Source organism: Mytilus californianus, unplaced genomic scaffold, assembly GCF_021869535.1.
Source record: "Mytilus californianus isolate M0D057914Y unplaced genomic scaffold, xbMytCali1.0.p SCAF_4, whole genome shotgun sequence".
Lineage (NCBI taxonomy): Eukaryota > Metazoa > Mollusca > Bivalvia > Mytilida > Mytilidae > Mytilus > Mytilus californianus.
In genome coordinates this window covers 25,833,391-25,940,976 of record NW_026262690.1, presented here as the reverse complement: position 1 = coordinate 25,940,976, position 107,586 = coordinate 25,833,391, and the positions used below count along the sequence as shown (strand labels likewise).

The window sequence follows — 107,586 nt, the reverse complement described above, 5'->3', positions numbered from 1 at the left end:
TGTTGGTTTTTAACTTAGCTTGCTTAAGTGAGAACGGTTCTCAAACAATGAAACTATCATTTTAAATAAGATAAAGGTAATATTGTTATCCTCATTACTCATGATCCATATAAATTTATTTTCTGAACTGAGTGTTTTAAAATTATCACAGCTCTTACTAATGGATTTTATATATGGTTCTCTACTGTTGAAGACAGGTGCAGTCCATAAGGAAATTTACCTCGTCTTCAACAGCCTGATCACAAAGATAGCATAATCGATCTTCAACTGACATTTAGATAAATGTATCTACCTTTTTCAATGTTGAGGTCATGGGAGATAACCTCAACTTTGATAGTATACTCCTCTGGTCCTGATCGACAAAAATTCTGTCCGCAGTGAAAGGTGCATGGTCTTCAGAAATACTGTGAAACTATTTACTCGCGTAGTGGTATTAACCATATGAGGATTCTAAAAACCTCTAAAGAACTAATATTTTTAAATCTCGAATCACGATCTTTCCCTAACATTGATTCTATCAAAACCTTTGATTTTTAAACCCTTTATACTACATTTCCCATGTGAAATTGAAAAATCGTCTAAAAGAAATAATCCACAGGCACAATGCTTTTGAACGGTAGCATGCATACGCTATAAATTTGTTGCTTTGGGATACCGTACGTCATATTTTGTTAAAAGTGAACAAAAAGGTAAAAGAGAGGCGAAAGATACCAGAGAGACATTCAAACTCATAAGTCGAAAATAAACTGACAACGCCATGGCTAAGAAAGAAAAAGACCAACAGACAAACAATAGTACACAAAACACAACATAGAAAACTAAAGACTGAGCAACACGAACCCCACCAAAAACGGGGGGGGGGGGGGGGTCTCAGGTGCTCCGGAAGGGTAAGCAGATCCTGCTCCACCTGTGGCACCCGTCGTGTTGCTCAGGTTAGGTAGCAATACACAGTTAGGAATGTAGTTTCGCATTTGGCCCCGGTGGATTTTTCGAATATGAAAGTTATTGTGCAATAATATTCATTTTTAGACAGCTGATGACTAATTCGGCCTTCATAGTGGGTTTACAGGAACATCAAGATTATTTTTTAGATGATTTATGGGCTATTTTATGTTTGACTGTCCGTATTTTCATAGCCAGACCGGCCATAGGTCCAGAAATTTTTGTAATGTTTACAAACACTTTTTTTTCACACGAACTTTTTGACGCAATTTAACAAAAAATGATTGATTGATTGATTGATTGGTGTTTAACGCCACTTTCAACACTATTGTGCTATTTCGTGGCGGTCAGTTTTTATTGGTGGAGAGAACCACCGACCTACGGTAGGAAAACTGACAATCCTAGTAAATTAAGATTGGACTCGGGCACACCTGGCACGTGCGGGATTCGAACTCACAACCTCAGTGTTGACTGGCTAGTGATATACGAAAAAAAAATGAGAAGAAAGACATATGAATTTTATGTGATCTCTTGATAGATATATGAAAACAGTTTCAGAAAAGCTATCACTCCAAGGGATTGAAATTCTACTTTTGGTCAAATTTTGGGGAAATATGTGACATCTTTATCCCCCTTTTTGGAATATTTTATAGCAAGTACATGCAAGTTGTTGCCATGGATACACCAAAAAGAAATTAACTTTTACCATTTCAACTACTAGATATCAACTCTATAGAAGATACCGATTACATACATATGCTCAAATATGACACAAACAGTAAGATGAATTTTTAAGATAGCAAGGAAAAGGGGATGGCAAAATTATAAGGGTTAATTTTGATTTTTTTCCCGAACTGTATATTGCTACCTTAGTACAAACCCGGTAATACGTCTAATTCGGTAGGTCAAATTCGGGAAAAGGGGACGGGATTGTAGTGACGACATTAGGAACATATCCGCTATCATCTGTGAAACGGATATTCCATAACAGTCAAACAACTCGTGATGGCGTCCGTAAAATTTACGAAGGGATGATTTCAACTTCACCGCTTTGAACTCTTGGTTTAATAGCTTTCTTGTGAGCAGCAACCCTCTATCAAGGAAATACAAGCCCTGGAATATCGTATCAACTGGGAGATATATACTCCGTATGCAGGTGCTGCTGGAATGTTGCTACATAGAAATGGAAAGTTCACAATTGGGAAGCTGAAATCATCTCTTTTGTCGTAAGGTTTTGTTTTTAACCGACCCTAATTGTCAATTTCTAGATGAAAGTCAAGATATGAGACTTAACTGTATCTGTTGTATCCTTTATCTAAAGTTCGATGGGAAAGATGCATTCAACATAGTCACCAAATTTTTAATCATTTAGTGAGAGAACATCATCTATATAGCGGAAAGTAAAGTTAAAGGATACTGCTAACTTTTTTTTCTTTCTTCCTAAGTAGTCTATGTATGAAGTCAGCCTCATATGAATAATGGAACAAGTCAGCAAGAAGAGGGGCACAGTTGGTTCCCATGAGGAATTGTTTGTTGAAAAACACGTCCTCCAAACTTGACAAATATGTTATCAATCAAGAAATCAAGCATCTTGATAATGTCAGTTTCAGAGAATTTTTTGTTTGAATCAGAGTGATTTTTTACAAAGTAGGATTTGTCCCTCCCTAAGACAAGATACTTGTATCTACGATGTCATTCTTTTTTATGAAACAAAGCAGGACCAACTCTTTCAATTTGTCTTTTAGTTTGGAATGGGGAATACTTGTGTAAAGTGTAGAGATGTCGAAAGTTTAAATACTATTGTAAGATGAAAGAGTCTTCGATTGTATGTACTCCAAAAGATCTTTGGATTTTTTTAGTATCCACATCTGATTCACGCAACCTCTAGAATAGGTAGTTTCATAATAACTTTGAAGCCCGGCTTTGATTGCTGATAAAATTGATGTTAATAATTTAGAAAGAGGGTTTGTGGAGCACTTGGAAGACCCAGCAATATACCGTTTTTTGTAAGGACACTAATGTAGTTTAGGTATACAGTACAGTGATGGAAGATCCAGTTCTTCATCTTTGGTTGAAATTCCAAAGGAACATAGAACAGACCTATGATTATCCAGGATTTCCTCTTTAGTAAGTGTCGTGGGGGTATATGTTGAGTTTCCGAGTGAATTGTCAATACCTAATTCATTTATCAAGCAGTTTATGTAATGTGATTTACACACAACAACTATGTTATTTGTGGCTTTATCTGCGGGGACAACAACATATTTGTCATGGAGGTAGGACAAGTGTTTTGCAACATTTGGGTCTTTAAAGATTGATGTAGCAATGCATGGGTATTAATAGACCCATTCAGTTTCTTAATTCTGATTTGTATCAACGACCTCACAGCCTTAATCCATTCGGAAACAGTATCTACGTCTTCTTTCTCGCGTTTAACGCATTGCCTGGCATAATCCTCGACTGAATCCATCAGTATTTTGAAGTTGTGTTTCCAATTGATGGATTTAGGCACACGGTATTTCGGGCCTATGGATAACACATTCGCAGAGAAGTGTTATTGACAATGTTTAGGTCATCGGTAATAACGTGGCCAGCCGGATTATATATGAATGGGGAACTAGCACAGGTGCAATCAGGAAGTTTAGACTTGAAGTCGTAAATATTGAGATTCTGCATGCTACACCGAGGAACAAGTGATCAGTACGCTGGAGCTTCTTATTGACAACATATTTGTTGAATTTGGAGGTAGACCTTTCCAACAAATTGTCGGCATTTCTTTTGGAACGAACTGTGCGCCTCTCCTTGCCGACCTGTTCTTATTTTCATATGAGTCGGAGTTTCTTCAGACATTTGTCAAAAGCAAGAAGACCAAAGAAGCCAGGTCTTTTAATTTACATTCAGATATATTGATATTGCTCTTTCCATTAACAATCCAAACTTTTCTGATTGGGTTCCATTAATATATCATCCATAACTAGAAATTAAAGAAACAACAAACACGGCCTCCTCCTCTTCATTTTTAGACTTATGTATACCTCGAATTTGACAAAAGTGGTCATCTCAGTACCAGAATCTATGACAAACGAGACGATTTTAATTTTGACATTATAAATTTCCCCCACCTTTGCAGCAATATTCCAATTTCACCTGCATATGGGATAAACATTTCCTAACTTATTCGGTATTCAAGAGCTTGCAGCTGCTACTCAGACTTTATAAAACATCACCAATATCTGAGCAGAAAGTTGATGAACCACGGTTACATCAAAGAACGCTTCGTCCTTTTTCTAAGAAAGTTCATCCGAAGATGCTAAGGCCTTGTTGATAGATATTCTGTATCAACTTCACAAATAATACATGATGGTCTTGAATATAAAAATAAAGAGATGTGTTATGATTGCCAATGAGACAACTATCCACCAAAGTTCAAATTAAGTGGATGTAAGCAATTATAGGCAACCGTACGGCCTTCAACAATGAGAAAAAAAAACCCATACCGTATATTCGGCTATGAAAAATATGAAACAATTCAATTGAGAAAACTAACGGCATAATTTATAACAAAACAATTTACGAAAAACAAACATGACAGACATGAACCAACGACAACTACTGAACTACAGGCTTCCTGACTTGGGACAGGCACATACAGAATGTGGCGGGGTTTAACTTGTTTGTGAGCGCTCAACCCTCCCCTAACCTGGGACAGTGGTGTAACAGCACAACATAAGAACAAACTATAAAAATCAGTTGAAAAAGGCTTAACTCATCAAATCGATACAAAGCAGAAAAACATCAAACAAAAACACGACCGGACGCCGCAGGGTATTTATGCATTCATCATCCCCAACAACAAAAAAGACACGAAGTACAGATCTGAGAGTACTCGCAGTGACTGACAGCTAGTTCAGAGCAAATAACAACTATTAAAAAAAATCATGTACTAGTATCTAAGACTAAAATATCAATCAGTACACATCCAACATCCAATGGATTTAGTATAAAGACGTCATTAACAGTCAGAGAAAACACGAGTTTTGAAGTTTAGTGTTTAGTCCATTTTTGATAATATCCTTTTGGCGTAGCTCGGTATTTATACATCCCGCCATTGTGTTATTGTGCTATGCCTGGTTTTTTTTTGTATTCTTGTCTTTCATTTTTGCTTATGTGCTTTGTCTAGTATAGAGTGTCTATATGTCATTTTGTATTTCTTCGTTGACATAAATTTTTGTTTTATAGTGATTAAGATTATAACACAATGTTGACTGCGACTGTCATACAAGTGAGAGGTTTAGGTTTAGCTAGCTATAAATTATACCAGGTTTAATCCACCATTTTCTACACGAGAAAACGCCTGTACCTAGTCAGGAATATGATAGTTGTTTTCCATTCGTTTGATGTGTTTGAGCTTCTGGTTTTGCCATTTGATAAGAGACTTTCTGTTTTGAATTTTCCTTGGAGATTGGTATTTTTGATATTTTTTTTAAAAACTTTATTTAAAGACGGTATATTAAAATGACATAAAAACATCAGCTAATTACATCTTAAATTTAAATTCGACAAAATAGTACAACATTCAATACACACAACACATCCATGCAGGAAAACGCACAAAATATACAATCGAACACAGGATCACACAGGTGCGTCAGACCGGGGCCGTGGACATCCCCCTTTTTTATACTTTTTTTTATATTAATGGGAATGTGATTAAAGCTGTAAATGTTATCCAGGACTACTCTTACTCTATGTATGTTTCTGCAAAAATATTAAACCATCAGGTTTTAGGTATTCCCCCTCTGAATTCAGATGATATAATGTCACCAGTTGTGCCACTTTGAACGCATACTTTTTCATGTATATGAATCACAGTTTCAGTGATTACAAATTGTATGATTTATTTTTTTCAATCTACAACTAAGAGAAGTATTTACTGAACATTTCTTTAAACCAACATACAAGAAAAACATAATCCCTCTCTCCGCGTAAACCAAAATAAAACTACTGCCGGGATTCGAGAACGGGGGACTGCGACACCATATGGTTGCAATGATAAAACTTGATGGTACAAGTAATTTACTAGTCATACTTTCCTGGATCTCGTAGAATGTGATGAACTCTGCTACCCAGCTTTGGCCAAGGATTTGTATAGTAATCTTACTATACAAATCCTTGCTTTGGCGTAGCCGTGGTCATGGTCACCATACATCACCTACTCTTCATAATGTTTCCATTTATGACTTTCTGCCATTTATACAGAAGCTGTCAATCGAAAATATCTCCCTACATCAAAGACCAATCTGTTCCCAGCATATTTTATACATATACCACACCTATTGCAACTTAAATTTTTAATTCAAATACTAATGGATTCAGTCGAAGATTATGCCAGACAATGGGCTAAACTCGTACAAGAAGATGTGGATACTCTTTGTGAATGGGTTTAAACTGTGAGTTCATTGATAAAAATTAGAATTAAACTGAATGGTACTATGAACAATCGTGCTACATCTGTTTTCATAGACCAAACTGTATACAAGCAGCTGTCCTACCTCCATGATAAATTTGTTGTTTTTCCCCACAGATAAAGCCCCTAACAACATCGTGTTTGTGTGTACAATACAGAAACAGCTTGATAACGGAATTAGGTATTGACAATTATGTATTGACAATTCACATGGAAACTCATCATAAACTCCAACGACACTTACGAAAGAGGAAGTCTTGAACAATCATAGGTTTATTCTATGTTCCTTTGGATCTTCAACTGCAGTGGACACCAAATTAAGTTACACAACTGTCCTTACAAACAACGTTATATAGTCGGGTCTGCCAAGTGCTCCAAGAAATCTCTTTCCAAACTTCTGACATCAATTTAATCAGCATTCAAAGTCGGGCTTCTGGGTAACTGTGAGTGGAGGTGTTAATCGGATATGGAATCTAAAAATATTCGACGATGTGTTAGAGTACATACAATATATGTCTCTTTCTTCTTGCATTTGACTTTACTCCCCTTTACACTAGTATTCCCTATTCTCAACTTACACAGACTGAAAGAATTAGTCTTATTTCGTTCCATTAAAAAGAATGACCACCGAAGATACAAATATCGTTATAGAAAGGGGTAGAATTATACTTTCAGTGGCGGATCCAGAACTTTTTGTAAGGGGGGCCCACTGACTGGCCTAAGCGGGGGCCCGCTCCAGTCATGCTTCAGTGATTCCCTATATAATCAACCAATTTTTTTCCCACAAAGGGGGGGCCCGGGCCCCCCTGGATCCGCCTATGACTTTGTATAAACCACTCTGATTCAAACGCAACATTTTTAAGTCTGTCTTCATCAAAAGGCTTGATTTTTTTTCTTGACATCTTATTTGTTACGTTTGGATAAAGTGTTTCCAACAAACAATTGGCATTTCTATAGGAACCACCTCTGCTCCTCTTCTAGCTGACTTGTTCCTTTGTTCATTCGAGACAAACTTCATACAGGAGCTTTTCAGGAAGAATGAATAAATCTACCATTATCCTTGAACTTCACGTTCCACTATAAAGACGGTGTCCTCTCACTAAATAATTCAACGTTTGGTGAATATGTTGAACGCATCTATCCTATCGAAAATGAAATAAAGGATACAACAGATACAGTTTAGTCTGCCTCATATCTTGACTTACATCTAGAAATTGACAATAAGTGTCGGTTGAATACAGAACTTATAACAAAAGGAATGATTTCAGCTTTCCAATTGTGAACTTTCCATTGCAATGTAGCAACTTTCCCGTAAGCAGCACATGGCTGCATATAGAGTATTATATAATTCCCAGTTGATACGATATTCCAGAGCTTTTGATTTTCTTGATATAAGGTTGCTGCTTTCAAGGAAGCTATTGATCCAAGGGTCCCAAGTGGTGAAGTAAGAGTCTTCCATTCGAAAGTGTTACGGACGCCACCACGAGTTGGTTGACCGATACATGTTATCTGTGTCACAGATAACCAGGGATATGTTCCAATTATCGTAACCACAATCCTCTTTTCCTTATCCTTCTGGAGCACCTGATATCCCCCCTAGTTTTGTTTAAAAGGGGTTCGTGTTGCTCTTGCTGTAGTTTTCCAGTGTTGTGCTTTGTGATTTTTTTTCATTTTTTTTTTAATATTTGTGCTGTTTCTACCGATAGCAATCCTGTCGGCCCTTTGTCCTAAAAACGTGTTTAAATTTCAAAATATCACAAAAAATTCGTTCAGAGTTAGGAACAAAATTAAAATGACTGATGGTTTACGAATTTGGTGGTTGTCTTAGGGTTAGATAAGAGTTATTGTGATGGCTAATTACTTAATATTAGTTAGTTGGGATGTTTGACCTCATACACAACATTAACTTGATGCTTAAAAGTCGGACAGGATCACGTAATAAAACTTGTCAACGTATTTTATATAGGAATGATGCGACGGATGTCATAAGCGGAGCAGGATCTGCTTACACTTCTTGAACACCTAAGATCACCCCCAGTTTTCGGTGGAGTTCGTGTTAATCAGTATTTAGTTTTCTCAGTTGTGTTTTGTAAACTTCTTGGTCTTTTCGTTGACTTTCGTTTTTGTTTGTATTGCCGTTATCAGTTTATCTCGACTTATGAGTTTTGAATGTTCCCTTGGTATCTTCTTCCCGTTTTTGGCTTACCTGGCTCACAGGATTAAGTCAGCTATTCTCACTTGGCGTCCGTCGTCTGTTAACTTTTGCAAAAATCTTAAATCTTCTACTCTGAAACTACTGGTCAAATTGGGACCAAACTTGGATATCTAGTTTAAAAATTGTATCTGATGACCTAGCCTGTCGATCATTATATAGCAGAAATTGTCTGTATAGGAGTACTGCTCTTAAATGACGATTTTTACGCCTTTTGGGGCAAAAACTATAGAAGATAGAGAGATACTACAAACAGAAATGTCTGTATAGGAGTATTGCTCTTAAATGACGATTTTTACGCCTTTTTGGGCAAAAACGATAGAAGATAGAGAGATACTATGAACAGAAAAAACTCAACTTAATAAAATCGAATATGGTCAATGTTTACTTAGAGGTAGGAACAAATTAAATTCCCTCAGTATTTGTTTCATTCACAGGGTAAAAAAACTTTACATTGCTGAATCCTATTAAAATTTGAATATAAAAGAGCCTTTAATTTAACATATGCCTAAAACATTTTCAGAAATTTCACATATTTCCTAATTACACAACATCATTTAGTGCTACATGGTGCTGTTGAAAGTATTTTGATACGAAACAAGAAATTTACATGTTTAGGTTAAAGGAAAATGTTCAAGAAGGGCTAAAATTGGCCGTAATATTTTTATGTTTTTTTTTCAATCAGGGCAAAGTACTACAAATTTCACATAGAATTAGTTGTGATAGTACAATTTATACAAAATTCTTTTTGGACCCTCACATTATGAAATTCTAAGTTATGACCCCATAATTATGCATGATTTTGTTTTCAGTTTGGTTCAATTTTTCTAAAGATTTTAGGTATGAAAAATACACCAAATCATTGTAATTTGATAACGTTTGTTTTCAAATTGGTTTAATTTTTCAAAAGCTTTTAGGTCTGAAAAATACACCAATTTTTGTTTTACTTAGGACTCGGGTTCTTAAAAAGATCTATTTTAGAACAAAATTTGGATTTTTTAATATATATATTGATAAAGTTGAAATTCAAGGCCATATTTTGCAAAAAGTGAACCTTGTCCTTTTGTATCGAAGAATTGAAGAGAATCCTTTATCTAAAAGACAATACATAACCTTGAATCCAACATAATTTTGGTTTTGGTTCAGAATATCATTCTTCACATTATGGGGGTAAATGTTCAAAATTTGCCAAAATGTGTAGAAGGGTAAGACCCCTTTTTGGCCCCAAAATATAGCATTTTTACAAATTTGTTAAAAATGTAAACTTTAGCTATTGATTGGAAAGAAGAATATTTTGGTTACATACATCAGATACTAGAATCATTAATGGATGCAAAATTTATGAAATCTTCACAATTTTAGCATTTGTGGTAATTTTTAGACGGTTTTTGTCTAAAATGGAAGTAACCAGGCCGCACTTGTGTTCAGTCTTAATATTTCAATATATGTTGTATTTGATAATACATAACATATATAAAGGTTGAGGCCGAACACAATTTTAAGCCAAAATTAGCCCTTACCGGACCTTTTCCTTTGTGGTTTTCAGCTATCTTCAAGCATTTGCAAACTGGTTATGTGTTTTGAAATAAGCCTAGTCCAAATAACGTAGGAAGGCGTCCCAGAAAAAAAAAATTAAAATAGCCTTTCAAGACGTCATAATTATTTGGACTAAAATAAGCCATGCTATTGTTAGAATCTCAAAGTACATTCAGCTGTTATACTGTGAATTTATGCAAGGATTTGTATAGAAAGAAAGCCTTGATTTATGTAAAGATTGAAAGCATTTTTGATAATAAATTCAAGGAAAATTGGCCCTACCTCTTTTGATTTTAGTGACACTTGATATTACATTGTACAATGTTAAATCCGAATACAGATATGTATGATAGAAGAGGACAGGTCTATGTTGCAACTTTTTGAAATTGTAAAGTTCTGCAAATGGAAAACTATTTTTTCGTTAAATAGTTAAGAATTTTCTAATTATACTGCCGAAATTTACCCAAAGGAACTTTCGTTAAATAAATCAAATATAAACGGTAATAACTGTCCTTTCCTAGATTTAGATATTTCAGTTTTACACGGGAAACTATACACTAAAATTGACGATTTTTCGTTCCCTATTGTTAATTTTCCCTTTTTGGATGGTGATGTTCCTTTGGCACCATCTTACGGTGTTTATATATCACAACTCGTTCGCTATGCCCGAGTCTGTTGTGACGTTTTGGATTTTAATTAACGTTTACAATCTATGTATTACTGGTAAATTATTAAGTCAGGGATTTCGTTACCACAATTACTTAAAACCTTTACTAAATTCTTCCATAGATATGAAGATTTGGTTTTGAAGTTTAATTGTACCTGTAGAAAATTTATTTCAAACGGGATAGCACATCCTCATTTTTACGGAGATGCTGTTTACCGAGCCTGGAAATTTAGAAACGATCTGGATAAACTTATTGATCCTATACATAATCTTATTCTAAAAGGTTACCAATTCAACACTGTAATTAGATCATTGAAATTAGTTTTTATTGGTATTAATATTGATTTTGTTATCAGTAAATTAAAAGCAAACTAAATATTATTGTTATATACATATGCACATTCATGGTTCTACAATCTGTCGATACCTGTAACTTGGCATTGCACAGGGTCGTGTTTTTTCTCTGACTGTTTATGACGTCTTTATACTAAATCCATTGGATGTTGGATGTGTACTGATTGATAATTTAGTCTTAGATGCATGATTTTTTTTTATTTGTTGTTATTGGCTTTGAACTAGCTGTCAGTAACTGCGAGTACTCTCAGATCTGCACTTAGTGTCTTTTTGTTGTTGGGATGTACAAGTACCTGTCCACGTCTACTCTGTGTTTTTGTTAGATGTATTTCTATTTGTATCAATCTGATGGGTTAAGCCTTTTTCAACTGATTTTTATAGTTTGTTCTATTGTTGTACTGCTACATCACTGTCCCCGGTTAGGGGGAGGGTTGGGCGCCCGCTTACATGATTAACCCCGCCACATTCTTTATGTGCCTGTCCCAAGTCAGGAGCCTGTAATTCAGTGGTTGTCGTTTGTTGCTGTGTATTATATTTTTTTTTCGTTCATTTTTTTTGTACATAAATTAGGCCATTAGTTTTCTCGTTTGAATTGTGTTACATTTGTCATTTCGGGGCCTTTTAAAGCTAAGCGGTATTGGCTTTGCTCATTGTTGAAGGCCGTACAGTAACCTAGCTATAGTTGTTAATTTCTGTGTCATTTGATCTATTGTGGAGAGTTGTCTCATTGGCAATCATACCACATCTTCTTTTTTATATTAACCTTGTAAAGTACCCACCTTTTCACTGCAACTCCTCTTACATGGTTTGTTGAATGAATATGTAACTTTGTACACTGAATATTTTGCTATGTGGACGTGCATATGAGTGGATGTTCCTTTCTTCACATGAATCACCAGCTGTCTAATGTTACAACAAATGAAATGTAGTATTTTCCTTTGATTTTTTTTTTACGTCCCAATAATGGAAATTTTTACATCGGCAGACATGTCAAAAGTGGTTATTTTTCTGTTTCATTAGGGCAAGCAAAACAAAACTTAAAATTAACCCACAATGTGAAATCAATGTATTTGTGTTTATCCTGATTTATGTCCAAATTTAAATTTTTGTTTGCTCTGCCTAGAACCAACCTTTATAGTACATAACTATTTTGGCTATGTGCCCAACTTCTCCATTTATAAAAAGATCGTTTTCATATTTAACAGCATAACTTATAGAATTGATTACTGTGAATTATTTTCAAAACATCAAATTATTGTTTTCTTTCAATAACTACAGGCTCTTTAGAGCCTGTGTCGCTTACCTAGGTCTATGTGCATCATCAACAATGGGCAAAACAACAAAAAAATTGTAAAAATAGTCTTTAAAGAGCAATAACTCCAATAAGGAGTGGACTGACAATTTTAGCTATTAAACTTATTTGTAGATCTTGTCTTGATGATCACTTTTGCTATTTAATTGTCTGTCTATATATTATAGTTTTTAAGATATTAGTCAAAAATGCAAATAAACTGTTAACACAGAGATATGTTTCGCCTATTTGTTATTTTGATAATGCAAATGTTGAAATTAAAATAGCAATACTTTAACATGTAAGTTATGCAAATATTCAAAGTCAATGAACCATGACTGAAGGTACATGGAAATGGGATGTGCTAATGCTAATACAACTGCAAACCAAATACCATTAACTCTTCATAAGTCGTTCCCTTTAAACAAATCTAAACACAAACATTAACTTGTAAACTATGTAAAAGTTTCAGTCAATGAACCATAATTAGGGGGGTGGGGTTATATCATCTCCATGGAAATGAAACTTGCAAATGCCAATACATTTGCATACCGAATATCATTGACTTGACATTAGTGGTTCATCTTAAACTGACCTAATCACAAACTAATACACGTAAACTAAGCCAAAGATTCAAAGTCAATAGACCATGACTGAGGGGTAAGGACCAAATATTCTCCATGGAAATGAGATGTGCTAATGCTTATACAACTGCATACCAATTATCATTGACCTACCACTAACAGTTCCCCTTAAACTGACCTAATCACAAACTAATACATGAAAACTAAGCAAATGTTTCAAAGTCAATAGACCATGAATGAGGGGGCGGGGCCAAATAATCTCCATGGAAATGAGATATGCCAATGCTTATACAACTGCATACCAAATAGCATTGACCTACCACTAGTGGTTCCCCATAAACTGACCTTATCACAAACTAATACATGTAAACTAAGCAAAGTTTCAAAGTCAATAGACCTTGACTGAGGGGGCGGGGCCAAATAATCTCCATGGTAATGAGATGTGCCAATGCTAATACATTTTACAACTGCATACTAAATATCATTGACCTACCACTAGTGGTTCACCATGAACTAGACCTAATCACAAACTAATACATTGTCGAAGCCGCTGCTGACCCCGGAAACAGCATACCTATGTCTCGCTTTTTGACTGTCAAGGTGAGACAAAAATGGAAAATATAATCATTAAAGGGCAATAACTCCTATGAGGAGTCGACTGATGATTATGACCATGCTGACTTTTTTGGAATCTTGTTTTGTTGATCCTTTTTGCCATTCAATGTTTATCTCTATCTATTATAGTTTTTAAGATTATAGGCAAAAATTGGTAAAATTGGTAAAATATGTCATTTAAGGGTTTTCTGATAGTTTTGATGTAAATTTTCATCAGGTTGATCCCAATATTGTGAACATTTCTGCCCTGTCAGCTTTCTCTGTTCAAAGGGGTTTGCAAGATAATAGTAAAAACTTGCATTTTACCCCTACCTTTTATTTTTAGCCATGTCAGCAATGTTGATTGGGAGGTGGATATATTTTCAAACTAGATATCCCAATAATGATTGTGGCCCAGAGGACAAGATTTTTGAGAAAGATAGCAGACAATGCTGGACAACAAATGATGAGATAAGCCCTGTGGGCATGGTGAGCTAAAAAGCAAAATGTAAAAAAATCAATCTCTAGATTGTCAAGATTAAGTATTTACTCTATCTAGTTGTGATGGCATAAACCTTTAATCCAGAGTTTTCACTGTGTCTAATCATTTGAAATTTCGATTAATGTTGTATTAGAATTAGAACTGGTCTAATTTTGTGTAGTCATTTTAACTGTCCAATTTGCAACCTCTAACAATTATAACAAATTTAATTAAAGTCTCTAAGCTCTGTGACTTTATGAAAATGCTCATATAGTGGAAGGGCTCATAAATTGACAAATCCTCTGATACATATTACCACTAAAGGCAATAACTTTGCACTACAGTAACTTTGTTTATACTATGTTTCTTTTAAAAATATCCTTTTATATAAATAATCAAATATAAGAGTTTTATTTTCTTTATTTCATATGTTCACAACAAAAACTTTATGTTCATATTAAAATATACAGTAAAATTAAGATAAAAATAAAAATAACTTGTTCATTATCACAGTCCATGGTAAACAATAATTACAAAAGTAAATTTGAAATATTTCAAGTCTACTTCTTCTTTTTTCCTTTCTTTCCCTTTTTCCCCTTCTTTCCTTTCTTCTTTTTGCTGTATGGTCCAAATCCTTTCCTAACCATGACACCTCTCCACCAGGCTTGGATCTGTAAAACAGAGAAATAAAAGAATTGTTTACTATAAAAGCAAATAAAAAATACGCTATTTGTGTTTAGAATTGAGAATTGTGATTTTGATGAACTTTCTACGACTGTTTGTGCAATATGAACAAATCATGCTATAATTCCTAATTGACTTTATATATGATGCAAATATTAATTACACTGTGCTTATTAGGTACAAAGTTGTTTTTTTTTTTCAACCAAATGTATGCTGGGCACTGATTAGCTAGAGCTTAAGTAACAGAAAATACAACTTGATGAATCCTTAAGGACTGCAGAAAATGGCAACACATGTCAACTATGTGAAAAATCAAGAATTTCGCATACAACGCAAGAACTAAAATTAACACATTATCTCAATATTTCTTTTGTTCAAATTGAGTTTGTTTTTGTGGTTCATAAATGACAAAACTAGATTTTGTATGTTTGTTGCTTAAAGTTTATCATCAGTAATTAAATGAGACTCTTAATTTATTTTTTTTCATTTTTGTAACGAAGTATAGAAAAGACCAGAATTCCTTACTGTCTCGATAACATTTTTCTGGCTTTTGGCTAGTTACTGAAAATTATTTCAATAATTTTAATTGGTGATAACAGCAACTGTTAATTATCTTAAAAAATATTTGCCCGGAAATCCAACCTAGCTTTGTATTTGAGACCAAAAAAGTACTGATTCAGTTTTATTTATTCATATTTTTAAGCATATCTAGGGGAAACTCTTGTGCATTATTAATATTTATTTAAGAGTTGCCTTCCTTTTTCTGACAGGTTTCAGTGCATTTCATGCCATTTTTTTCATGAAATTAAAATCACTTTTAGATCATCATGGTAAATCTTACTTTTATACATTGATTTCAAATCATACTATGAAAGCCAACTCCAAAAATGAGTATACCTGAACCTTTTAAAACTGCTCAATAAACAAAAGGGTGCCAAATTTACACTCCTTTGGCATATAATACACAATTCAATCAACTTATGATTAAAAACAACGTGGCTGACACGTAATTGTATTTTCACCAAAATTTGATTAGTTTAAACATAAAATCAATTTTGACCATAATATTGCAAAAAAATAAAAAGCTCTCCTAAAATTTAACTTAATTATTCCAATTTTTGAGTCTCATCTTCAAAGAAACAAGCAAATCTCAAGTTGCCACACAAAAATGACCAAACAATGTAAAACTGCACTGAATCTCCTAAATAATTATTCAAGTATTTAAGAACTAAGTTCATCATAAAAGTATGAAGTTGTCTCCCTTTTTTAACACAAACTGATTTTTTGTTTTAATTATCTCACTTTGAACAAGAATGTGTCCATAGTACACGGATGCCCCACTCGCACTATCATTTTCTATGTTCAGTGGACTGTGAAATTGGGGTCAAAACTCTAATTTGGCATTAAAATTAGAAAGATCATATCATAGGGAACATGTATACTAAGTTTCAAGTTGATTGGACTTCAACTTCATCAAAAACTATCTTGACCAAAAACTTTAACCTGAAGTGGGATAGAAGGACAAAAGGACAAGCGAACAGACGGATGGACGGACGAACAGATGAACGAACTGACACACAGACCGAAAAAACCTAGGTGGGGTATAAAAATAACTCATCACTTTAATTCAAACATGCCAAATATTTCAGATTTCACATTCACAATATTTGAGAATTTGTTCATTTCAGTTCACAGATTTTCAAAAAATAGCTTGACACCTTGAGACACTTTTCCTAAAAAATCAATTTCTTTTGAAAATACTAAAATAATAACATTTTTCAACAAGTGATTCTGTGGATTTATTTTTTCACAGAAAAAGTGTTTAACGAAAATCAAATAAAACTTGAACTGTTGAGAATTTGTAAATAAACACAAAATCAAAGATTCATGAAAATGCAATATTTTCTCAATCCACAAAATTTGGTAACCACAAAAGTTTTTAATTGGTTTTATATAATTCAAAAGTTACCCTACTTCAACGTACCATCATTAAAAGAAATGATCTAAATAACCAATATCTAGCCAATCTCCCTTGCCTGGTGAACTCAGGAGCCTGAAGTTCAGTGGTTTTGGTTGGTTCATGTCTGTTATATTTGTTTTTCGTAAATTGTGTTGTTAAAACTAGGCTGTTAGTTTTCTTAATTGAACTGTTTCATATTTTTCATGTCAGAGCCTTTTATAGCTGACTATACAGTATGGGTTTCTCTCATTGTTGAAAACTTTTTGAGTTACGGGACTTTGAAGCTAAAACAGGGATGTGTTTTTTTCACATGTCGAGCCGTATCTCAAAAACATTTTATGATTATTGCTTAAAACTTTACACACTTCTTAATTATATTAATCTAAAGATCTGTATACTTTTTGGTGATGATTTAAAATTTTATTTTAGAGTTATTGATTTTTTTATAAAAAAAGGGGGGTTTTCACATGTTTCTCAGAAACGATTTATGATTATTGCATAAAACCTCACACACAAGACGACGGGCGTATCATGTGCTCGTGGCGCAGCTGTTTACTATATCAAGCATAGCAAAAGTAATGAGGAAATTATCTCCCTTCCTTTGGATTGACTACTCACCCTGATACTAGCTTTGAGTTCAATACCCTCTTGATCTGCTTTTCTCCTCGCCTTCTCCTTCTCAATTCTATCTTCAACAACAACTTGTTCATATTCTTTGTACTGGAAATTAAAATTTAAACATAAACAGGGCCAAAGAAGTTTAAATAATTACTTGGTTTTCCTGTGTTTAAATTGTCTATTGTCATTCACAAAGCATATTTTTCACAAAACATAAAAAAACTATATTGTACTAAAAAACTTCTGAAATTTAAGATTAACAAACTAGAGGCTCTAAAGAGCCTGTGTCGCTCTCCTTGGTCTATGTGCATATTCAACAATGGACACTCTCCAACATTGTAGACGAGAATAGAATTCATGACAAAAATCACTGTTTTGTTGATCTTGTATTGCTGATCATTCAGTCTGTTTAGATTCTCTTTATCTTCTTTAATTTTTGCTCAAAACACAAAAGAGGGTAAAACAAGAATGTGTCCATAGTACATGGATGCCCCACTCGCACTATCATTTTCTATGTTCAGTGGAACGTGAAATTGGGGTCAAAGGAAGTATTTTTTTGAAAATACAGTATTAATATAGATACATGTATTGTAGAAGCATTTGTACATTCTTTAGTTTCGTATTATTTGATTGCTATTGTTTATAAAACCCTGCACCTCCTTTTCACGTTTGTTTTGGCTGGTTACGGACAACAGCCAATCGGATTGTCTTATTTGAATCTTGCTTTGTCTGGGATATATTTATCTACCAATCAGCTTTGATTTTTCAAATTTCCCGGTTTAACCTAATCCAATAAATTCAATCAAATTTATCTTGCATAGTATGCATCCCAGCATCTCACAACATTCAAAAATTTTGCAAGCAGCAAGCAAGTTGTATGTCAAATCGATCAAGCATAATCATATTTCTTTTTCCACCCACCACTCCCTTATTTTCTAGTTTTGTGCGTTTTGACTCTATGTGCATTATTGTAGTTTTAGAATTTTGTCCGCAGTGATGGAGAACCACAGTTTGACTTACACTTTCAGTTATTCATGTTTTAAAATTTTGTTTATCATGCATATACATTTGTACATGTATTGTATATTTCTTGTCTTATTTTAAATTTTAACTTAATAAACTGTGGTTAGTTTTTCCCAAACCTGTCTTTGTTTACATTTATTTATTATTTCACCATTACTTTATGTTCTACTTGGCCAATGTATCCATGCCGGTTACCGGTGTGGTGTATCCAACCTTGATGTATAAGTTTAAGATACATCTAGTGTTGGCAGGGAGGCAAAGAAGAAGTAATGCTGTGTCCTGGCATTGATATATGCTCCTTTACATTGCATCTTATGATATCTACATATGTCATCGGGTGCTGCGTGGCCTAGGGTGGATGCCTGTAAAGGGGGGGGGGGGGGGTCTCTTAATGTATCCTAAGATTAATACTCTAATTTGGCATTAAAATTAGAAAGATCATATTATAGGAAACATGTGTACAAAGTTTTAAGTTGATTGGACTTCAACTTCATCAAAACCTACCTTGACCAAAAACTTTAACCTGAAGCGGGACAGATGGACGGACAAAAGGACACAGACCAAAAAACATAATGCCCCTAGGTGGGGCATAAAAATCCTCATTTAAGAGCAATCACTCCTATAAAGAGTAACAGTCTACTACCTGTATCTGCAAAATTTGACTTGTTGGTAGATTTTGCCTTGCTGATCATTTTTGTGATTCAAAGTGTCTGTATCATGTAAGACAAAGTGCCAAAAAATGGTAAAAATCGTCATTAAAGGGCAAAAACTCCAATAAGGAGTTGTCGAACGATTTCCTCTATTTGCCTTAATTGTAGGTCTTGTCTTGCTGGTCGTTTTTGCTTATTCAAGTTTCTATCTATCTATTTAAATTTTTCAGATATAAGGCAAAAATGCAAAAAAGTTAAAAATTGTCATCGAAGGGCAATTACTCTAATAAGGAGTCGATTGACGATTTCGAACATTAGATTTATTTGTATAACTTGTCTTGCTGATCATTTTTGCTATTTAAAGTTTCTCGCTATCTATTATAGTTTTCAAGATAATAGGCAAAAAATTTTAAAAATGGCAAAATTTTGTCATTTTATGACAATAACTCCTATAAGAAGTTGTCTGACAGTTTTGACCTTTATGGACAATTGGTAGAGCTCAACATTCTGAACATTTCTGCCCTTATCAGATTTTCTCTTTTTATAACAGTTTCCAAATAATAGACAAAACTTTATTTTACTCTTATGTTCTATTTTTATCCATGTGGGCCATCTTGGTTTGCAGGGGTCATCGGACATATTTTATAAACTAGATAATCCAATGATGATTGTGGCCAAGTTTGGTTAAATTTGGCTCAGCAGTTTCAGAGGAGAAGATTTTTGTAAAAGTTAACAGACGACAATGACAGACAACGGACGCCAAGTGATGAGAAAAGCTCACTTGGCCCTTTGGGCCAGGTGAGCTAAAAATGAGTACTAACAAAACCAAACAAAAAATAAGGTTAATAATTGACAGATATACCATAATTTAACAAGAGTGCACACGTTAAAATGTCTCGTGTGCTAATAGATCATGATTGAATTTATATTGCAAGTCTTTCAGACAGATAAATAGACCTTAAAACCATTCCATACACAAAATAAAGTTAACCTATTGCTTAAAGTATCTGAGAAACAAACCTTACCGTGAAAACTAAACATTGATCACTGATCCATAAAATAAGGTAAAAGTCAGGTAAACTCTGTCTGATGGACATGTAGACCTTGCAGTGATTCAACATATTAAATATAGTTATTCTTTGATTTTTTTCCTTCACAAGAAGTGAGAAAAACAATATAAAGTTCTTTAAGCAGTTAATGAACCATGAACATGAGCTCAAGGATGATGGGCAGATGAAAACTTCCAAACATGTCATCTGTATACAAGATATGAAGTATTCGGGGCTTCTCCCTATAAAACTATAAAGTTTCATTTGAGTTGTTTAAGCTGTCACTGCCAGATTAGCATCCCTCTGTCTTGCCATGTTTCAGAGAAGACAAAAAATTCACTCAGGTGGAACTTATAAAATCAGACATTCTAAACCCTCATTGAAACAAATATTTACAAGTTTTGTTAGTTCCTGAAGCCTTGTAAAATCTTTCTGATTTGCAGCTTTTATTACTGTCAATTCATGCTGTTTGGCATCTACATCTTTTTCCATCTTCTCTTGCCAAAATTTCTCTTTAGTCTCGAGTTCCTGAAAAATTACAAACAACAAATGTTGTTTTTTTCATAATTGACATTCTGTATCAAATAATTTACCTATCATGATTATCATTAATTATTCTCTTATCTATATAAAAAAAAATTCTTCTTAATCTGAATTTGTACTCATACTCATACGCCAGTATATGTTAGCTCATCAAATGATTGATTGATGGGTGCTTAATGTCAAGAGAAGGATAAATTCCCATTTTTTGGACAGTCACAAATATCTGTTTTTACTGGCTCCCCGCTGTGTAAAATTTGCTGCCATTGAATCACTAAATTGTATTGCACTCTTCATTCCATACGCAAGTGCTGAGATACAGTAGTTAGTTAAATCTGTCAAGTGACTTCCATCACCATGTAACCAAAATGTAGGCATCGTCACCCACCCTTCAGTCATACAGGAATTATGATTACGTACTTACGAAACATAAATTATTTCTAAGACTACCCTGCAGAATGACGATTCTGAAAGTGCTTAAAACTTTAATAGAGCAGGTATACAGGTGCGCCTTCCATCTGGTAAATGACGTCATAAAGGCGTGCGAAATTGACAATCTTTTCGGGTGAAAGACATGAACCCAGAAATGGCCTATTGCTTATATTTCTTTGAATACACTCCAATAAAATATCAAAATAATATACACATTCATGTTGAATAAATTGGCACTGCAAATAACATTGTCATCTATACACCAAGCTTCAACAGAGGTAATTTTATTAGTGCATGGCACTCTAAAAATAGCATATTATTTAAGTGTTAGAAATCTGTTTACAACAGCAGACTCTAACTCATCCCTTTAAATTTACTGTAAGCCCTAATTAATTAATTGCATAAAAGTCAATACTTTTTAGTTAAAAGTATCATGACTTACATTGAGTTTGAATCATCAGAATTTACTTACATCATGATGGGTTCTGAGGTATGATTCTATTTCACTATGTGATCTTTCTTCATCATCTACTTGTTGTCGTAATTTCTGTAAAAACAATTGGTTTGGAAGACCATTACAAATTAATAATATATATAAACTTTTGTCTGTCTTGGTAACATGTTAAAGTAGTTTTTGGTTTGTAGTCTTGACTTAAGGATTTTATTTGACACTTTGACATAAGATTTTAAAGTATGTTGGTAAACTTTATATCTACATAAATATACATGAATACTACTAAAAAAGCTTTGTTTTAAAAACAAACAATACAAAATATTCTGCTTGGATTGTTTGTGTGTAGCTTAGACTGACTGTATTCTGCTTGGATTGTTTTTGTGTAGCTTAGACTGACTATATTCTGCTTCGATTGTTTTTGTGTAGCTTAGACTGACTGTATTCTGCTTGGATTGTTTTTGTGTAGCTTAGACTGACTGTATTCTGCTTGGATTGTTTTTGTGTAGCTTAGACTGACTGTATTCTGCTTGGATTGTTTTTGTGTAGCTTAGACTGACTGTATTCTGCTTCGATTGTTTTTGTGTAGTGTAGACTGTTTCTCTTAATAATCTAATCACTGTGACTTTGAGATAAAATACAGAAATAAAAGCACTGTTCCTTTGCTTGTTGTGTTTTTTTGCTGTGCATGTACTGATTTTGTGCCATGGAATGATACCCTATATCCTTTTTTTCAATTAATAGCGAACCTCAATTTCATCCTGTGCTTGTTTTTCTGAAATGGTACACCGTTTCTGAGTCTGGGCAATTGAAACTTCAGCACTTTTCTTTATGTATTTTCCTTCCATATTTGTGCGTGCTTTGGCCTCTTGAAGTTGATCTTTGATGTGGGCAATCATGCCTTTTCTATCTTGAAGATCTTGTTCTTTTTCTTTTTTAATATCTTGTAACTTCCTCTGCAGTTCTCTTACTCTTTTTCTTCCATTTTCCTCTCTAAACAAACAAAAACATTTTTTTTTTAATTATCAATTGTGGATTTTCCCACTCAAGATAGGATACGTCAGGTAAAGTTTATTCTGATTGGATCAAAGACTACTTTAGGGCACACCTAGTTTTTATAGAAATGTTAATTTTTATTTCCTTATAATTCTAATGTGTGCAGAGGCGGATTTAGGGGGGGAGCTGCCCAGGCCCCCCCCCCCTAATGGAGCTACATTTATGGTTAATCCAGACTTTTTACCTATACCAACCCAAATTTTGACTAGTTTTGTGGCCAATGGGTCCCCCCTTTTTCAGAATCCTGGATCCGCATCTGGTGTGGGATCTTGCCTTTCAAACAAGTATGTACATCTACTTGTCTAGACTTCAAGTTATGCTGAGCATAGCATTTTAAATTCCATAAATCTTTGACTCAATATTACTTTAAAACAAAATTTATACTGTCAACTGAAAATTTTGTTTCAATTGATTACTAAATTCCAATAGTAAATTACACATGCAAATGTATTATGAATTTTAAAAAGTTATCTTTATGTATATATACAATGAGCATTTCAGATTTGTGTACATACTATGGTAGTCTGTTTTAATCATGGGCATATTGTAATTTTATCTTAAATGGTAAAATTAATGCAGAAATGGTTGATTGCTGATTCCTTGCCTACCAGAATGTACATTGGGGTGACAGCTGAAATATGCTTACAACCTGTGATCTTTTTTGAGTTTATATTTTCTGTAAAGTATTTGGATTGACCACTATTGACCTAGGTTTTAAGTTAGCTGAATTCAAGTTCAACAGAATTGTTTGTTTATCTTGTCCTTTTTATTACTTACTTTTGGATAGTTTCTTGTAGCTTGGCTTTCTTAAATTTCTCTCTTTCAACTGATTCAATCAAGCATTGGAAACTACAGTTTTGTATCAGTTCTGATAAGGTATCACCCATAACATCTTCACAGAAAGTTCTGAAATAGAAAAATTATTTGAAATTATTAATTGATGAGTACACATACATTAACTGACCAATCCATTAAATTTCCTTTTAATACATCTGTCACAGATGATTATTAATTCATCTAAAAAAAGACAAAGTAAAGCTGAGTTTTGTTCTTTTGCATTAATATTTGCATTCCTGACAAGATATTGTCCTTTAAAGATGATAAAATCTTTAAAAAATAAACAACAACAACAAAACAATCTGTTCAAATGACTGTATCACTTTTCTATCATTTTGCTTGATAACATAATTGATTATTAGCATCGATTAGCTTCAAAAGATAGATAATCAATATTCCATGATAATTGTAACACTTCAGGTTACTTATATGTTTCATAAAGAGTGAGAATTTGATATCGCTTGATATCAACTCAAGTTATTTAATTTCAATATAATAATAAACGAGCCTGTGGCAAGTTTATTATTACTATTTGAATTAAATAATGAGAGTTGATTTCAAGCGATATCTAATTCTCACGAGTTGTTAAACCTATTTCTCTTATGGTCGACACACTTTTTGCGTTAAATTATAAATTCCGTAAATAATTAATCAAGTCTTGTGCACATAACATGAGTGACGTCAAATGTCATTTTCTTTTCCTTGAAAGTTATCAATGACCTAATGAATAGCCAATGGAAATGTCGTATTATCGCCTCGTGATGCTGGATAAGCCAATCAAATTAACACAGTTTTCGTATCACTTTTTCATATCACATTCCGTGCAGTGTGAGACATATATCTTCATGCAAGAAATAGATAACAGGCCACAACCATAAGGAATATTTATTATACTAACCACTGACACTGTGAGGGTATATTACTTCACATCAATTCTGTCACTACATAACATGACAATTACCTGGATTGTAAAACCTTTGGAATGTAAACATACAAGCTTGTTGTACATATGAAGTTATTTGAAAAAAATTAACCTGTCTGCCTGTATCTTTGAAATGTTATCTCCTGTCAAAGGATTTTGTCTCAGACTGCGACCAAATACATGGGTACTATTTTTCAAATCATGTCCACTTTCTACCACTTCCTTCTCGATTTCTGTTAATTTCATTTCATTTTTGGTATTCTGTCTCATTTCTAGTCTTTTTGCTAAAATTGTCTGGTATCTTTGTTCTAAATCTTTTTGTCCAGCAACCAGTTGATTAAGTTCACTTTGTACCATCTGAAATGAACATTTTCTTTCATTATCTTTAAACCATTTCACTTTATTTATGTAACATATGATTGTACAGCCAAGTACACTAATTTGATGCATCTGTGTATATAACATTATAACTGTAAATTTGGCATGGAACTTTTACATTGATGAAAAGTGGTGAGGTGGGAAATAACTGTCACTCCTGTTTTTACTGCAAGGAAATGGTTTGCCTGGTAGTTATGCAACAGTTTTCATTTTAGCCATTATTTAAGGCTATGGTTGCAATATTCAATATTTATCTAATCTTTACTCTAAAATTATTAGAAGCCCATTAGTAGTTCTATTATCAAACACAAATTGACACAATAATTCAAAGTGTGAGGTGTGTCATTTTAGCCTACAGCTCTGTATAATTAACTTTTGTTTTTACTATCAAGATTTTGAATTGATTTTTTGAAATGATAGTCCAAATAGACTGTCAGACTCAAAAATAGGCAACTCAACAGAAGCAAAAGTTATCTGTTTGAAGGAAAAAGCTATATTTTCAGTACAAAAGTAATCAGATGGAACATTTGTGAAAAGTTTTTTTTAGTCGTTTACCAAAATTAGCAAGAAAGAAAAAACTAACCAATGCATTTTCCATCCCAGTGATATATGAGGTCATGTACCCATATCTGCATGACAATGTATAAGGATGACCATCAGATGAATCAATGGTTACATAGTACATGTACATGTAGGTATTAATATTAAACCTTATTATGATTGTATATAACAGATTATCAAACAAGACAAGGCTACATGTACCTGTACTGTCTTAAAGAGGTGAGAGTTTTTTTTTTGCTACGTGTTGAAGGCCTCACTGTGATTTTGAGATGAAGAACAGCAATAAAAGCGCTGTTTCTTTGCTTTTTGTGTGTTTTTTTGCTTTGTGCATGTATTGATTTTGTGTCATGGATGGATACCCCATATCCTTTGTTTTTCTATTATGTTACAACAAATGTAGCTATAATTGGTGTTATACACTAATATACTTCTGAAAAATTTTATCAAAATATTAGTAGCTATATGTTAATATTCTGGTAATCTCAATGTAATAATAAACAACATTTTGTGCTTTCATCTTATGATATTTTCACATCACATTATATTTCCAGAACACACCTCTACAGCATCAACACGGCTATCAAATGATGTTGGCATAATTCTCCCCAGAACACAAAGCTGGTCAACACAATCCTCAAGAATTGTTGCTGCCCTAATGGCATCAGGGCCTTGCAACATAATTGAATCTGAAAGGAAAAGGCAATAATCATATCTGTAATTATAATATTTGGTTTGAGAATTTTGTTTTCTTAATATAGTAATATCTAAAAATGGTATGTTTGAAATAGCAACAAATGTCATGTGTTTATAATATAAATAACATACTGTCAACACAGAGACATGTTTCATCTGTATATGTAAATTTTTATAAATTAATACATGTATAATGTAAATGTTTTAAATGACATCACTTGAGTCTTAGACATGTAAACAATGTAAAAGTTTCAAAGTCCAAGAAGCATGACTGAGGGGGTGGTCACTGTTGATATTAATCACCATTTAAATGAGATATGTCAATGCCAATACAACTGCCTACAAATATCATTGACTAACCTTAAGCGGTCCTCTTAAAGTGACCAAACAACAGATCAAATTCAATTAATTAAGAAATTACCCATATTTTTTTTTTATAACAGAATATTTTAACCAGGAAATGAATTTGATTGAGGGGGTGCAGGCTATACAATCAGATCTCCTAATGCTCCCAAAGAGATAATTTCAGGTTTCAAAATGCAGGATTAGACAAGTTTTGTACATTATAACAACAGTGTAGCAGAAATGTCAACTGGTTTTTATTGTTGAAGTGTATGGGTGTTTCTGTATTATTCAACATTTACATGTTTATCAAAGTAAACAGTTAAAATTGTCCTATATGTGATTTGCAAGAAAACACACATTTTGAGTAAGAAACCTGTGCTTTTGTCATTCTACATGAAAACTGAAATGTTTCAATATCAATTAACCAGAGATGTTTTTCGTAAATTGTTTTGTTATAAGTAAGACCGTTTGTTTTCTCAATTGAATTTGTTTCATATTTTTGATGTAGTGGCCTCTTAAGGCCGAGTATACAGGTTCATCTCATTGTTGAAGGCTGCACAGTTGCCTATAATTGCTTCCATTCACTTCATCTGAACTTTGATTGATAGTTGTCTCATTGGCAATCATACCACATCTCATTATTATTATATTCAATTAAATTTATTTAGCATAAACTAATCAACATGTTGAAACCAAATAAAAACTAAATAAAATTTTGCTAAGATCAATTGTTTGCAGGTATATCAACATCTAAATATGATAATGTAACCCTGCATCTCTTCCCTTCCACCCCATTATGAGTCATTCACTTCTTATATAGACTACAGAAGGTTATGCTTGTCCCAGATTGCTTATAACATCTTTACACTTCCTCTGTTGGAGGTGTACTGATTCATATTTCAGTATTGGAAAACATTGTCTATATATAGCAGGTGATTTAATTTGTCAACCTTTACTTTTAATTTGATATAACACTGACAAGGAATTATAGTTATCTCGTACCATTGTAAACTCATACCAATGTCAACTCGTACCAATGCAAACTCGTACCACGGTAAATTCATACCATTGTAAACTCGTACCAACTTATTTAAATGCATTCAAATGGTGTTTAATGATGAATATATACTTTTATTTCCCTCAATACCTCGTAAATCTGTAAAGTGTATATAATTTGAAATTACAATGACCAATTTGTAGCTAATTTTCCTTGTCTAATTGGATAGAGAAAACCGTGGCAGATTGGCTTTGTTGTCTCCCTTGAGTAGACTCTTTTTTAAACTTTTACTGACAACTATTTGATTTAATTTTTAATCATTCCAAATCAGTATCATTGAATAGATTTGTGTATTTTTCTTTTGTTTCTAAAAGGAATTTTTATTTAACGAAAGAATTTATTTATTGTGTTTTAAATAAACTCATCATAGATACCAGGATTAAATTTTGTATTTACGCCAGACGCGCGTTTCGTCTACAAAAGACTCATCAGTGACGCTCGAATCCAAACAAGTTAAAAAAGCCAAATAAAGCACGAAGTTGAAGAGCATTGAGGACCAAAATTCCTAAAAGTTTTGCCAAATACAGCTAAGGTGATTCTATTCCTGAGCTAGAAAAGCCTTAGTATTTCAAAATTGCAAAAGTTTTGTAAACAGTTAATTTATAAATATGACCATATCAATGATAATTCATGTCAGCACAGAAGTGCTGACTACTTGGCTGGTGATACCAAAACAAAATCATAAAACATTCGTATTTTTTAATATATTTTTAATGGTACGAGTTTGCAGTGGTACAAGTTCTGATTGGTACGACTTCCCAGTGGTATGAGTTTACGTTGGTACGAGTTAACTTTTTTGGTACGAGTTTACGTGGTACGAGTTTACAATGGTACGAGTTAACTTGCTTCCATGACAAGTTGCTGCTTATGTTTTATGATTGATATAATTATACATGTATGCATGAAGATTTATGAAATATGCATATAGAACAAGCAGTCATGTATGGCTTCATCCTATAACATATAAAATTAGGCTATTAGCTGAAATACGTACTTTTCCTATATTACTTTTTGTAATTTCAATATTTTTGTTACAGTGTAGTTTATTTGTATACTATTTATCGCTTTTACTACCATTATTTTGTACATGAAATGGTGTATCAAGCTGCTGCCATACCCAATTTGAAAATACTAGCCTTAGGATGTTGAACAGTGCATAGATATTATATCTACTGATGTAGTGTTTTTGATGATGATCATTGTACGGATTTTGCAGTCATCATGAATCATGATGAGTTCTCTATTATTGAAAATAAATGTGTATCTGCAAAATTTAGTCTAAATAGTTAACAACACAGTTTAATTTAAATGTTAATACTTTGTGTTAATGACATCTTTGGTTATGTCTTCCTCTTCACTGAACAAGTATGTCGACAGCAAAGGAAAGTGTCTTCTCAACACTTGGACAGCAGTTCCTAAAAAATAAAACGTATTGCGAGTAATAATGACTTTTTAGTGGTTTACGTATAAACTTTTGATCATTGTCCACGTTAGTGATGACTATTATCGTCCTTATTGTCTTCTATAATGGCAAAAAATACCTTATTTTTTACTGAAACCAGCAAAACATTCTGTTTACATGTTGCTAGGTGGCATGCGCTGAAACCGGAAGTGGAGGACAAAATCTACTTCCGTTTCCTTTTTCAATTTTCTGCAGGTCTGCATGATGAAAATAAATGATTATGTTGACAAAATAATGCTTTTCTCAAAGAATAATATAGATTTACTTAAGCGAACTTTATTTTAATTATATACACAAGTCATTGTTTATATTTGAATAAACGGATGGGACTTCAAACGACTGATAAACGTAGATTTTAGGTCTTCATAAGGATTATTTACTATAGTTTTTCACGTTATTATTGCTTTCAAGCAATTTAGACCACATGATTTGTGTTCCTCATTAGGTAAAAAAGAACAAACTTTCTGGAGCACTCAATATTACTCCTAGGTTTAACGACAGTTTGCGTAGTCGTATAATCCAAGCTTTCATATATATAAGGATCAATATGTACTTAAAAAAAAGAGAGAGTACCAACACTACATACATGTATATGCAAAAAATGTTCCTCTGGCTGTGATGAAGACTGCAGAATATGCTGATCTTTTATTGTAATACATGCGCTAGCTTTATTTCATAAAATACAATTTATTTATTACAGGTGACTGACCAAAATGACAGAGGCAGCACCAAATCCCCCTAAAAAATCAGGAAGGTATGTTCAGGGTTTAAGCTAGGATTTTGTGGGCTTTAGTCACTTTTGCACAGGATGAAAATCAACCTTATTTTGGGTAGCAGCAAGGGACCTAGGATGTATATTACTATCTATACATCTTTGTCAGACTTTGTCTTCGAAGGACATAGGCATACTAGGCAGTTACTGCATGATTTGACTGATGTGGCACTTTAATATGAAGATTAGGATATAAGACCTAGAAATCTAGTTCACAATTTCACTTCAGTTAGTTTCAGGGTACATTCCTAATCAGCAAAAGTTGGGATCCATTTTTTTTAAACCAGGAATCACAGCATAAATGAACTTGTAAGGACTATTTCACTGCATTATTCATACTCATTATCCTTAAAAACGTTTTAAAGCGATATATACAATTAATTCTATAAAGTTGGAACCAAGGATTTGTACAAATCCTTATTAGAACAATTCTAATGACTTTAAATTGTAAATTTATCATGAATAGATCACGTTTACTTTCAATTCCAAATGAAATGAAAACGGGAAGTGACAAGTGGATAATAAATTCAGAATGAATCCGGATTCATCTACGGATTGGCAGGAAATTATCATTTTTTAAATTAAATTTGCTAAATAAGAACTATATTTGTCTCTCGTTTAGTTTGATACTGAATTATTTCGTATTTTACGTTTTAGTGTCTTTAAATTCATAAGAATACTTTCGCGCATGGGCAGTTCATAGTAAAGGAAGCACCTGTTTGACTCGTGAAAACATTTCTGAATGTTATGAATAAAGTTCTTTTTAATCGAAATTGTCGAAAGTTTTTGATTAAAAGTTATATCAAATATGACGAAAATACGTTCATTTGACGAAACTACGACAAGCGAACTGCAAATTGTGATCGTTTGAGAAATATTGAAATTAAAATGTGAACTGTTCGAGGGAAAACTCAAATGACGAAACTATGACAAACGAACTGCAAATTGTGCTCGTTTGATAAATATTGAAATTGAAATTGAAATGCCGACTGACTGATTTTACTGAGGAAAATAATTATATTGATGATCAATTTTGAGGTTGATAAATAATTAACGGATTAGTGACCCATCCAATGGCGATAAGCGGATTATCTGTAATCACAACTTATAACACCTGTTGTAAATGTTAATTAGTTGAGGGTCATAAACTTGTCAGAGACAATAAGACCGGTAGAATTATAGTATTTTCATGCGAAAATATTTTTACTCTTTCCAAATTTAAGTGACGAAATTGATTTGGAATACTGTCGTCATTTTGAAAACCATTTCGTAAATGACGAAAATGACGAGCGCTAGCAAAATCACTGGGTATGTACAAAGTGATATATAATCCTAGATCTTGTACTGATGAATATTTAGCATTATTTATTATGTTTTAATGCACTTTGTTTAACCAAACAAAGTATTCACCGTGTATCATCGGTACAGCGGATATAGGTACTAACCAAGCGGGGCATGATCGATTTTTCCCTGACACAGTAAGAAAATCTTTGTTTTGCTTTATCTACATTCAGTTTACATTTCTCAACATCTGAAATTCCTGCTCCCAAATAATTTTTGCATCTATTTTTTCCTATTTATAAGACAACTTTTATTTTATAAGAATAATAAACTTTTACATGCGCTAATAGTTGTGAATGTCAACACGAACTTTCAATTTTGATAGAGTTGTCGAGCCATTTACATGTTTTATCGGAATGAAAGCTTACACAGGGCAAAAGTAATAGTTACCAATCATAAACCTACCTGTGATAACTCATTCCATGAAACATTTTGGGTAATAAACAAGTGTGGAAAAGCTATATACCGTACATTCACTTAACTATGCACCGTACAGAAGGATTTATGTGGTCAGCTATACATCGTACACAAAACGCTTCTTTTCGAAATAAAATATCGAAAAATAACAAGTATGAAAGATTTCAATGCTAATTATTGAAACAGCTATACTTATTACGCACACACAGTGCCCCTTCTATTAGAAAAAGAGTTGCAATGAATATAGAATCATATCGGATGAGACTAGCGCCAAATTCTTTCACAAGTATTTGCACATGTTTTAAGTAAGCGTTCTTGTTTTGGGAAAATAATGAGACTTCTCTAATCATCAACCTACGACCAAATCATTTCTTAAAACAACAATTATGTTTAGATTGAAGTACACATTGATATTATGTAAACAAAACGAAGATTTTCTTACCGTGTCAGGTCAAAATTGATCTCGCCCTCTTGGTTAGTACCTATATCCGCTGTACCGATGATACACGGTGGTATTTATGTGCTTACATGCTCCATCTGTTTTGAAAATATGTATACATATAATTGCACATTCAATTATGTACACTTCAACAATAGACTTTACTTTCTAAGTTCAATAGAACAAACACAAGCTTGGTTACTGAATGGTGCAGTGACCACCTCAAATTTTATTCTTAAATACAATATTGTCTGCCGTAAGAGTCCCATCAAAACAACACAAGATACACTGCCTGTCAGAATCTTGAACAATGTCATGTTCTGTAACAAAATAATCTACAAAATGAAACAAACTCATGTAAATACTGTACTATGTAAAATTATAAAAACAAAGTAAACAAAATTAAACCTCTACCTATATATACTAAGTGTGTTAGTGTGGTCACTACCCAGTCCTCTAGAACTTAAAACCCGAGCAATTAGCTTATATACTGACCACCAAACAGTTTAAAGGCAAATTTAGTTATACAACCTATATAAAATCCTCATAAAATTATTGCATAATCAAATTCATTCTGCATACCGCACATAAATTCATTTACACATTTTTTAAACTTTTTTATTACAAATCATTGCATTGAATTTGTTGACCAATTGATGATTTTTTGTCGAGCCTGCGACTTTTGTCGCAGAAAGCTCGACATAGGGATAGTGATCCGGCGGCGGCGGAGTTAGCTAACTTCTTAAAAGCTTTATATTTTAGAAGGTGGAAGGTCTGGATGCTTCATACTTTGTTTACTTGGTTAATGTTAAGTTTGTGTGAAAGTTGTAATAAAGCTTTATATTTAGGACTATCAACATAATATCAATGATTAGTAAAGAAGGCGAGACATTTCAGCGTGTGCACTCTTGTTTTTCATTTGATGAATATTATCGTGATGATTTAAAAATTCAGTCATTTGTAAAAACAAATGCATTGGTTAGAATTTTACCCAAAAATATATTCCAGTTTTTTTTTTAACCATGCAGTATCAAAAATGATTGCCAGAAAGTGATTAACCTCCCTTATATTGATATGCATGAATTACATACAATAGGTAACGTGTGCATGTTTACTATAATATATATATATATATGATCTTGTCATTTTGATGATTACCATTTACCGTTATTTTTTTTTATTTCAGACTTTACTGTAAAGCTGTCTTCACTGGTTACAAGAGAGGATTACGTAACCAGCATGAAAACACTGCACTTCTTAGGATTGAAGGTGTTACAAGCCTAAATGATGTACCATTTTACCTTGGCAAACGATGTGCTTATGTTTACAAAGGAAGAAGGTATGCTTTAAACCAAAATGTTGAAAATTATTTCAATTCTGATTCTAATAGGACAAATAATCTTTTTTTTTCTAACTTTATTACATTCTGAGGCATACAAGAAGCCTGAAAATGCCTGGTGATTACATTTGACACCAGAGGCATACATATGACATCACCTTGTAAAGTTGCCAAAGACAGTAACATTTCACAAGATTTTCATTTTATGAAATTTTACACCGAAATAACTGAAACTGACTGATTTATTTATTTTGCATTTAATAGAAGAGAGATAACCCTATTTGAAGTTTGGCCTTCATAAAACCTGGGTAATACTGTTGCAAATTGAGTTTACGTGGTCATATAAATAAGGTGGACCTAATGCAGAACAGCTAAATTGGTATATTAATGCATTTGCCCTAAAAGTAGATATACTGTGATTATACTAGTTGACGATATATAGCTTGTCATATTAGAATTAAGAACAATTGCTTTCCCAAATTAAAAAAAACACTTAATTTATTTTTATACGACTGTCAAAAAATTTGTTGCGACTGTATAACCTAATGGCGGTCATGTCTTTGTCCAAAGACATTTGGTTTCCAGACAATAACTTGAGTATAAGTGTATGGATCTCTGAAATTGTACCACAGGATTCCATACCACAAAAGGAAGGTTGCTATTGATTTTGGGGGTAATTGTCCTAACTGTTCAGGAAGTTACTGTTAGCAGTAGTCAGAAAATGTCAATAGCGAAAGTGGCTAATCAAAAGCTCCCTTTCATTTTCATAAATTTCTGATATGTCATTGAGAAGTGATTGAACTTTATTCTTTGAAAATGCGACGGGCGTATCATGCGCTCAAGGCGCAGCTGTTTATTAATTTTCCTAGGACTTTTTGTAGAGTTTAATCCCTGTTGATTTAAATTACATTGGTTGTTATATTTGTCGACGCTTGGAATAAAATTGGAATATAACCACCCAGGTTATGTGAACATGTCCATCAAATCTATGGCATGCGTGAATTATTTTCTTAAATAATAAGGGATGTATGTGTTTGTGTGATTCGAATCAAATATTGATAGGAAATATGCTTTAGCATATATGATACAGACTGATATCATTTCTTTTTTCTATAACAGACTTCTATTTGTTTTAACAGGAGGACTGCCTGCCCAGGACACGAGAAGGCTAGTCGTATTAGGGTGATCTGGGGCAAAATAACCAGATCACATGGAAACAGTGGAATGGTGAGGGCAAAGTTCAAGAAAAACTTGCCATCTGTTGCCATGGGTAGAAGAGTAAGAGTGGTAGGTACCTTAAATATATCTATTAAAAAAGTTATAAACTATTTAGGGAATGTCAAAAAATAGTTCGAGATCTGGTTGCATATCCTAGTTTTTCTTGTCAATCTTTTGTTGTTCATGATCAATTTGACCACTGAACAGACAACTCTTGCAGAGTTTCTTCTATAGGAAGTGAAATTGAGGTTCTATTTTAATTTTGCTTTGCATTGATTTATGGAGTTCATATAGCCAAACAGGATTGCAGTTTGGTCCAGAGTTGGTAGGGCAAACATCTCTTCCTTTATCCTTTTCTTTTTTATATCATTCTTAATAATGAAAAAGGCTGGTCTCTTGAGTCTAGTTTCTAGAAGTCCACTATTCACAAATGCGTATGCTTGTACTTGATTGAGAACATCAAGAACATTTGTTTTGTCATGAGTTATTTGAAATTTGAAATTTTTATGGTTATAAAAAAAAGATTTCCCTCAGTTTTATTTGGAAATTTGTAAGAGTCAAAGCTCAAAAAGGATCTGTTTAGAACAACTATTACTTTGGCCTGAACTACTGCAACGCCTAGATCATTTTACAGAAAGTTGTGCACTTCACATTTTAAATTTCGAAGACCCATATGCAGGGTATCAATGATACACCAACCATCATCAAATCTAGCAGTCATTGTTAAAAGAAATTTTAGTCAAAATTCAGAAAAATCCTGTAAAGAATTTGTAATTTGATTAGTACATTTCCATAGGCAATACATGGATTTGACTATTTCTGCAGACAAGGAAATTTGACGGAATTGCCTTGAAACATGAAATTGTTAATTTTCAACCATTATGTTTATTAGGCCAAAAAATATATATGCTTGTTTCCTGCCTTCAGTCTGACCCTAAGTTTGATCACAGACCTTAAAATAGTATACTTCCTTTCCAAAAAATTATTTAAGAAAAAGCATTGAGAGCCTTCTTATTTGTCTACGAATCAATTTTCCACTGGATGATGCTCTCAAATTTGTAATCAGATCGACGTAAATCGAGTGTAGAACTTGTCAAAACAATCAAAATTATAAACATATTATCAGTCATGCGCAAATTACCAAATGCATAAGTGTAAAATTGGACCAAACTCGGTAAAAAACATGAAATTTTTCTGAATATGGTTAACATGGACAAGATAATAATAAAGAATAAAATAAAATCACTACTGACCTTATTTTAAACTGGTTGGAGGTAGGAAACCGACATATTTTTTTTTGCCTAGAGATATAACAATGGTAACAGTCATTAATCAAGAAAGGGAAATATATTTTAATGTGCTTTGAATTTAGTGCTGTTATTGTAATAATAATATATGGTATGACTGCCAACGAGACAACTCTCCACCAGAGACAAACTTATATTAAAGGTCACTGTATGGCCTTCAACAATTGAGCAAAACTCATACTGAATAACAAGTTATAAAAGGCCCAGAAATGACAATTGTAAGAACAACAACCACTGAATTACAGGCTTCTGACTTGGGACAATCACATACAGAATGTGGTGGGGTTTAAAATTCAACAGTAACCAGATTAAACTACAAGAGAAAAACTTGCATTTAGCTATAACCATACTGATACATAGATTTCAAAATGACAATTTAAACATCATGTAATTTCTATGTATTTAGTTCATTATGCATCTTTATTATCTATTCATTTAATATTTGGAATGAAATATACAAAAGTGAGCATTGAGGACAGTTTTTTTTTTAAATTCCTCATGAAAGCATGTGGCCTGAAGTATGACTTAACAAAAATCTGAGTCTGTTCCAAGACCTGATATATATTTTAAATACTCTTAATCATCTACAATGTAATATGTTTGTTAAAACTATGCCTCAGAATGATTTTCAGCAGTGCATTGATATAAATTCAACTTAGTTTACATTCACATGTTTATTATCGATGTTTTTTTTTTGTTGTAGATGATGTATCCATCAAGAGTATAAAATAAAGAAAAAAAGACTCAAAAATTGTTATGTGAATTTCATAGCCTTTTGTTAGATCTCCATATTTATATATAGTGTGGTGACTTTCCTATCTTCAAGCATTCTACGTTGTGTTAAATGTAGTGAAGGGGGTTATTTTTACCTGCATCACCAACAGTGAGAGCAGGTCTAGAAACCGCTTGACTCTGTCTGTCCGTCCTAAATACCTTGGGTAGAAAACTAAGGGAATGACTTTTAAGTACTACAGCTTGATAATGTTGAGTTGTAGCTTATGAGCAATTTTTATACGACCGCAAAAAAAATTTTTAGGTCGTATATTGGTATGACGTTGGCGTCGTTGGCGTCGTCGTCCGAAGACACATTGGTTTTCGCACTCTAACTTTAATTTCAGTGAAAGGATCTCTATGAAATTTTACCATAAGGTTCAATACCACAAAAGGAAGGTTGGGATTGATTTTGGGGGTTATGGTACCAACAGTTAAGGAATTGGGGGCCAAAAATAAGCATTTTTGTAACTTCCAGACATAACTTGTGTGTTAGTGTATAGATCTCTCTGACATTGTACCACAAGGTTCCATATCACAAAGGGAATGCTGGGATTGATTTTGGGGGTAATTGCCTCAAAATTTTAGGAATTAAGGGCCAAAAAAGGGGCAAAAAACAAGCATTTTTCTAGTTTCATGACAATAACTTGTGTGTAAGTGTATGGATCTTTCTGAAATTTTACTACAAGGTTCCATATCACAAAGGGAAAGCTGGAATTGAGTTTGGGGGTAATTACCCAAAACCTTTAGGAATAAGGGGCCAAAAATAAGCATTTTTGTAACTTCCAGACATAACTTGTGTGTTAGTCTATAGATCTCTCTGACATTGTACCACAAGGTTCCATATCACAAAGGGAATGCTGGGATTGATTTTGGGGGTAATTGCCTCCAAATTTTAGGAATTGGGGGCCAAAAAAGGGGCAAAAAACAAGCATTTTTCTATTTTCATGACAATATCTTGTGTGTAAGTGTATGGATCTTTATGAAATTGTACTACAAGGTTCCATATCACAAAGGGAGAGCTGGAATTGAGTTTGGGGGTTATTACCCTAAACGTTTAGGAATAAGGGGCCAAAAATAAGCATTTTTCTAGTTTCCAGACAATAACTTGTGTTCAAGTGTATGGATCTCTCTGAAATTGTACTGCAAGGTACCATACCACAAAGGGAAGGCTGGGATTGATTTTGGGGGTAATTGCCTCAAAATTTTAGGAATTGGGGGCAAATAAGGGGCAAAAAATCAAGCATTTTTCTAGTTTCAGGACAATAACTTGTGTGTAAGTGTATGGATCTTTATGAAATTGTACCACAAGGTTCCATATCACAAAGGGAAAGCTGGGTTTGAGTTTGGGGGTAATTGCCCTAAACGTTTAGGAATTTGGGGCCAAAAAACAAGCATTTTTCTAGTTTCCAGACAATAACTTGTGTTCAAGTGTATGGATCTCTCTGAAATTGGACTGCAAGGTACCATACCACAAAGGGAAGGCTGGGATTGAGTTTGGGGGTGATGAATCATAAGGGGGATCAAAAAATTGGGGGGGGGGGGGATTTGTTTTTCCTTTTTTTTCTTTAAAATTTTCCATTTTAAGTTGGTTATTTCTGATTTATATATAAAAGCAAATAATAATTATATGGTTTGAATAGGTAAATTAAAAAAAATTAAGTTCTTAGACCACATTCATTCTGTGTCAGAAACCTATGCTGTGTCAAATATTTAATCACAATCCAAATTCAGTGCTGTATCAAGCTTGAATGTTGTGTCCATACTTGCCCCAACTGTTCAGGGTTTGACCTCTGCGGTCGTATCAAGCTGTACCCAGCGGAGCATTTTATTTACATCTGCTTTTCAGCCACTTCCTGTTTGCTGATAGTTTGAAATTTACAACGCTCGTTTTACATTGAATAATGTTATCAAATTTTTTTAAAAGGGCCAAGTGAGCTTTTCTCATCACTTTCAAGTTTGTATTTGTTGTCATCAATATAAAAATAAGAAGATGTGGTATGATTGATAATGAGACAACTATAGGTCACCTTACGGCCTTCAACAATGAGAAAGCCCATACCGCAGTCAGCTATAAAAGGCCCCGAAATGACAAATGTAAACCTATTCAAACCAGAAAACTAACGGCCTGATTTATGTAAAAAATATTGAACGAAAAACAAATATGTTATACAGCAACAAACGACAACCACTGAATTACAGGCACACACAGAATGTGGCGGGGTTAAACATGTTATAGGGCGCCCAACCCTCCCCTAACCTGGGACAGTTAACTTTAAAAAATCTGCTCCTCTGAAATTACTGGGCAAAATTTAACCAAACTTGACCACAATCATAATTGGGGTATCTAGTTTAAAAAAAGTAAATCCAATGATCCCCCTGCCAACCAACATGGCAGACTTGGCTAAAAAAAGAACATAGTTTTACCAATTTTTTGCCCCCACTGCAAGTTATGTCTGTTTATAAACGGACAAATTTGCAGTTTCCATACTCTAACTACTTTGCCACAACCAAATGTTCTGAAACCTATACACAATGCTTATTACTAACAAACACAGGTCAAGTTCAAATATGGTAGCATCACTTTTATCAATCTCGAGTTACTCGTGCATATTTACAAGCCAGGGCATCTGTGTCCCATGTACACAGTATTTTTTTATTTGCATGTTTTATAGGCCATTTTCTGTTTGACAATCCATATTTCACATCCATACTGGCCAATGGTCCAGAAATTATTGTAGTGATTTCCAACAAATATTTTATGCTCGAACTTGTCAATTAATTTTTATGGCCTCTTGATAGATAAATGTCAATAGTTTCTGAAAAGGTATTTATCAAACAGAATGAAATTCTGCGAGACCAATATGGGTAGTCAAGGTTAAAAAAAAAGCAGTAGTAAATTCTACTTTAGACCAAATTTTGGGGAGTTTTGTGACATTTTCATCACCTTTTTGCAATATGTTGTATCAAATAAATGCAGATTGCTGCCATGGTTACACCAAAAAGAGATTATATTTCACCATTTTCACTTTTGGAAATCAAATCTAAGAACGATTCAGTTTCCATACATGTGCGCATTATAGCCGCATACATAAACTATAAGCCTTATTTGTTGGAAAAACAAGGGAAAGAGGGCGGTTAAAAGTTGGTCAATTTTTAATTTTTTTTACCCAACTGTTTCTACTTTAAATATGCTTAAAATGGGCGTATCTTGAACTTATTGCACAGCCGTCTAGCAAATATTTCAGTTTTCTCAAGAAAAAAGTTGAGGAGAAAAATTGACAATTATCAATTAACCCCTGATTATTGCCCCTGAAGGATGATTTTATCCATTTTTGGGGAAAACTCGAGTAGATAAAGAGAAACGAGTTATTGCTTTTGAAAGTGTTTTTCACAAATTATTCTGCATTACTTGCAGAAACTATAATTGAGGAATTGTAAATAGCATAATAAGATATGAAAATAAGTCAACTTGGACGAAATTGTCAATTGACCTTCATAGAGTTATCTGCCATTGAAGGATGAATTTTACCTATTCTTAGCTCACCTGAACCAAAGAGCCATTGTGTGCTGTTACTATCACTAGATGTCCGTTAACTTAAATCTTATCTAAAGCTACTATGCCAGTTTGAACCAAACAACTACAATCATCCTTGGTATTTCTGGTTTAAAAGAGTGTCCGATGACCCTGCCTGCCAATCAATAAGGAAGACATGGCTAAAATAAAATAGAACAAAAGGGTAAAATGCAAGTTTTGTCTGTTGTGTTGAAAACTAAAACGGAAAATAACCAGGACAAAAATTTTCAGAATGTAATTATATAAAGATCTACCTATATATAAATAAGATGTGGTATGATTGGCAATGAGACAACTATCCACATAAGTTCAAATGAAGTGGATGTAAGCAATTATAGGCAACCGTATGGCCTTCAACAATGAGAAAAACCCATACTGTATGGGCGGCTATAAAAAGCCCAGTCATGAAAAATATGAAATAATTCAATTGAGGAAACTAAGGGAGCTACCATTTGATTTTTAGGGGGGGCTAGGATGAAATTTGAAAAAAAATAGGCAGGACAGGAGTTTTGAGTAAAAAAAAAAGGCAGGATGACAATTTATTTAAAAAAAAGTCAGGATAAACAACAAAAAAAGACGGGACCGAATAGAGTGAAAAATAAAAATGCAGGACAGAGATTACAACTAAAAAAAAAAAATTCAGGACACAATTTTTCATCCTAGCCCCCCCCCCCCCTCCCCCCCCCCCCCCAAATATGACAGCCACTGAACTACAGGCTCCTGACTTGGGACAGGCACATAAAGAATGTGGCGGGCTTAAACATGTTTGTGAGCGCTCAACCCTCCCCTAACCTTGGACAGTGGTGCAACAGTACAACATAAGAACAAACTATAAAAACAGTTGGAAAAAGGCTCAACTCATCAGATGGATACAAATAGAAATACATCTAACAAAAACACACAGTGGACGTGGATAGGTACTTATACATCCCAAAAACAAAAAGACACTAAGTAAGATTTGAGAGTACTCGCAGTTACTGACAGCTAGTTCAAAGCCAGTACCAACTAATGAAAAAAAATCATGTATGTAAGACTAAAATATCAATCAGTACACGTCCAACATCGAGTACAGTCTTGTAATAAAATATTGTCAGATGACTCCTTATAGGCTTTCTATTATTAAACCTGAAAACTATAATAAAAAACGTTGAATAGCAAAAACTAATAGCTTAATAAGAACATTAAATAATTCAACATTGCCAAAAATGTAGTAATTAGTATTGTGAAAGCCTTTAGCATGCAGAGTTACATTGATGACTTGAATAGTTCTTCTACAGCAGTTTGGTGAAATATCTGAACAGTTTGATTTGATGAAACAAATTGCAATTTGGTATATTTTTAATAAATTGCAATAGCACTGTATTTAAACTACCCCGGCGAAAAATGTTTTGACTCAATAGTATCTAATGTCCGGTACGGTGACGGACAATCAACAGACAGAGAAATGTAGAAATTCTGTTTATTTATATGTTGTTTTAATGATATTGAAGAATATACATACACATATAACTATTTTCGATAGTGTGATGTAATATTTTCTACCACCGTTCTAGATTTATGGAGAAATAAGTAAAAAGGCACATCAAAATGGTGAATTGAGTGAACCCTGCCTCGAATTTGTTTAATTTCTCTTTAAATTGAGCACATTGTATGGAAAGAAAGATATTAACGCGGAGATGTCAAGACTTTTCACTATGATCGCCTCAATATTTACATGTCTGTGCATGGAATGAAAGAAGTGGGTCATGTCAAAATTGAAGCACCCGGTTTTGTCAATGTGTACGACCCAGTTTTGTCCATAAATTTCACAAAGCAGACCCGGTTTTGTCATAGAAAATAATGCATAATCGCATGACGAAAATTAAAATATGGCGTTCAACAGCAGTTTGAGGGATCGTTGAAAAACATTTTCTTTCAGAGGATAACTTATAACCTTTTCCGTAAACACTTGAATTCCTGCTATATTAGAACAAAGCAAATTTCAATTTTGTTTTGTATATAAAAAAAAAAGGAAAAATTAAAAAGAAGTGAAGGTTTTGAAACGGAATTAGATTTTTTTATATCATCTATGCAAATTTAAGTGTTCAAACTTAATTAGCGTACGGCTTTGGAAATTTAAGGACGCACATTTGATATGGGATTTTCTGGGACAACAAGATGGTTATCTTAGTGTTCGCTCTACTTAAATGGAAGACAGTATAGTCGTTTGAAAATAAATATTCTGAAACTAAACGTTCATTATAAAGCAAGAGAATAAGACAAATGTATGTGCATGCAGAATCGCCCAAGAAAAGGAATTTCCATGCGGCGCAAAGGATCACAATAATAGTGCGTTTAAAATCTGTTTACCCCTCCTTGTTACAATAATACTAAGTATAAATTAGTATAAAAGTCTTAGGCCATCCGGAAATTGCAATAATGATTATTTGATTAGTAATTTTTATAAATAGACGATGTTTTATCTCTCTTTTTTTTCTTTTTTTTTTAACATTAACAAATTCTTTAATGCACTAGAATCAAGTTGTTAACAACTGCCCTATATAGTACAACTATTATATATAGGTTTATCTCTTCATTGTATAATGATCATCGTACATTGACAAATGTTCTGCAATTTAAGCAATTTGGTCAAGTTTAGAATTGTCAATATGCAAGGGCGGACCGAGGCCATGATTTTTTAAAGGGGCGTATTCATAAACGGATTTTATACCGCCAAGCGTAGCAAGGGGAACTTTTTTTTAACGATTTTATGCTAAATAAAAAATCATATATAAATCGTAAAAAACATGATAAAACAATTATTTCTAGCCACCAAAAGGGGGGGGGGGGGTCTGCGTTCTCCCTCTACTCCCCTGGATCCGCCACTGATATAATGTAACTATATCGTATACCAACCTAAAATTTAATAAAAGACTAAAAAAACAGAGACAGCCGCCAATCGCATATTTACTACAGGGGCTCTGTAATCAAATGAGTTAAGCCTTTTTCAACTCACTGAATTTTATAGTTTGCTCATATGTTGTGCTGTTATACCAGTTTTTTTTGGAGGGGGAGCGGGGGGGGGGGGGGCTTACACGTTCAACCCCGTCATTCTGTATGTGCCAGTACCGTTTCTAGGAGCCTGTAAATAGGTTGTTGTCTTTTGTTGCTGTATTTCATACATGTATTTGTTATTCGTTTTTTATTTTGTACATAAATCTAGGTCGTTAGTTTTCACATTAGTTTTTTTTACAGTTTTCATTTCGGGGCCTTTTTTAGCTTGCTATGCCGTATGGGCGTTTCTCATTGTTGGATGCCATACGGTGTTCTGTATTTGTTAACTTTTACGTCATTTGGTCTCTGATGGAAAGCTGTCTCATTGTCATTTTTCACGGGCTAAATTGCCAATTAGGTTGTTCTACGAAGACGAAGATATTAGACGTTATAATGTTGCAAACCAACTTTTATTTATAAAAAGAAATAATTCTTTCATGTCATGCTCAATGCCCATTTTAACATAGGAAGGCATTATATTTGTTAAAATTTTTAAACCAAGCGTTAGCCAGGTATAAAATGTTGACAAATATAATGCCTACCTATGTTAAAATGAGCGTAGAGCATGGCATGATAGAATTATTTTGTTTCTAATGGGGAAGTTTAGAACTTGTGTATTTCGAAGCGGACATAAAATACACGTTCGAAAGGCAACCATTTTGATTTGAGATATCCAAAACGTTCTAATAGATATAAGAAGATGTGGTATGAGTGCCAATGAGACAACTCTCAATCCAAGTCACAATTTGTAAAAGTAAACCATTATAGGTCAAAGTACGGCCTTCAAAACGGAGCTTTTTCTCTCACTGTCCGTCAATGGATGAACGAACGAGTAAATATATTGTAAACATAGCGTATAGTGTAGTAAAGCATACTATCCTTACTCTTTTGATAAATTGATATGGTAACACAATCATTCCACATCTTCTTATTTTTACATCATTACAGTAGTATAGAAAACAAACAAACATTTTTGAGATGTATTTCTATTTGTATCCATCTGATGACTTAAGCCTTTTTCAAGTGATTTTTATAGTTCGTTCTTATATTGTACTGTTACACCAATTTCCTAGGTTAGGGGGAGGGTTGGGATCCCGCTAAGATGTTTAACCCCGTCACAAGCTGTATATATTTACCCGTCCCAAGCCAGGAGCCTGTATTTCAGTGGTTGTCGTTTGTTGCTGTGTTACATATTTGTTTTTCGTTCATTTTTTTTTATAATGTAGCTTTTCATAAATTTGTGGTTTCAAAACAAAACAAAACCGGGTCCTATACTGAGACAAAACAGGGTCCTTGTGTAATAAACAACATTGACGAAACAGGGTCCTTCCATTTTGACATGACCCATTTCTTCCGTTCCATGCACAGAAATGCAAATATTGAGGTGCTCATAGTGACTAGCCATGCAATCTCTGTGTTAATATCTTTCTTTCCGTACTTTTCTTTCCGTACAATGTGCACAATTTAAAAAGAAATTAAACAATTTCGTAGCAAGGTTAACTCAATTCACCATTTTCATGTGCCTTTTTACTTATTTCTCTATTAATCTAGAACGGTTGTAGAAAATATCACATCACACAATCGAAAATAGTTATATGTGTATGTTTATTCTTCAATGTCATTAAAAAACAAATAAATAAATAGAAATTCTACCTTTTCTCTGTCTGTTGATTGTCCGTCACCGTACCGGATATTAGATACTATCGAGTCCAAACATTTTTTGCCGGGGTAGTTTAGACACAGTGAATAGGCAGAGAGAGGCACTTGTAATAAAGTTGGTAATACAAGTTTGGATTAAACCCAGTTTTGTGTGTAGCGAACTACTTATTGAATTCTTGAAAGACTGAAATTGTCAGAACCCCAGAAAAAAACCCTTATTACTCTCCTGCAGACAGTGAAAAAAACAATACAAAATGCCACATTGAAGAATGCTTCCAGTTCCAGTTTAAAAGCCAGCTTAGAATTTTTCAATCAATGATGTAATCATTTTCTCCCTAAAACTATCTACAAAAGGGATATATGTGGTACGATTGATAATGAACCAACTACAGTTTAACACGATTTCAACAATAAACACAACTAAATCGTAAAGTAAGCTATAAATGACCAGGAATAAGAAATTTAAACAGATCAAAAACCAAATAGCAGTACGATATATAAGTAACTAGTAATTACATTACACGACAAATGATCACTACATGCTTTTGGTTGGGACACGCACACATCATGTGGCAGTCAATATATATGTTCCTGTTTAAAAGGGACGACCGAATCAGATTTGTGCTCGTAAAAAGCTAGTTCGAAGCCCAATTTTAAATATCAGACCATTATTAAAATAAGAAAATGTGGTATGATTGCCAATAAAACTAATATCCAAAGACCAAATGACAGATGTCAGCAACTATAAGCCATCATACTGCCTTTAAAAACACAAAAAACCCATAACGTATAGTTGGTTGTCAAAAACCTGACCAAATAATTACAATTCAAATAAGAAACCAATAACCAGATCTGTCCTACCTTTTTATTTTTCACTCTGTTCGGTCCTGCCTTTTTTTTCACATAGATTGTCATCCTGCCTTTGTTTTTTACTCAAAACTCCTGTCCTGCCTTTTTTTTCAAATTTCATCCTACACCCCATATGGACATATGATTGACGGAAACTTCATAACATAAGGTGTCTGCATACAAGATATGAAGCATCCAGGTCTTCTACCTTCTGAAATATAAAGCTTTATACAAATAGTTCACGCCGCCGCCACCGGATAGTAATACCTATGTGTTGCTGAATGGATCTATGAATACCAATGATACACCAATCTTTAAAGACCCAAATATTGCAAAACACCTTTCCTACCTCCATGACAAATATGTTGTTCCCGCAGATAAAGCCCCAAACAACATCATTTTTGTGTGTAAATCACATTACTGCTCGATAAATGAATTAGGTATTGACAATTCATTTAGACTTATCACTGGCTTTGTACTAACATGAGCAACACGACAGGTGCAACATGTGGAGCAGGATCTGCTTACCCTCCAGAGCACCTGAGATCATCCCAAGTTTTTGGCGGGGTTAGTGTTGCTCAGTCTATGGTTTTCTATGATGTGGTTTGTGTACTGTTGTTTGTCTGTTTGTCTTATTCATTTTTAGCCATGGTCAGTTTATCATAAATATATTATTGATATTGAATAAATACAACATCACATGCAGCTTTGTAAGTTGAAACATATATTTTCATCTATTTAGAAGATAATTTTTTTACTCAGGTAAATTGACCAATGAGTGATGGATTTCTCTTAGAAGAAATTTAAAGGTCCCAGTGAATAAACTACAGAGAACAATAGCTATTGTATTTATTCAATGGGATAATTGAACTAACAAAAGTTTAAATATATTGACTAATAGATGAGTCTGTGGAAAAGTTTCATTTGGTTCGCAATAACATAATGCTTGTCCTGATCAGACATTATAAACAATGTTTGTTCTGACCAGTCATTATAAACAATGCTTTTACTGTTGTTCTGACTAGCTACTATAAACAATGCCTGGTACGACCAGTCACTTTAAACAATTCTTGTTCCATCCAGTCACTATAAACAATGCTTGTTTCCACCAGTCAATATACTGTTAATTCAGAAATTATTGCTAGGTTAATATTAATGCGAATGGATGAGAATCGCAATAATAGGAACTCACATTCTTATACACGATACATATAGCTATATTCCTGAAATCGCAATAATAAATCTCACATTTTAGTCCAATCTTCAAAAATCGCAATAATAAATGAACGCAATAATTTCTGAATTTACAGAAAACAGTTCTTGTTCCACCCAGGCACTATAAGCCATGCTTGCAACGACCAGTCACTATGATAAACAATGTTTGTTCTGACCAGTCATTATAAACAATGCTTGTTCTGTTGTTCTCACAAGTTACTTAGAACAATGCTTGTTCCGACCAGTTACCATAAAAAAATTTTCTTCCGCCCAGTTACTTTAACAATGCTTGTCCTGAACAGTCACTTTAAACAATGCTTGTTCTGCTGTTTTGACCAGTTTCTATCAATAATGCTTGTTCAGCCCGGTCACTATAACCAATGCTTGTTTCAACCAGTAACTATTACCAGAATGCGACCTACCGAATTAGACTTATTACCGGGTTTGTACTAACATGAGCAACACGACGGGTGCTACATGTGGAGAAGGATCTGCTTACCATTTCGGAGCACCTGAAACTAGTTTTTGGTGGGGTTCGTGTTGCTCAGTCTTTAGTTTTCTATGTTGTGTTTTGTGTACTATTGTTTGTCTGTTGGTCTTTTTCCTTTTTAGCCATGGAGTTGTCAGTTTATTTTCGACTTATGAGTTTGAATGTCCCTTTGGTATCTTTTGCCTCTCTTTAACACTTCTTGTTCCAACCAGTCACTATGACAATATTTATTTTGACCAGTCAGTAAAAAAATATTTATTCTGACCAGTCAGTAAAAAAAATATTTGTTCTGACCAGTCACTTTAAACAATGCTTATTCTGACCAGTCACTATAAACAATCCTATTCTGACCAGTCACTATCAAAAATACTTATTCTGACCAGTCACTTTAATCAATTCTTGTTTTGACCAGTCACTATAAACAATATTTGTTCTGATCATTCAGTATAAACAATGCTTGTTCTGACCAAGCACAATAAAGAATGCTTGTTATGACCAGTCACTATGAATAAATTTTGTTTGAAACAGTCACTATAAACAATTTTGTTCAATCCAGACACTATAAACAATGCTTGATCTAACCAGTCACTATTTTCTTTATTCACCCAGTCACTATAAACCATGCTTGTTTTTGACTAGTCACTTTAAATAAGCAGTCACTATCAACAATGCTTGTTCTGACCCGTCAGGATAAACAGTGCTTGTTCTGACCAGTCACTATTACCAATGCTTGTTCCAATCAGTCATTATAACCAGAATGTGACCTACCGAATTAGACTTATTACCCGGTTTGTACTAACATAAGCAACACGACGGGTGCTACATGTGGAGCAGGATCTGCTTGCCATTGTGGAGCACCTGAGACTACAGTTTTTGCAGGGGTTCGTGTTGCTCAGTCTTTAGTTTCCTATGTTGTGTTTTGTATACTATTGTTTGTCTGTTGGTCTTTTTCCTTTTTAGCCATGGAGTTGTCAGTTTATTTTCGACTTATGAGTTTGAATGTCCCTTTGGTATCTTTTGCCCCTCTTTAAAAATTCTTGTTCCAACCAGTCACTATGACAATATTTGTTCTGACCAGTCAGTAAAAAAAATATTTGTTCTGACCAGTCAGTAAAAATAAATGTGTTCTGACCAGTCACTTTAAACAATGCTTATTCTGACCAGTCACTTTAAACAATCCTATTCTGAACAGTCACTATCAAAAATACTTATTCTGACCAGTCACTTTAATCAATTCTTGTTTTGACCAGTCACTATAAACAATATTTGTTCTGATCATTCAGTATAAACAATGCTTGTTCTGACCAAGCACAATAAAAATTGCTTGTTCTGACCAGTCACTATGAATAAATTTTGTATGAAACAGTCACTATAAACAATTTTGTTCAATCCAGACACTATAAATAATGCTTGATCTAACCAGTCACTATTTTCTTTATTCACCCAGTCACTATAAACCATGCTTGTTTTGACTAGTCACTTTAATTAGTCAGGATAAACAGTGCTTGTTCTGACCAGTCACTATAAACAATGCTTGTTCCAACCAGTCACTATTACCAGAATGTGACCTACCGAATTAGATTTATTTCCGGGTTTGTACTAACATGAGCAACACGACGGGTGCTACATGTGGAGCAGGATCTGCTTACCATTTCGGAGCACCTGAGACTACAGTTTTTGGTGGGGTTCGTGTTGCTCAGTCTTTAGTTTTCTATGTTGTGTTTTGTGTACTATTGTTTGTCTGTTGGTCTTTTTCCTTTTTAGCCATGGAGTTGTCAGTTTATTTTCGACTTATGAGTTTGAATGTCCCCTTGGTATCTTTTGCCTCTCTTTAACAATTCTTGTTCCAACCAGTCACTATGACAATATGTGTTCTGACCAGTCAGTAAAAAAAATATTTGTTCTGACCAGTCACTTTAAACAATGCTTATTCTGACCAGTCACTTTAAACAATCCTATTCTGACCAGTCACTATCAAAAATACTAATTTTGACCAGTCACTTTAATCAATTCTTGTTTTGACCAGTCACTATAAACAATATTTGTTCTGATCATTCAGTATAAACAATGCTTGTTCTGACCAAGCACAATAAAGAATGCTTGTTATGACCAGTCACTATGAATAAATTTTGTTTGAAACAGTCACTATAAACAATTTTGTTCAATCCAGACATTATAAACAATGCTTGATCTAACCAGTCACTATTTTCTTTATTCACCCAGTCACTATAAACCATGCTTGTTTTTGACTAGTCACTTTAAATAAGCAGTCACTATCAACAATGCTTGTTCTGACCCGTCAGGATAAACAGTGCTTGTTCTGACCAGTCACTATAACCAATTCTTGTTCCAATCAGTCATTATAACCAGAATGTGACCTACCGAATTAGACTTATTACCGGGTTTGTACTAACATAAGCAACACGACGGGTGCTACATGTGGAGCAGGATCTGCTTGCCATTGTGGAGCACCTGAGACTACAGTTTTTGCAGGGGTTCGTGTTGCTCAGTTTTTAGTTTCCTATGTTGTGTTTTGTATACTATTGTTTGTCTGTTGGTCTTTTTCCTTTTTAGCCATGGAGTTGTCAGTTTATTTTCGACTTATGAGTTTGAATGTCCCTTTGGTATCTTTTGCCCCTCTTTAAAAATTCTTGTTCCAACCAGTCACTATGACAATATTTGTTCTGACCAGTCAGTAAAAAAAATATTTGTTCTGACCAGTCACTTTAAACAATGCTTATTCTGACCAGTCACTTTAAACAATGCTTATTCTGACCAGTCACTTTAAACAATCCTATTCTGACCAGTCACTATCAAAAATACTTATTCTGACCAGTCACTTTAATCAATTCTTGTTTTGACCAGTCACTATAAACAATATTTGTTCTGATCATTCAGTATAAACAATGCTTATTCTGACCAAACACAATAAAGAATGCTTGTTCTGACCAGTCACTATGAATAAATTTTGTTTGAAACAGTCACTATAAACAATTTTGTTCAATCCAAACACTATAAACAATGCTTGATCTAACCAGTCACTATAAACCATGCTTGTTTTGACTAGTCACTTTAAACAACGCTTGCTCTCACCAGTCACTATCATAAATGTTTGTTCTAACCAGTCACTATCAACAATGCTTGTTCTGACCCGTCAGGATAAACAGTGCTTGTCTGACCAGTCACTTTTACCAGAATGTGACCTACCGAATTAGACTTATTACCGGGTTTGTACTAACATGAGCAACACGACGGGTGCTACATGTGGAGCAGGATCTGCTTACCATTTTGGAGCACTTGAGACTACAGTTTTTGGTGGGGTTTGTGTTGCTCAGTCTTTAGTTTTCTATGTTGTGTTTTGTGTACTATTGTTTGTCTGTTGGTCTTTTTCCTTTTTAGCCATGGAGTTGTCAGTTTATTTTCAACTTATGAGTTTGAATGTTCCTTTGGTATCTTTTGTCTCTCTTTAACAATTCTTGTTCAAACTAGTCACTATGACAATATTTGTTCTGACCAGTCAGTAAAAAAAAATATTTATTCTGACCAGTCACTTTAAACAATGCTTATTCTGACCAGTCACTTTAAACAATCCTATTCTGACCAGTCACTATCAAAAATACTTATTCTGACCAGTCACTTTAATCAATTTTTGTTTTGACCAGTCACTATAAACAATATTTGTTCTGATCATTCAGTATAAACAATCCTTGTTCTGACCAAGCACAATAAAGAATGCTTGTTCTGACCAGTCACTATGAATAAATTTTGTTTGAAACAGTCACTATAAAAAATTTTGTTCAATCCAGACATTATAAACAATGCTTGATCTAACCAGTCACTATTTTCTTTATTCACCCAGTCACTTTAAACCATGCTTGTTTTGACTAGTCACTTTAAACAACGCTTGTTCTCACCAGTCACTATCATAAATGTTTGGTCTAACCAGTCACTATCAACAATGCTTGTTCTGATCCGTCAGGATAAACAGTGCTTGTTCTGACCTGTCACAATAAACAATGCTTGCTCTGACCAGTCACTATAAACAATGCTTGTTCTGACCAGTCAGGATAAATAATTCTTGTTCTGACCAATAACTATAAACAATGCTTGTTCTGACAAGTTACTGAACATCATATTTTATTACTTTTATATTACAATACAAAAATGTTTATTTACATTAAAAGTCACTAACACTTATATATGGGTATCCTAGTCAAACAATCATAATAGGTATCTTGTATGTAAATAATCTCAAATCAGATTTAGTCTAATAAGAAGTAACATATATCTTGCTATAATGAAAATTAATCAAAAATATTGTAAAAATATCCATAAAATATACTGTGAATTAATTGTGTATGAAACTTTGTGAATTACATGATTATATGAAGTGAAGTATATGTATTTGGGCCTTTTTTCAGATTTGAATGAACATTTAAATGCATTTCAGAGATACAATCAATTAGAAATTTATGAAAAAGATCTATAAATGTATAGAATGTATAAAAAAATAGTGAAAAATGCAGTTTTGTCACTTTAAATAGCAATTTCTCCAAATTCTGTCTTTAGAATTTTCTTTCAATATGAAATGTTATTGTCGTTTTAATGATATGAATATGTTAGGTGGTAACCAGATTTGTTTTTGCTGTCTTAATCATTTATGTTTCAGTTTAATATGTATGAATATAAATAAGAAGATGTGGTATGAGTGCCAATGAGACAACTCTCCATCCAAGTCACAATGTGTAAAAAGTAAACCTTTATAGGTCAAAGTATGGCCTTCGACACGGAGCCTTGGCTCACACCGAACAGCAAGCAATAAAGGGCCCCAAAACGACTAGTGTCAAACAATTTAAACATGAAAACCAATGGTCTAACCTATATAAAAAACAAGAAACAATGGTTATTTTGTCATTTTACCATTTATTCACTCTATATATCTGTTTTACTCTGTGTTTCGAGACTAATTGATTTGTACTGAAATAAAAACAAACCTGGTGGTGACTTCCAAATATTTTCACAGCAATAACATCAAAAATATAATTTATCTTGGCATTGTGTTGATATTCCTTGTGTTACAGTCTCATTGACATGTATCTTCATTTATTTATCCTGTACATGTTTAACTATTGAAGCAGTTTCTGTCGGAATCTCCATATTAATTTGAGAGAAAATCAACAGCATAAAAATAATTAGACCAGTAAACCTAAATCTTAACCAAAGTTGGCTTTAAATGGTTTTCAAATAGATCAATCAAAACTATTAGTTTATTTAGTTTCTCCAATCTAAAAACAAAAATCTCATCTAATATTTACAAAAGGATAATTGTATACGTCAAATAACAATAGGATACATTCTCCAACTACAGACAATATTGCCAAGAGGGTAAGTATTTAAAAACAAAACATTACGATGTCAACAGATATATCTTGGTTGGTTTATAAAAATAACTCAACTAAAAACTGTAAATTCAGAAATTAATGCATGCATCCATTATTGCAAATCTCTGACTACTGGCAAAAATGCAAGATATAAATTATGTGATTGTAAAAACTTGTAAAGGAAAATCACTACGAAAATTATGAATGTGAGTGTGGATTATTGTGAACCTTAAACTGTCCAATTTTTTGCATTAATAAAAACCACAATAATTACTGAATTTACAGTAGACTTATTCATTTCAGTTTTGTAGCCAGTTAAGTTAAAAGCAGACACTATAGCTAGACTGTATTTCTGAAAGTTCTGTTCTGTGTTTAGAAAACTTAATATAAACAGACTTAACATACAAAAAAATAAAAAGTAACAAACTATTTATGATGAATATCAATAGGATAATAAAATAAAACAAAATATATAATGAATACTAGTAATTAGAACACATGCAAACTTCATATCCTCATTCTTACTTCTGATGACATGCAAACAGAGATATACTTTTCTACTAAAGCTGCCTTCATTTTAACAAACATTGAAATTGTGTACTGAAAACAACAAAAAAAATCATTGGTATCATTTCTGCAATGAATAAAACATAGTTACTGTAAATTCAGAAATTATTGCGAGGTAATCTTGCATTATTGTTATTTCTGAAAAATTGCAATAATAAATGCACGCAATAATTTCTGAATTTACAGTAAGCTGATTTCAAAATAGCAAGATTATAATCAAAGTATGTTTTTTTTCTATTTGTTTGTTTAGATATGACCAAAGTAATATCATGTATGATGGCAATACATTCTCCTTTTATTCTGACTTTACTTGAATGACATCTGATACCAAGTTGTTTGATATATAGGTGAGACCAACAGGATTTAAGCTAAAGTCTAAATTTACAGAAATATTTTCCATGGATCCAGATTTTCTTCCTTCTGTCATTTGTTGGAAATTTACAATTTTTTTCCTCTATACTTTCTAACAAAACCAGCAACATCAAATTTTCTTTTACAACCTTCATAATTCATGTAGCGAATTTTTCCAAAAATTTCTCTTTCCTTCCATCCCTGATCATGGATTCCACAAATTGACCACATGCAGCCTATAAATGACAAATCAATTAAATATAATAGCTTTTTCAAGGGTTTTAATGATCTTATAAATTCATTGATTATATTTTTCAGAATCAAGGAACTAATTCTAATATAATAAAAGTTTCAAAATCTTGAATGGTTTTGTTAGTTTATTTTATAATTCCTATTATGTCTGTCTGGGTTGCTCACCAAAATTTGTCAATATAACAGAACTACAAACAACTGTCATACAAGTGGGAGGTTTAGATAACTATAAAACCAGGTTTAACCCATCTTATTCTTGGGAAAATGCCTGTACCAAGTCAGGAATATGACATTTTTTTATGGACTTACCCTTTTTGAATTTACCGTGGAGTTCTGTTTTTTGTTATACTTTTTTACATAAGAGTTATAAAATTTATCCAATAATATATTAAGTAGTATTTTAACTAAAACTTATACTTTCCAATTTGACCTGGGACTATTATACTAACGGGACTGAAAACCGTTACACCAATCAGTTTAAAATACTCAACATCACGGTTGTTAGAACAAGACTTTACCTGCGCGAGATTTATCGATACCCCATATTGTTTTGACAGTGACAGTGTGCCTTGAACGTATAATATTTGTAATTTGTTTTTATTTTTTATAGTTATTGGAAATGATAAACCTTAATGTAAACACGATTACTATAATGATGAAAGATATCTCGATCTTTGACAGTTGTTATTAATCACCAAATCCCGCCTAAAGTGTAAAAATGACATCTAAATGTTGAATTTTTTTCAGGATGATAATAGTGTGGGGACGCTGTGAAAACAAGTATGATTCATAAAATTTCTTAAAACTATTGATTGAAACGAGATACGCGAGTTCGGTTTGTTGTAAAATCATATTTATAGGTTATAGGTTGGATTGGCCTATTTTTATTGTCACTTTTTAAAGTGAAAAGTAGATTATAAATCTCCTTCTCATTACAAACGGAAACCACATGCAGGGCTCAAATAAATTATACTGTTCCTATAAAATTGCTTACTCCTATTTATATGTGCAATATTTGTCTTAAAATCAGGGTTTTTTTTGCTTAGTAATGGCCTGGTCTTCAGGTGGCACAAGCATATGACTTCTTGAAAATATGTACAATAGGTTCCACAATCAGAACTATAAAAGTAAGCCCTTTCACAGCTATTGCTGCCATATTGAAGTTTAGGTGTAAACACGAAATTTAGAAAAGTTCAAAACAATGTGGCTATATTTTTATGAGAACTGGTGAACTTTTGTTATAGGGATTAATTATGAACTGAAATTGCCAAGATTGATTTTATTAGGATTAATTATGATCTGTTAACCTTCGACACGTTGATTTCTTAGCGGTCAAGTAAAGCGCCAGCATTTCGACTATATTTGTTTAATTTTCAACACTAATATATTGACTACTTATTAATAATTTTTCGTAAACAATAAGAAAAGTATTTATCTTTCAAAACTACTTCGACAATTAAGTTAAAATAAAGAAGAACTTGTCCCAGTTGTAATCGGCATTAGTCTATCCCTGTGTAAAAACATTTATTTCAAGTAAATGTATTTAATTTGTTAAAATAGTTTTATTATTCACATATTTTTATTTTTTGCATTTAATTATTTATTTTTTTTAATTTCAAATCCACCATTTTAACGGTATTCTATATGATGACTTGTTCGCCGAAATCTATTGTTTACATGTAACGAAGGCTAATTAACCACGTGGCACGATAGGCTGTCAATCAAAACAAAAAATCAATAATCCACTATCTGGACAATGAAATCTCAACAGATCGATCAGTTTCCAGTCCCATTAGTATAATAGTCCCAGATTTGACACAAACGATTTCTATGTGATGAATGATACAACCTGAGTTTCTTTTTTGTTATCATGTTGCATGTAAAAATATCCTCATCAAATATGATTTTGTCAAATCATAAGTTTCCAAGGTTACTGTGGCAATACAGAAGATACTTCACTTCTGTATCCAAAGCCAGAAAAGAAAGCACTCAACTGTAAACTGTCATCATCATTTCCATCCCCCCTTTTTCTTAATGTATGTTTTCTCACTCACTTAAAATCACCTTATTTCTACTACAGCATTAATATCAGTAAAACCCTCTTTCAATTATTTAAGGGAAGACCAAATCCATAATATAAACAATATGGGTTCAAAATATAACAAATTAATACATATATGTATATAACTTACCAACATAGCCATTAGGATCTCTGCCATCTAAATTAAATCTGTCATTGAGATAGATTGCCGTCTCTAAAGCTTCTGTTGGACTTCCTGTCCATTCTAAGATTTTCTTGGCCCTATACATTCTCAAGAATCCATGCATCTTTCCTTCTATTGCCATCTGAATCTATTAAAGTAACAAGTTCCAATGTCTGACAACTTTAACTTTTACCTGGATTATTTTATAATAGTTTTTTGAAAAATCAAATTAAATAGAAATTAAAAAAAAAAAATAATCTGATTGAAATGGAGATCCTGTGTCAATGCTTCGCTTACAAGTATCTGACAACACTCTGCTCTAGTTTCTTTTTTCAAGACCTTTTTTTGTATCCTCCGGTCTTGTTGTGATAAAAACACTTTCAAAAATTTGAAGGCATAAATTTCAATTTCCGTTGTAATAATTACCATAACCATACCAGCCAACCCTCCTGTTTTGAGCAGGAGTCTCCTGCGCAAACGACCAAATTCCAGAAATCTCTCGCTTGCCGGTCTGCTCCCGCGCTGGAGTATAGAATCTCCCTCATTCGGATATTGTAACCCGGAATGACCCACATTTGTATTTCTCACGATTATTCTTTACTTTCAATAAAAAGAAACAATCAGCTATCATTTGAAAACTTTGGTCAGTAGTTTTTATGTTTGATTTATTAGTATTTGAAAATCATTCTTGCTATGTCAACTCCAACAAGATAGAGGTCTTTGTCTGGGCCGAGTGGCTGTGTAAAAACTTAGAAATATAACTGCAAATGTCAAGCAGATTGGATGAAAAATTTCAATTTTTACATCCAAGTTCACTCGGCACAATGAATCTTTATTGTGCACATTATGTTTAATCAGCTTTTTGGTTGCTTCTGGTGGTCTGTACGACGTTCAAAAGCATGCTTAGTATAAGACTCACAACACAATCAAAATATGGAAAGTTATGAGTTAGGAGACTCAGAGGTATTGAAAAAGAAAATAAATGGGGCATGTGTCCATGGGAAACAGATGATGCCCCCGCTTGTATATCATATAAAGTTATAAAGGGACATAACTAAGGAATGGTAAAAGTGACGCTACCCAAATTTGTACTTGATCTGAGTTTTGTGGTAATAAGTATTGTGTATAAGTCTTATAACATTTGGTTGAGGCTAACTTAAGTTAAAGAACAGAATTCAGCAAATTTTTCCATTTGTAAAGGGGCATAACTCTAGAACGGTAAAAGTGACACCACCAAAATTAGCATTGTGGTCATTTGGTTGAGGCAAACTAAAGTTAGAGAACAGAAATGAAAAATTCAGCAATTTTTGTGTTTAAAAAGGGGCATAACTCAAGAATGGTAAAAGTGACACTACCGAATTTAAAACTTGATCTGTATTATGTGGTAATAAGCATTGTGTATAAGTTTCATAACATTTGGTTGAGGCAAACTAAAGTTAGAGAACGGAAACCAACTTTGGGACGTACGTACGGATGGACAAGGGTAAAACTTAATGCCCCCTCTGCTACGGTGGGGGCATAAAAAGTTTTATTGATGGTGAAAGTAATGTCAAAATAAAGAGTCACTATAACAAGCCAACTCCTTAAAAACAAATAATAATATAAAAAAGATTTGTCATTTTTAGCTTTGATATTGAGTCAACAAAGAACACTAATGATTGATCTAACAATTAATGCTTGATGTTTATACTCTTTGACAAGAAAACTTTTTGATCTTCTGAAATTCTTTCCACTATAATTAACTCAATAATGTTTTATCTGGTGATTTGTTAAAGAACATCATTCAGGAAGAATTTGCAGATGAAACTAACCTGTGCAGCATTCCAAAGGTCATCATGAGTTTGACCTTTTTCTAGCTGTTCTCTAGTGTATAAATACTTCCGTTTATCTTTTTCATGCAACTTCAGTGATGTTTTAGCCCAGTCATAAGCACCTGTGAAAGCAAACAATAAGTTCAGATTTAAGTCATATGATCCTTCAAATTCAAAAAAAAAGATCAATATGTTTTATAAACTTGAATGGCTTAGTTTTACTATAAAAATATAATAAATTAAAAACGAAAGTGAACCAACGCCTGGTGAATTTGTAGTACAGTATTAAGAGTCCCTGAAGTGGATACCTCGGGTATGCAGGGTCGTTATGATAAAGCACATAAAATGTAGAGAGTCTTATAGCAACAACACTTTAGGGACTGCTGCAGAAAATTTAATGATCTACATGTTTTGGTGCCTAGGGCACCCTCATCAGGATAAAAACAATACAGAAAATTGCATCTGAAGTACAAAATCGGGTATGCATAAATAATGTCACAATGTAATCATATGTATATATAGAATTTTCTTTAAAAGATAATTGTTTTATCAAAAGTTTTCTGTACTGTTATTTGTTATTAAAATATTGTCTTTACATACTTTAATTCACAGACAGATTTTCATTATGCAAGCTTAATGACACCTCTGGATAGAAAGTCGGCAATATTCACAGTTCAATTTCTTATTACTGTAATTGAGAATGAAAAGAATAACTATCATTTATAAATCATTATTTTCAGAGAAAAGAATTGTTTCTAAACCACAATCTTTCACATCCATAATAAACACTATGAGCCAATCTGAAAATTAACAAGTCTATCACAATAGCATCTCATTTTCAACATTACAGAAAATTCCTAACAGTTTTATGGAAATAATTTTTTCTACCTGTGAATCAAAGTATTCATTTTTAACCTTCTATAACACTTAAAACTAACATATACCTTCTATTGAATCATAATTTTTATTGTAAAAACAGAAATTATCAGCTAGCTCTCTTCTTATTATAGCTTCCTCTATATAAGCCTCCACTCCCTCCTTGTATTTACTTCTGTACTGTTTAACAGTTAGAATACATCGCTGAACTGAGATCTGACCTGTAATATTCACATCTATATAACACACACAAAAAAAAAATGGAAAAACAACAAACAATCAGTAACATTATTGAAAATTATGAGAAAAGATGATTTAAAGGCTTAAACAATAATGAGATCTATGCCATTCAATCATGATATGTGATTAGCATTCAAAAGCAGCAAGTGCATGTACTTCATTAACAATTTTACAAGAATTCAATGTTGTCCCTGTGAATTTTCAGTGTTGTTTGGCCACCAGTTGAATATTTTTCATACTCGAATTCTTGGATAATATTTCTTTTTATGTAAATAAATTCGAAAATGCAAGAAACTATGTTTGTTTCTACACATTCTGGCAGTGTTTAGATGTGACTTAGTTGACAACATCTATAGTTGTATGGCATCAGGGGAATGAAAATACAGGATTTATTTCTAGTTTGAAATGTTAGTTTTTACTTCACTGGGAAACAGTATTTCATTGCAACAAACATGACAAGAGTGCACAGGGTGAAATGTCTGGCTGCTTTACTTATGATTGAATTTATGATGAAAGTCTGATATATGAAGGTTTTACTACAAGTATCACATAAACTTAACATTACCAATGAATCATGAAATGGAGCCTTGCCAGACCAACATGAATACCTTACAATCATTCCAAACAACAAATATAGTTGAGATATTTCTCATAGTATAGATATGTATTACATCCCAATCAAAAAGCTTTCAGGTATGTTTTAGGTCATCATCAGTATGAATGACCATGCCTTTTCATTACTTTTTTTTATTCATACTGTAATTAAGATCTCGCTTTGCACCTGCTAGCTCTACCATTGCTAGTAAGGCTATAACATACCATATAATCCAGGTCTACATGAAGAATTTAAATACAAATGAAATACGAAAAGTTTGTATTAGTTTTATTTGCCTGCTCAAAGTAAAAATAACAGAAATGCATTTGTTGTCTTGCTAAGTATACTCTGTAGGTGTTTGACAGATCCTAAAAGCCCTCATAGGTTACAACTAATCACTGCCAAATATGAAGTCATTCTATTCAATGTACTTCCAAAATATTTGTTTGATCAATAGACAGATAAACAGATGGACAAGGTGAATGCAATAAAGCCCCCAATCCTGGAGGGGGGTATAATAATAATATATTTATTGAAAGAAAAAACACCAAACATTATCTTACCAAAGTGAATCCATGGGGATAAATTACTCAAAGCTGTCTTATTTGGATTATTTCGATCTTTTGAAAAATACTTAAGTCTTTCTTTACAAAAAGATTCCAGCATGCGTAAACCAGCCAATGAACCTGGTGTTGCCCAATCTACTGGTCCAACTGTTCTGTCAACTGTCAAACTAGCCTCAATTTTTGTCCAATCAATGACCTGTTAAATAAAACAGACAAAAATCTTTTTTCTATTTATTTTATTCTTGAAGTTTATCTTAGATTCTTTTTCAAAGTCAATATTATGTCAAATTTTTAATCTGTTACATATAAATTGATATTATATTGATATTAAACATATATTTATTAAAAGGCATTTATGAAAGCATTACCAAATTATTTTCTACAATATATACTTTCTCTCGTCACACTAAATATTGGTACCAATAAAAAAACAAGAGGCTCATGAGAGCCTGAATTGCTCACCTGGTAAAAATATGCAATTTTGATATTTCTTTTCACTTTTACCACTGCAATCAGTTATTTTTGCTTATTTGTAAATCTCAACAGAGATGTGGTATGATTGCCAATGAGGCAACTATCCAACACAAGTCTTCAGTGGTGTATAATTGACGTAAATTTGTAATAATGACCTCTTGGTATTACAATATGTGTCATTCAGTACTGGTACATGTTATTTCATTACTGGTTTATTTTTTTGTACAGCCAAATTAATCAATGAATGATTGGTTTTTCAAGAAGTTTACATGAATGTTCCTGTTGAAAGAACTCCATAGAGGAGGGGGGAAGGAGGTGCTAATTTCCCAATTACGCTTTTTTTTATAATTTTTCCCACTTCCCAATTTTTTTCTCCTTTTTCAAAGATCTCACAATTTTACTCCCTATATCCCACATCCCCACTTTTTGTTTACCACATATATCTAACTTTTTTTACCCCCTATATCTAACACCCCAAAAGCAGAGAACAATAGCTATTTATCTATTCAATGGTAAAATTCAATCTGCCACATACCCAGAGAAACACACAAACTGATTGTGAGAAAAGGTTTTATTTCATTGCAATAATTATGGATATTGTGATACATTTGTACCTTCCTTTAAATTAAGGTTTTCTTAATACAATGAATCTAAATACTCTCATATGATATGGTAATTCCTACAGGTATGACAGAATAAATATATACTTTATTTGTAAAATATGATATAATTAAAATTTATGAACTTTATGACTTTAGTTGGTTAAAAATATGATGGTATTTGGATATAAATATCCCTTTCTGTGACACTGTAGACTGTACCTGTGGTTTCTGTTTGGGAGTATAAGGGTGAACACAAACAGGGGGAAACTCTGTTAAGTAACCAGACAGCTGATTATGGATTTTATTTCTGATTGTTCTAGCTCCATATTCAAGTTTTGGTGAAGCTTCCCAGCAAGGTACTATATTATGTGCATCTACCTAGAAATGAAAAAAGTGAAAAAATCAACAAGAGGACAGACACAATTTATGCATTATAGTGAAAAACGTGACCTGACTTTATAAAGTTCCACTCTCTTATTGCTGCTCATAAAAATTCTAACGTAACTGTATTATGAACTCAACCTTGTACACTTATATGCCTACAGGTATAAAGTAATTTTACCTGCATTGTAACTGTTCTTGGAGAACTACAATGAATTCATCAATACAAGAATGTACTGCAGCAGCAGAATAAAGAATATCTGCAATCCTATAGGTTTTCTTAATATGCTAAACTACAGTCGAATCTCCATGTGTTAAAAACTCAAGTATCTCAAGGTTTTGCTAGTCCCAGTAAATTCCTGTTTGCTCAATGTAATTTGAACTCTGATGAGTCGAAATTGGTTTATTCAAAATCTAGGTTAACTCAAGTAAATAACAAAGTGCCATCAAAGAAAAATAATCATAAAATAAGTTAACCATGATTTGCTGAAGTTCACATTTCAAGAAAATTTGGAAGGAAAAGAATTGATTTAAGTTTATATTCTGAGTCCAATATTTAAATCAGATGTTTTTATTGTCAATGGAAATGAGCAGCCTTTATTTAATCTAATAGCTATTTGTAGACACCCTTGGTGATTGGGTTTAATCCTTGAATGCTTACATCCAACAAATCACAGGTAAAAATATTTCGAAGAATATGGATGCATAACTAAAATTCACACATGCACACAAGTGAACTAGTCAAACAACATGGTTCTGACGATTTTTGGATTAAAACCTATATTACTATATATAGAAATGTATCATCACATCACATTTAAATACTAATTTCTGATAGATTAAATCTTTTTGACTAAATCAATTAGATGCAAACTAGTGTAATTTAAGAAAATAACTCTAAATAGACTGATCGATGTCTAGTATTTTTTTATCGTGTCACTTTTATGACCAGAAATGTGTGGCTGTTTTATGTATAAGGCCAGGTCCAAAAGATTGCATGAACTTCAATTTTTTTCTGAATTATATTAAAATGGCAAACTCACATTTGATGTTTCATTCAGGCTCAGCACAAACTGACGAGAATATAATTTCACTGACTTGTCCGGAAATATAACCTTTTTGGAAGCCCTGTGGCAGGCCAAGTGAAACAGGAAACACTTGCAGAATTGAAACACTTCATTTGCATGGAATGATATTGCTGTGAAGCTATGTATGTCACTTTTATATATATTCTAATTGCAATTATTCTTGCTAAAATATTTAAAATAATGTACCTGACAAATTGGTATATTTTTAGGTATGGCTTTTGTGACATCATCGTCCCACTGCATCGGCGTACGTAAGGGAGAGAAATCTGTCACTACACCACCAATATCCTGATCTGTAACAAACTGTGGCAACACATCTTTGGCATAACCAATCAATAAATGGAAAGATATTTCCAACTTATTGCAATCCTACAACAAAAAGAATAAAATGCCCCGCTAGGGCGCAGCTTGATACGACCGCAGAGGTCTAACCCTGAACAGTTGGGGCAATTATGGACACAACATTCAAGTTTGATACAGCACTGAATTTGGATTGTAATTAAATATTTGACACAGCATAGGTTTCTGACACAGAATGGAAGTGGTCTAAGAACTTAAAAATTTTTAATTTACCTATTCAAACAAAATCATTATTATTTGCTTTTATATATAAATCAGAAATAACCAATTTAAAATGGAAAATTTTGAAGAAAAAAAAGGAAATAAAAATTCCCCCCCCCCAAATTTTTTGAACCCCCTTATGATTCATCACCCCCAAACTCAATCCCAGTCCTCCCTTTGTGGTATGGTACCTTGCAGTACAATTTCAGAGAGATCCATACACTTGAACACAAGTTATTGTCTGGAAACTAGAAAAATGCTTGTTTTTTGGCCCCTTTTTGGCCCGAAATTCCTAAACGTTTAGGGCAATTACCCCCAAACTCAAACCCAGCTTTCCCTTTGTGATATGGAACCTTGCAGTACAATTTCATAAAGATCCATACACTTACACACAAGTTATTGTCCTGAAACTAGAAAAATGCTTGTTTTTTTGCCCTTTTATGGCCCCTAATTACTAAAATTTTGAGGGAATTACCCCCAAAATCAATCCCAGCCTTCCCTTTGTGGTATGGTACCTTGCAGCACAATTTCAGAGAGATCCATACACTTGAACACAAGTTATTGTCTGGAAACTAGAAAAATGCTTATTTTTGGCCCCTTATTCCTAAACTTTTTGGGCAATTACCCCCAAACTCAATTCCAGCTTTCCCTTTGTGATATGAAACCTTGTAGTACAATTTCATAAAGATCCATACACTTACACACAAGTTATTGTCATGAAACTAGAAAAATGCTTGTTTTTTCCCCTTTTTGGCCCCTAAATCCTAAAATTTTGAGGCAATTACCCCCAAAATCAATCCCAGCATTCCCTTTGTGATATGGAACCTTGTGATACAATGTCAGAGAGATCCATAGACTTACACACAAGTTATTGTCATGAAACTAGAAAAATGCTTGTTTTTTGCCCCTTTTTGGCCCCTAATTCCTAAAATTTGGAGGCAATCACCCCCAAAATCAATCCCAGCATTCCCTTTGTGATATGGAACCTTGTGGTACAATGTGAGAGAGATCCATACACTTACACACAAGTTAAGTGTGGAAGTTACAAAAATGCTTATTTTTGGCCCCTAATTCCTTAACTGTTGGTACCATAACCCCCAAAATCAATCCCCACCTTCCTTTTGTGGTATTGAACCTAATGGTAAAATTTCATTGAGATCCATTCACTTTAACTAAAGTTAGAGTGCGAAAACTAATGTGTCTTCGGACGACGACACCGACGACGCCAACGTCATACCAATATACGACCACAAAAATTTTTTTGCGGTCGTATAAAAATCTGGCTACAACGATGAATGAATTTTACATTTATTAAGTATGAAAAAAATAGCAAACTAATAAAACTCAATTTATTTATATGAATAAAAAAGAATTTTTCCACTTTTCAACGAGATTTTCTTAATCTTCATTTTTTCTTTACACTTTATTTTTCTATGTAGCCTTTTCTAAAGCTTAAGCTTTCCACACAGCTTGAGTCAGATAATTTCAAACAAAGAAAAAATCTTCTCTGCCCATTCCTGAATAATGTGTTGTTTGATTACTCATTGAATACTTTTTATATTTGATTACTTATTCTTTAATTGTATTGTAAACAATAATAATATTTGTCATTTAAAAGAAATAACTCCTGAAAGAAGTAAATTAATGGTTAGTCTTATTGGCATTTTTGTATATCTTTTTATTTCTGATCTTTTTTATGTGTACAGTTTGAGTCTATCAGTTATAGTTTTCAAGTTAATAGAAAAAACCCTAAAATTTGCAAAAAAAAACTTCTGATAATTTTGAATTTTTTAGATCCTATCAGATTTTCTGTACTTGCTATGGTTTGCAAGATATAAGACTTGTATATATATAATAACTTTTACCAGGTATTTTATATTATTAGCCATGGAGCCAATATTGGTTGATGGATTGAGAAAAAAATAAAAATTAACTAGAAACCCTACAGATTGATTTTACAAAGTTTTATTTCAATTCACTGTTTCAGAATCTAATGCATCCTAGGTTATATTTTCAAAAGGGTACACCAGAAAGTTTTGATTAGTTAACAAAGTTCTACACAATGAACATTCAACCAATGATGCTGGGTTATTTTCATTCTGTTGTACAAACAATGAAATTAACCATAACCTCTTAGGTTCTTTATTGGCAGATTGGATCTGTAGTTTATTTTATGAGATCTTTGAAAAGGTTTATAGTTTTATACTAGCCTGTGGCGAGATGAGCTAAAATCATCAAACAAGTAACATAAAAGATCCTTCACAGCAGTAAGCACAGTAAACTGATTACAGTTATTTCAAAGAAATTTTGAAAGAATGAAGTGTAAGCATTATTATGTAATTTAAAATTTTAAATAATTTCAAGTTTTTTTTTATGATGCAACACAACATAAATAATTAAGAGATTCCATATGCACACTTGTATTTATAAGTACTTTTAATAAACAGCTGCGCCACGAGCGCATTATACGCCCGTCGTCTTGTGTGTGAATTTTTCTGCAATAAGCATAAATAGTTTCTGACATACGGCGTGACATGCGAAAACACCCCCTTTTTTTTTTTAAACTCAATATCTCTAAAATAAAATTTTGAATCAAAACCAAAAAGTATACAGATCTTTAGATTAATATAACTAAGAAGTGTGTAAAATTTTAAGCAATAATCATAAATTGTTTTTGAGATACGGCGCGACATGTGAAAACCCCCCTTTTAAAAAAAAAATATCAATATCTCAAAAATAAAATTTTGAATCAAAACCAAAAAGTATACAGATCTTTAGATTAATATAACTAAGAAGTGTGTAAAATTTTAAGCAATAATCATAAATTGTTTTTGAGATACGGCGCGACATGTGAAAACTCCCCTTTTAAAAAAAAAAAATCAATATCTCAAAAAAAAAATTTTGAATCAAAACCAAAAAGTATACAGATCTTTAGATTAATACTACTAAGAAGTGTGTAAAATTTTAAGCAATAATCATAAATCGTTTTTGAGATACGGCGCGACATGTGAAAAACCCCTCCCCCTTTTTTTACAAAATACTCAATAACTCAAAAATAAAATTTTGAATCATCACCAAAAAGTATACAGATCTTAAGGTTAATATAACTTAAGAAGTGTGTAAAGTTTTAAGCAATAATCATAAACTGTTTTTGAGATACGGCGCGACATGTGAAAAACCCCTCCCCCTTTTATAACAAAATACTCAATATCTCTAAAATAAAATTTTGAATCATCACCAAAAAGTATACAGATCTTAAGATTAATATAACTAAGAAGTGTGTAGAGTTTTAAGCAATAATCATAAACTGTTTTTGAGATACGGCGCGACATGTGAAAAAAAAACACACACCTGTTTTAGTTACTAAGACCCGTAACTCAAAAATTTTGAATCTTATTTTCACCAAAAAGTATACAGATCGTTTGACCATCATAAGAAACAACTATGTTAAGTTTCATGAAATTTGGATAAGTCATTCTCAAGTTACGGTGCGACATGTTTCCGCTGGACAGACAGACGGACAGACGCACAGATGCCGGACATTTGTATAACATAATACGTCCCGTCAAAAATTTGACGGGCGTATAAAAATGTATGAATAACTAACTTGTTCAACTTCTTTCAGACCCTCCATCATAAAATGGTAATGTCTTATAGTTGCTTCTAAGAACTTTGGTACTAGACAAAAACAAACATGCAATGGTACTTCCATCTTCAATGCAAGTTTCTGTGCATACAGGAAAGCCCAATTATCTGGAAAATATAGCACATACAACTGTATTATCATTTATTCAATATTTGATGACACTTAATAGTGACTGTTTAAGCTGTACATTGGAGTTCGGTATTTTGTTATACTTTTTTACATTCTCCTTCTATCAAGGTTAGGATGAGGATATATTGTTTCTCTAATGTTCCATTAGTTTTAGATATTTCATTCTGATTGAGAGAGTATTGAATCCTTGCCTAAAGTGACAGAGAACATGGGTTTGATCCATGGAAAGGTCAATCAGATGACTTAACATGCACAATTGGCATTTGCTATTTCTCTGGTAAACTTTAAATATGGAGTAACTTAAAATCTCTGGTAAGCAGTTTGAACTTAGAAATAAAGTCCAGGTTTTATCATGTATCTGCATGCTGACTTCTGCCTTGTTAGTATATACATTTTGTAAGCATTTAAAAATGTGGCTCAAAGTGTTGATGTAAAGTAAAAGCAGAGCTCCATTTAATTTCACATGTTCTTGTCCTGTATTCATTTGAAAGATTAATCATGTAATTGTATGTCAATGTACATGTATGTCAATGTACATGTATGTCAATGTATGTGTTATTAGAAGAGCATCACAGCAAAGGCTGATAAAAATATTGTGTGGCTAAATAAACTTTCAGCTTGCAATAAACATGCCAGGAAACAAATATAATCTGCTAAATATAATGAGTACTGTACAATGTAACTTAATGAAGTATGGCGAATGGCATTTGTCTCTTGCGCTAACCTAGGACAATAAATTATCAATCCATACATACATGCCAATCAGTCACATATTTGCATTGATGATATATTTGGACTTTCTTTAAATATACCAGTGCATTTGTGTAACTGTGACAGGTATATTTCTTACAAATACAAATCAAAAGAAAAACTTAAAGAGACTTATAAATTTCTTTGTCTGGTTTCAGGAAGATTTTGAGAGATGTCTTTTTATACTTTTAAAGGATTGACCTTAACCCTCTGTAATTACCTTGAACTCTTTGATCCCTTGACATCCAGTATACAACTCCTTGACTATCCTCAGGAAAATCTTTTACCTTTGATAATACACGCACCCTCTTCTTATTAAATTTAAATTCAGATATTGATTTACAGACATTGCTCCTATTTGCTGAAATTTTATCAATAAAGTCATCTGATTTGATGTCACTTGTTTCCAATTTTTGCTTTTTTTCTGTTGGAGGAGTACCCTCAGTATCCATTTTACGTTTTGCAGACAATTCTTTTTTTTCAGCCATTCTGTTTTTAGTTATAGATGTAGAAAATCTGACTTGAAGTTGTCTTACACTTGCATTATGATGTGCAAATTCTAAATATATTTCACTATAAAACAATTGAGAGTTGAACAGAACTGATCTTAAATTTTTAGATGAGAGCTCAAGTGCTGTTAATGAAAGTTGTCTTGTTTTTAAGGCAAAATAGGTCTGCTTTAAAGTTGTGCAGATAAGTGATGAATGAGTATGATCCAAAAGACGTCCAATATTTCTCAACATGAATCTGTATAACAAACCTAAAATAAAGAAAACTTTTTGTAAAACTCTACAAAAGATAAGTGCACAGACAGATAAAATTAATTCACCAAACTTTCCTATTGTCTATATGAATAAAAGGAAATATGGCGTTCCTGACAAACTCTGAAAATTAAAATGCAGGTCATGTGAGGAAGAAAATGTCAGGTCATAACATGTACAAATTTTTTTCAGCTGAATTTAATTATTAAGAGTGCATAGAAGTATTAAAGATATTATCTCTCATTTACAATGTATTGATTCTGTATGTACTAGAATCAAATTTTAATTAAATTAAATACTATTTCAATATTTTGCGATCAGTTTTTTCCTTTAAATATTTTTATGAATAATTAAACCTAATTTTCAATACTTTTTTTTTGCCATTCAAAATACACATGATACTTTAGGGTGAGATTACAGAACTTATTCCAACAGTACTTTATGTGATGGCTAGGCTGTGACTGTAAATGGAAGCCTTTTTTAGAGTTCAAATTAATTTTGGCTAATTCATCAATGTGTACAAATAAAATTTCCGATGTGTCACTGGTCAGTGCTTGGGTGTTGAGTGAGGGCATAAAATTGATGTCAGAAGTCATTAATTATCTCTAAATCATTTAAAACACAATAGAATGATGAGTAACAAGTGTTAATTAATCAATTACATCCAATCAACAACAAGTTAACCTCATCAGGTAAATCGATCATGTGCTGTAAACAATCAACATGCTGGTTAAATTTCACCTACATATAGATTTTATACCGCACAGATAAGATTGAACAAGGTGCATCTAAATTATAGTAGGACAGCAGGTCCCATTGCTTTTAGGCACTGGGGGAGAACAATGCACATTACATTCTACATTCTTCTACATGTATGCCCCAACTTTCAAAATAAGAGGCCAAACTAAACAAATACAACACAAGAAAGGCAGCCTTCTTGTAATATGAATATAATTACAATTACATATACACATGTATATGATAAACTTCACCTTATAAAAGGGAAAGATTAATATTGGAATTTGAATGCTAATTAACAGCCCCTTCATTTCATAAAATATAATTGGCATTGCATTATTAATTATTGTATAATTGGGGTCAAGGGTCCGGAAACGGTGTATTTGCCAGTCATGCCCATGGCCTAAACAGCAGATTGGGATTTAGGACTATATGTACAAGAAAAATCGGCTAATGATCACCAATTACTTTTACATGTGTTTTTAATTCACACCTGACAGTGATCACAAGCTCAGAACTAGTATTAAAGAAATAAAAATTCCATGACAACTTCCTTCATTTTTTAATTACTTTTCAGCAAAGACAATAGTTATGATATATGTTTCTCAGATGACAATGGATATGTTCTTATTATTATAACTACAATCCTGTTCCCTTCCCCCAAATGTGACCTACCAAGTAATACTTATCATCAAGTTTGTACTAACATGAGCAACATGGCAGGCGCCTCTTTTGTTCAATTCTGATTGAAAAATTAAAACTTGATTTAATTTACGTAGAAAAAAATTATTTTTCACGAATCAAACGTGTACATTAATTACTATGTATTACACATCGGCATGCATGAAATTGTCTTCACCAGATTAGACACTTAATCGTAAAATGCAAAATAATTTCATACTTAACCAAATGAGTGCAACTATTATCTGTTATAATCAAACACTATTACTGTGACTTGACTGTAAGTGTTTCTCTCCACCTATTGCAGTTTATTCAAGATTCTGACCAAATTGCAATTTGTTTTATCAAACCAAGCTGTTCAACTGGTCAGAAATTTTAACAAACTGCTGTAGAAAACTTCAGTCAAGTCGTGAAAGTGAAAGGTGATAAAATAAAAGCATACATACAATCCTATTGTAAAAAGCAGACTTTTAATTCCACTTTAATGATATTTTGAAAATGACAATTTATGAAAGGTGATACATGTGTGTAGGTAATAATTTTTCTATAAAGTACCTCCAGTCTAAAAAAATAATGAAACCCCTGAAATATCTAAATCTAAGAAAGGACAGTTATTAACCGTTCATATTTGATTTATTTAAAGTAAGTTCCTTTAGGTAAATTTCAGCAGTATAATTAGAAAATTCTTGATTATTTAACGAAAAAGTATTCAAGATAACGATAAGTGTTGTTGAATTTATCAATTAAATGCAATTTATACGTGGCTTTACTGAGTTTGGTTATAAACTGTGATTCATAACAGTACAAGAACAAGTCTGCTATTAAAAGGGCGCAATTGGTGCCCATAGGAATACCTACAACCTGTCGATACACTTTATTGCCAAAACGTACATAAGTGTTATCAAGGAGAAAATTAACCGCTTCGATCATCTCATCATACCTCAAGTAAGTATATCTAGCATGTAAGTATGCTTTATTTTATCACCTTGCACTTTCATGACCTGAGTAGATATCTACAGCAGTTTCTTAAAAATTCTGACCAGTTGAACAGTTTGGTTTGATAAATCAATTGAAATTTGGTCAGAATTTTGAATAAACTGCAATAGGTGGAGAGCTACACTTACAGGCAAGTCACAGTAAAAGTAATAAAATTGAAAATCTGGTGATTTCCTGTCAATTTGATAAACAGAACTAATCCTGGAAATAATTCTGGAATCACTCGTACGTTAGTATTAACGTGAAACTTCCACTTTTCATCTTCAAAATCGAAAAAAGAGTTGGAGATTCCTGAGAAATTTCCCATCTTGAGTCATTAAAATCATTTCCATATTAAACTGTTGAATTCCACAATTTGTTCTTGAACTTTTTTAGAAAACGGTGAGAAAATTCCTGACGTGAATGCCATGAAATATTAAATTATTTAATACAAGTTCGTTGATGCCATGAATCTAGTGTGAATAATTTCAACAGTTTGAAAAAAAGGCCCGAACTTTTAAGTCATTTCAAAATGACTAAAATTGTGTAAAAAATTTTATGAATCTTGATTGGAGTATTACAATAAATGTATTATCATTATTATTTTCTATTTTTTAATTTGATATTAAAAGTGTACTTTATGTAGCAAAGCTAATTTGCATAATAATAGAAAAGAAACTGAATAATGAAAGGCAGTGGCTAAATTGCCAGAACTGGCAAAATAAAAAAATGCTATTTTGCTGGCTCTAGTTAAGCAGAAGCCAATTTTGCCAGTAAAAAACAATTTTGATACAGATATGCAATCAAAAAACTGACTATTATTTTAAAAGCAAATATCATTTTGCTAATTACTAAAATTTTGAGGGAATTACCCCCAAAATCATTCCCAGCCTTCCCTTTGTGGTATGGTACCTTGCAGTACAATTTCAGAGAGATCCATACATTTGAACATAAAGTTATTTTCTGGAAACTAGAAAAATGCTTATTTTTGGCCCCTTATTCCTAAACTTTTTAGGCAATTACCCCCAAACTCAATTCCAGCTTTCCCTTTGTGATATGAAACCTTGTAGTACAATTTCATATAGAGATCCATACACTTACACACAAGTTATTGTCATGAAACTAGAAAAATGCTTGTTTTTTGCACCTTTTTGGCCCCTAATTCCTAAAATTTGGAGGCAATTACCCCCAAAATCAATCCCAGCATTCCCTTTGTGATATGGAACCTTGTGATACAATGTCAGAGAGATCCATACACTTACACACAAGTCATTGTCATGAAACTAGAAAAATGCTTGTTTTTTTGTCCCTAATTCCTAAAATTTGGAGGCAATTACCCCCAAAATCAATCCCAGCATTCCCTTTGTGATATGGAACCTTGTGGTACAATGTCAGAGAGATCCATACACTTACACACAAGGTATGTCTGGAAGTTACAAAAATGCTTATTTTTGGCCCCTAATTCCTTAACTGTGGGTACCATTACCCCCAAAATCAATCCCCACCTTTCGTTTGTGGTATTGAACCTTATGGTAAAATTTCATTGAGATCCATACACTTAAACTAAAGTTAGAGTGCGAAAACTAATGTGTCTTCGGACGACGACGACGATGACGACGACGATGACGACGACGACGCCAACGTCATACCAATATACGACCACAAAAATTTGTTTGCGGTCGTATAAAAATGCTTATTTTTGGCCACTTTTTGGCCCCTTATTCCTTAATGTTTTGGGCTATTACCCCCAAACTCAATTCCAGCTTTCCCTTTGTCATGTTTGTGATATGGAACCTTGTAGTATAATTTCAGAAAGATCCATACACTTACACACAAGTTATTGTCATGAAACTAGAAAAATTCTTGTTTTTTGCCCCTTTTTTGGCCCCTAATTCCTAAAATTTTGAGGCAATTCCCCCCAAAATCAATCCCAGCATTCCCTTTGTGATATGGAACCTTGTGGTACAATGTCAGAGAGATCCATACACTAACACACAAGTTATGTCTGGAAGTTACAAAAATGCTTATTTTTGGCCCCTTTTGGGCCCCTAATTCCTTAACTGTTGGTACCATAACCCCCAAAATCAATCCCAACCTTCCTTTTGTGGTATTGAACCTTATGGTAAAATTTCAAAGAGATCCATTCACTTAAACTAAAGTTAGAGTGCGAAAACCAATGTGTCTTCGGACGACGACGACGACGGCGCCAACGTCATACCAATATACGACCACAAAATTTTTTTTGCGGTCGTATAAAAATCTGAGATTTTATTCTTATGCATGCATGTAGCATTAGACTGTGACTGATTTTAGAAGTTATTTCAACTACGTTTTTTAAAGACCTATTATTTTGTTCTGATTATTAGGTCGTCTTCTTGCCACATTTTTGGAGTGCGCGCATGAAAATAATTTCGAAATTTAATTCTTTTTATTTAATTTCTGTGAAAAGACCTTTTGTTTTTGTTGCGATTATAATTTTTCTTAATTTTTTTCTTGCGCTGTTTTGGTGTTTCAAATTATGTCGCTTAGATGTTTGATGTATAATATATCGAACAGTTAATGCCATTTTGAAACTGACACCATTTAACCAAACACTTTTCCTTGTAAGAGTTATCTCCCCAAACACTGTTTTCCTTATTATTGTTACTCCTTTGCAACCATAAAAGAAACTGACAAAATTATTTAACCAATTGCTCGTTACATCCTCAGGATGTTGAAAAAAATTTTGACTGAAGCAATCCGGAGACTCAATATGAGAGTTATTTCCCCTTATGTATGATACTTATTTTAACTGGTAAATCTTAATTGATAGAGACCTGGACTCTTTAGATTTGAGGTCCTGGGTCCACCAGAAAGAAAATGAGGTCAAGGTCAAAGGTCACCCTCATGTTCTAAATTTTGACATTTACTACATTTGACTTCTACTCAAATTGAGTTATAGATATCAACAAAAAAATTTAGCCCAATTGTTAGCCTCGACATGACGCAACTGGAAATTTTTTGTCAAAATGGTACACGTCACTTTATTGAGGGGTCAATGTTCCTGAAATAGTCAAATCAACAAATTGACAAATTATAACTTCAAACTATGCAGCTATCATTATGAACATGTGTATTATCTCAATCAATCAATCAACCAAAGAACAAACCAAGTTCCCGACATATATAATATATGTCTCCGATACTATACAACAATGAGACCAGAAATTTTATTAGTCCTTAGCGAACTTTAACATTTCACATGCAATTATTTTTTTGACTATTTAGCAGGTTGCCAAATGGGGAACTATTCCCCAAATGAGTATCAATCCCTCATATGAGTTAAAATTTGATAGTGCTAAAAACGTATTTTTCTTAACTGGGTCTTTTTACTTAAAATGGCACAAATTTATAGAAAATTCGTAAGGGTTCCGCGGAACCAAGTGTCTCGCCTACTTTTGCTGTTAGTCGCAGGCTCAACAAAAATGGGGAAAAAATTATTAAAAATTTTCCTCTAGATACTATCTCTAAAGATTGTAAGAAGTTCTGTTCAAGTTTGGTAAAAATCCAAGAAGGTTTATGAATCTAATAAATGTTTTAAAAACTTTAACTGCAGACTGTACGTAATGTTATCTGGAATAAAACTAAGTCCATTTATAAGTAATATACGGAAAAACAGGAAATAAATTTTTACAAAATTTCCTTCTAGATACTAGCTTTTGATCAAAAACAAGCTTCTGTCCAAGTGTGGTACAAATCCAGGATAGTTTAAGAAAGTTATTAAAATTTTGAAAGCTTTAACCACGGAGTGAATGTAATGTTAACTGGCAGAAAAACTAAGTCCATTTAAAAGGAAAGTACATATTTTTTTTAAATATTGGTATATATGTTTACAACAAAAATGTAGATCAGATGAACTTATAATATATATTAGACAAAATATGATTGAAGACTTAGGTTTCCATTTTTTGATAAGTTGAATTAATTTGACTATCATGCAAATTAGAAATTAAAAACTTCCTCTTACACATGAAAAAGTGAAGCTTGAATTTAAATACCTTCATAAGCAATCCTGTCTTACATTCAAATATTTCCCTCATGGTAATTATTCAATCTTTGCAGTATTGTTTATACACAATCTGAATCTTTTACGCTCCAACTTTTGAATTTGTTAACTGGAACCTGGTCTCTTATTACACAGCAAAATAAATGTTATAAGCAAACCGGAATCCAGTTAAAGATAATTGAATACAAACCAATAGCAGTCAAGATAATAATCCTGCTTAAATAAGAAAACATTCCTGGTAAAAAGATTTTCTGGCAGGAAAAAATATTCCTGTTACCCAAACCAGGAATGTTGTTGTAGGAAAATGAAAAATCCTGTCAGAAAAACTGAAGTTTTTCCTAGTACGTCTAAAAAGTAACAGGAATTTAAAATTTCCTGCTAATTCCGTGTGAATTCCTGCTATAGTCTGGTAGGAATCCTGCTAAATATTTCGTACGGGCATCTTATGATTATAAACAAGCTTCTGTCCAAGTTTGGTACAAATCTAGGATAGTTTAAGAAAGTTCTTAAAATTTCAAAAACTTTAACCACAGAGTGAATATTTGTGGAAGCTGCCGACGACGACAGACTGTAGGATCGCTATGTCTCGCTTTTGCGACAAAAGTCGCAGGCTCGACAAAAATGGAACAAATTCTTCCAAAGAACCATATTTTAATACTGGGCTTTTAAAAAATTAGTAGGCTTGAAAATAGTCAATTTTTTGAAGTTTTCATAGGCTTGTAACTTCTTAGTAAATCAGGTTAGAGCTATTCATCTTTTGGAACATTTGCTGCATTTTTTATAAATCAGGGGTTAAAAAATCCACTAGCCCGACGTCTGGGACTAGAACATTTATGCCTCGGGCAATCAAAACTTGTTTCCAATATGCCTGATGGGACTAGTAAAAAACTCTTGACGTCAACAAAATAGAAAGTGGAAGGACCAGTATCAAGTATTGAACGCAATTCCTGTACTTTCAATATCCATTTCTCAGTACTGGGGAGTTTTGTCTATTGCTCATGCCACAACTTTCAATTAAAGGTACTGGGGGATGATGCATTGATTGATATAACCTGTTCGCATCTAATTAATTTAGTAAAAATGATTTTATGATAAATTTAAAAAGGTATTTAAAATAAGTTTTAGTAAAAAAACAACAGAACCACGTTGTTGATTAGTACACATGTGCACGTGTGTGAGATTTAATTATGCATCCAAATTTTCAAAAATGCTAAAAATATCATTGATATTTTTATTTTGCGTTCATTTCAAGTAGAAGAAATTAAATAACCGTCAATAATGTCAATCATTGTTATGATGCTCAAATTATTACCATGTCATAATTTATTGCCTTTTGTTGCTTAGTATTACGGGATTGAAATAGGAATGAAGAAAATATGTCTAGCTGGCTCAAATATTTTTTAGAAGCTAGTAGGTCTGTTTTGCTGGGCTAGCAGTTCTTCCAACAGGACTAGTAAAATCCGGCTACCAATAAGTCCAAATGTAGGATAGAAAGTCACAGGACAAAAAGTCACAGACAAAAAGTCACGGACAAAAAGTCACAGGACAAAAAGTCACAATTCAGTTTTGGGATTATTTTTCTTTAAACAAGAAAACACTAATTTTAAAAATATTTTTTTGTTTTTTTCTTGGACTATTATATATGAAGCAACTTTGTAATTAAAATGTATTCAATAAATATCAATAAGGATCAAATAATTGTTATGAAAACAAAATGTCAAAGTGGCTTCGTACTTAAATGGCTTCATTGTGCCAAGAAATATATCCTTTTCATGATTAAAATTTAATAAATTTTAATTTTTCAAGGCTTATGAACAATGTCCTAAACTTAAAAATTAATATATGAAATAAAAAGAAAATATTTCAATATCTTTCTCTTATATATTCAAATAATTGTCAACAAATTATTTGTGACTTTTTGTCCTATCAAATTTGTGACTTTATGTCCTGTGACTTTTTGTCCTGTGACTTTCTGTCCGTTTACCATAAGTCCTGGGCTAGTGTCAGTAGTGAGCTGTAACAAATTTTTTTAACCCCTGTGAATGTATGCCATTTTAAGTAAAAAATCTCAGTTAAGAAAATTTTGCTTTTAGCACTATCAAATGAGGGATTGTTACTCACATGGGGAACAGTTCCCCATTTGGCGGGTTTAGTATTTAGTTTCATCATTAGTTTGTAAAAATGAGGGGTTACGCAATCCAAATTTGGCGGGTAAACTTTAATCAGTCAATTAAGGCGCTTTGACAAGTGTAGGGCCATGTACCGGTGTATTTATAACAAGTAATGAATTCACATAACATTGACAATGAAATTCTTTTAGTAGACAGCAGCAGCAGAACCTTAGGAAGCACAACACACGATCAGCTGTTATACAATTTTAGGGGAGACAACTATTTCTGTTAAAAATAATATTCAGAAACACGCAGATGCGGAAGTTTGAAAGGTCAACAAGGAAATCCAAGGAGCTACATAATCAGACAAAAACTTTGTTGCAGAAACACATTTTATTACATTCAAGATGACAATCATCAAAGGTTCATCACATAAACCAGATAAAACCATTCTTGAGAAGAAGCTGCTACAGGAGTCTTTGGTAAGATGTAAAAAATTTTGATTGTCAACTGTTGGGAGGAAATTTTTCAGCAAATTTTGTTTACAAAATAAACCTGTCAGCCATTACTCAAAAGTTTCAAAAATCATTTTGAAATATGATACTTAAAAGCTACCTATTTAAATTCGACCAATTTTTAAATGTATTGTTTAGTATAATAAGTCTGAAATTTTATTTTTTTTTTTTTATTAAGTTCACTGATTAGTGATTGTAATATTTCTGTACTTTCACTTTCTGAATTTGTTTACAGTCATGAGATTTTGTATACAGTCACCTACAATGTACATATAAAATTTGCACCAGGTTTTTGATAAAATATTGTTAATCTATCAATCAGGTTCTTTCAAGATGATGTTTTTCAATTAGCAGAACCTTAAGGTTCATCAAAAGGATTACACCTTATCGCTATTTGTCTGCCATTAGTGCACAGAAGTTCCCATAAATTTTGATGTCACAAGAGAAAATGTCTGATGCCACAAAGGAAAAGTGATTGTTGTATGACGTCAATAGTTCAAGTGTAGCAGATCCCCAAATAACGATAAGGTCTATTGAAAAATATAGCTGTGTTTACACCACAAAATCTACTCTGAGTATAGACCAAGGTTCCGGAAACGCCTACGGTCATATTTGCCAGTCATGTCCTAAACTGAAAGTATTTGTCCTAAATGAGTAATTGAGAGTTAGGACAAATTTCATTTTTTAACAAAAATAATTTCGGTCATTTCATTGACTCAGTGTTTGAAATCGGATTTGTTAATCGCCGTTTTGCACTTGTGATCACTTGTTTTTGTTTATAATCCCTTTCCTGTAATAAAACTGCCACTCCAGTATAGTTTGATAATCCTGATGGCCCTCCTAATACATTTGTAACTATATCAATGCCTCCGAGAAACATTGGCTAATGATCACTAATTACTTTTTACCTGAGTTTTTAATTCACACCTGACATTGACCACAAGCTCAGAATAATATCTTAAAGAAATTAAAATTCCCTGACAAGTGTATTCATTATTAAATTACTTTTCAGCAAAGACAATCATCAATTCTGATTTAAAATTAAACTTAATTTTATCTAAGTAGAAAAAAGTATTTTTTTCACGAGTAACACATGTGCTTTATTTACTATGTAATATGCATGCGTGAAGTTGTCTTCAGCAAATTAAATATTTAATCGTAAAATGCAAATTGATTTCATGCTAAAGTAAACGAATGCAACTATCATGACTATTAACTGTTATATTCAAACACTTTTACAGGTAATAAAATTAAAAAGCCGGTGATTTCCTGTCAATTGATAATCAAAACGAATCCCGGAAATGAATCTGGAATTTTTCCGTACATATATATTAATTAACGTAAACTTCCAGTTTTAAAATTGTCAAATCGAAAGAAACGGTAGCAATGTCTGAGAAATTGACTATTTTGAGTCATTAAAATCATTTCTATTTTAAACTGTTGCATTCCCTAAACTGTTCTTGAAGGTTTTTAGAAAAATGGTAAGAAATTTACTTGTAGTAAATGCGATGAAACAGCAATTTAAGTTGGTTGATGCTATGAATCTAGTTTGACATCGACATTGATGACGACAAAATTATTAGAAAAGGGGCACCAACTTTTCAATCATCTAAAAATGACCGAAATTGTGTGAAAAAAATTCAGGATACTTGGTATAGACTAACCGATACATCTAGGAAAGTTTTAAGACATGGCTGGACCTAGATATATTTAAGTTATATAGTTTAGTTTATTTCAAACCAGAAGCAATACAGCTTATAGGTATATCATGATTATATACATGTTTATCATAACAGAACATTTTAAATACAATCGGAGGCAAGACTAACTTTGAGTTTGCCTAAACCAAATGTTATGAAACTTATACACAATGCTTATTACCACAAAACACAGATCAAGTTTGAATTTTGGTGGCGTCACTTTAACCATTCTAGAGTTGTGCCCCTTTTTAAATGGAAAAATTGCAAAATATTTAGTTTCCATTCTCTGACTTAAGTTTTGCCTCATCCAAATGTCATGAAACTTATACACAATGCTTATTACCACAAAACACAGATCAAGTTTGAATTTTGGTGGCGTCACGTTAACCGTTCTAGAGTTATGCCCCTTTATAAATGGAAAAATTGCAAAATTTTTATTTTCTTCCAAATATCAAGTTATTTTTAAAATTGGAGTTATCTTTCTTTGTCCATAATTATAGTTGAATCAACTACAATCAATGCTTTATACAATGCAATGTTTAATTTTGGCTTCAACTGATAAAACACAGATCAAGTTGAATTTGGGTAGTGTCATATATGATATGTACCATTGATATGTTTTTTTCTGGAATTTGCCAAGTAATGATGGAATGCTATGCGATAACATTACAGAAAGGCATGCGGTAATAGCCGGCAGCAGTTGATAAATTTTTCATATCAGCCCGCTAAGCACCATTTCTGAAAATATGGAATTCAAGTAAATTTAATGCTATTATCATACTGTAAAAATTTTAAGTTATTTACTCTAAGTATATGATAAAAATAGCCATTTGAAAGATGGAAAAATTATATCATGAATATTAATGGTTTTGCAGTTTCAAAATGTAGCATTTCTCAACATGCTCAATGTTGTCTTTTTCACTTCTAATTTATTCATTTGCAATGGACCGGATGTCATGGATGTTGTAAACAATTTATGATCTTAAGCAGAGAAAATTTTGAAAACTTTGTGAAACTTGAAAAAGCTATGAAGTAAAAAACCAAAAAACAAACTACTTGAGTAACTGTACTACTGGCCTTGTCAGAATCAGCTTAGACTCATGGGATCACCACTTAAAATAGATACGAGTCCCAAAGACTCACCCTAAAACTATCCTAGTGATAACCCTGTAAAGTATTCCAGGAAAATAAAAACAGCTTAAAAGTTACCACTAGATGGGAGATTTATTCAGGTTGACTGGTTTTGCCACAACATGCATATGGGTGGCGTTTTCAGATAATTTTGTCAAGTTGATCATTTTGATAAAAAAAACTCATGAATGTATATCGTATCTACTTGAACCACAGTTTTGTGCCCTACTATCAAGTTCCACATATATATGTTTCTTCACCAATGACCTTAATCATGTTAATCATGTTAATTGATGAGTTATTACCAATTTTAGGGTTTCAGAATTCTCACTGTTGAAGGGTTTTTGAAGGCAAATCCTGTGACTAGTCATTTTTGGCCATGGAAAGTCCAATAGTGTGAAAATTCTTGAAAACTAGGCTAGATACAAATATGTATACAAATAAGTCACACAACATAAACCATTTTATTTTGTAAACTGCTGATGGATTATTTAACATGTTTAAATGACTTTTTGACCCATTTCTATGCACTCCGAAAACATGTTATGAATATATATATGGTGTTTTAAAATGTATGTTGCTCTATTTCTATTTTTGGATTCTCTTAATTTCTCAAGATCTGTACTTTTAATTTGGGTGACTGACTAGATAATGTTGTGCACTTTAGTGAAACAGGCTAATTTGAACCTTGAGTTTTTGATTTATTATTGAATATTTAAAATGAAAGTTGAAGACAGTTAAACAAACTTTTCTTTTAAATTGTAGGAAGAAGGAGGAGAGCCAGCACATGCACCAGAGGTCCATGTAACACATTTTCATGTACAACAGAAAAGGAGATGCTGTTTCAATTTTTTTCTGATTTTACTAGCTTTGTTAGTTTTAGCTGCTGGTATTGTGTCTGGCGTCTATCTGTACAAACACCTGTCTAAGAAGGTAAGTTATAACTTTTGAAAAATCAGACAACTTTGTCATGTTCGTTAAAGCATTGTTGTGGAATGTTCTTGTACTGTATGATGAAGTCATTATTCCTTGTATCTTGTACATGTTGTATATTTAGTTTGCCACAACAAAGTTGTCAGAGGGCTATTGGATAATTTTTGACATTTAATGCACAGATGTGGATTCATGATTCTGAAAAGGGGGTTGGGTGTAAATAAAAAAGGAAGTCATTGAATTAAAAGTTTTCATTTCAAAAAAAAATTTAAATGAGGAAGTAAATTGTGTGAATTTGATCAATAAAGTCTCTTGCAAGGTGTGATTCCATTACATAAGAAAAGAAAACTTCAATAAAGTCTCTTGTCAGGTGTGATTAATTCCATTACATGATAATAGAAAACTACAATAAAGTCTCTTGTCAGGTGTGATTCTATTGCATCAGAATAGAAAACTTCAATAAAGTCTCTTGTCAGGTGTGATTTCATTACATGAGAATAGAAAACTGCAATAAAGTCTCTTGTCAGGTGTGATTCCATTACATGAGAATAGAAAACTTCAATAAAGTCTCTTGTCAGGTGTTATTCCATTACATGAGAATAGAAAACTACAATAAAGTCTCTTGTCAGGTGTGATTCCATTACATGAGAATAGAAAACTTCAATAAAGTCTCATGTCAGGTGTGATTCCATTACATGAGAATAGAAAACTTCAATAAAGTCTCTTGTCAGGTGTGATTCCATTACATGAGAATAGAAAACTTCAATAAAGTCTCATGTCAGGTGTGATTCCATTACATGAGAATAGAAAACTTCAATAAAGTCTCTTGTCAGGTGTGATTCCATTACATGAGAATAGAAAATTACAATAAAGTCTCTTGTCAGGTGTGATTCCATTACATGAGAATAGAAAACTACAATAAAGTCTTGTCAGGTGATTCCATTACATGAGAATAGAAAACTTCAATAAAGTCTCTTGTCAGGTGTGATTCCATTACATGAGAATAGAAAACTACAATAAAGTCTCTTGTCAGGTGTGATTCCATTACATGAGAATAGAAAACTACAATAAAGTCTCTTGTCAGGTGTGATTCCATTACATGAGAATAGAAAACTTCAATAAAGTCTCATGTCAGGTGTGATTCCATTACATGAGAATAGAAAACTTCAATAAAGTCTCTTGTCAGGTGTGATTCCATTACATGAGAATAGAAAACTTCAATAAAGTCTCATGTCAGGTGTGATTCCATTACATGAGAATAGAAAACTTCAATAAAGTCTTTTGTCAGGTGTGATTCCATTACATGAGAATAGAAAACTACAATAAAGTCTTGTCAGGTGTTATTCAATTACATGAGAATAGAAAACTTCAATAAAGTCTTGTCAGGTGATTCCATTACATGAGAATAGAAAACTACAATAAAGTCTTGTCAGGTGTTATTCAATTACATGAGAATAGAAAACTTCAATAAAGTCTCTTGTCAGGTGATTCCATTACATGAGAATAGAAAACTTCAATAAAGTCTCTAGTCAGGTGTGATACCATTACATGAGAATAGAAAACCACAATAAAGTCTCTTGTCAGGTGTGATTCCATTACATGAGAATAGAAAACTTCAATAAAGTCTCTTGTCAGGTGTGATTCCATTACATGAGAAAAGAAAACTAGAAGTAACATTGAAGAGACAGAAACTGCCTTTTAAGCACTCCCACACTTAGATTTAATTCAATATTTGTATTCATGTTTATAAATATACATATTTGATATGACTTTCAGCATTACAAAGGTTCAGTAACGTTTGAACCTACTGAACCACACTATTTACCAGAGCAACAGAAAATGATGGAACCATTTCACAAGGACCATGTTGGAAAGGAAAAATCTCATATGAAGCATGTCCACATGAATTTTAATCGTTTGAAGATGAACCCTACGAAACCTTTCAGAGTTCAGCAAGATGTGGAAGTTGAGGACAATAGTTATGAAAGAATTCACATGCCAAAGTTTGGAATCTTTAAGGAGACTCTAGTGCTCCATGATTTCACAAGGGTAAGTTCTGACTACTCTCTAATTATTATAGACATATTCACAGATACCTAAAATGCATATGTTTTTTCAGGGATTATACATTTTTTTGTACCACAGATAAATTTTCCAGGGTGGTGCTTATAAAATAATCAATATTAATTTTACCTTTGAATTGAACCTATTTGTAATACTTATCAATATACATATTCTTAGAATGGTGTTGAGAACATTTAGAGTGGTGCTTGAAATCTTAGTGTTTTAAGCCAGAATACTCTCAGGTCAAAATGTAAAACCACTTCCAAATAAGAAAAAAACCATAGATGTTTTCCCCAAAGTCATAAAAATATAAATATACCAAGATAACTTCTTTCGAAACAAGGATCTCATACAGATATTTTTCTTTTGTATTTGCCAGCTTTTTCCTTAAATTATACATAGTATTATAAAATATATCAAAGATGCCAATGAATTTTCACTATCTTTTCTCTAGGTATACATATTTATTCTAAGTGAAAGCTGGTCAATCCCTGAGATGTTTATGATAAATAACAGTTTGCAAAGAATTGCCATTTTGTTTTCAATGTTGTAGTTATTTTTAGAACTACACAAATTGACATTTGACGAAAATAAGCTGAATAATCATGATTAAGACTGACATTTACATAATTTAGATAATACCTGGCTTCATGAAAACTGCAAAAAAAAATTATTGATTTATTTTTACATGAATAATGTCACTATCATTTTAATATCATAACATCTGGAAACTGTGAAATACAGTTAGAATACAGAGATGATAAAAAAAAAACCAATCAGAATGGTGACTTATTCAGTTTTTATTATACGCCTGTTTACGTGACGTATTATGGTATACCATTGTCCGTCCGTTGTCAACATGTCGGACAATAACTTAAAAACGCTTTAATCAATTTGCATGAAACTTTGGTGAATTGTTTATATCTATTGACTTAAGCTCCCTTTCGATTTTTATAAATTTTAGATTTTATCTTTCCGAGTGATGGGATTTTATTCATAAAAAAAGGGGGGATTTTCCAGTTTTCGTACAATAACAGAAAAGTGCTTTGAGCAGTTTTCATGAAACTTTGGTGATTATTAAAATAACCTCCCTTTAGTTTTTTTTATAAATTTCTGATTTGGCATTGAGTTATGGAACTTTATTCTTTGAAAAAGCGATGGGCGTATCATGCGCTCATGGCGCAGCTGTTTATTATCCTATGAGGTGGTATATATTTGTTATTGTAATTAAGATTAGAAAACATATCTCTAGTCTGGAGTATTGGTATTATTGGATAGAATAACCTCCATACAAAATATCAAAATGAATGTTCATCACAAATTTTATATGAGATTTAAATCTTCTATAGTTCTTGTAGGAATTGAGAGGGGCTTGATATTCCTGAAGCTTTACTACATGAACAATTTATCAAGCCACTGCAAGCACTTAACAATCTTCTGACGGTCTCCATAAAAAAATCCAGATATGTTTTTTTTTACGCTTGCTCTGAAAAATACATAAAGCGCACCTGAGTATAACACACGGGGACAAAGACAGAGAAAAAACCTGCAGCTTATTTACCGGTAACGAATTTAACGGTAGTCTGTTCTGCAGTTTTAGCTGATATTTATTTATGCAATGTAACTCATAAAATTTTTTCTGTGCAGTCAAACCTGGGTAAACTGGACCCTGGGTAAACCAGACCCTGAATAAACCGGTTTCCTGTCCATTTTTGCTGAAAATTGAGGTCCCATTTTCCCCTTCAAAGTCTTTGTAAAAATACCCCCTGTAAACCAGACCTTCTGTATTCCAAATTCCAGTCTTATTATGTATAGTCCCAATACTCTTAATTACACAGTTATTACCTGTCAAAACGGTTTGTTTAATTAATTTTCACATGATAATAGTATTGATTGATACACAATCAAAATTTAATTGTATTGAGAAGTCATACTAGTGATACTCTTCTAACATTAGACACATATTCTTCTGGAATATTTTGATGATACTTCAGTCTTGATGTTGGTCGAGGCAAGTGAAAACGAAGAAGGGGTCAGTTTCAAGTTTTTTTAAGAGAGAGTTACTAGCTCATAGTAATCTAGAAATTTTGTCAAATTCTGATTTTCAGTCATCATGGGCATTTGGTTAATGAATCACAGTCTAAGTACCTGGAGGTTTTTTCAAGATAAAATCTGATGTCAGTCGAAAGATTGCTCAGTGAAAACACCAAGATGTTAACCATTGATTACGATAACTTGCGTTAAAATGCAGTAGGTCTTATTCTAATTTTAAGTTTCTGTGGTCACAGTTATTACAGTTCAGCTTGATGTGACTGTCTTGGTTAGATATTCTATTGCAAATGTCAATGGACACAGATATCCTTGTTATTTTTCTTTTAGTTTGAATAAATTTTTTCATCCAATTTTTTTGCAAAGGTTTCATTTATACAATTGTAGCAAGGCAATCTGTTTTATTAAGCATTCCAGAAATTTTTCTTTTAACTCAAAAGAAGACCTGATGGTTATGGTCGTTGTTAAACATGTACTATACATATAATATCAAGCATACTTCTTTGACCCTTTATAACCATTACTGAGAAACATTCAGTAATATAATGTACAGTAAATAGTACAGAACTGATTTTACATAAACAAAAATTGTATTTATAACTTATTCTCGGTATCTACAGGATACATGTTTAAGAAAAATTACCAGGAAGGAAGGTTTCATTATGAGTTACAAGTATTTTTAAGTGGAAAGTGACTAGAGATAAGTCGCACATAAAAATAACATCATTCTTGTGTGTCTAGTAAGACACATAAAAGTTATTGTACACTCTGTAAACTTTATACATTGGTAAATTATTTTGATATACAGTGAAACCTATATTATCCAAAACCATTCTATTTAAAAATAAGAAGATGTGGTATGATTGCCAATGTCCATTGATGTCCACCAGAGACCAAATGACTTAGAAATACAGTGTATACTATACCAGCCCATCATTTACCATGTATACAGAACATTCTTTACAAGATGGTGATTAACCTGATCTAAACACACCATATCTGAAAGGAACTGGTCCTATTTTTATTCACCAGAATATATGTCTTGATTTCAATGTAACACAATTTTTTGGGGGATGAATATTAGATGTATTCCTCACATTCCTCTCAAAAATGAAATTTTTTTTGTATATCACATGAAATCATTCATAATGAGTATCCACTTAACTGGATTTTTTAAGGTAAATATAAAAATAAGATGTGGTATCATTGCCAATGTTGTGTTTCCTGCAGCTGTTCAAAAAGGCAGGGTATTTTTTTTCTCAAGAGAACACTCATCATACTTTAAGCGAGTATATCTTGCAAATATACCTTTTTCATTACAGTCATGACAGTAGAAGGCCTTATATGATTTACAGCAAATAAATTTGCTCTCAGATTTTAAATAGGAAAACTTGTTTGATAAGATTGCGTGGAAGTGTTGTGTAGAAAGTCTTAACTTTGTATGTAATTCATCTAGAACACTCAAAGAATTTTTTATACTCCAAAAATAATTAATTCCATTATTTTCATATGCCTTACTTCAAAAGTTAGTGATGAGTTCTATGACCTTTGTACCACAATGAAGCCATGTGAATGCAACACTTATGAGACCTTTTAACCAAAAAGCTCTCAGACTTGTTTGGATTGTTGTCTATCATGTCTATCATTTGTAGTTGACAATATTGTACCATCAATTTGATTCAACCATTTTCATAGGACTTTACCTTTTTTATTTAACTATTGTATCACAATGACACCATATTTGGCCTATTGAACAATGACTACTTGTGAATCTCTTATAATTTGTTCTTCATTCCCACATTTCTTTTAATTAATAGAAATCCAGACAAACACAAAAGCCTGAAATACAGTTTATAATGTAATCTATGCCCTGTTGTAAAACTCTATACTGTACACACAATTGTCTTTCTAAAAAATAATACAGTGGTCAACTGGTGGGGGGAATTTTGCTATAGCGTAGCAATCCGTTTTTCCATGTTTGTAGTAATTTGGATAAATTTGCAAAAATTTGGAATTTCATTTGCAATACATAACCCTATCTTCAACGTTTTCATTGAAACTTCAAAAATATATGCTGTGATGTTAGGCAGGTTGGATTGAATAATATACATATCCTTTTAAGGAAAACCTGGTGATTACTTCATCATAATGTGTCTTAATATTTTCAGTGACCCAAGCTTTTAATATCTTTCTAGTTATGCTAGTACATATCATAAATAGACGTAAATGATGTAGTGTTTGTTTATTACTTTCAGAACTACTCTGGAATTGTTGACTTTGATGAAGGAGTATGCTATGTTATGAGGCTGAATAGAGACAAAATCACACCACCAAGAGATTGGTTCGACTTGATCAGAAAGTTTGCAGTATGTATATTTGCTAGTTAGAATAATGTTGGCATTAACCACCAATCAGTTTTTAGTATCAGCCTTTTGACTCCTTTGGGAAATGTCGGTTTACAGAAGATATTCGAAGAAAAAAATTGAGAAAACTATGAACATGATGAAGTATAGGTAGGGAAGTTGGTCAGTTTTAAATACAAAATAAATGGTAAAAACAGTAAGAAGCAATTGGGCAATGTAGTCATTTAGGTCAACCAGTGTAACACAAAAAACATCTTAAGATTAGTCTATACACACATAACATCAAAAGATATCTTGAGTACTGCTAAAGAAACATATTAATACTCTCTAACATTTGATACATTAGTTTGCGGTTTGATTTCTTTCTTTTGATACATTTCTTGATTCTTAAACCCAATTAAACAGCTCAGTTTACATTAACACATATGTTTGGGACCCAAGTGATCAAATGGACAGCCTGTCTTATTAAATCATCCTGACTGATGTGTAAGGATTCACAAATCTCATTTCCATTGAGATAATTCAGCCCCAACCCATCAGTCATAGTCCATTTACTTTGATATTTTTGCATAGTTTACAGGACATAGTTTGTGTGATTAGATCAAATAATAAAGTAATATATCAGACATGACAAGAAAACATTCATAATATGTTTCCATTGTAATAGGAACATTTGTATTGTTCTATCAATATTACACACAGGTAAGACATATCTCTGAGTCAACAGTTTTTGTCTCTCCTGCGATAAAAGTGGCAGAATGCGAGACGTAGCGGTGGCTGCATAAACTATTTGTATAAAGTTTTATATTTCAGAGGGTAGTAGACCTGGAGGCTTCATAGTTTGTATATGGATGCCGTATGTTACGAAGCTTCTGTCTGTCATAATATGTCTGTTGTCCTTGACCTCATTTTCATGGTTCAGTGATGGGTTGAAAAAAAGTTTAGTTTTTTCTTGTGTTAATTTCTCACTTATTATGAATAATAGGATAACTATTTTTGGTATATGGGTTCCTTGCAAGGTCTTTGTGTTGGTCAGACAGGGTTCACCTGACCTCGACCTCATTTCATGGATCACTGAACAAGGAAGCTGGATCAAGGTTAAAGTTACATGATTAGGTCCTTTTCTCAGATATTGTAGGCAATATGTCAACTATATTTGGTGTGGAATGATTATAAGGTATAAATGTCAGTCTGGCAGGTTTCATCAGTCCATGACCTCATTTTCACAGTTCATTGGTCAATGTTAAATTTTTATACGCCCGTTTACAGGACATATTATGGTATATATTGTACCTCTGTCCGTCCATCTGTCGTACTGTCCGTCCGTCGTCAACATGTCGGACATTAACTCAAAAACGCTTTCACCCATTTGCAAGAACTTTTGGTAAATTGTTTATATCTATTGACATGTGCTCCCTTTCCATTTTTATAAATTTTAGATTTTATGTTTCTGAGTTATGGGGTATTATTCATTAAAAAAAGGGGCAGTTTACAGTTTTCGGACAATAACTCCAAAATGCGTTTAGCAGTTCTCATGAAACTTTGGTGAATTGTTTATATCTATTGATGTAAGCTCCCTTTCTAATTTTATAAATTTTAGATTTTACGTTTCCGAGTTATGGTGTTTTATTCATTAAAAAAGGGGGGATTTTCCAGTTTTCAGACAATACCTCAAAAATGCTTTCAGCAGTTCTGATGAAACTTTGGTGAATTGTTTAAATCTATTGACAAAAGCTTCCTTTTGATTTTTATAAATTTCTGATATGACATTGAGAAGTGATTGAACTTTATTCTTTGAAAATGTGATGGGCGTATCATGCGCTCATGGCGCAGCTGTTTATTGTGTTATGGTCTGTGTTTCTAATACTATAAATAGATCTTTCTTTGACCTCATTTCAATAGTTCATTGGTCAATGTTAAGTTTATGAGTTTTTGGTCTGTTTTTCTTATACAATATTTGGAGTATGGAATGATGGTAAGGTGTACATGTATCTGTCTGGCAGGTTGTATCTGTCCTTTACCTCATTTTCATGTTTCATTGGTCAATGTTTAGTTTCAGTAGTAAGGTTATTTTCTAAGATACTATAAGCAACATGTCACCTATATTTGGTGTAGTGAAAGATTGTAAGGTGTACATGTCTGTCTGGCAGGGTTCATCTGACCTTGATCTCATTTTCATTGTTCATTGGTCATTGTTAAGTTTTCCTGGTGAAGTTTGTTTCTCAGATTCTATAGGCAATAAGGTCAACTATATTTGATGTATGGAATTATGTAAGGTGTACATGTCTGTCGGGCAGGGTTCATCTGACCTTGACCTTATTTTCATGGTTCATTGGTCAATATTTAGGTTTCATGGTTTGGTCTGTTTTGTATACTATTATAAGCAAAAGGTCAACTATATTTGTTGTATGTAGTGATTGTAAGGTGTACTTGTATGTCTGGCTTGATTTATCTGACCTTGACCTTATTTTCATGGATCATCAATAATGTTAAGATTATGTAATACTTGTAGTAAAATTATATCTTGAGGACTATCAACATAAAATAAATCATGAATAGTAAAGCAGGTGAGACATTTCAGCATGTGCATTCCTTTTCTTATCATCTGCAACCTTTTTAAATTCATGAATTGTTTAGTAGGAAAACACCAACAATATGTCTGCAATTCTGTTAGTATTTTTTATTTTATTTTGTTGTTAATTGCACTTGATAAATTAACACAGAAATGTGTGTTGCACTCCTTATTGATTTCCTTATTCATTTCATTTAGTCATGTTTATATAATAATATCAAACATGTGATGTATGAAGCAATTACTGATAATAACCATGGGATTTCCAAAGATGTTCTTTGTGACAGTAGTTATATATATGTACTAACAAGGAAGTGACAGACCAAATAGATGAAGTTGTTGTTTGATGTTGAATTGGTTATTTTCAGTTTTGAAGTTCATTTGACCTCATACGTATACTCATTCATTAGAATGATCATGATATTATATGAATGCCAGATTACCGGTATGAAATATGAAAAGTGAAGAGTGTTTATTGATTTTTCAGGACATTTACTTTTGTCATTATAATTATTAGTTTCCTTTTATATAATCATAAAGTTGGATATGATGTTTCTATGTATTTGGGCTTGAGAAAGATTGGTCATTAGTGAATCAAAAAAAGGTTTTTTGGTAATCACGGATATATATAGAATTTGGCAAAATATATTTCTTTTCATAAAAATGTCTTGTGTATATGAGATGGTAGAGCATTGTAAAGCTGATAATTATATCATACTTAGATAATTCTTAACTGAGTTTTCCAATGGAAATCTGGTTATTGATTAAGGGTTGTACGGCAGGTGGGTGGCTCCAATTGTTTTTGTGCAAATAACTTCTGAACTGTTCAACCAATGCTTTTCAAATTTTAATATGTTGTTACTGATGACGATTATCACTGTTTTCTTTTGCAATGCAGGAGTAAGGGTCCTTGATTGATTGGAAATTTGCACATTGTGTTGTTTCCTTGCAGAAATTTACAGTTCAACCAATTCTTACTGATGACAAAATGGAAGCTCGATATTAATGATTTTCATTTTTGTTCCCACTCTCTCAGTCATGGTCTGTTGACTTTGAAACTTTTGCATTTAGGTTACATGTTAAAGTTGGTGTACATGTCATTTCAAAGAGAATCACTTTTGATAAGTCAACGCTATTTGATATGCAGTTGTTCTAGCACATGTAGCATTGGCATTTCTCATTTTCACAGAGATTATTTAAACCTCCACCTTCAGTTATGGTTCATTGACTTTGAATGTTTTGATCTGATTACATGTTAAACTATTGCAATTAAAATATCAACATTCTCATTACACTAGGCGAGACATATCTCTGTGTCTCTGTGTCAACAGTTTATAGTATGTGAATTTGAAAGTTTGAATGAATTGATTGCATCCTTTAAAATATCTAATGCATGGTAAAGTATGTTCAGTCCTTGTGAGTTTCATAGAGTTTATGATTGACTCATAATACATTAATTATCTGTTTGACTTTATTGCATACAATTTTTACAGACTGGCTACTACATGCCCAAGGCATCAGTACTAAAAAGGAAATATAGAGTAGCTGAAGGACCTCTGAAAGATCTCTCCAGATTTGGGATCTACATTGAAAAAGAATGCAGCAACTACCGTACTTTCTGGCTGGAAAAGAAAGTTGGAGATGGTAATTATTATATAGGGGGTCAACCTTAAAAATTTACAGAGTTTGTTCCAGGTGGGCGGCATGAAAATGAGCAGTAGGTTTCAACCCAATGTCATAAGCACATGTACATAGTTTACCTTTAAATATTTTATATAGAAGTTTAGACCTCTCCTTCCCTTTCTATAACTGAAATAATTTTAATATGAAATGTAATTTGCACTTGAAAAAAATAAGATATAGTCCTGAATTTTAAAAATCTAAATGGAAATAAAATCTTTTCACTTCCTTGAAATTTTTTCAAATTGTATGATACTTAGAAGGGAGGAATCAACTTATTTAATTCTGTGAAGTAGAAACTTCCTGGAAAAGGAACCTCTCAAAAATCCTTATCTTAAGTATTAATAAAGTCTCCTAAACAAAGTTTGGAAGATTTAATGTTTTTTCTCAGTTATTCCTCTTTTTCGTCCACTGCTTTTTCAAACTTGAACATGTCTGCAGCAATTCTCTAAACCAGATTCACTCAGGGTTCCAAAATATGTTAGACTAACATGTCTAGTGGTGCAATCAGGGTTTTGTTTGTGCATTGGGGTTTAATAATGGGAGAGGTTTGCTTAGAACCGTATGGGATTTCAAAAAAACTTATGTTTAAATGATTATCACTTGAGAACAGTAAGTAAGAGTTACATTCACATGGGGTATTCAGTAATGATCATGGGATCGTATGGCCTTTTTCAAGGTTAAAAGGTGATGGTCACTTATGACCTTGAATATTATTTTTCAATTAACACTAAAATTTTAAACAAATTGGAGAATTTTAAGATTTGAAAATGTTCCTCATGATTAAACAAATTAAATGAAATATAGGGTTAGTCCCAAAGGGTCACCCCATCCCTGCCATTTGATAATGTTCTAATATCTTGTAAAAATGTTGAGATCCCCACTCCTAAACCACATATATTCCTGTTTGTCACGTCAAAATGATTTACAGGGTTAGTCTCCAGGGTCATCCCAAGCCCCTGTCATTTGAGAATGTTTAAATATTGTTGTACGATATCAGGATTCCCACCCCTAAATCATATATATTCCTGTTTGTCTTGTCAAGATGATTTGAATAATTATATAGAGTTAGTCCCAGGGGTCATTCCCATCCCCTGTCACTTGAGAATGTTGAAATATCTTGTAAGTGGTCAAGGTCCCCAACCCTAAACCATATATTTTCTGGTTTGACATGAAACATACATTAAGCGATATATAAAAGAAGTACCCAGGGGACACCCCCCCCCCCCCCACATATGAGAATGTTAAAATATTTTGAAAATGGTTGAGATCCCCACCCCTAACCCATATATTTTCAGCATGATGAATTAGGTGAATAATAGTGGGAGTCCCATGTGGTTTATACTTGTAGGGACTTTGCTTGGGCTACTTTGTAACAGCATCCTGTTACAATCATTCCATGTTATTAATAGGGAAATACTTCTTGATCTCATTGATTAAGTCAAAGTAAGTCACAGAGAGAAAATGAAAATGCAGAAAAAGATAAACATGGCTAGCAGAACAGGAATGACAAAACTATACACCATAGTATTCTTAGTTTCTTATCAAACTTCTATAGATAAACCTCCTCGACCTGTCAGTCATACTCAATCTATTGTTTTCACTAACTTAAAACAAAACATTCATATAGCATAATACTTGAAAGGTAAATGAATATCATTGCAGGTTTGATTGAGAAGAGAAGTGCCGTCAGTGAGAATTGTTATGGAAACTTCAATGGAATTGACACTGTTGTAGAATATTGCATCACACAGTAGATATGAAGTAGACAATTTGTTATTTGTTTTCTTGTTATAATGTATACAAACTTCATTGCAAAAGCTACATTATATACTGTTTCATACATTTATTTAAATTCATATTTGATAATTGGATAGAGGAGAATCCATGATGAATCGAAGTCCATAGAATTTGAGAATAGTGTTCTGTGAGATTTGTTAATACGGTCAGCATAATTTTGTTCATCTGTGGTTATATGTTTTGAACATCTCCACCAGTTTAACAAGTGGTAAGATTTTTTCAGAGTTAAAATTGTACAGTAATGGTAAATTTTCTCATTATAAATGATTAAATTAATTGTTTTTTATGAAAATCATTATGAAAAAATTGTGGGACACATCTCGTATAACATTGTAAACAGCAGACATACAGTGATTCTCTACTGGAATAACTATTAAGAACTTTGTGAAAGTTAAATGAGAACCATTTTTAACTGGATTTTCGAAGGAAAAATCGGTTATTGATTTGGGGATGTTCAGTGGGCTGGCGGGCGGCTGCCAAACAGTGTCCGTTCATTAACATGAAAACGTTTTTCAAATATTGGTTTGATTGGATGACAGCATGAATTCAAAGATAAAGTAAATAAAAAGTATGCCTCTTTGATATGTTTTATAGATTTCTTTCTGTCCATGTTAGAACAGAATATTTTATCACTGTTTACCATTACAGCTGTTGTAAATGTTATTTGAGGGCCGTTCCAAAAATGGATTGTGGTGGGGGCATGGGAGGCACTCAAATTAATTAATTATGGGTGGTTGCATTTATTCTTCATAATTTGTAAAACTGAATAATTAAATTAAAATTTATATTATGGGTGGTTGGGGTCTAAAAAAAAAAAAGGTGCCTCCCTTGCCCCATGAATTTAATTCTGGAATTCAGTGATTGTTTAAAATTTTCAATGGAAATCACTAAGCCTGAGCAACACTTATAATTCTATCTGTAAATAATCAGTATGAGAAAACATTTTAGTACAGTATGGTTTTACAACTAAAACTATCTCCCAATAATAAGGTTACAATTTAAAAAGGACTCAAAAAATAAGTCTAAACTCAAATCCAAAAGCTGTAATTCTGTAAAATTCATATTCAATCTGTAACTCAGTATAAAATGAATACATACCAAAACCTCAGAAATTCATCAAAAACAGAAAAAGGATGAAAAATCCAAAATTTTAGTAAAGACCAGTACTTGTACTAATCCTGTTTCATGTATTTACCCTTTATTCCATTTCCAAGGATATATTTCATTTTTTTCATTTTTAACTGTCAAATTCAAAGTTTATCCTACAAGATTTGTATATATGTGTTTAATGAACAATAATAATTTGCTTTTTTTTTTCGTTTTTTTTTTTTTTTCAATTCATACATATTGATATTGTTTTTGTTTGTTAAACTTTCAACCCCCCCTTTTTTCAAAGTCTTGTACTGTCCTGCCTTAGATACATCTGTCTTCAGCTTGATATGCTACACAGCAAACTACATATTTTTGCCTTTCAATGTATGTATTTTTTTAATTATTTTTGTAATGTTATTTGTATTGTTTATTATTTATATGTAATTTTGTGATTGTTAGGGAACACTATTACTGGAAAAACACATTTTTTGTCTTTTACATAATTTAAAAACTATCTTTCTTCATTTGAAATAATAGTACAGTTTTTTGTCTGGGAAAGACACAATCTGAATTGCAAACTACAAAATAAAATGCTTTTGAAAAAAATACCAATGTATCCTGTTGTTCCTCTTTATATGCCCTTCTCTTCCAACCTGTTTACCAAATCTAACTCTCTTTTTTTTTTAATTCTACCTCTATTGTAAAGCTGTAATTTCTGTAAAACAGGGGACACCTTTTGACAAGAATTGCCAATACAATTTTTTTTTCAGTTTTAGTAGGAAAAGCCATGGTTATAAAGAAAGGTTCAATTATTGTTTTTGATAGCTGTATTCTCCCAATTAAATTTTTAAATAGGTTTATATTTTGTTTTGTTATATCAAATATATGTTGTCTTTAAATTGAATGTTTAAGATAGTGGCAAATATTGTTTTGTTTTCAGTTGATACATCTTTTCATGCTGTAACATGTATAATACTAAGTGAATTATTTTTTGTAAAACAAAAACAGAATTACATGTGTATAAACAAATTTACAAATTTTCTCTGATAACCAAGACAACTAAAGAATTGATTACAGTTCGCTGACATATTCTACTGTTATCATGCCCTATAAAAGTGAACAATTTTATATTTTATACACAGCTTAAATATGAAAGTTTAAAAAATCATTCATTGTTCATGAGTCAAACCAGATTTGTAATTTTAACTTAACACCCAAAAATAGGAATGAAGGTGCAAAAATAATAACAGTTCACAGACAAGTAATTTTACAATGTATACTGTAAAATGAGATGAAAGGAAACACAACAAAGAAGTTTTAATTTAATCAGTTAAACATTCAGTTTATTTTTATGTTTTTGTCTGAAGATACCACAGTAGTGTCTTACATTCATTGTTTTATATATATATATAAATATACATGTATATACTGTAAGAGCAGGCATTTTCATTGAGGGTTTAATTTAGTTTATTTCATGGATAGTCATTATCCACAAAATTAAAACCTGAATGAAATTTTTACCTACAAAGAATATTACTTTCACATAAACCACGAAAATTAGTTCCCATAAAATTATTTTTAGAGACAAAACTTTAAAAAAAAATTCCAACCCCAAATTATTGTTTCTGCAGTATTATATTAAGCTATGTTTATAATACATAATATCTTCCTTAAAGATACATTTCTATTAACTTCATGATCTATTGTTTAAAGAATATCAAGTTTTTTTGTTTTATTTTATTGAAGCCTAAAAGATTAATAAAGAAATAAGAATTTCTAAGATACAAAAAACTTTTTAAATTTTGTACATTTTGTAATGTTATTTGTTATCATCATATTAAAATAAAAGTATTCATAAAACATGTATGTGACTTTAATCTTAGGTTCTGTAGTTGTTTATGTGGTGGTATTTAACCATGAGTCAGGTGAATAGATAGTGATGTCTTGTTTTTATTACACAGAATTAATAAAAACAAGTGTCAGGATTTCTATTGTTTGGGTCTTGGTTAACTTTTCATATCGGTTGTTTGTATGATACTTGATGAAGGATTCTGTGTTAAAATAACTGCTGTAAATGGCATTGGAAGTTGGTAATTTTAGCTTTTATTGCCCCCACCATAGGCAACAGGGAAATTAAGTGTTAACAGAAGTCCATTACTAGACGAAGTGTGCAACCCGCTATATAGTAAGGCGATCATGTTGTCCCTGTACTTCCAACTGTGATTGAAACGGGATTTGAGCGAGATTGCTATTAATAGAAACAAAAATCAATGGCCAAATTTTTTTGTGATGCATTCTGGGTAGAGATAATTTATGCAAAACACCCTATAACTTAATTAGCACACAGTTGAAAATAATACTTGACCATTGACGTGTTAATGAATAACAGATCCTATAGATGCCATAGTATATCAGTGTCATGAGTCCTTATGATGGTTTCAATATTAAACGATAAAATTTTTTGTATAATTTATCAATTTGAAAACTATAACCCTGGGACTATTATAATAGTCCCAGTATAACTGTAGAAAAATTGTCAAACGAAATAAAAAAAAAAAGCTCACTTATTGGAACAATAAACGTTTAGTTTTATATTTAAAAAACTGCCATTAAAAAGTTGGCAAGGAAAAATTAGGTCGGAAAATTGTGTATCCATATTCAGTACAAGTAACACTGGAGTGTTAGTAGATCGAATTCTTCGGTCCCTATAATGCATATATTTCTTAATTTCCATTTGCTTTTTATTGATTTTGCTATTTACTATTTTTTTAATTTTTTTTTTTGCAATATAGAGACAGAAAGCAGTGTCCATTCAAAACAGGAGATTCGCATACAATTTGTTTGCGCTCGATTTTCGCTGATTTTATACATTTTCAGCCATCTGTACCTATATACACTAATAGATAAATGGTTTTTCTATATAATTTATATGTCAATCTGAAGGGTTAAGTTGTGCCGTGAAGAAATAAAGTAATCACTGGAATTGTCCGGGTTCAACAGTAGAACCCTTTTTACAAGTTTGGGATGTATATATTAATAGCAGTCACGTCATGTCGGAGGAGGGACTTTCAATCTAGCCAGGCATCCTGATCCAATCTAATACTTCGTCGAGCAGTTAGCAAGGATCCAAGGCTACTTTAAATCCAGTACCTCGCGTATTCAGGATGAATGTTACCATCTCTGATGTTAAATAACACTTGCGACAACTCTTTGATGGGATATGCATAATATATTTGCCACTGAACGTTGAGCTAGCAACACATGATCAATCATTTTTTAAATCCACATGATCTACAGATGTCTTCAGTCTTGTGAGTATAAAACAGCAAAAAAAAAAAAAAGACTATTGCGCGTTGCAACACTGACTCACATATACATCTTATGATGACGAACGTAATGAAGGACAGACAAAAAAAAAGTATGTCTCTTAATCTAAAAAAGCTAAAAAAAAACGAGATTTTTGAAATACGAAAATTCGAAATTGTTTCGAAGTCATCTGAAGCAATAAATGGTCAGATATTATTGCATTTCGGTAGAAGCTTATACATCACCGCATATAGCTTCCTTGATGCCGAAAATAACCGAGACATTATTCGTTAACACAAATTTTCATTTAAAAAAAAAAGAGTCAATTATGACTTTATTTTGGCAAAAACAACTATATCTTTTAAATAAACGATACATTTTTAATCCGACACGGCAGATTTTAAAATTCTCATTTTGCTTTGCGCGATGAAAAATGGTACCAATGAATTCGTTTATAAAATTTTATATATAATTTTATAAATGTTGAATTAAAATGAAGAAGTTTAATAACTGGCAATATGAATCAACCGCACTAAGTCGGCTAACTTTATTTACAACATACTGATAATTAATCAAACGCTCAAGGAGACTAATTAACAGCTATCTGTTCGATGATAATATTTTTACCTGTGATTCCATAGTTATAAAACGAGATTTGAGGGGACCACCAATGGCGCTTTCCACTGATAAAGGGGACATTGTGATCGCCTTGCTATATAGCACAGGTTGCACACTTTGTCTAGTAATGGACTTCTGGTGTTACCCATGACTGTCTTCCATCCATACCTCTTTCCAAATTTTATAAAACATATACACAATGCTAAAAAACCAAAACTAATAGACAGAGTTCGAATTTGGGAAGTGATTCACTTACCATACTAGAGTAATGCCCCTTTATAACTTGGAAAGTTGCAATTTTTTTTTCGGTTCGGCACTCTAACAAGTTTTCTTCATCCAAATTTTATGAAACTCACACACAATGCTAAGATGAACAACACGCAGACGGAGTTGAATTTGGGTTGTAAGTCATTTATCGTTCTAGAGTTATGCCCCTTTTTTACTTGGAAAATTACAAAGCTTGAGCAAGGGCATTTGCGTCCTCGGACACATTCTTCTTTTATTTATTTACTATTTTATAACTATGTTGAGGACTTGTCATGTAGAATGCAAATCACAAAATGCATATTGAGTAACAAATACAGTTAGTCAACCTTTATCATACTGGTAAGCAAATTCTCATCCTTCAGAAAAAAGGCTTTTCCTTATTCTTAATTTAAAAAGTTGGACTTGATTATTTCTTTTTAAAGATAAAAAGAGACTGTGATGCTATGGATAATGATAAGAAAATTTAAAATAAGAATAAGGAGTTGTGGTATGAAAGCCAGTGGATAGACAAGTAACCATCAAAATTAGCAGCTGTGAAAGTACAATAATATCAGATCTTCATAGATGGATAAAGGTCCATATTATAAGTATCGGTATGTTCTAAATGGACACTGGCAAACCGTTCAAATATGAAAATGTCAAAGAAACGACTAAATAAATAATGGAAAAAACATAACCAAAAGACAACCATTATTAAATAATTCAACAGATAATATTCAAGATATTGTGGTTGGTTCAAAACAAACAATACTGCACATAAATTCAGGATGTCAATTAAAAGGAGCATATAGAAGCTGTTCTCAATATACAAATGAAACTGGCACTGGTCATTAGCATACAACAATCAACATCAACCAATTAAAAGTTGAAAAAGTGTTGGCTCCTACATAAATGATACTATAAAAGTCTTCAATAAATTTTAGATAGTTACTGTATCCATATCTGAATTTCAAAAAAGGCAAATGATTTTTATACGACCGCAAAAAATTTTGCAGTCGTATATTGGTATCACGTCGTCGTCGTCAGCGTTGTCCGAAGACATTTGGTTTCTGGATAATAACTTTAGTATATGTAAATAGAATTCTATGAAACTTAAACACAAGGTTTATAACCACAAAAGGAAGGTTGGGATTGATTTTGGGGGTTAGTCCTAACAGTTTAGGAATTAGGGGCCAAAAAGGGGCCCAAATAAGCATTTTTCTAGTTTCCAGACAATAACTTGTGGAAAGGTGTATGGATCTCTCTGAAATTAGACCACAAGTTTCCATATCACAAAGGGATGGTTAGGATTGGCTTTGGGGGGTTATGGCTCAAACCGTTTAGGAATAAGGGGCAAAAAAGGGGGAAAACAAGGGTTTCCTGGTTAATGGACAATTACTTAAAAGTACAATGTTATGTTTGGATTACCTCACACTGCTTTTAAATTGTGTATAAAGAAATGTTGTATTGTCTTGAGGTGATTAGCTGTCAATTTATTTTTAGAAGTTACTATTAAAAATGCTGATGAAGGAATATTAATTTTAGCCATGATTATGTATGTCATTTTCTATTACTTTTATGATGTATTTAAATGGGTAATTATGGTTGCAAACTCCATTGGAAATTTGAATTCAGATTATGACCATATATTGAGGGAAAGATTTTTATGCCCTAGCCGAAGTGGAGGGGGCATTAAGTTTTACCCTTGTCCGTCTGTCTGTCTGTCCCTCCATCTGTACGTCCCAAAATTGGTTTCCGTTCTCTAACTTAAGTTTGCCTCAACCAAATGTTATCAAACTTATACACAATGTTTATTACCACAAAACACAGATCAAGTTTGAATTTTGGTGACATCACTTTAACTGTTCTAGAGTTATTCCCCTTTATAAGTGGAAAAATTGCAAAATTTTTCATTTCCGTTCTCTAACTTAAGTTTGCCTCATCCAAATGTTATGAAACTTATACACAATGATTATTACCACAATACACAGATCAAGTTTGAATTTTGGGGGCATCACTTTAACTGTTCTAGAGTTATGCCCCTTTACAAATGGAAAAATTGCTAAATTGCAAAAAAAAGGGGGGGTCAATTTTTTTTTTTTTTGGGGGGGGGGGGGGTCAATTCGCACCAGCATAGTGTATTGCACAAAAGCAAAAAAAAAGGGGGGTAAAATTTTTTTTTTTGAGGGGGGTGTCAATTGGCAACAGCATAGTGTATTGCACAAAAGCAAAAAAAAAATATAACCAATTCTAAGTTCTTTGACTACAGTTATTCTGTGTCAGAAACCTATTATGTGTCAAATATTTAATAACAATCCAAATTCAAACCTGTATCAAGCGCGAATATTGTGTCCATTTTTCCCCAACTGTTCAGGGTTGGACCTCTGTGGTCGTATTCAGCTGCACTCAGCGAAGCAATTTTTTTAATTGAGTTTGTTAAAGAATCAGCATATTTTATCATCAAAAATACTTCAAAATATTTATAGGCTAAAACAGCTTAACAAAACTTAAAACCACATGGCATGATCTGCTTACCCTTCATGGTCACCTGAGATCACACCCTATTTGGTGGGGTTTGTGTTGCCCAGTCTTTTTTTTTTATGTTGTGACTTGTAGATATGTTTGCTATTCATTGCTTTTCATTTTTAGCCATAGCTGAGGGTCGTAATGGGGTACCTTCATGACGAATAACAATAAAAAATCCTGCCAAATGACGTTAATGGTAATTTTTGGTGCATGACGATAAAATGTACATTAATTTTCTTTATGACGATAAAAAAATCGACTGATTGTGACGAGTCAACGTTAGATTTTTTCCAAAAATAATGGTAACGGATAATTATTTGAGACCTCTCACAAATTACGATAAGGATATTTTGACAAATTATGATAAAATTTGAACCAATATGACATTAAAGGTAGCCGAAAAATGACCGTTTGACGCCTGACGGTAAAGGGTATCCCTACCCTCATAGCCTTAGTCTGTTTTCTTTTTGGACTAACAAGTTTGAATATCCCTTTGGTATCTCCCCTATCTCTTTTAAAAGAAAATGTGGGGTATATGTCATTATAACCTAGAGACACACTTAACAATAATAAAATTCTACTTGAAATGAACATCTATGTGAGTGGAATATTACCATCTTAAAGACAAATCTTGTTACCATCAAGTAAGTAAATGTGTGGTAAAAATGTTTTTATAAGATTTTGCGTTCAACTTTGGCATGTTAAAACAATTTATTCTTCCCTTACTTTTATATCCCATGTAACAAAAGGTATACCCTATGCAACAGTTGTGTAGGGTATGTTTTGGACCCGTCCTTCAGTCCTGTTCTTGTCATCGTAACTCCTATGAAACCATACAATAGGATTTCATGAAACTTTGTAGATTAATAGGACATACTATGTAGATGTGCATATTGACAGGAAATTATGATTCAACTTTTTTATAGGAATTATGCCCCTTTGAACTTAGAATTTTGGCCTAAATACACTACTGCAACAGTTTGTCATTGCAACTCCTCCGAAACCACAAAACAGAATTCATAAAACTTTGTAATTAATGAGGACATAATATGTACCGGTAGTGGTGCATATCCATTATCAGTTGACTTTTGTAGGAGTTATGAGTCAATGAACTATAGAATCTTGTATCGATCTGATGAGTTGAGCCTTTTTTTCAACTGATCTTTGGGGTAAAGATTGCATGAAATGCAATCAAGAACCCTTATGGTACTGACTTGATATCTATGTATTCCAAGGTTTATCACTACTGTTGATAGTTCAAACAAAAAAGTTCACTAAAGTGATCATTCATTAGTTTCTTTCCAGTCAATGTCATGCAATTTATTGATGATATGTTTTACTTAGATATTTAAGTTAAAATATGATTTGTATTTGAATTACTATACCTTTAAAAACAAATTATTACCTAAGTAATGCATGGCGTATGAATATGTTATAAAAATAGGTTGAACTACAAATGAACAATCATCAACCAAGTAAGATAACTCTTAACTCAAATTTATAATCTGCCTAGCTAAATACAATTCAATATCTTATCTTAAATTCACAATATCAAAATGAAAGCAATCTTTACCTTCCAGTACTCACAAGTACTTTGATTATAGTTGGTTCTTATGTTGTATGCTGTTACACCACTGTCCCAGGTTAGGGTGAGGGTTTGGCCCCTGCAAACATGTTTAACCCCACCACATTCTGTATGTCCCTGTCCTAAGTCAGGAACCTTTAATTCAATGGTTGCTGTCTAATGCTGTATATCATATTTGTTTTTGTCTCGCCTGCAACTAAAGTTGCTGAAAGCATGGCATAGGTGTTGCTTTTCTGACCGTGGCGGATGCGTCAACAATTGTTAAAGTTTTTTGCTTAAGTCAGTTTGATACAAACTACTTGTGAAAGATCAATGATATTTTCTATAAAGTTGCATTACTATCAGTAAAGAATCTATTTGACGACTTTTTCGAGGCCCTGCCCCCTAGGTCATGGTCCAGCGACTTTGAATTAATTAGCTATGTTGCTTTACATCAGATTGTCTTTTTTTGGAATTTTCTGCCTATAGGCGACACATATCTAAGTGTTAACAGTTTATTTTTTTATTGATTTGTCCATAAATCAGGTCTTTAGTTTTCTTGTTTGAATTGTTTTACATTTGCCAATTCGGGCCTTTTATAGCTAACTATGCTGTATGAGTTTTGCTCATTGTTGAAGGCCGTATGGTGACCTTTAACTTCAACATCATTTGGTCTCTGTTGGAGAGCTGTTTCATTGGCAATCATAACACATCTACTTATTTTTATACAAAAATGGCATGTTTTAATATTAATAAGACTCAATCTTCAAGATGGTTTATTAGATGTTACTATTTTTGGATACAAAACCCCATGAGATTCTCCTAATCTTCTTTCACTAATTTCTCTACTTCCAAAGTGAATATTTTTCACCATTCTTTCATTGCTAGGAATTCCTAATCTTTGTAACAATTGATCTGTTAAATTCGGCACAATTGGTTGTAGAATGATGCCATTTACTCGTAATGTTTCCATCACTACATGTATGAGACATTTTAAGAAATGTAGATCCTCATCATTTTTCTTAAGTTGCCATGGTTTATTGTCTGCTATAAGTTTATTGGCCCATTTTATATATAACATTACACATTCTATCACTTTGTATATGTTATACTCATTGAAATGTTCATCAACCATATCTGAAAAAAAAAGAATCTTAATTAGCATCTTTCTTTTTGTGAACCAAAACAAAATATAAATAACACTTAAAAGTAATGTATGGATGCATTTAAATTTGAATTTTTTTAAAAGCATTTACTATCAGCTGTAAAGTAAGCCTTATATGATCGCCTAGAGGTTTAAAGGAGTTAGTATAGCTTACATGATACCTATGTACAATATTGATACATTGATATAATCCCTGATGACCACCTACTTTTAGTCAAAACAGGCAGCAAATCAATTATGTTCGACAACCTGTAAAGATTTCCAGGACATGTCAATTGATTTGAGTTATCCCTGAGGAGGATTGAAAAAAGTTTGGTGCTGTTTGACATAGTGGTGTTAGTCAGGAAATTTAAAAAAAACAAACAATTTACAGATCAATGAAATTTTACAATCACCATCTTTTTACATAATATATAGCATTTAAGTAACCTTGTGGTTAGCTGTTGCTTCTTATCAATTTAGTTAAGTTTACCTGGTAGTTGTTGTAATGATTTGTACATTTTCACATCTTCACGAGAAAACTTGCTTTCCAAAATTTCATGGTTGAGAGCTGGAAAAAGATCAGGAAAGTTTGCATTTATTTTCCGACTGGTACATCTATTCAACAGATTACCTAGCTTATCTGCTAAATCATTGTTCAGACAATCTAATGCCTTAAGATCACTGTAATCTGAAATGATAAGTAACAAATTGAATATATGCTTCTTTTTATACATATTTGCTTAATTTACTAAACTTTCAAAGTTAAATATTGCTCTCAACTTATAACTTTCAAAGTTAAATATTCACTCAACTTGTAATTTACAAAGTTAAATATTGATTTGGATAAAGTCTTTTTTTTCAAATTTTTCAATGACTAACTTATTTATTTATTCTTTGGGGAGTTGGGGTGAACATTTTTATTCTGTTTAAAAATTATGGCAAATTTATAAAAAAAAATTACAGTCTCTACTGAATCAAAATGTTTCAAGCTAATAACTGAGATTGCCCTTTGAGTAGGACCTTACATCTTTGCTACATTATTATCTACCATGAAATGGAGGTCATAAATAATTTTACATCTTACTTTTTTCATATATTTTGTTTTAAACAAACATTCATTTAAATAAAAATAAAAACTGACCACTTTTAAAGGTAAAGTTAACCCAAATGTTTATGAAGTCAGTAATCAGAAGTTGCCATTATACTGATATATTTATCTTACATTTACTAAACTAATCATGCTCCCTGAAAAAATTTCAGGAGCTTATAGTAATTGCTTTATTCATTCTTCCTTCCATTTGTCTGTCTATCTTTTTGGTCATCTGTCCTTCTATCCCTGTGTCAGAAACAAATCGTTTCTGGATGATTTCTTGAGTCTCTTACTTGATTAGAATGCAACTTATACAGATAGGAGAAATAGGGAAGGGGAAGAAGCATATATTGATTTGGGGGTCAATAGGTCAAGGTCACTGTTACTAAAAATATAAAAATTTGGGAAAAATGATTTCCAGATGGTAACTTAAGTTTCCCTTGCTTGATTGGAATGCACTTATACGGATGAAAAATATAGGTAGCCTATTGATTTTGGGGTCAAAGGGGAAAGTTACTTAAAACAAGAATATCTTAATGTAAATGACATATCTTTCATGGTGTACTATAGTACTACAGAAATAAAACTTCTTCTTGTACAATGCAGTGTTTGTTAAAGAATTATCCACTAAGTACTTACTACAATCTACATGTGGTACTCCAGTTTTCAACAAGAAATAACGTAATCCATCTGAGGTGTATCTGTCGATTCTATCAAATGGATCTATGACATTCCCTCTACTTTTGGACATCTGTATAAGATAAGTATATATCATTTTCATGGTATATTTAATTTTACGTACTCTGTGGTAGGCACAATTTAAAAAATTTCGCACTTTGAACAATATGACAACCAAAAAGGACCAAAAAAAATAGACACTTTTAATTTATGTATAGGGACAGGGCTGATATGCATAAAACCACTTAAGTTAAGATATCCAATCGTAGTACTAATCTATCTTAAGACATGTAGAAAAATCTGTCAGTTTGGAACAAATCTTAACTTAAGTAGTTTTATGCATATCAGCCCTGAATTTATTTTCACTTCTTTTATATGTTCAGTGTTTGTTTAACATTTAAAGATTCAGACCTTCTTCATTAGACATCTAATATGTATAAAAAGAGATGTTGGGTACATGTCATTTACAGTGAGCACTAAAGGGAGTTGATTGGGCTGTTTTTTTTTTAAAAGGAGTTGGTTGGTAGGTAGGATCAATCAACACAAATTTTAAACTGATTCCCCAATATTGATACCAAGTTTGGTTCCAAATGGACCAGTTGTTTCAGAGGAGATGATTTTGGTAAAATTCAATGGAATACGACGATGGAAGACGACATATACGACAAAGGACAACAGACGCCAAGTGATGAGAATAGCTCACTTGTCACTTTGGGCCAATGTAATACTTGCCAAAGGATATTAACCAACTGACATTTAAAAACAATCAGCTAGCAAAGGATAAATTGAAAACATGACACATTTTGATATAAAGGAACAAGTGGATCTACTCTATTGCTCAACTGATCTTCTAATTTGACAAATCATGTTCTAGCTGATTTTTAATATGATTAATTAATAACAATTATTTTGAAAATAAAACATTGATCAGTTGTAAAGCAGGTTTAAATGAAAATTTAAGATCTTTGTAAAAATAATAACAAGTGATTAAAACTTTATTAAATATAAAAAAAAATCATACAGCAAGGTTAAAACATCCACTTAAGTTTGCTACACACAAAAAGAGTGAATAACTGAAACTAACATTGTTTAACCATTTAGATATTTAGATATATCTTGAAGAGTGATTAGGTTTTAAAGCTTATGTCCTGCTTGTATTTTCTTTTATTTCATTACCTTCACTTCTATATAATTAAGGGTATAGAAATATAGTGATTTCATTTGACTATTCCCGTTCAGGCAGTAAAACAATTGCTACAGTTGGGCGTCTGCTTGACTGTGCAGGTTGTATAAATATGCAGCCATGTACAGTTAGAATGGGGATGTCAAATCTTATATCTTCTGTAGAGAGTGTGTTACTCTCTCTGTATGATAAAGAGCCCATGCAACAACTTTCTGAGGAGTCTGTAGATGGAACTGAACAGTATGCAAACATTAATCAAATAATCACTTCT

The 107,586-nt window shown here is 32.6% G+C and overlaps 5 protein-coding genes and 2 long non-coding RNA genes across 8 annotated transcripts in view; 3 read left to right on the top strand and 4 right to left on the bottom strand.

Annotated features, from left to right (window-relative positions):
- Positions 1 to 14,530: 14,530 nt before the first annotated feature.
- Positions 14,531 to 29,022, bottom strand: LOC127737787 (dynein regulatory complex protein 9-like). Its single transcript, XM_052248707.1, has 10 exons — positions 28,926 to 29,022; positions 28,703 to 28,799; positions 25,848 to 25,975; positions 24,463 to 24,707; positions 23,369 to 23,497; positions 22,285 to 22,528; positions 21,557 to 21,631; positions 20,509 to 20,640; positions 17,391 to 17,492; positions 14,531 to 14,799 (listed from the first exon to the last, which is right to left on the bottom strand). The coding sequence occupies exons 2-10, from the start codon at positions 28,716 to 28,718 to the stop codon at positions 14,689 to 14,691; spliced, it is 1,182 nt and encodes a 393-aa protein (XP_052104667.1). The 5' UTR covers positions 28,719 to 28,799; positions 28,926 to 29,022; the 3' UTR covers positions 14,531 to 14,688.
- Positions 29,023 to 29,509: 487 nt separating this feature from the next.
- LOC127737793 (60S ribosomal protein L35a-like) lies at positions 29,510 to 36,430 on the top strand. Its single transcript, XM_052248713.1, has 4 exons — positions 29,510 to 29,600; positions 33,002 to 33,154; positions 34,294 to 34,441; positions 36,383 to 36,430. Exons 1-4 carry the CDS (start codon positions 29,560 to 29,562, stop codon positions 36,404 to 36,406), a joined length of 366 nt encoding a protein of 121 aa, XP_052104673.1. The 5' UTR covers positions 29,510 to 29,559; the 3' UTR covers positions 36,407 to 36,430.
- Positions 36,431 to 36,555: 125 nt separating this feature from the next.
- LOC127737796 (uncharacterized) lies at positions 36,556 to 37,985 on the bottom strand. Its single transcript, XR_007999817.1, has 2 exons — positions 37,506 to 37,985; positions 36,556 to 37,194 (listed from the first exon to the last, which is right to left on the bottom strand). It is a non-coding gene; the product is annotated as an uncharacterized LOC127737796 (long non-coding RNA).
- A 13,408-nt stretch (positions 37,986 to 51,393) lies between these two features.
- Positions 51,394 to 77,336, bottom strand: LOC127737782 (deoxyribodipyrimidine photo-lyase-like). Of its 2 annotated transcripts, none has more exons than XM_052248699.1 (10): positions 77,211 to 77,336; positions 67,968 to 68,507; positions 66,830 to 66,975; positions 62,848 to 63,030; positions 61,412 to 61,570; positions 60,114 to 60,312; positions 58,784 to 58,936; positions 57,840 to 57,961; positions 56,017 to 56,176; positions 51,394 to 53,808 (listed from the first exon to the last, which is right to left on the bottom strand). In XM_052248699.1, the coding sequence occupies exons 1-10, from the start codon at positions 77,245 to 77,247 to the stop codon at positions 53,660 to 53,662; spliced, it is 1,848 nt and encodes a 615-aa protein (XP_052104659.1). In that variant the 5' UTR covers positions 77,248 to 77,336; the 3' UTR covers positions 51,394 to 53,659. The 2 variants fall into 2 exon arrangements, with proteins under 2 accessions (XP_052104659.1, XP_052104660.1); XM_052248700.1 differs by having other exon boundaries at positions 77,287 to 77,322.
- Positions 77,337 to 77,368: 32 nt separating this feature from the next.
- LOC127737788 (integral membrane protein 2A-like) lies at positions 77,369 to 96,821 on the top strand. Its single transcript, XM_052248708.1, has 6 exons — positions 77,369 to 77,540; positions 81,170 to 81,337; positions 83,114 to 83,386; positions 87,706 to 87,816; positions 91,879 to 92,029; positions 93,731 to 96,821. The coding sequence occupies exons 1-6, from the start codon at positions 77,466 to 77,468 to the stop codon at positions 93,820 to 93,822; spliced, it is 870 nt and encodes a 289-aa protein (XP_052104668.1). The 5' UTR covers positions 77,369 to 77,465; the 3' UTR covers positions 93,823 to 96,821.
- On the top strand, positions 81,961 to 82,815 carry LOC127737797 (uncharacterized). Its single transcript, XR_007999819.1, has 3 exons — positions 81,961 to 82,172; positions 82,271 to 82,525; positions 82,724 to 82,815. It is a non-coding gene; the product is annotated as an uncharacterized LOC127737797 (long non-coding RNA).
- A 7,155-nt stretch (positions 96,822 to 103,976) lies between the features above and the next one.
- LOC127737784 (methionine--tRNA ligase, mitochondrial-like) overlaps positions 103,977 to 107,586 on the bottom strand; it is a 20,174-nt gene continuing 16,564 nt past the window's right edge. The window contains exons 10-12 of the mRNA XM_052248703.1: positions 106,094 to 106,205; positions 104,855 to 105,052; positions 103,977 to 104,354 (exon numbers count right to left, since the gene is read on the bottom strand). Of these exons, the coding sequence (XP_052104663.1) occupies positions 103,984 to 104,354; positions 104,855 to 105,052; positions 106,094 to 106,205 (681 nt within the window). The 3' untranslated portion in view covers positions 103,977 to 103,983. The remainder of the gene's footprint in view (positions 104,355 to 104,854; positions 105,053 to 106,093; positions 106,206 to 107,586) is intronic.

Bases quoted from the DNA above. Each gene is read 5' to 3' on its own strand.
- LOC127737782 (XM_052248699.1), bottom strand. From the start codon at position 77,247: ATGTTATGTGAATTCATTACTTGTTATAAATACACCG. The intron at 58,937-60,113 runs GTAAGATAATGT...TGAATATTACAG, and splicing joins ATCCCCATGGATTCACTTTG to GTCAGATCTCAGTTCAGCGA. The intron at 53,809-56,016 runs GTAAGTTATATA...TGTCATTTATAG, and splicing joins AGATCCTAATGGCTATGTTG to GCTGCATGTGGTCAATTTGT.
- LOC127737793 (XM_052248713.1), top strand. From the start codon at position 29,560: ATGACAGAGGCAGCACCAAATCCCCCTAAAAAATCAGGAAG. The intron at 29,601-33,001 runs GTATGTTCAGGG...TTTTTATTTCAG, and splicing joins CCCCCTAAAAAATCAGGAAG to ACTTTACTGTAAAGCTGTCT. The intron at 34,442-36,382 runs GTAGGTACCTTA...TTTTTGTTGTAG, and splicing joins TGGGTAGAAGAGTAAGAGTG to ATGATGTATCCATCAAGAGT.
- LOC127737788 (XM_052248708.1), top strand. From the start codon at position 77,466: ATGACAATCATCAAAGGTTCATCACATAAACCAGATAAAACCATTCTT. The intron at 81,338-83,113 runs GTAAGTTATAAC...TATGACTTTCAG, and splicing joins ACAAACACCTGTCTAAGAAG to CATTACAAAGGTTCAGTAAC. The intron at 83,387-87,705 runs GTAAGTTCTGAC...TATTACTTTCAG, and splicing joins TGCTCCATGATTTCACAAGG to AACTACTCTGGAATTGTTGA.
- LOC127737787 (XM_052248707.1), bottom strand. The intron at 23,498-24,462 runs GTTAATTTTTTT...TTTCTATTTCAG, and splicing joins TCAAAGATACAGGCAGACAG to AACTTTCTGTGAAGATGTTA. The intron at 20,641-21,556 runs GTAAGTAAATTC...GTAATTTTTCAG, and splicing joins ACCTCAGAACCCATCATGAT to GAACTCGAGACTAAAGAGAA.